General features: G+C 40.8%; 1 protein-coding gene and 1 long non-coding RNA gene across 2 annotated transcripts; one reads left to right on the top strand and one right to left on the bottom strand.

Annotated features, from left to right (window-relative positions):
- Positions 1 to 695: 695 nt before the first annotated feature.
- Positions 696 to 4744, bottom strand: LOC115837558. The gene is made up of 2 exons (XR_004032570.1): positions 4497 to 4744; positions 696 to 2425 (listed from the first exon to the last, which is right to left on the bottom strand). It is a non-coding gene; the product is annotated as an uncharacterized LOC115837558 (long non-coding RNA).
- On the top strand, positions 3679 to 102309 carry PRDM6 (PR/SET domain 6). Its single transcript, XM_030823615.1, has 8 exons — positions 3679 to 3945; positions 4425 to 5034; positions 14201 to 14508; positions 70957 to 71084; positions 74583 to 74707; positions 85835 to 86177; positions 95225 to 95401; positions 102160 to 102309. The coding sequence occupies exons 2-8, from the start codon at positions 4440 to 4442 to the stop codon at positions 102272 to 102274; spliced, it is 1791 nt and encodes a 596-aa protein (XP_030679475.1). The 5' UTR covers positions 3679 to 3945; positions 4425 to 4439; the 3' UTR covers positions 102275 to 102309.
- Positions 102310 to 144179: the final 41870 nt, after the last annotated feature.

Below are 144179 nucleotides of genomic sequence, written 5' to 3' on the forward strand. Positions count from 1 at the left end.
ACCGCAGGCCAGAATCTCTGTGCTGTTTAGATACCAAATTTTCAACAAGTTTTTGCTGGCAGGCTCAAGGGACCTGTCTGCTAATACGGCTTAGCAAAGATTCCTCCTAGCTATATCCAGCCTTTCTCTCTCCATTTTTCTTTTTCTCCTCCCGCCCCACTCCTTTCACCTGCAGCCCACCCCCCATCCCCATCCATTTCCTAGGAAAATAAATCTCCGGGAGGAGGCAGGAAGAGTGGATCTCAGCGAACCCTTCTGAATAAATGTCTATATTAATGAATTATTAACTCAGCCACCCGTGACCTTAAACCTAGAAGCAGGAGCACCCAGGGCAGAGCGGAAAGCTGCTGAATCCTTTATTGGAGTCCTGTCAAAGGCAACCGACCATTTGTTCCACTCCCCCATCAAGAAAAAATAATATGAAAGGCAAACTTTTGAATTGTATGTCAAACGAAATCAGATAGAGGGTCTCCTGGACAGAACCCCCTTCTGCTGCTTCCTCCCTACCCCAGCCCCCAGCTCCATCCTTCCCCTCCCAGCTCAGGGTACAATGGGCTTCCCAAGGATAATTTTCGGGGCGAAAATGCCCGAGAAAATGATGAATTTGGGTAATTTATCGATCCTGGCTCTTCTTCCCACTTGTTTTATTTTAGAGGTCATTAATCAATGAAGAAAAACACCACCGTGTCCCCCCGTTTGCCTTTAATACACTCAGGCTCCTTATTTATTCCTCTGGAACAAATTCCCAGCAAATATTCACCCATCGATTTGGGAGCGATGGGTTTTTATAAAGGTTTGATCGCTTTCTAAGTGGTCGAAGTGATTTGTTTCCGCGGTCTTCTCAGTATTGAAGGGGGTGGGGAAGCGGATTTGAGGGGGTGCATGTCCTTGCCGTCGGTGGGCTCACTTTCTAAAAACTACTGAGATGTGCCAGGGTGGCCGTGACCAAGCGGGCCCAGGGTCAACTGTGTGAGAGGGAAGCGCCCCTCAGAGGGCGCGCAGCGTCGGGGGTCCAGCTTTCGCCGCTGCGCGCCCTTGTGCGCACCAGGGGAGGATGACGCCGACCCCGCCTCAGCCGAGCTCTGCGGGCATCCCGGAAGCCGCGGTGGAGGCAGGGGCCCCGCCCGGCGCCGTGAGCCTGCTGGGGAGGCGCAGGGGAGGTCCAGACTCCTAGTCTATTCCCTTCCAGACCTTTTCGTTCGCTCCTGGACCTTCAGGGCTCTCCCTCAAACTTTCTCCTGCCCCCTTCACGGGAGGTCCCTGTACCCTCTGGGCCTTAGGGTCCTGTAAGCCTCGGGGTCGACTTGTGCCCGGGGTGGGTGGGGCGGAAGCTTGAATCGGATAACCCAGGTACGCCACCTGTAGACGTAGTGGGCGAGGGGGACCTCGCTACCTTCTCAGCTTCTTCCCTGGCCCCCGCAGCGAGGGGAACCAAATCTCTCCCATGGTACCCCCTCTGGCGTCAGTCTGGACGGAGTGGCTACAGGTTTGACTAGGGTGAGCAGAAGATGCACTTGGCACCTTACCGAACGGTGTTTGAATCCGCCTCCATTACTCATTAATGGCGTGACCTTAGGCAACCCATCCAAACTTTCCGAACCTCAGCGGTCCCCGTCTACAATATGGGGGTTAATGATAATGCCTTCTCCGCATGGTTGCTAGGTGGATTAAATGGACATAAAGCGCCTACCCGCGCCCGGCACGTCCAAAGCTCTCATTAACAGGTCAGCTAATCTTATTACGAGAGGAACCCTCCCTCCTCCGCTTCCCAGAGTGTGCGCGGCATGAGGCCACGGAAGCAGCTGCTGCAACTAGCATTTCAAAATCCGGAGACTTTCTAATGGTGGCAGGCGGTGAAGGGGTAGGGGGGAGGCGGGGTTCGGACAGGTAGAGGTAGGTTCTTTGGGACTTCCAGTCTTGGGGACCAAGCGCTTGGAAGTAGCTGGGTTTGGGCAGAAACAAGAAGGCAGATGACGGGACCGCTGCCGGAGTCTGGACTTCCATCCCTGGAGCTCACTGTCTCTCCCAGGGAACAGAGGCGTGTCCTGGTTTCTCAGAAATGAACCAGGAGAGTGTGAGAAAGAGCATTTGTTTCTTCTCCCGTGGCCCGACAAGGCACTCTTCGGCAGTTCTGCGAGCAGATTAATTGAAACGGGCCTGGAACTTCATCCTCTCCTCCCGATGGAGTTGCTGGAGGTCTGCGGACACTGCCTGGTTAGCCTCCGGGACCACAGCGCCGTGGGTTTTCCCTCGTGGTGTCTGCCTTAAACTTGGGTGCTATCAATCTATCCAACAATGACGGATGACCTTGTCATAACGACGCCAGTCAAAACATTTTCGGTCTAACTCTGTTCCAACCAACATCGAAGCATCCTGAATGAGACCCGGATGAAGTCTAAATAGCACGTTTCCCAGGCTCAGACAACTTGATTGGTGGGAAGAGAAAAAGAAACAAGCAGAAATCAGGGAAGAATGGCTATTAATTGTTCAGACTGGCAAGTGCTAAATAAGTTAGGTTGTTTGGAGAAAGATAAATGCCGTTTCTTCTCTCTGCGGTATAGCCAGAACCCGGGCGATGGGAAAGTACCTCCTGAGTCGGTCATTTTCACACACCCTGCCTGTTTCCTCTACCATCTACTACCGAAAATGCCAGAAAGAGCTGAGGGGCAAGTGCCTAATTCGTGGGTGCGAGACTGCATCGAAGGGCTGCCCTGGCACAAAGTCTGGGGAGAGGGCATGGTGGAGGTGGGGATGCACTCCCACCCTGCCCCTCTAACACCGGGTTTTGGGTAGAGAAACCTATGCGTGACCTCCTGGGGCAGCCGCAGGCAGCTGACTGCAAACAGCCTCGCCCGTGTCCCGGAGCAGTTGTGCCACCAGACGTAATACTGGATACTTGTCTCCGGGCTCCAACAAAGAGAGGGAAAGAGCCCTCCAGAAGACAACCCGAGAGGGGGTCAGCAGAGCGCTGGGTGGTGTGCAGACTCCATTGCAGCCGCCTCCCAGCCCCACGGCCAAGCTTAAGTCCCTCCAGGACCAGCTGCTCTCGGTCCCAGAACCCTCGGTCCCACGCCTCCCTGCACCGACAAGCCTCCCTCCTGGGCTGCAGAGGGTTTCACTGCAGCACGCAACCCGTCCCCCTCCGCCCCCAACTTTTCTCCCCGGAGGATTTATGTTAGAGGTTGCGTGGCGGGCGAGTGGACTCTGGCACCCAGAAGCACTCCAGGAAAAACTGAGCCGGGCGAAAGCGCAAACCCTGACGGCGCGGGCTTGCTCCAGCGCGGACACCACAGCGTGTGCGGAGATGCATTCCGGTTGCCGCGTTTCCACTGCTTTCAAGATCAGGGCACTGAGCTGGGACCCAGAAAAGACATATCATGGGCAGAAAGAGACAACAGGCTAGCGGCAGACGTCACGCCAAAAAAACGGGGGATGGGAGGGCGGAGGAGTTTGTGCGGGAAAGGCGCTCTGGCGGTGCGGGTCGGGACGAGTTAGAACTTCCTTTTTCCCTCTCCCCTCCCCTTCTTCTGGCCTGCCTCCCCTCCCCCCTCCGTTCTCTCCCTCTCTCTCTCTCTCTCTCTCACACACACACACACACACACACACACACACACACACACACACACACACTCTTGTATTTTGTGCTGTCGTAAAACCCACGTGTCCAGCCGGGAGGCTGCCAGAGCGTGGAGCCAAGAAGCCAGGACGCGGCAGCGGCCAAGCGCAGCAGCCGACGGCGGTTGAGTCGGGCGCCCAGATCCGCCCGCGCTCTCGCGCCCTCCGCGGGCCTCTCAATTTTCTCGCTCGCAGGTCGGGAGCGTTCCGGGCGGCACAATCTCTAGGACTCTCCTCCCGCTCTGGTCAGGGGCATGTAGCGCACCCAGGGCGCACCCGCAAGCTCACCGAGACACCAGCACGCACCCACCGGCAGCAGCGAGTTTTCAGGTAAGGTGAGGCTCGTCTGGGACTTAGAGTCTAGGGCTTGGTAAATAGGAAGGTTGGTGGTCCTAGGTTGGGGGCGTGGGGCGAGACTGTCCTGCCTCCTGGCGCCTGAGGCCAACGCGGCTCGGGCGCTGCGCCACCCCGGCTCGGGTCGGCTCCGGGCGCTGGCTGAGGGCGGGGGCTGCGTCCTGCAGCCGAGTTCTACGGGGCAGCGCCCTCCTGTCGGGCCCCAGCATTGCTGGATGGGAGCTGGACGCTGCGATCGGGGAGGCAGAGCAGGGTGCACACAGCTCCCTCTGTGCGGCGCCGCAGCTTCGGAGTAAACTTTGCGCCCAAGCGGAGTTGGGAAGAGGGAGCCGCGGAACCGGGCGGCCGCCGGCTGAACCACCGGCTCGGGCACTTTCTCCAGGGTCCCAGCGGCCCTCTTCCCGGCCCCTTTCGCCCATCTCACGCGCCCCCTCTTCCCTGCCCTCTGCCCCCAGTTCGAGGCGCCGGACATGCTGAAGCCCGGAGACCCCGGCGGTTCGGCCTTCCTCAAAGTGGACCCAGCCTACCTGCAGCACTGGCAGCAACTCTTCCCTCACGGCGGCGCCGGCCCGCTCAAGGGCAGCGGCGTCGCGGGTCCCCTGAGCGCGCCGCAGCCTCTTCAGCCGCCGCCGCCGCCCCCGCCGCCCCCGGAGCGCGCTGAGCCTCCGCCAGACAGCCTGCGCCCGCGGCCCGCCTCTCTCTCCTCCGCCTCGTCCACCCCGGCTTCCTCCTCCACCTCCGCCTCCTCCGCCTCCTCCTGCGCTGCTGCAGCCGCTGCCGCCGCACTGGCTGGTCTCTCGGCCCTGCCGGTGTCGCAGCTGCCGGTGTTCGCGCCTCTAGCCGCCGCTACCGTCGCCGCCGAGCCGCTGCCCCCCAAGGAACTGTGCCTCGGCGCCGCCTCCGGCCCCGGGCCCGCCAAGTGCGGTGGCGGCGGCGGCGGCGGCGGGGATGGCCGGGGCGCCCCGCGCTTCCGCTGCAGCGCAGAGGAGCTGGACTATTACCTGTATGGCCAGCAGCGCATGGAGATCATCCCGCTCAACCAGCACACCAGCGACCCCAACAACCGTACGTAGCCGCAGCCCGCGCGCTGTCTCCCGGGGCGCCGGCGCCGGCGGGCGCGGGCGCCTGTCAGGGAGGCGGGTCGGATAGGAGTGACACGGGGCCGGGGGGGCGGGGGGAGCAGCTGGTCCTGGCCGCTGGCCCCCGCCTCCCCGATCTCTGTGACAAAAGTTTTCTGGCGTTGGAGAAGGAAAGAGAACGGATGAGACTGCCGGTGGCCCTTTGGGGTTCCCTCTCCCTCCCTCTCCTCACCTGCTTCACAGTCCCAAGTGTTTGGGTCCGGAGTCTACCGTGGACCCGGCCTAACAGACCTCTGCCCTCCCGCCGGACAGTGCCCGGGGCCAGGCGGGTACTGGCATCGTGTGACAAGGGGTGTCTGGGACCGGCCCTGCCTGGCCCTAGCCGGGACGAGGGAGGGACCCTCAGCGTTTCTGGGGAGCACGCAGACCAGGGCTTGTTTTTGCTACTCTCCACCCCACCCCTGGAGGGGTCATTTTCGGGCCGCGGGGTTGTGGGGGATCCGGTCGGGAGCTGTTCGCTGGCCAGGCCTCACTGGAGTAGGAATTTTAGATGAAACTGAGTCTGTTTCTCCTTGAAGGCGGGCAGTATTCTTAGATCTACTATTCATTTAAAAAGAAGGAAAAGAAAAAAAAATGACTGCTACTTACTGAGAAGAAAATTTCTATTCTCCGCCGATTCCGCTGATCCCGCTTTATCCGCGCACCTTTGACCCCGCAAACATTCATAACCCATGTTGGTTTATGTATTTATTTTTAGAAATTAGGGTGACCGTAATTTAGTGAAAGACGCTTACTCTCCTCTTCCTCCAAGTTAATAGCAAATGCCTAACTAAACATCAGAATTCCTGTAGCTTCGGTTTCTGTATTCACAATTTGAAACGCTTATCACAAGTACAGTTCCATTTGGCGGTTTTGAAGCAAAACTCTAAATGAAGATCAAGCAATATGTACTGCTTTATACCTGCTTCTTTTTGATAATTTCAGAAGTTATACTGTGTTTACACCTATACTGTGTTGGGAGTGTTAAACGTGCTCCCAGAGACTTCTGGAGATAACATTAAAGTGTGTTAAGAGCGTCAGATTGAAAGCAATACAGGATTTGAAAGATCAGCATTCATTCAGCTATTCATCTCATTCCTTCGTCTGGCTTCTGAATGAGTAAAGTTAATTAAAAACATTTTTTTTATTCAATTTTGAATAAGTTGCTTCTTGCAAAATGTCTACCGCTCTGTGAACTTCTTAATTCGTTGTAAAAGCAAAATAAATTCAGTTATAGCTTTTTAAAGGATTCCCCAAGTCGTTGATTTGATGAAAAAAACCACTGGGCAACTGCCTCGTGGTTGAGGTTTATGAATATTTTCATTATGTTGGACATAGTTGTGATGGAGATAATAATTACCAACAAAAAGAGCAGTCGTATTTACTTTTTTCTTTATAAAGTTTGAGAGTAAAGCACTGGCTTAAAATAGTGGTTTCAATTCTAATTTTGCTGTGCAGTTGAGAAGACTTGTATTTCAGAGTTTCAGAAAGTTTTACAAAGTTATACTCTCCCAACAGATTTCAAAAAATACTTATCTCCTACTGAATTTCTTGAATGTGTGTTTTTGAAGCAAATATTTTAAATTATGAAATAAAAAGATTTTTAAACTACCTTGGAAAAGGTATGTCTTACTGCTAAGTGAAATATAGCCATTGCAGGCTGAGAATGCTTCATCAATCTTGCAATTTCACTTCTGAATTAAATATATGCTAGAGAAGTCACCAGCAGTACACCCCAAATCCCTGGCTGTGTGCTGAGCTCCTGTACTGTTTACAATGCAGTCTGGAAAATTAATACGTTTTCACCAGAGAAAACAGACTAATCCGAGAAAGAATTAGGATAGATTCCTAATTAATATATGGGTATTGAACCAGTTTATTGCCTGGGTAACTTTTTTCTCTGGTTGGAGAAAATAAATTACAATTTTATTTAAATGATTTATATTGTGTTAATCTTCTGGTATCTCCTTTTGAGCCAACTGGATTGTTTCAGTGTGTGAAGTGCAGGGGAAAAGACAGAAGGGAAAGAAAATTAGATTGTCCTATTAGAGTTACACCCCACGTTGCTCACTAATTAAAGGGCAATTGAGAAAGAAAATAGAAAGCTGAGATAGCACTGTGTAATGCTGGGAGACGAGATCTCCCATTCTTTGAGGAACTTCTCTGGACAAGCAAGCTTAGGCACTCATTTGAAGCCATGGGATGTACTTTTACAAAGATGAAACGTGATTGAGTTTAATCTAAGTAGGGGCTTAAAACAAGTCAGAAATGCAAATACTGGGAAACTCGTTTCCTTTGGCAGGGGAAGTTGGCATAATGGTTATTGAAAGGCTGTGAAAAACAGAAGCTTCTCCTCATTCTCGAGTTGCATGTGAATGGGGGTGGAGTGAAAGGAAGGGTGGGGGCGGAGGGAAGCTCCTATTAATTTATCATGTATAGATTTCCCTAGTTTTTCTTTTAGTTTTTTTTGCCATCTCGCTCTAAAAGAATTCTGTGAAGTGACCACTTAACATTGCTTCATTTTGTCATTTCATACTTAAAAGGATAGATATTGAGTTGTTTTCTCTTTTTCTCACAAGGAGAAATAAAAAGTGCGGGATGTGGGGGTGCCTCCTTACTTCTGCCTTCCCTTTAGCAAAGTAACTTTTTGCCTAGGATCAGCAATACATATCATTGCTCTGTAAGAAAAGAACTTAGGAACACTAGTTTCAGCTTGAAACTTTATTGGCATCTATGGCAAATGTCACAGTGATGGGGCTTGTAGCTCTCTTTCGTTCCAAAAGATTTTAAAACAGCAGAAACTGCAAGCTACCCGAGTGAGCTTTTCCAGTATATTCCTAACTCCGTATCAATTTACCCTGTGACTGAAGTACACTTTCCACCGAAGCTCTGAATGCTTTGCTGCTGCTGCTGCTGCCTTCTCTTAAAAATCAAGTGGTGCCTCCTGCGATATAAATGGGGGGATGGGGCCCTTCCTTCCCCGTCTAATATGACTGCCCTCATTTGCTGCGGGGCTCCTCAAGCCATTGATTTAGTCAGGCTCCATCGGAGTGGCCTCTTCCCGGGTTCTGGGAGCTGGGGCGTTGCCTGCTCTTGAAAAGTAGAGAGAGACAGTCACAGGGCGCGCCTGGCGTTTCTGAGGAGCATCCCGGCTGTTCTCTCAGCACAGCCCATTAGTTTTTCATGCCTTTTTTGTAAAGATGTGCTTCCCTAGCACCTGGGAGGGAGGCGGGAACTGAGCCACTTTGGGTGTCTCGGGGGAGAGTTGGACCACTTTGCAAATTCCCCAGTTGGGGGGAGGGGTCTCTGTCACCTCCCGATTTACTGGAACCCTCCTGCGCAGGGAACAGTGCTGGAAACAGCGCCGATGTGCACGGGTGTGGGAGCGGGGCTTGAGGCTTCCTTGTTGGGAACGCCAGGCTTTCCAAGGGTTTAGGAGAGGGGCTGGGGAGAGAAAAGAGAGTCTGGGCCTAACACTGGTTTGTCCGGTTGCTTGCTAAGGGGTCAAGGAAAGAGACAAAGGAGGGAGAGTGTTTTCTGACCTTCCCTAATCCCTTCCCACCCAGGTGGAAAACGTAGGTCTTGTTTGGGCAACTTCGAGCCCAGTGGCACACCAGCAGGCTTTTCGTGCAACCGAGAAACATCCACTGCGCCCCTTCTGCCCTGCGCCTCCTCTATCAGACCAGCGAGCGCCTTAGATTGCAGACCTGGTCCGGGTGGGAGGGAGCTTTGGCTTCAGTGCGTGGGCTTTTGTGTTTTTCTCTCTCTCTCCCTCTTCTCTTTCTCTCTCTCTCTCTCTCTCTCTCTCTGTCTCTCTCTCGCATGTGTGCAAGCCCAGCCTCATCCCGTAACACACATGATTTAGCTATTTTACATCTTTCGTTATCTAGCGCCCTGAAACCGAACATAGAGCCATATATTAGATTGAGGTTAGAAGAGGTGGCGACTGTTTATTCAAGGTGATAAAATGGTCCATCAGCAGTAATCTCCATCGATATGTGCCACCAGGAGATGAAGGATGAGGGGACAAGCCACAATTAATTGCCCTATAGTTTTGTAGGAGAGAGTGGAGCCAGCCCAGACCCGCTTCGATCTCCTCTCGCGGCTCCTATTCATCATCTCCGCATTGTATATGGCAGCCTTGCAGGGGCAGGGGCCGGAGAGGTTTATCTCTGCGCAATATTCTATCACCCTTACAAACTGGCGCTCCCATTTAATTTATTAATACAGTCATCGGAAGACAAATAAGACCCACATTTTCTCCCTCCCACGTTCTTGCCCTCTTCCTTTTGTCTCTCCCTCTTGGTCCCAGGGCCAAGCCCGCAGCCAGGCAGGGCAGAGAACGCCCAGAGCTTTTGCGATTCGCGGGGAGGTTTAAACTCGCGTAGAGGGAGAGTTCCTGAGAGAATTCCCAGGAGCTGGGCCGCCCCGCAGGGTCGAGACTGAAATCAATTGGCTCCCCTTCCGGCGGCCAGGCAAACCTGCCTCGCCTCTGGATCTGCTTCTAGACCCGCTCCCGGGGCTTGGAAGACCCCTGCCGGGTAGAGGAGGAGGGCCGGGTGGGTGGCGGGGTGCAGTGGGGACGTCGGATCGTGGGTGGTGTCGGCGGCCACGCCTCATGTTAGAAGAGAGCCTTTCTTGGGCAGGAGCGGGGTGGGACCTTCAAAACTCAGCCTTCGGCGCTGAGGCCTGGGCGCCTCACCCCTCCCATCGCTCCCTTTCAGCCATCTCATCTAGCCTATGGCTCGAGAAGGCAGTGAGGGGACCGCAGGCTGGAGCCCCGGGGGCGTGAACCCCACGCGGGAGGTTCGGGCCCGATGCTCTGCCTGCCCGCCCTCTTCCCGGCTCCCCAGCCCCCACGCCCCTCCCCGCCTAGGGCGCACGCGGCACTGCCAGCAGGCGGCACTCCCGGGTCCTCGTCACCGGGCTGGGATCGAAGGGCGCCGGCCCCTCAGGTCTCGGCCTGCGGGACTGCCGCGACCTTGGCGGCGGTAGGGGAGGATTTACAACCCGGGTAGGTAGTGGCGCCCAGGCGGGGAAGCAGGCTTTTCACCTACTCCTTGGTTTCCTATATACAGGGCGGGTGAGAGCCAAAGAAGGCCTCGGGCAGGTACTGGGGAGTGAAGATGTGGTATAGCTTGCGCTCCGCTCCCCGTGCGCCTACACATGACTGTTGGCCTCTCAGCACACCAAAAGCCCGGAAGCGTTTTATATTTCACCTTTCCTAGACCGAGAAGTGAAATTCCAGAAAAGAAAACCATGGCCTGCTTTGCCGCCTTTACCTTAAAATAGATATATTGTAAAGATCTATTGCACTTTAAAGGCATTGAAACAATACAGAGGGATAGGAAATGCAGAGTGAAAGTCTGCTCTTAACTGCACTTGGCCTGGCCTTCTGATGCCAGTAGGCGAACAAGTCTGTAACCTAATGACAGCACCTTCCTTTACTCAGAGACCCTTAGACAGGAGCACTGACAGATTTATTCAAGATAGAAGAGGAACCATGGTCTCTTATATTACCTAATGCTAAAATGGCATTTCAAAGTGTGTTGCTTAGAGCATATGAAAGTATCTCTCAAAAATGTAAAAAATTCTTTATGAATAACAATTACGAACTTGTACAAAAACTCTTCCCTTGATTTTAAGAGAAAGTATGAACATTTACTTGCTTCCTTGTTAGGAACCTAAGGAGTTGTATTATGTATTGCTTGGCCTGGAATGCTCTGTGTGTGTATATATAATATAATGACATATATTATATACCTTTATACATAGTTTGGCCCTCTCATATAGCCTGCTTCTCTTTCAAACCTTTTCATGTAGGTGTTTATACTCTGCTAGAATGTTTGTCTTCTTGAGCATATTTGTCAATCTCAAGAAATGTTACTTGTTTTTAATATCCTCGAGTTACCCTGAGACTCAGACGTAAGTTAGAACCCAAATGTTTCAGCTGGGGGGATTTTGTGTATTAAAAAATAACATTGGAATATAACACGTATCTTGATGGCAGTTGGTCAACTTTTCTGGCAGAATATTTTGATATAGCATGAAGTGGTTCACAAATTAAGAAGACCCCTGTTGGGTAGGCTAATTAAAGTTGATTGACTTTGTCTAGCCTGCTGTGGACCTAACACTCAGATACTCTTCTAGATATTGGGAGAGCCTCAGTTTTTCACTCTTCGTAGTAGCATAATGTTACTATTTTTTCAACTCTTTATGGAGACAAATGAAACAATAAGTTGAAGACAGCTTTAGAGGGCTTCTTGGAGAAAGGCCTTAGCCACAGTTTTATTATCATGCATTACAAATATTAGAAGTGTGCTTTTTGTCTATGGAGGTAGTGGCTGGAGTTGGTACCTATGCTGATGTCGTTGATGGGATGACACGTGTGGAGAAACATGTTGGAAGTTGACAATCTCTGGTACGGGCTGCTAGGGAATGAAAACTAAACACTCTTGCTTCTCACCATTTGCATCATTGAGTCAAGCAGAAAAAAACAATCAGTTAAGCAACTCCCTGGGGTGACTTATTTCTATTTCCATGGGCGTATTGCCTTTGCTTATTGTCATTTGCTTGTAGCTATTTTTGCAAAGGTGCTGAAAGGCTGTCTCTGAAGTCAGACAGTAACATTCAAAATTATAGACATTATCTATGTATTTTCCTATCCAATCTCTTACTTTAATGTCCGAAAACACAAGAGTGTGGGAAAGAGAGAAACCTCTATAACGCAATCATGCTACAGCAATTTTCATGGCCCCCGAAGTTACTTCAGTGAAATATTTCAATTCAATTGAGTCATGAGTTTGAATGTTAAATTCTCCCACCTTTCATTAGTCTTTTAAAAATCTCTGGGTTTAGAGGCCTTGCAGTCAGGCAGCCTTGATTGTGAATCCTTTCTCTGCCACTTTCTAGCTTCTGGTTCTTGGTGGAGTAATAGTGCTTGGGAATTGCTTTATCTGCAGAATGGGAATCATGATACTTAGATAATATGCTGGTTGTTGGTTCCAGACAGGTGTCTGACACATGGTATGCACTGTAATTGTGTTTATTGTCTGTCATGTAATTCCCAAAATGTCTCGAAGTTTTTATTTTCACAATCAATAAGCTTGAGAGGGTGTGTAAAGTGTGTGTGTTTCAGAGGGGTTGACATATGGATAAGTGTGAGAATACTCCCATCCAGGCCCTGGGGTCAAAAGCAGAGTCTGGAAGAATTTTAACAATAGTTTGTGTTGCTGGCAGAGGAGGGACAGAAGAGGGCCTTTGTGCGAGGGAGGACCAGCGGCATGGACACTTCTCTACTTTCCGAAACAAGTTGTTGCTTTTCACCTCAGAGGTCTGGGGACATTTCTGAGAAGCTTGCAGCCCTCATTCTTCCAGCTCTCTTGGGAGGGGTGGAGGAGTAGCTGCTGACTGAGGCAAAGGTTTGGCTGTCTAGAGCCCCCTCGAGTGAGACAGGAGGTTACATAGTCAGCCCTCCTTTGCTCTGAAGCAAATGGCAAATCGAGGGCTCCGTTACCATGCTGGGTTGCAATTAGGTGTTCCTGACACAAACGTTTCATACAGACTCACAAGTTTCTTGGGCATTTCGGCCATTTCAGCGCAGATAGGGCACATCCAGGGTGATCCACCAGGCCTGGCTGCGGCCAAGGCTGGCGGCAGGTACCCGGGTGCCCCGAGGGCCACCGGCCGCCCCGCGCTGGCGCATCCACGGGTGGCCAGCTTTCACCATGTCTGCCAGGCGGGACTCGCCAGGTGTCAGGCTCAGTGCCATAAGCCTGACACTTGCGCGGGGTCGCCGTGGCTCCTCAGGGAAGCTGGGCCAAGGAGGCTGGGTCACGCCGGCGGGCGCCGAGGCCACCTTCTCGGGGCAGGCCCTCCGCGCTGAGGCGCAGACACGGCGGCTCCTCCAGGCCCATTAATAACCCGGAGGGCGCTGCGATCCGACAGCGCAGTCGCCACAGGCTCTATTTCCCGTGGCCGCCTGCCCCCTTCCAGCCCAGTTCGAGTGGAGGGATACTGGGCGCCCACTACCGCCCGGCCCGGCGGGTGGGGGTCCCTCTAGCGCAGGCTGCTTTGGAGAGTGTCGGAGAGAGACAGCTTCATCTACAGCTTCACCCATTGTATAGCACAACAGAATCGCATTTAGCCTGGAGAACAGCCGTCGGGGCAGGAGTTGGTGCCTTCGCTAACAATTACGCTGATCGTTAAATTGGCTATTCGTTTCTTTCCAGGGTCTAGGGAGAGTGTGCACACCAAACCCTCCAGAACAGCACCCCCGTTCCCCACCCCGCCCCACCTGTCCCCGCCCTGCTTCAGTGCCTGGAGGGAGAACTGACTGGTCGCTTGAGGGACCCCAGTGCGGGCGCGCCCTTGGAGTCCTGGGGCTGCGGCTCCTGCCCTACCGGGCTGCAGGCTTGCTCTGCCCTGTCCCGTGGCGTTTGGGAGGCAGTCGAGGAAGCCTCCGAGTCTCTGGGTCGAAGGAAGTGCGAATGGCACCCGCGATAGACTGGTCGTCTCCCCCACCCCGCCCCGTCTGGTGATTTTAAATGTCTCCTGTGTAATTGTAAAAAGAGGAAAGCTAAATACCCAGACGACCAGTATAGAATCTCTTCGAGATAGCAGATTGGGCAAGAGACGGGCTTTTTTTCGCAATGTAAGGATAAACACATCCTGAAACTCCAGATAGAAACCTCAGGAATGGGCGAGAGGGTCAGAAGGAACGAGAGACAGTAGGGAAGAGAGAGAGAGAAAGAGAGACAGAGACAGAGGGAGAGATGCAGAGAGACTGAAACGGGAAGAAGACTCCTGGAACTGTAGGTTCCGTAGAGAGCGGACATGCTATCTGCACCCAGATCCGAAGGCTTTTTGGGGAGCCTGGAGTCCTGGCCCGGTACCAGGCAGATCTGGGTGCGGCGAATTCCAAGGGAGCGGCGCGGGTTCTCTTCTCCTCCTCCTCTGAGTTGCTTCGGTGCCCCCAAGGCATCACCTTCCTCGAAGGTGGCTTACCCAGGCGGGCGGTGATGCTGTTATCTCGGGAGTTTACTCAAAGATGGGCTGCTCGGAGCGGCTGGATTAACCCGCTCCCTTCCCTTCCTCCTTCTTATCTCCCGCAGGTTGCGACATGTGCGCGGACAACCGCAACGGCGAGTGCCCTATGCATGGGCCACTGCACTCGCTGCGCCGGCTCGTGGGCACCAGCAGCGCTGCGGCCGCCGCGCCCCCGCCGGAGCTGCCGGAGTGGCTGCGGGACCTGCCTCGCGAGGTGTGCCTCTGCACCAGTACTGTGCCCGGCCTGGCCTACGGCATCTGCGCGGCGCAGAGGATCCAGCAAGGCACCTGGATTGGACCTTTCCAAGGCGTGCTTCTGCCCCCAGAGAAGGTGCAGGCAGGCGCCGTGAGGAACACGCAGCATCTCTGGGAGGTAAGTGGCCGGCTGCACAGCGCCTCCCCACCGAGCAGGAGCCTTGGCCAGCAGGGAGCATTGGCCGGCAGGGAGCCTGGCCTTTGGCGGTGGCAACTGCGAAGAGAGCCTCCCTTGGCCCCCAGAGGGTAGCGGAGAATAGATGTCTCAGGTCCTGTAGATGCCTGGTGTCTGAAGCACCTGCAGTAAGGAGGCTGACAGAGCTGGGACTGACACAATAGCAACCCAGCCAGGGAAACAGCCTACAGGTGTCTGAAGACAGAGTCACTTTAACCTGCCTCCGTTCCAGCTGGAATGGATTTCACCCTTGGTCTCTCTGAATTTTGAGAAAAAGAGAAAACAGCTGAGGAGATGGAGCAGAGGAGGGTGGGCATTAGAATGTTTGAGCTGGGTGATCTTTATGTCCCATTCCAAGCACTTCCAGTGTGTTTCTGTGTAGTGAGCAGAAAGGAACAGAAGCATAGAGGGGAGGAAGGAAAGGCTGGCCCCTTTTCTCACATAAAAACGATTTTGTCAGTGTTAAACGTGAGAGATCACATGTTTCACAACTTTTAAAGGGCCCAAAGTAAGCAAATTATATTGGGAATCAAAGGGCCCAAAATAAGCAAATTATATTGGGAATCAGAAATCACAAATTCTGCTGCTTCTCTGACGAACGGAAATTATGTAATCTTCATCAAGATGGAAAATCACAACATGGGAACACTGTGAGCACTTTGGTGTAACCCAATTGAGGATAATACTTTAACGGCACAATCTTACCTGAAGCAATTATTTAAAAATAACCTATTTGAAAAATGTCAGCCTGAGGTTTCTCCCGAAACGTCGTGGTGGATTATTGAGGTTCACTTCTGAAGAGATAGATGCTTATCATTAGGTCATTCCCCTACCAATCTTAGCCACCTCCATCCATGGAAAGTTGTTTATGTAATACAAGATGCCAGAAGTCATACCCTTAAACAATATGTAAATCTGACTAACTGGGCAAGTGGTATAATAAAGTGGGAATAGTTAGAAAATAAAGTTTCTTAAATGCCAGGGGTCAAGTTGACATGAACCCCTGGGCTCCATTAATGCATCATTTCTGCAAGAGATTGCCTCTCATACTTGGCTTGCTGGCCTGTCAAAATGATCTTTTTCACTGTGAGCTGACTTATATTCACTAAATAAAGCTCATGGGACTCATTAATCCACTCAAATTTTCAATGAGTGCCCACTCTGGCCAGCACTATATTAGGCCATGGAGATACAGTGTGAAAAACAGACCTGGTATCCAGAACCCTCCTGTGACTGTTGGGGATGGGGTCCTGAGGCCTGTGTCTGCAAAGCCTCTTTTGAAGAGGAGGAGCTGAGCATATGAGTCTACAGGCCAGCAGCCCAAAATGAGGACGTGGAAGCCAATGAACTACCTACCCTATAGTTATCTGCTGGAGTGCCCCAGCTCAAAGCATCTGGTTTGGAAACATTTTGGTTTTTGTTTCTGACTAATGAATTGTAACCTCCAATGTGGTTTAAAGTTTATAAAACACTTTTAGGTACTTCTCATGTTCCAGTGGTGTTAGTAGGAACTCTAATATCATATAGTTAAAGGTCTGCCAACATTTTTCTAAGAAAATCGTACAGCAATTGTTCAATAGTACAAATTTACTCTACCTGAAAATGTTAAAACTGAACACTATTATATTGCCGTTTGATGCCTATCTGTTTTTAGAGTGCCAGGGGACAAAGACATAAACATGAAAAAAAATCTCATAGTTCATTGTGGGTTCCCCCCCCCTCCAGAAGGCTTTGAATGATTGGGATGTTGGCAGGAGGCCACTACACATATAGACTATAACAATGCATATTAACACTGAAAACTATGAAACCTTTCTTTTCTACCTTTACTTGTACTTGATGACGTTAAAATTTTGTTGTAGTAAAGAGACTGGGGAATTTAGTCAGTGTTTTACTTTTTCTTGATACTTCAGTAGACATAAAGTGAATTTTATCTATTGTTCAGGGCATGTGAGTTGAGTGTGCTGGGATGGTTCTTATAGTTGGTTCTCTGTTAGAAAAAAGACTTGCTGGGTGTATGCTTGGATGATCTACAGGATCCAACTCCTAAATTCAGGACATAATCTATTTTTTTTTTATTATCTGTAACAACAGTTAGAATAAGGTACATTTGGGAATTGAAGGGATTTAAAAACTTCAGCCATACAAAATGTGTCAGTCTCCTGGGAGATCACATGAAATGCGACTAACTGGGGCCAGGTAACTGAGTGCCAATATCCATTTGTAAAATAAAATACTTACTTTATAAAATATGTTTCAGATTTTTATTAGCATAATGATTTTTAAGATATAGAGTATGAGTTAAAAATCTTTAAGCATTATGATTTATTTTTATGAAAGATGACTGTTTGAATTGTTACATTTATAATACAATATTCCAAATGTTAGATTGTTCCTTAAATTTAGTTCTTTCTTTCAAAGCTAAATTTTATTCTGAAATTTAAAAAATCATCATATTATTCATATTAGAATCAGTAAGTGGAATACATTGTAGGTCTATCGGAAATGTTTGGCAATAATTGTTTAATGACTCATGTAATAATTATCCATTTCAAAAACTTATTCTTTTAGATGGCTTCCAGAATAGCAAGTCAACAAAGTGTATTAAAAAAATTAAAAGCAGTTGAATCATGATTATTTTATTTTAAAATGCAACTGTAATCATTTGTCTTCCTCACATTTTTTCAAGTCATTTGCTGATGAAGAAATGTCTTTTTATTTCAAGTTCAATACTCAGGTCCTGATGGATCTTACCAGGGTTACTTATCTTTATTTCAGTACAATAAATGGATTGCTAATCTTTTCCCGTCACTGTTTCCAAGTAGATGATGGATTTTTGTTTCAGTTTACAGTTCATTGTTTTTAGTATGGTTGTACTTTATTATACACATGAAGCCTTATTACAGAAACAATCAGATTCACCTTAGTTCCTCCTTTTATTTAATCATTAAAAGCTCTATTTTCTTTGTAGAAAAATGACTTTTTGTTATTTAATATATATCAGCCATGGAGAGCTTGTTTGGTTTGTAAACATGCAATCATTTTTTTAGTTAATATTTTCTTTGTGTATAATCACAGTTCTTCAAAATACAGCAATTTAAAGGAAGTTAAATATCATTTCATTATATTCGATACGTTTTGACTCTTCTGGGTATTTATGGGAAATTCCAAGAGAGTTTTTTCTTTCTTTTTTTGCAATAAGACAAGGTAATTTTTTATTTTTTATAGTTTAAGAAGATTACAAGCTGAAAGCCAAATAATTAGTCATTTATTTTTGCCAGTTTCTTTTAGAATCAGAATTTTAATGTGTTTTTTAAACAATAATAAATTCAGATACTTTAAAACAAAACATTACAGGGTGCATCAGACAATGACTTGCCTTGGTTATATATATTTATTCCAAGACTTGGATGCATAATACATTTCTAGCTATTTGGACATAATATGAAATAAAATCTTTCTCAATGTTTTCCAAAGAAAACAATCTTTCTCAGCAATTAGGTCTTATTGATGAGAATGAGATAATTTTATCCTAATGTGTTTTCCAATAAAGAAGTGAAAAGGCACATTTGATTCCAACATTTATGAAAACATTATCTCAATTATTAATGTGCCCCCTTTCCCTTGAGATAAATTAATCTAGTTGCACATGGTTTCCTCTTTCTGCTTAACATCAGAATTTAATATGACTGGACCTGAGGAATGTACCCAGTGTATACTTAAAATTCTACTGGAATAAAATACGGAAGTTTAAAATAAGGTTACACTTTAAGATAGGCTAGAATTACTCAGGCCTTTCAACTCAGTGTCTGACTTGACAAGAAATTTTAGCAAGAATGTCAAAATAAATTGCACTTATTTTCACCCTAGAAAAATTATCCTGCTAATTGAAATAATGTAGTGACTTGTTAGTAATACTGTTAAGATACTAGAAAGGGCTTTAATTTTACAGAACCTGTCTTCTCTTTGCCTGAGTAAATTTGAGTGTCTCGTTTTCATTTGCACTATGTGGAAACCTTCATTATTTTTCTTCAGAAAATCAAGGGGAATAACATAATGTGAGCCTTTTTGTGATTTGGTTTTGTGCCATAATATTTTAGACTTAATAAGAGTTTTGCTGTTAAGCAAATGGTCTATTTTTCATCATTACTGCTTAGCTTAAGTCAAAATATATTAATGAAAACCAATATTAAAAATATATTACACATTGCTAAATGTTTATATTTCAGAACCATCATAGGTAATTGCTTCTAGAAGAAAATGAATTGATTTCATATTTTAAATATATTATGTATGTTTCTATAAATGACTCAATTTCATATATACAGTACTGTACCCACTTAGATGTATTTAGATGTTGAAACAATTATTTTAAATTAATCATTTTCAATTAAATTAGAATCATTTAAAAGTTGTCCCTGTGATAGTACTGTAATTATGTATTCCATATTCTGCTTTATAGACTTTGGCTCATTTTGGCGTGATTCACCAAAACACTAGGGGATAGAATTATGTGGCTGTCGCAGTTTTATTGAAGTAAAAATCATGTTTTTCAGCAATTCATCATTTAATATAGTAGTCTGCCTGTCAGTTTGGTTTTGAATATGTCAAATTTGTGAAATTCAAATAATTTCTCCTTAAAAATAAACCATAGTAATGCTACTATTATGTTTTAAATTATGCAGAGTAACAGCTGGTGTATCTCTCTGGCTTTGCCTCATTTGATTTGAAGATGTCTTTTATAGTGGTGCCCATTTGATAGAGTGTGAGCATTTTGTAGTTTTACATAAACTGTAAAACCATCTGCCACCTCTTGGAATGGTTTCCAGCATTGTGTTAAAAGTCAAAACTTAGTACTTTAAGTTGCTTTGAAAATGTCCATTTAAAGTTCTGGTCCTTTTGGTTTATGTATCATGCTGCACAGTACCACCCTTGGTTTTCTAAGTCCGAGAATAATTCTGCTTTAAAAAAAATTATAACAGCCATTTGGACATTCTCACATTAGTGAGGTTTAATCCCAACAAGTATGTGACACTACAGTGCTTTAGCTGCAGATACTTTATAAAGACTGATGAGTTCTGTATCCACAGGATTCTTTTTCTCATTAGTTCAGTTTATCTATTTTTACAAATTGCTTCTTTTATCAATAGCATTTTGTCAATATGAAGAAAATAATTCACAAATATTTACTGGCCCATAACTGCATATTTTCTTACACCATGTAATTTTTTTTCTTTTCCCACACTGACTTAAAAGTAAGGTGTAAAAAGGGAAATCAGAACCTCAGAGGTTAGTGGGTAAATGAAACCTGCCCTCCCCAGTCACTGCCTGGCAGCAAGTGATCTGATGGAAATGTCATACCATAACACTGGTCCCAAGAAGCCTGCAGGGGAATCTTCTTATTTCACTGTGTAAATTAAAGCAGTTTTAATTTGAGAATGTCTATTGTGTTACCCAGAAATCACTTACAGTTGTAGTATGATATGGATTAAAAATTGTTGTGATTGAATATGAAAAACTACACATTACTCAGCTGGGGAATATGCCTACAATATCAAAGTCCTCTTGTCTCAGAAGATGGATTTAATACACTGGTAGTATGGGAAAAACCATTTGCTATTCTAAAGAACCCTATGTGTAGAACAACTATGAGCCTGCCTCCTTCGTTCTTTTTCTTTCATTCTTTTTTAGGATCGTATATACCCCAAGATTTCATTAGTTCAGACATTCCTTGTATATTTACACAAGAAATACAGACTTCTGTATAAGTACTTAGCATAAAAGCCAGAGAAGCCAGAGCAGAATATACTTTTCCTTGTAAGCATTTGCCACTTCACTCAGATAAGTTACAGAATTCCATTATCCAAATTGTTACACATGTGTGACAGAGGTTGACCTTTCGTCATGTCAATCCTTTTTTGTGTAGGCCTCAGGCTCCAGCCTAATGGCTCAAACCCTGATTTACTCACTGTAATAAGGGCAGGAGGTCGAGCAATTGTCAGGCTGCCTGTTCGTACTCTTCTTGGAGCCTGGTTGAAGGCTGTTAACACAAAGCTTTTCAAAGTGAATTTACAACCAGCACCACTGACAGAGGCCAATCAGTGCACCATAAATGTCAGGTTAGTGAGATTGAGCAGTAAGTAAAGTACTGACAGCACACTATTGGCTGGAATCAATTGGCCAAGGTTTAACTGAGAAGAGCAATCTATGTGTGGTGGGCTTAGGGAAAGAGCATAGTGTGCAGCCTGGGTTTTCAGGTAGACTCCATAGATTTACTGGTTAGTGGGAGCATAAGGGTTGGGACATCACACATTTGCTTCAGCGCATCCAGCATCATCCATGTTGATGTGATGCACAATGTGGGAGTTCAGTGTGGCCGGGCCTCCTGACTCTGAGGCTTGGTGGTAAAAAATGGCGCAGCATTAGACAAAAAGGAGAGAGAGAGGAAAACTATTACAGTACGAGGCTGTCAGAACTGGGAGACACATCCAGTACATTACTGTTCAATGACAGGTAATTTGTTCAAATTCCAAAACTGTAACAGGGATTTCCACAAAGATGCAGACACAAATAAGCTTGCTCTTTTGCTCTTCCAAAGGCTCAGCAGTGCGAAACTTTCATGGAAGTCACTAATGAGTAATTATGGGTTGAGGGTCTGAATATCCATGAGATGTGGTTTCCCCACCAGACGGAATGTTTTTATCATTTTGTGTAATGACAGCCTGGACAACAATTCATTTAGCTTCGAAGGCATCAGCATTAAAATAGAGGAATCCATTAAAATGCTGTATGCAAGGATTTATAAATTAGGCAATTTCCTTGATTATTGCAATCATTTACAAAATTGATCGTTCCAGTGTGGTATAGACAGATTTCAGCAATGATCATTGACAACAAGCACATTCCCTGATACCTATAGCTGCTGGTCACTAAACCAGGTTACTCTTCCCCTCACCCTGCTGTTCTTGGTCTCAAGGTCAGGTGGACTTTTCAAGGAATCTTACAATTATGAAATTTCATTTGTCTTCAGAGGAGACCCACCTAGGCTGTGAGAGCAGGTGCAGATTGTTTTAAAGGTTACATCATTGTTTTTGGACTTGAATCATACTTTTGGGGGAAGGTTTTGATCATACTTATAGGCTTCAAATCAGTAGCACAGATTTTGATATGATGCCAATTTAAAAGGAAATAATTTTTGCAAATGGCAGCTGTAAATATTTGTTTGATTGCAGATCTAAAATTCAATAATGTATTTTATTTGTTGGTACTTAGAGTTCTAATTATCCAACAGATATATTGTGGAATCACTGGATTTTAGGTCAATTAATTCTAGAAGGCCTAATATATTGTTACAAGTGTGAAATGCTCAAAATGCTGCAGGTTTTCCTATACAAGAACATACACACATCAAGTTCACTTGGTGCTTTATCACTAACCACAAACCACAGAGATGCTTTGATTCCTGAAATATCAGAAATGGGCATGCCACATGTATCTGCAGGGCTCTTTCCAATGAAAGCTAGCCATGTGGTTTATGCTTAGTACAAAATAACTGACTTTGAGACATTTGTTTTTAATCACCCTTTTGTTTTCAGTCATCCTTTTCTCCCTTTAAGACTTTAACACAAACTGGGACTTGTAAAATAACAACACTTTAGAAAATTGTTTAACACAGTGTTGGGAATACAAACAATTTTTGTTCTGATTTTTGTCCTGTTTGTGAATACATAGTAATTTGATCTCAAGGTATTTCTTTGTTTAAAAGGGGAAATGTTATATTTCAGGAAGTCCAGTGGTTTGGTGGCACCTTGCCTTTATTTGCTAATGTTGCCTAAGTCAGAAGTTCGTTTTCATTTTTAGTTAGTTGTAAAACTGACTACTTAGAAATTTAGTAAAAATGTAATATTTTCAGTCAGTGTCTTGATATTATCTCCTCATTTTTAATTAATTTTTTTTCACAGCATTTCTGTTTTCTGTTAGGACTTAAAAGCTGCGTTGTCAGCTCTGACTTGGGTGAACTGTGATGAGGCACTCAGTATAACACATGCTTTTCCCAGTGCCCCTGTACATTTATTTAATAAACCAAAATCTACAGCATGCAATTGTGAAATAATGATATGGGATTTGGCCCATTTTATTAAAATGAACAGTGTTTTTCGCTGTCTGTGGTCATTTTAAATTAAAACTGCCTCAGATAATGAAGTGTCTTTTATAGAAACATCCAGTGTAATCTAATTCAGTAGAAACGTCTTAAGTGCTTTTTAATTGGAATCAAATTAAATGTAATCAAGTCATGTTTTCAGTGTCTTGTAAAGCAGCAAGAGCTAAATATTGTTAGCACACCTGGGAATATTAATGTTTATCACAAAAGAACAGCATTAAATTACGAGATATCCACGTATACTTCAAAATGGTAGATAGCTCCTAAACAAATTCAAGGTTAGAATACAATGCTTTTGGAACCTGTTGTGTTTGTCCCAAACTAATATTAAAATTTATTTATGATATTAAAATACACAAATAGTTTCCGGGGGTGAGAGTCCTGAAAAATATTGGGCTGCTAAGGAAAGCACTTAATTTCAATTTATTGCAATTAATTGCAGAGTAAAATTTGACCCAGATAATCCACAAAGTGGAAAATCTCAAAACTAAGCTTAAAAAGTGGAAATTAATTTTTATATTACAAATAATTAATGTGCTCATTAGAAATTTGAACTATATAAGGGTATAAAGCAGTGGTAACCATTGTTGATGGTTTTCATAATAGGTTTTTGAGACATGATTATATAATATAATATGGATTTATTTCATTGAGTCACAGTTTTGGTAAAAGATATTTGCACTATCTCTTTGATACTGCAAAACATCTTGGAAATTGCAACCAATGGCACTGTTTTCACAGGGTTCCAGTAAATGTTTAAATTTGGCTCACCCATGAATAGATTTTCATTTTGTCTAGTCTTATCCTCTCCACTCTGTATTCTCCTGGTGGAAAATTTTATTAACAGCCTGCAGACCCTTCTGATATTATAAAAACACTTCTACCAATATCTTCATAGCACGTGTCTTTAATAAAAACAAAGCGTTTCTGGGGTCTATGAGGAGATTATAATGGTCCTCAGAAAAGGAAGGAGAAAATTTCCGTTTCCTTTTTATACATGAAAGTGTTAACAAAAAAAGGATCAAGTATCTTTGAAATGCTTTTTAAAGTAGGGAGACATTAATTTATCTAGTTGTGGTGAGACATTAGTGAAACAACTTAATTTCTTTATACCTCTTTTTTCCCCACATGTGAAGGAGAGTAATATTGATGGCTATGTAAATTACAGAGAAAATATTGATGACTTTTGTGTAGTAATTGAGATTTTCCCCCATTTTTCAGTTCAATTTTAATGGTAAATTTTGTCTCTAGAGGACTCTGCACATAGATATAAAGAGTATCATTATTTATTTGATAAAACAAAAGATTGTATGTATTAATGGTAGCCATGATACATCGTTTGGATTTGATTACTTACTAAAAAAATCAAGTTTAAGTAATATTTCCATGTAAATTTACTTAGCAATGCTTACAAATAAAAAATAATTATGTACTAAAGGGATACCATGTAATATGGACGTTAAAAAAAAAACCCATTGGATGACTCTCATTTTTAAAACTGTGTTTTTAATGGAGGGCAACAAGGATGACTACAAAGGTTGGCACATTTATGTTTCCTAAATGTACATGATTTCAGTAAGCAAAATGCTAGCTGAAAATCCTCACAACAAAAAACCGACTTGCAAGATGAAAATGTGAGAATTACTTAGTAACATCCAGAAAAATCATAAGGAAGCCCTAACATGTGAAGGCTTTTTGACTATGGACCTCAAATCAGGAGCAATTCATTAGGTAGGTTTGACACTGGATATTGAATTCTGAATGGAAGATCATCTCAGTGTCCAGCATATTGTGACCTGTCCATAAATATTAAATGACAACAAATCAACATAGTGGCATATTTGGCACTGTCTGTAAAAATGTGTGTGCAGCCATATGTGTACCTGTGAATACAGACATAACAGTATATCATGCAAATTCTGAATATATCTCACTGTTGACCCTGTGAAAAGCAAGAATTCCAAGTGACACTCTGCAGTTAGAAATTTTAGATGAAAGAATAAACATAATTGCCGAAACATGTCATAAAGAACAACAATTTTGACTAAAATTAATATTTTTCCTAATATATATTTATCTCATATTAATCATTTCTTTCTTTTTTTTTTTTGAGATGGAGTCTCTCTCTTTCACCCAGGCTGGAGTGCAGTGGCACAATCCTGGCTCACTGCAACGTCCGCCTCCCAGGTTCAAGTGATTCTTCCTTCTCAGCCTCCCGAGTAGCTGGGATTACAGGCGTCTGCCACCACGCCTGGTTAATTTTTGTATATTTAGTAGAGATGGGGTTTGACCATGTGGGCCAGGTTGGTTTCAAACTCCTGACCTCTAGTGATCCACCAGCCTCCCAAAGTGTGGGATTACAGGCGTGAGCCAACACGCCTGGCCTACTTTTTTTCTTTTTTTTTTTTTTTTTGAGACAGAGTTTCACTCTTGTTGCCCAGGCCGGAGTGTAATGGCACAGTCTTGGCTCACCGCAACCTCCGCCTCCCGGGTGCAAGCTATTCTCCTGCCTCAGCCTCCTGAGTAGCTGGGATTACAGGCATGCGCCACTAGGCCCAGTTTATTCTGTATTTTTAGTAGAGACGGGGTTTCTCCATGTTGGTCAGGCTGGTCTCGAACTCCCGACCTCAGTGATCCGCCCACCTTGGCTTCCCAAAGTGCTGGGATTACAGGCATGAGCCACCACGTCCAGCAGTTTTTACTTTTATGGCAACCTAAGCAGGGGTGATATTCAAACTATGTCACGACCAATCCAGGTTAGTCCCTGAGCCTCACATAATCCTAGATTCCCACAGTTAATATCTGTGCCCCATGATCTGCATATCAGCTCTGAATCTAGGATAGCTGGCTGAACTTCAGCAAAGCTATTCAACAAATTAACAGTAATAATAATAATATATATTATGTGTAGGGTTTCAGATATGCAAGATGAAAACGTTCTGGAGATTGGTTGCATAACAATGTGAATAGACTTAACTACTAAACTGTACATTTAAAAATGGTTACAATGGTCAGTTTTGTGTTAGGTATATTTATTTTGCCATAATTTAAAAAAATCTATGTTTTCAATGACTTTCCTGCAGCTCAGTAGGTCTCAACCTCTGGCAGGGAGTCAAGCATAGTGCAGTCTGGGGACCTGCCCCTAAATGATTCGGACTCAGTGGTCCTGGATTGGGGGTCAGGAATCTACTTTGTTAACAAATGTCCCAGGCAGTCTTGAAACTATCCTTAAGAAACAAAATGCCTGCCGGGCGCGGTGGCTCACGCCTGTAATCCTAGCACTTTGGGAGGCCGAGGCGGGCGGATCACGAGGTCAGGAGATCGAGACCATCCTGGCTAACACGGTGAAACCCCGTCTCTACTAAAAATACAAAAAATTATCCGGGCGTGTTGGCGGGCGCCTGTAGTCCCAGCTACTTGGGAGGCTTGAGGCAGGAGAATGGTGTGAACCCCGGGGGTGCGGAGCTTGCAGTGAGCCAAGATTGTGCCACTGCGCTCCAGCCGCGGCGACAGAGCGAGACTCCGTCTCAAAAGAAAAAAAGAAACAAAATGCCAGTCTCGTCCTTTCTCTTCCTTGCTCCTTCTGGTTGTTTGCCCCCCTTCCTGCCTCTTCCCTTGTCTTTGTTACTCTTGAGCTCACCTGGCCCCTCTTCTGCTTCAGGTCTACAGTTGGTTTAGTTCTATTAATAATCCTGTGTTAATTCCAGTCTCTACCTTGCCTTCATCCCTGCTACATCTTGGCTAATCTCCTGTGGACATTTCCAGTCTCTTCCTTTATCACCTCTCCCACCTCCCCAGATATAGATAGATGATAGATGTACATATTAAAGAACAACCAACAGACAGCAAAATGAACTCCCATGACTTCCATCTTTCTGTATTTCAGAACTCCTCCTGGCTAAGCATAAGGAGGCAGCCAAAACGGCAGACAACACTGCGTGTAAACTGCTGTGTGTAATTAGCTCCTAAGTAATCAAGGTGTACTTCCAGAGGAGGTGGCCCACTGGAAGGTGTTTGGCAGTGTACAGAGGGCCTGGGTTCCAGCTGTCACTGGGTGTGAGCTATGTGACCACCTGCAGCACACCTTAAGTCCCTAAGCTCTTAGCAGTGCTGCATCCAGCGACACTGTCCTTTCCACTTCCTCTGGCAGCCACTTCAGTGGAGTCCTATATCATATGGAGAACCCGTATGTTCCTTGCATGACTTTTGTGATTTGCAGTCTGTAAATTTTCCATATGCCAACTTTATCTGCTAATTTGCTGATCTTTTTCCCTCCTCGGCTTCCCATTGCTGCCGTTGGTGGAAGTCATCCGAGCATGCAGCCTGTTTTCTGTTCTTTCTCACACTCGGAGAGCTCACCTGTTGTTCTTGTTTCAATTGCTCCCCAAAAGCGATGCTCTCAGATTCAGTATCCCACACTGATCTCTCTTAAATCTTATATCCTTAGTTGTGAACATCTGCATTTGAAAGTCCTGACATTGTTTCAAATTGAGTTCACTAACTGCTGGCACTCACATCTCCCCTAATCTTTATCCTTATCTTTAACTTATGGTGCTCTCTTAGTCCTTTTTAACCTATGAACCCAACATTTTAGAGTTACTCTAATGGCTTTTTTTTTTTTTTTGCTATGCCGCATTCTTCTTTTATTTCATGTGTGCAAATTTAAATTTATGAAGTCAATCATTAGTGCCACAACTATAGCCTGACAATTTAAAATTTGGTTCACTTTTATAGTAAACAACATCTCAATCTAACGTTTAGACATTTAGCTGATTGTTAAACATTAGCTAAAATGGATCTTTTCCTGAAACAGTGTTGCCAGGTTTTAAAATATTAATAGACATTATGTTGTACACTTTTGAATTAACATAAAAATTGAAGGACGTTAGCGCAGAAAGTTCTCATATCCCTTCCCCACTAGTTTTTTTCTTTTAATCACGTCTTCCATTAGTGTGGTACATTTGTTACAATGACTGAACCAATACTGATGCATTACTATGAAGTAAAGTCCAGTGTTTACACTATGGTTCACCCTGGTGTTGTACAGTCTATGGATTTTGACAAACTCATAATGTCATTTATCACCATGTAAAAGCTTTTTTTAAATGTTTATATTCCCAGCAGCTAAGAATGCCTAGCATACATAGAGCATTTAATAAATACTCTTTATCTGATTGCAATAACGAGAGCTAACATACTTAAGCTGAGACCATCTGCCAGGCACTCTGCTAAGAGCTTTACAGGGGTTATTTTAATTTATTCTCACAATGACACAATAAGGTAAAGACTACTATACTCGTTTTTCAGATGAAGAGGCTTTTTAGATGTAGGCACTGAGAGCCTTTTTAGATGAAGGCAGGTAAGTAACTTGCCCAAGGCCATATGTGGTAAAGGCAGGATTTCCACGTAGGTGTTGTGGACTGTAGAGTTCTTGCTCTTCACCAGTCTGCTCTTTGCTTTCTGCCCCTTCTCACTATCTGGCCTGTACTCCCATTACATTATGGGGCCTCAGCCTCTGCCACAGGCCTCTTTATTCAGCTGACCCTGGCCTCTGGACCTGGAGATGAGCTTTCTTTTCTAGGTGGACACTGCACTGGTTTTTCAGACAGAGCAGTTATAGCTTCACAGAGACCCCATGGCTAAGGCCCTTGACATGGTTAGCCTACCTTGTGTTCCAGGGCCATGGGCTTCATATTTGTTATCCTAGAAAGTTTAAACTCAGCATTCAGAGAAACACATTTATGGAGAACTACCATTCATGAGGCATTGTACAGGTCACAAGGATGGAAAAGACCAACTCTGGCTTTCAAAGATAGTAAAGTAGTAGAGGATCGTGAGTAACTCTGGTTAGGAGCAGTGTGCAGAAAGTGTTTTTGAGGTGCACAGAGGAGGCAGAGGTGACTTCCCGCCAGAAAGATTAGGGAAGGAAGGAGAGTTTGACCTGGAGAACATAGATGGCTAATTCACGGAGTCAAGGATCTGAAGGAAAGATGCCCCTGGGAGAGGGTCAGCCGCTCGTTGGTGGGGCTCCACTGTCTTTCGAAGCCCAGGTCTGCTTCCTCTGTCAGCTCCTTCATGCAAACTAATAGAAGTATTTCTGTTTCTTTACCAATGTCTCACTAATTTTCACTGCTGTGATTTTGCCTGTGCTATTTATTTAACCAGAAGACTCTCTTCTTATTCTGGTCAACCCGTCTCTTACTATTTTAGAGTCACCTCTCCCAAGAATTCCTTCCAGGCTAATCCCAGGTCTTCATCACCCTTTCCACACTCACTTTTCTTCCAGCATCCCCTTGAGACTTGTTGAGGTTTTGCTTTCTCTCCCGATATTACTTGTAGCATCAGTCAGTTTGGTAAGTTTATTTGGGAACGAGTTATGCTGAAAAATTTATTTTTTTAAATGTAGAATTCAACATTGACTGGAGGTCCTTCATTTTTGTTTGCTAAATTTGATCATTCAGGTTTAAGATTAAGGTGACAGTTGAGGACAGACACCTGAAAGAAAAATGAATGACTCTTGTGACTGGGGAGGCCAGGGTGCTGAAAGCCTGGTGTTTTCAGAGGAGCATGGTGGGAAATAAGGTCATGGTAGTTGGGGTCAGATAAATTAGACTGTGGGAAAGACTTCATTTTCTTCCAAGTGAAGTAGATTTTGAGTGGCGGTAGTAGCATGAGCTGACTTATGTTTTCAAAGGTCCACTCTGGATGCTTGGTGGAGAACAGTCTGTAGTGGAACAGGGGTGGATGTTGTTAGAAGGCACTCAGAGGACAGAACGTGGCTGGAGAAATAAATTAGGAGTTGTAAGTGCATAGCTGTTTACAGCCACAAAACTGCTTGAGGTCTGCTTGAGTGAGGGTATGCAGGGCTTTGACTAGAGGAGGTCTAAGACATCTGTAGTTCTATAAACCTGTGTGAATCAGATCTGCAAGTCAAATGTGGGCTGATTACCATGTAGTAGGTGTAGTTGTGGATGCCTCATCTCATTTCCCCTCCCCTGACAATAAAGGGAAGAGCCTTATTTTTGCCTTCATGGCTGCTGTGACTCAGTAGTGTAGTGACGTTGGAATGATGCTGCCACTCCTAAATGTGTTGGATCTGTGAACCATGGGGCCTTTATATGTCCCAGCTGAGGCCATACCTGAATCCTTCTGCAAGGAAAGGGATGCCTAATCTGACACACCTAAATGCTGTACTGAAAATCTCTTTTACCTCCTCTACTCATAGTGAGCCATGCTAGCCACACATGGGTGCAGATACACAGGGGCACACGTTCACACACACACACACTGTTCTCAAAATTTTTGCAGTATTTTTCCTCACTTTAATTATGTTTTATCGTTACAAGGGCTGAAAATATTTATAAAATGGAATTTTGAAAGTGTAGAAAAATATTTTAAAAAGAAAAAAACAAGAAAAACAAATTTGGTGTCATTCTTATTGCAGTTAGTATTTTCTTTAAATTCATAGATGAAAGCATGCTGCTTGTCCTCATCATAAAACCATGATAAGATTTCCCCATATTGAAAATCTTTGTGAACATAATTTCTATTAGCTCCATACTCTTAATATGATTGACTCCAATTGCTCAACATTTGTGTTGGTTCTTCCCTCCTCCCTCTTGTCTTCCCTTTCTCCCTTTCTTTCTTCTCTCCTCCTTTCCCAATCCCTCTCTCCTCATTTCGAAAATATTACTAATCATTTGTTATCCTGAGCATATTGGATCATGCTTGCCAAAATACCTGCAGGAAAAGACACACAGGAACTCCCTCTATACTAACAAAAATAATACTAGGAATAACAGTGATCATTTTTGTTGATCACTTTTTAATTTACAAGAGATTTCATCACAACTGGCTGGCTGTTTTGTTGCTGTGCCCTCTCAAATGCAGGGAGTGCTCCGTGCTGCCTGGTGTGAGTGAGATAGGGAAGCTGTGGATCCCGGAGGCTGCTTGCTCAGTTCCTCCGAAGGTCGGGTGGAGCTGGCTCTTTTGACCCACATGCTCCAGGGGAGCTTTCCATCTGTCCAAATGTTAGCCCGGAACTAAACGCCTCCACACAGTGATGAAATCCCTAACAAATGTAGTGACAACACTGAACATAAGGCCTTAATTTTTTTCAAATTGCTTGCATTTACAGTTAATTCAATTTGAATTATAAGTCACCTCCATGTGAGTGACTCATGCACTCATTATTAGGAGCTTTGCATTCTAAAATGTACGAAACAGAGAGGAGCTAGTTTGCAAACTCGGCATCACCAAGGTAATATTAAACTAGTTTCAGACTAAGAAAGTGGTTTCCTGTCATTGCACATCTTGTATTCCAGATCCAGAGTTATCAAAGAAAACTGTCTTATCTTTTAAGAACACCTTCGGAGCACTGTATACAGTGGTTATTGGAGGGGATATGTATGGAAATCAAACTCAATTATGTAGCATAAGTGAAAAAAATTTTTTTTTTCTGTTACAGGACATTTTGCTTTAGGCCAGTTGAAAACCTTTTCCAAGTCCAGAACTGTTGGGACCTAGAGGGACGGTCAGGCTAGGCTTTGTAAGTTGTGATGGAAGTGAAAAAATGACTTCAAAAGCAAATAATTTTAACACTGTATAATAGACTGGGGAGAAATAGTAAGGAAATGCCCAGAAAACAACCATATACATAGATAATTGTTGAAATATTTGGATAATTTCAAGAAAAAGTGCAGGCTAAATTTTTGGACAGTGAAATCAGCTTTCCATAATAACTCTGTCTCCCAGCCAGTAATTTCCTTGTTCTCCCTAATTTACTTCACTTCTCTGTAGCTGGAAAATTCCTGTGTTTTGTACCCTAATAAGCTGGCTCTGCAGCCACTAAGTTCTATTGTGAGATTTTGTCTTGCCTCTTGCTTTTATGTGCGTAACTTCTTCCTGCCAGGGAGCTCTGGAGCCCCCAAATAGCTTTAAGCTTTCTGATGACTTTTCCCAGGGGTCCTCCAGGACTGCCCGGCAACCCAACAGTTCATTTAAATTTGGACCCAAGTCCAGAGTAACTCTAGGGTTATATAATTTTAACAGTTTTAGAGCTCCTAGTAAGGGGGTGGGGGTGGGGCCTGGGGAAAAGGCAATAAAGATACCCATACCCAGGTTATCTCTGCTAGGGAGCTTATGGCTAAAGTGGTCACAACTTGGATTGGCCTGCACTAGAAGGCAGTGGGTCATTTGAGGTACCTTTGGTTTTTGGCATTTTTTTTCCTCTGGCCAAGGCAGTGGCTTCTACTTCTGAAAACTCTGTTTAGTGGCCTGGCATGATGGAAATTTTCATAATCTTGACTGGATCACAGCAAGTTTGTGTCTGAAAAGTTTAAAAATGGGGACACATGAGAAAGGACTAGATAACCAGCAGGAAGGAAGATGGGTTTCTTTTTGATGTCCCCATCACCTTTCCTGTTTGGTTAGAGTCACTGATGGATTTTCCTCAGATTCGCCCTGCTGGTGTAAGAACTCTAAAGCTAAAGTTCTATTTAATCTTGCCGAAGTTGCCAGAGCAAAGAGCAACCACGGAGCGTGTCACATTGGGATGAATGTGAAGGCCTAAACAGCATTTGCTCATTTGCTTTGCATGTGCAGTGACTATCATACCAAGAGCTGGACCAGAAATTGTGGATTATGTAAAGTGCTAATGGGCGCAGTTCCGATTTTGGAGGAGCTTACAATGTGATAGGGGTGAGCCATTCATTCAATTATTCAACATATATTTGATAAGCTTCTCAATGTGCCAGGCACTTTAGAGGGTCGTCTGGGGATAGCATTGTCTTAGACACAGTCCATGACTAGATGGAGCTTACAGTCTGTGAGGAAGACACTGGATACCTGAGGAAGATACTTAAGTGAACCTGGGCACCTGATTGTGAAAATCCAGAGGGATAACTGAGGAGATGAATGAAGAGCCAGTTGGGGAGGTGAGTCAACTCAAGCCTCCTCTGGATGTTAGTTTGCAATCAAGTTTTTCAGGGTTAGTGTATGTGGAATAGTAATCATGAAGAGAGGTGGAATTCAAGATGGGACCAATTGCCAATTCCAAAGGCCAGAGGAGGAAAAAGCAAGTTGTTTTGTTTAGAAGGTTGACTTGGAGTGTGGCTGTCTCTCAATAGGGTGATATTAAGAAATAAGGCTGATAAATTGGAGTTGCATCAGTGAACTTCTTGAAAACTAGGTAGAGAGTTGAGGTTTGAGATGCAAATAGGAAACTACAACATAATCTTTAGGAGGAAAACTTGAGGAGGGCAGACTGCTGATGAAGAGAACATGGGTTTGACTCAACAAGTAAGGTAAAACTAGGTTTTGCAAGTTTCACCACCATCCAAGCTCTCCCCTTCATTTGGGCTGATAAAGATTATGATAAATCTAGGGACATCCCTAAACCGTTGTGAATTTCAATGACCAAAGCACAGACTGTCTTACACATGAGCTGTCAGTCAGGGTGCACAGCACTTTTAGGGCACTTGAGTGTTTAATGTCTTACATTTGGTAGCATTCTAAGTAGAAGGACAAGAAGTAGAGAGCAAACAAGTATGGGTAGAATGATCCTGGAATGGGGAAGAGGAGTCTAAGGCAGCAATTTTCTGCCCTAGAATTTTTTTTCTTTTCTTTCCTTTTCTGATGGTGATTGTGGTAACATCACTCACAGGCACAGGTGTATGACCTTCTGTTGGAACAAAAGAGGAGTGTCTTAGGTTTTGAGACAAATGAATGCATCTTGCTAGATTCGGGAACTAAGTATCTTGGCTCTTATACATCCTTCCACAAATGGCACTGAGTTGTGCTCAAAAATGGAGGAAACAAACACAAAAAACAAAGAAGACCCCACCTGTGTGGGAGCTTGGAGTTGAAAGGGGTGATGGTGTTCATATGATAGTAGCAGAAAAAGTTGTATAATGCACTGGAGTGACTGATATGTAGTAGGTAGCATTAACTGTTACTATCTCTTACCCACAAATAAACAAACAAGAAAAAAACTAGCCTAAACCGACGTCCAAACTAACAAGAAAACTAAGGAATGCAAATGTTTAAATGAGTAGAGATTAGAGTAGGGAAAAAACAAGATGAGAGATTTAAAAAAATGAGGAAACAAGAACAAAATGAGTGATAAGGGTTAGGACTTGAGAAGAGGACATGGGCAAAAGCATGACAGTTTCTGAGAAGGTGAGGAAAGAAGTGAAGGGAGAGAGAGGTCCTGGAAGCTGCTGGTGCTCAGGCACCCATTGCAGGAAGGGCTTACAGTCCTGCCACCTTCAGGGCCGCTCTGCGGCTTCCTCACTGCAACATCTACACTCCTGCTACAGTGACCAGAAACTTCTGCCGGTGATGCCTGGCCCTGCCCCCTCTTGGAATTAGAGGAATGCATCTGTTTGTGGGCTGGAGATTAGAGCCCAGGATCGGGGACTATGAGGAAAGCTGTCTTTTTGGGTGGCCTCACAAGACATGCTTCAGACCCTAAGCTGATACATCTAAACTTCCTTCTCTGATAATCTATAATTTTCTGTTTTTAGAACTACATTGTCAGCGGTGTCAGAGAGACCCTTCTCAGATGATTCAGCCATTTAAAACCAGCAGTAATATCTTTTGTTTGGAAATTAAGCAACAGAAAGGAATTCAAACAGTCAAGCTAAGTACAGACATTTTTTAAATGAAAATACACGCGTGGTTATACTACCAAGTTGTCAAGTCAGTTTTATTCCAGAGCTTTAAACAAGGTTAAAAAATTATATTTTAATTTATATTGCATTCTTTAACTTAAAATTTTTTGAATTTTAAGTTAAAATTTTAAGTTAAAATTTTAAGGTTTTTCCTTCGTCCTCTCTCCTAGAATGCTTAATATACATTAGGTATCTTACAAAGAGTTATTGGTTGATTTTGAATATTTTTTATTCTATTAAGGGTATTTATTTATCCTCAGTTAACTTCTTTCCAAAAAGATTTAAAGTGGGTCTTAGAAAGCTGAAGTTTAGAGATGGATAAATGTTTTGAGAAGATGAAAATGGAAAATGTTAAAGAGAAACAAATGTGCATAATTTAAAAATATTCTAGATGCTGTTTTGAAGCCATCCTGTGTTATGTCCAAATAGTGTTGTTTTGATGCAGTTACCTGGTGTCATTCTCCTCTAGGGATTCTGCTGTTTGTTTGTTGAGTGGAAATGGTGTGACCATGACGTGATGTTTGTCCTATCCTCTGGAGGCAGCGTCACACAGTGGACAGGGCGAGAGGTGTGGAGTTGAGCAGCTCAGTGCGGTGGTGGGGGTAGCTGGGATTTTATTTTTTAATATAAAATTAAGGGCTTTTCCTTTATTAAACAAGTAAATGATGTTCATTACCAAAAATTCAAAAATTACAGGAAAAAATTTTAAATTCTCACAGCTCACCATCCAGAGGCAAACTCTAAAATTTTAAATGTATTTTTCCTTAGAAATTTTTACATATGCCTATGGGCATGTATTATGCCGAATAGACTTTTAACTTTAAATTATTATCTAAACATGCCCTAGTGTAATTAGTATTCTTTGTTACCATTATATTTAAAATATTGTCCATTAAATGGATGAGTCAGAATTTGCTTAACTGTTCCCTTACTGTTAAACCCTTAGCATCTAGGTTAATAGATTTTCATTATTTTAGTGAGCATATTTGGACATGTTAGTTAATCTTTTGGAGCTGTAGATTTGGCGTCTATATATTGGGAATTCTCTCTCTTACAGGGTTATTGGCAGAAATGAATAAGGTAATAAATGATAAATAGTGGGTACTTATTAAATGTGGGAACTTTTTCCTTATGTTTCGGCTTAATACTGTTGTTTTAAAGATCTATGAGTTGATATTTATAAACGTTAACTCACTGACGTTTTTAAAATGTAAAGTAAAATTTCTTACTTTATATAAAAGAGAAGGGTCCTGACAAGTTGCTTTAGGTCCAGTTTTGCAGGCTTAAAATGGAGTATCTTTAAACCACTTGGCTCCCAAGCCACCAAGAAGCCTTTTTTACCTATGTTTTTTTAGAAATTTCAAACATGCCCCAAAGTACAGAGAAATAAATAGTGAGTAAGTCCTCTTGCACCAGCAACTTATTTTGAATATTTTTTTCTTTCTATTCTTGTTTTCTCTGTTTGCTCCAGCTTTTCTTTTTCTGCTTCATTTTTTATTTTGTATTGTTTTTTATTTTTGTTTCATTTTGCTTTTTTGAGACAGAGTCTCACTCTGTCACTCAGACGGGAGTGCAGTGGTGCAATCATAGCTCACTGCAGCCTCAAACTCCTGGGCTCAAGTGATCCTCCCACCTTGGCTTCCCAAAATGTTGGGATTACAGGTGTGAGCCACACACCAAGCCTGTTTTCTTGTTGGGCTATGTTAATGTAAATCCCAGTCACCTTAACATTTCACCTATAAATATTTTAATATCTGTCTTTAAAAGACACAGATTAAAAAACCACCACATAACCACAATCCCATCCTCATACCTGATAATATTAACAATAATTTCTTAATGTTGTCTAAGTTCTATGTCTCTTCCTTTTCCCCCAAATATTTTTTATAGTTAGTTTCAATAACAATAAAAACAAAGTCTTCACATTGTTGAAAAATCTCTTGCATCTCTTTTAATCTTTAACAGTTTAGTTGGGGAGTTTTTTTAGTTTTTTTTTTTTTTTTTTTTTAAGAATTGCTGAGGCTAGGTGCGGTGGCTCACGCCTATAATCCCAGCACTTTGGGAGGCCAAGGTGGGTGGATCACGAGGTCAAGAGTTCGAGACCAGCCTGGCCAACACAGGGAAACCCTGTCTCTACTAAAAATAGAAAAAATTAGCTGGGCGTGGTGGCGGTCGCCTGTAATCCCAACTACTTGGGAGGCTGAGGCAGAAGAATCGTGTGAACCTGGAAGGCGGAGTTTGAAGTGAGCCGAGATCCCACCATTGCACTCCAGCCCGGGCGACAGTGCGGGACTCCATCTCACAAAAAAAAAAAAAAAAAAAAAAAAAAAAAAGAGTTCCTGAGTCTCACCTGTAACCTACTGAATTAGAATCATCAGGGGTGTAGTCTAATGGCACACATTTTATAAATGTTCTAGTGGGGATTCTGATAGACAAACAGCTTTGAGAACCTCAGTACAAAGGAGTAAATTTAAGACACTTTTAAAATGAATGTTTTAGTAAAGTAGTCAACCTTTTGAAATATAATTACCATCGAGTTCCCTAGTTTATTTATCTTGTGAATGTAAACGTTTTATTTATTGGATTTCCCTGAAGCGGGACTAACTTCTTCTATGGGTGACGACTGAGATGATTTATGGCTTCTTTCTCTGATTGCTTCTTTTTTTTCCTGGTGATCATTTCTCGTTATAGGTGTTTTTCTGCTTTCTCTTGAGTACTCTCTACTTAAATCCCTCAATGTGTTTGCATCATATTTGTAGTTATCGATCTTTTCATTGCAATTTTTTTATTACGTAGGATAATTGCTGTAGAAAACTGGGAAGAGGTTAAGCAGTAAGAAGAAAATAAAAATTACCTATAATGTCTTTAGTTGGAGGTAATAACTTGGTATTTTCACTGTATTTAATTCTAGTTTTTTTTCCTGTGACAATAAACCTTTAAAAAAAAGTTTAAAATCCTACTACAAGAATTTTGGTAATGTTTAAAACATAATATATTGTAAAATGTTTTAAATTATGAAACATTCTTTACTATGAATTTAATGATTGCTTAGTGTCCCAGCGTATGGATATGGCCTAATTTTGGATATTTGACTTGCTTAAATTTTTCCCCTGGAATGGAAATCCTTATTTGAATCCTCATAGATTCTTATAGATTCTTTTGGCATATCTATGACTATTTTATTGGTATAAATTTTTTATATTTCTGAGTTAAAATACTTATATATTTTAAAAGCTTTTAATTTTGCCTAATTTACCCTCAGAAAGGTTGTATCAATTTACACTCCCCTGATAGGGTGAGAGTATTTGTTTCCGTGATTCCTTGTCTATATTCGGTACTTTTTCTGTTATAAACCATTTATATATCTTTTCCTCTTTCATATTAGTGGCTTTTAACAGATGACCTGATTATGTGCTTTCCAGGCACATCACACCTAAGGATCCAGTATTTGGCCCTTTTGACTCTTGAGTGTTAGGAAAACACCTTTTGGAAGTCTGGGAAGCCACCTGTAGTCAGTTTAAAGCTTTTGGCTCTCATTCCAGAGATTAAGGGTGTGTAGAACCATGTGGCTGGCTATTGAGATTTTTCATTTAGTTGGTTACTTTTACATACTGCATTGCCACAGAGATCATGAAGTGCCCTGGTTCTGGAGGTGGCTGCATTTCACTGGTAGGCTTTAAAATAAATCCAAAACAAATAAACTTTCTCAATTGTCTTTGGGATCCTTGGAATCCACGTTTGCAGAAAAAATATTTTACAATTGGTTGTTTTATTCCCATTTCTGTTGCCGTTTGTTCTCTTCCTACATTTATACTGATGCTTTAAATAGGCGTGATTTCTCTTTCCTCCCATGCAAACTCTTAATGCCACTCTGATAACACTGGAAACTTTAGGCCCATTTGATACAAACCCTTAGATGTACTTCTGATTTCTTATCTGGCCTTTCTGGCTGCCTGAGTCCTGTCTCTTGTATCAGATGAGAGTTCTATGGGCTCTCGTGGGAGGGCAACTGAAAGAGAAATAACATGGAGAAGAAAAGGAGAGAGCTGAGGTATGGGTGGAGAAAGGGAGAGCTGGGGTATTTGAATATTCTGAAAAACTGGAGAATCCATGGTTTACAGTAGGTGACATTCCTTAAACGATACTTATTAGAGTGACATGAGCAAGGGCAGGGAAGACAGGGTTCCTGCCAAACTTTGACGTGGTCCAGGTCAGGCCAACCTTAGACACTGACTTGCCAGGTTGAATGGCTGCTCCTTCTGTGTTGAAGGCAAGTTGGGTTGGGCATCCTTATTTTGTGCTGCCGTTGTCCTGCAGCACAGCAATCATGCCATGATTCTCTGCATGTATGACTGTTTGTGCAGCACAACAGGAAGAGCCAATCTGGTGGTATCCTAAATATTTATTTCATTGTAGATGTCCAGCAGGATAATTCAGATGCCCTAAGTCCACTTTAGCCACTCGCATTGGTAGAATGAATGTTGCCAAATTTCAGTTTACTTTTGTGCTGTTTAGACACACTTCACATAGTGCTTTAAAAGACCTTGAAGCATTTTTATGGAACAGACAGACACGGGAAGTTTGGTTCTAAACGGCTAAGACAAAAATATTATTGCTTCATTGGTAAATGTATTTACCCAAATCTGTTCTTTCAGACAATAGCCCAACTTAGCGCTGGCATTAAATGGAATAATTCTGTTCTTTTACTGATACAGTGTCTAATTTAGAAACTTTGCTGTTTTTGGCAATCACACTGCCTTGATTTAGGTGGGACAGGGATCGGGGATTAAAATGGCTCTTCCCAAGAGGAAAGTAGACAAGTTTGACAGCACTGAAAACCAAGACATTGCTGCATCCGGAAAATTTATGGTTAAGACCGGAGAAGTCTGGAAAGTTGGACAGCTCTGTCATTTATTAATTTATTGGCCTATGTAAGATGTTTTTATTTTAGAAGACTGATCTACGACCTCTGAAAGAATATGTCTTCAAACTCTGTATTTTTTTCTACGTGTAAAATAAAGATGTTCTACATACAATTTTCTAAAAGAAAAAAAAAAGTAAAACAAAGCGGGAAAAAAGGTCCATGATATTGCATCTGGATCTGTGAAAAACTTTTCCTTTTTCTCTATTCATGTTTTGTGTATTCTGAAGGTTTGATGCCAGAATTTCATCATTACCCTGGAGACTGACTGCAGGCGACTTACAACATTTTTTTTTTTTTTTGAATCTTGTGTTGCATTTTTCTGAAAACCCTCCTAGTACCTTGCTCAATTTGTATAATTACACACACACACACACACAAACACACACACGAGTGGCAAAAAAGCCACAGTGCATAGATCCCAGGGACTTAAGCTGTGGGTTCCCTTTGCATTCCTAACTCAGCTGGGCTTATAGTACATTTTAAGTCTTGGTGACTCATAGTCTGTTTGTTGTGTTGCCTCATTTAAATTGTGGCATCATAAATCATTTGATTTTTTAATCATTTGAGTAGCAAACACCCCAAAGCATTAAAGTTAAACAATGTTAATGGAGGTTTACTTTGGATGCCATTGTTTTAATATGACAAATGGCCATGCATCAAGCTGCGTAGCACAGTTTATTTATGCAGACATAATTAGCCCTTTGAAATGAAATATACAGGGAGCCATTTGCCAGAAATTCAAAGTCTACTTGACATGGCCCATCCTCCAATCTTACTCCTCCTATGTGCTTGATAGGTTCAAGGCAGAATGTAAGCAAGGATACTCTTGGCTGGGGGAAATTGGAATTAGGATTAGGAAAGAAGTTACCTTGTATTCAGAATGGAACACTTTCTTCTCCATTTCTTTGACCTTTTGGGGGACTTCCAATAGGCGAGACTTGAAAAGTTGGAAAAGAAATTATTTTTGGTTCTAAATATCTGAAGAAGGGGTAGTTTCCCAAAAGAGTCTCATTGAAGACAGGGAGTTTCATGCACTGGAAGACACTGGGCTCTAACATGCAGGTTCTGGGGAGAAACTGTAGAATATTCTTTCTCAGAGATCTTGGAGAACAACATATGTATGCTAATTTTCAGGAGCTTATCAAAACTTTATAGGGTCTTTTTCCCTGTATGTGTTTACTCTGTTGTGCTTATATGTGTGTGTGGGTGGGTTGGGGGGAGGGGAGCAGGAATAGAAGATGTAGTAGTTCATTCATGGATGCACAGTTACTGCTTTAAGAACTCAATTACTTACATTTTAATAGCTAGTGCATAGGGACCACGTTGGCATAACAGACAAGTTCTGGGAATGATGAGTCATCCCTCACAAATTCATTTCAGCTTCCCACTCTTGTACATGCATAAGTAGGCCCAATCTTCCTCATTAATCTGAGGGGTAGTATCAATGAAGGCAGAAAGAGGGGACAGGGGCTGCCTCCAGGGTTCCAAAAGTTATGTCACACTGATGGCAATCACTATATCTATTTTGCTTCGCATGAAATGTCAAAGGAGGTGAGTGACTGCTTAAAAGTCTGGTCTCTGATGGACCAAGTGTTTTTTTTTTTTTTTTTCTGTTGAAATTAATGTAGCATCTCCTTAATAACAGAGGGCCAGGACTCCAGCAGTGAGCAGTGGATCAGTACTATTTGGGATGAGCCTTTTCTCTGGGCTCAGCTAATTAGTTATGGAATTGGCTTATGTCAGCCACCACCATACATACCTGGGTTCTGACATGCTCTCAGAACCAGCCTGGTGCTTTTTAAGATGCCAATAGATTCTTGGATTCCATGTTGACCAAATTTTGTCTGTTTAAGCAAGATATATCTCCTGGACAAGAGATGACACATATTTCTACATTGTCTTAGAATGTAGGAAATAGGATTTAATTTTAGGGAGGCTATTCCTAGCCAATAACAAGAATTTCCAGAAGTTTTATGCCTGTTTCTACCTTCATTTCCAAGAAAAGCCTTCTAGCTATTCACCTAATCCTAGTCCCCCAGGAGTTACTGTCATAATCTCTGTCCATATAGTTATTAATAAACCTTTTGTGTTTTATAATGTGACACAAAGTAGTCTTCTTTTGGGGCGAGGACTGTTCAATGAATGTTGATTGTTGTTGCCCTGGTGCAAATGACCTACCAGTAAATTTCTGGGAAAACCCTGGCTCCCAGAACTTAGACAGACCCTACCCCACTCTCAACACTTAATTTTTTTTTTTTTTTTGAGATGGAGTCTTGCTCTGTTGCCCAGGCTGCAGTGCAGTGGTGTGATCTTGGCCCTCTGCAACCTCTACCTCTTAGGTTCAAGTGATTCTCCTGCCTCAGCCTCCGGAGCAGCTGGGATTACAGCCACACACCACCATGCCTGGCTAATTTTTGTATGTTTAGTAGAGACAGGTTTTCAATATGTTGGCCAGGCTGGTCTCTAACTCTTGACCTCGGGTGATCCACCCACCATGGCCTCCCAAAGTGCTGGGATTACAGGCATGAGCCACCGTGCCTGGCCCCAACACTTACTTTCTTTTACTCCTATTTACTGGAAGCATTGGGAAAATATAGCAGTTGGGGAGGAAGGAAAACACAACAAGAGGTTGGGAAGTTCTCATTTCTAATCTCTGGAACTGTAAATTTAGTTTCTGTGTGTAGCATCGTTGAGAGAAGTAAATGGAGAATTGACTACTTTTTTGGGGTTGAAAAAATTTAAGCATTGTTATTTGTGAGACTTAATCCCATTCAAGTTTTATTAACTTTTAAATCTATGCCTGGAACGATCTGTGGATGAAAATAAAACAAAGGTTTTTGATCCGAAAACAGTGCTTTTAGAGAAATGCTATTCTAAGGGATTTCTTTTTCCCTTTCTTTCTCTTTCTTTCTTTCTTTCTTTCTTTCTTTCTTTCTTTCTTTCTTTCTTTCTTTCATCTTTCTTTCTTTTTTACTATACTTTTAAGTTCTAGGGTACATGTGCATAACGTGCATGTTTGATACATAGGTATACATATGCCATGTTGGTTTGCTGGACCCATCAACTCGTCATTTACATTGGGTATTTCTCCTAATGCTATCCCTGCCCCAGCCCCCCAACCCCCTGACAGACCCCAGTGTGTGATGTTCCCCACCCTGTGTTCAAGTGTTCTCATTGTTCAATTCCCACCTACGAGTGAGAACATGTGGTGTTTGGTTTTCTGTCCTTGTGATAGTTTGCTGAGAATGATGGTTCCCAGCTTCATCCATGTCCCTGCAAAGGACATGAACTCATCTTTTTTAATAGCTGCATAGTATTCCATGGTGTATACGTGCCACATTTTCTTAATCCAGTCTATCATTGATGCACATTTGGGTTGGTTCCAAGTCTTTGCTATTGTGAATAGTGACACAATAAACACGTGTGCATGTGTCTTTATAGTAGCATGATTTATAATCCTTTGGGTATATGCCCAGTAATGGGATGGCTGGGTCAAATGGTATTTCTAGTTCTAGATCCTTGAGGAATCGCCTCACTGTCTTCCACAATGGTTGACTAATTTACACTCCCACCAACAGTATAAAAGTGTTCCTATTTCTCCACATCCTCTCCATCACCTGTTGTTTCCTGACTTTTTAGTGATCACCATTCTAACTGTTGTGAGATGGTATCTCATTGTGGTTTTGATTTGCATTTCTCTGATGACCAGTGATGACGAACATTTTTTCATGTGTCTGTTGGCTGCATAAATATCTTCTTTTGAGAAGTGTCTGTTCATATCCTTTGCCCACTTGTTGATGGGGTTGTTTGTTTTTTTCTTGTAAATTTGTTTGAGTTCTTTGTAGATTCTGGATATTAGCCCTTTGTCAGATGAGTAGGTTGCAAAAATTTTCTCCCATTCTGTAGGTTGCCTGTTCATTCTGTTTTTAGTTTCTTTTGCTGTGCAGAAGCTCTTTAGTTTAATTAGATCCCATTTGTCAATTTTGGCTTTTGTTGCCATTGCTTTTGGTGTTTTAGACATGAAGTCCTTGCCCATGTCTGTGTCCTGAATGGTATTGCCTAGGTTTTCTTGTAGGGTTTTTATGGTTTTAGATCTAACATTTAAGTCTTTAATCCATCTTGAATTAATTTTTGTGTAAGGTGTGAGGAAGGGATCCAGTTTCAGCTTTCTTCATATGGCTAGCCAGTTTTCCCAGCACCAATTATTAAACAGGGAATCGTTTCCCCATTTCTTATTTTTTTCAGGTTTGTCAAAGATCAGATGGTTGTAGATGTGTAGTGTTATTTCTGAGGCCTCTGTTCTGTTCCCTTGGTCTATGTCTCTGTTTTGGTACCAGTACCATGCTGATTTGGTTACTGTAGCCTTGTAGTATAGTTTGAAATCAGGTAATGTGATGCCTCCAGCTTTGTTCTTTTGGCTTAAGATTGTCTGGGCAATGTGGGCTCTTTTTTGGTTCCATATGAACTTTAAAGTAGTTTTCCAATTCTGTGAAGAAAGTCATTGGTAGCCTGATGGGGATAGCATTGAATCTATAAATTACCTTGGGCAGTATGGCCATTTTCACGATATTGATTCTTCCTACCCATGAGCATGGAATGTTCTTCCATTTGTTTGTGTCCTCCTTTATTTCATTGAGCAGTGGTTCGTAGTTCTCCTTCACATCCTCTAAGGGATTTCTCATAGAGCAGGGTAAGAAGAAAGGGAAGGAGTGATGTTTTACCATGAAACCATACCAAATTCAGGACATGGTATATCATTATCATCAACTATAATTATCATTAACAAATAACATCTTCAAATTCTAAGTATGGCAAAAATCTCCTGGGGTATTTATTAAACCTGTAGGTCTATCCTAAATTCACTGAATTTAGGTGTGTGAGAAACACCTTGCATTGTAAACAAGCACAAAATTTGAGGACGTTTAATAAAGGTACACTGCTTATCATGTCATCATGTGTCTGTAATTATTTCCTTTCCTTTATTTCATTAAAAAATATCTGGAGTATTAAGATCTGTTCCACTTAGGATCTAAGACAGGGAGAATCAGAAAATTTAATATTTCAAACCTAAGCAATTCCTGTTTATAAAAATAGCATCTGCACTGATGGGCAGCTTGCCTGCCTGCCTGCCCACCTTCCTTCCTCCTTCCCTCCCTTCCCCTTCCCCTTTACCTTCCCTTCCCCTTTCCCTTTCCCTTTCCCTTCCCTTTCATTCTCTTTCCTTTCCTTCCCTTCCTTTCCTTCTGTTCTGTCCCCTCCCCTTCCCTCCCCTCCCCTCCTCTCTCCTCCTCTCCCCTCATCTCCCCTTCCCCTTCCCCTTCCCCCTCTTCCCTCCCCTCCCCTTCCTCTTCCCTTCCCTTCCTCTCCCCTTCCCTCCCCTTCCCTCCCTTCCCTTTCCTCTCCCCTTCCCCTTCCCTTCCCTTCCCTCCCCTCCCTTCCCCTTTCTCTCCCCCTCCCTTCCTCCTCTCCCCTTCCCTTCCCTTCCCTTCCCTTCCCTTCCCTTCCCTTCCCTTCCCTTCTCTTCCCTTCCCTTCTCTTCCCTTCCCTTCCCTTCCCTTCCCTCTCCTCCCCTCCCCTCCCCTTCCCTTCCCTTCCCTCCCCTCCCCTTCCCTCCCCTTCCCTTCCTCTCCCCTTCCCTTCTCTTCCCTTCCCCTCCCCTCCCCTTCCCCTCCCCTCCCCTCCCCTTCCCCTCCCCTTCCCTCCCCTTCCTTCTCTCCCTCCCTCGCTGCTTCCCTTTTTCTCTCCCTCCTTCCCTTTTTCTCTCCCTCCTTTTTTTCTTCCCTCCTCCTTTTTTCTCTCTTTATCTCTTTCTCAACAGGAGTTAGCCCTGAAAGTTTATCTTAAATAATTAAGAAATTTTCAAGCATGAGGAATAACTTTTCTTAATATATTTAGCAGTACACATATGTTTTTTGGTTAGAATCAGGCACAGAGAATCTTTTTGTAGTGACTTTATTTAAATTCTGTCATTTATTTAGGATTTTTTTTTTTTGAGACAGAGTTTCTTTCTTGTTTCTTAGGCTGGAGTGCAATGGTGCAATCTTGGCTCACCACAACCTCTGCCTCCTGGGTTCAAATGATTCTTCTGCCTTGGCCTCGTCAGTAGTTGAGATTACAGGCATGCATCACCACGCCTGGCTAATTTTTTTGTATTTTTAGTAGAGACGGGGTTTCTCCATGTTGGTCAGGCTGGTCTCGAACTCCTGACCTCAGGTGATCCACCTGCCTCGGCCTCCCAAAGTGCTGGGATTACAGGCGTGAGCCACCATGTCCAGCCTAGGAATATTTTTAAAATGATAAAGTCCATGTGTTCCATTAAAGTGTTTATGGCATTAAGTGATTAAAAATTGCTTCTGAGCCAAATGATAGCCAATAAACAGTTATTAGTTCTCTCAAGAGATGGTCTGGGAATTCAGTGCAACTGCAATCCTGCTTACATTTCTTTATTCTTAATAGCACACTGTATTGTCTGCTACTCTTTTCATTATATTAAAAATTATGGTGATGCACATGTTCTCACTCATATGTGGGTGCTAAAAAATTGATCTAATGGAAGCAGTGAATAGGATGGTGGTTACTAGAAGCTGGGAAGACTAGTAGGGAGGGGAGATAAGGAGGGTTTGGTAAATGGGCACAAAAATACAGTTAGAAGGAATAAGATCTAATGGTCACTAGCACAATAGGGCAACCATAGTTAACAATAATTTATTGTATATTTCAAAATAGCCAGAAGAGTAGGTTTGGAATGTTTCCCACACAAAGAAATAATAAATATTTGAGGTGATGGCTAGCTCAGTTACTCATATTTGATTATTATCTGTTCTATGCGTGCATCAAAATATCACATATATTCTATAAATATGTACCAGTATTATGTAAAAAAAGAAAAGTTAAGGAAATTATTATTAATGTTGACAGCATTTACCATATGCCTGGCATTGTTCTGTGCATTTTGCACATATTATCTACCTTAATCCTTGAATCATCCTTTTGAGGGTGGTTTAATTTTTTCCATTTACTGTGTCAGAAACTGAAGCCTCGAGTGGCTGTGTCTATCACAACACCATGACGCGTCGGAGTCATAAATTTTAATATCTATCTTTCTCAGCAGATTGGATAAAAGTAACTTGAGGCCAAAGATCATGTCTGACTCGAATGTATATTCTCGAGTTTTGATACATATTTTCTGAATGAACAATGATGATAAGATTTATTTATTGATATTGAATGCTTATTATATGTCTGGTACAGTGCTAGATGTTTTGTGTCTAGGACTCCCTAGGGTTGCATGTCAGCTCTGTTCCTTACTAGAAGTGAGTTCTTGGGTGAGTTGTTTAGCCTTTCTGTACCCTGCGTGCCTCAAAGACAAAATGGAAATAGTAATAGTATCTGTTCCATAAAGCAGTTTGAGAATGACGTGAGTTAACATATAAAGCACTTAGAACAGTGCCTGGCACAGAGTAGGCAGCTTGTGCATATTAACTATCATTATTATTTCCAACCTAGACATATCCCATTCTGAAGTATGTGCCCTTTTAGTAACACCTATCCTACCTTATGTCATACTTAAAAATTTTTATGTAGAGAGTTCCAAACTTTCTTTGTCTATTACTTGAGCCAAACTTGTGTATTGTAGTATTTTCAGTGCTAAGCATCCCATTCATTACCACATGGGGTGTATAAATGTAGAGAAACATCTTGGGCCTTTCAAAATTAGAATTATTGCTAGTTCTAATTAAAGTTATCAATTTTCACATAAGTAGGATAAACAAATTCCTCTGTTGAAGTAACAACAAGTTATGTGGGTTGTTGTGTGTGTATGTGTGTTTCTTCTTTCTAACTTATCAAAGAGAAGTTTTGAAATCTTGGATTTTCTGTAAGCGCTTTCTAATGGGTTTCCTTGTTTAGTTTTTCACAAGAGCAGGTATATCATCCCCATATCTCTGGTGAAGCACTCTCCAAGTGTGTTGACATTTCAGGAAGCCTTGAATGTTGCTAAATGCATCTGTGTTTTCTGCTGAGTGGTTGGCCCAGACTCAAAAAAGTGTGCCTACATAAGATAATTTCCAAGTATGATTTCTAACATGATAGAATTGTAGTTGTACACACATACGTGTATATGCAAGTCAATATCGCTTAGAGGCCCCTGCCTTTTTTATTAACATCATTGTTTTAGAAGTTTTTAATTCCTTTAAATCAAAAATTATTGTTTTAATTATTTAAAAAATTATGTCCCAGATAGATTAGCTTTTTGATTTTTTTCCTGTTTTGCCAGGATGTAGAAATTATATCTTTACAGTTGTTGAAATTTGATTAACTCTTACATGTTATCTTTAACAAATATTATCATGAAGACTATTCTCTGACAAAAAGTGTATTTTGTCCATTCAATTCTCCTAGCTTGCAAAATGTGCAGTATTCCAATAGTTATCTCCCTAGTAAAGGCTATGTAAGGAGAGAGGGCACCTTGATATTGATAACACATTTTGTTTTGGAAAGAAGATGTAAAGTCAGTGACATACAGTGTGAGAGGCCTGTGAATATGAAAGTAAAAAGGAAATAATTACTTGATTGCAGAAATAGTGTTAGTCATCTTTGTCATAATCTCCTTTTCCATTTAAAAGAAAGTATTCTTACTATTATAGGTAATGCGTTTTGCCAGGCAAAGGGGATAGTAGCAGGAATCTTATATAAATCCTTCCTATGCAAACACGTGTGTTTCTCCTACAACTGAAAGAAATAACTACCTTTGATAGTACTAGTAATCTTTTCCTTTTGAAATTGAGTTAGTCCAAGCTTCCATCATAGGAAGGAAGAAAACTTCTAGTAGCTTATTACGCATTCCTGAAAAAAAAAGACAAAAGTGCAAAACACAATCTAAATATCCTTTTTTATTAAAAGTCAGAATTAGCATTGCAAATACAATCCAGAACTTCAGAGCTGTCACTTAGCATGAACCTTTTGATAAATTGGATCCTGATATTTACAAAATCTATTAAAATACAACCAATAGTGTGTTTGTTTATATGTTGACAAGATGATATACACCCTGAAGGTCAAGGGTGATGTGAACTGTTATGGTGTTCTTGTCAAAGTAGCTAAAAAAAGTGGGGTGGTGGCTATTTAAAGAGTTTTGATGGAATAATGGCTTTACCACAAGTGTGACAGCAAATGCAAGGATTGTCTTGAAAAAGTTCAGTTGATTTGAAACAAAAATCTGTGATGTTTATCAATCAAAAAAAAAAAGGAAAGTCTCTTCTTCCTTCTGTAGCATGTTAGAAAGTTGGCAGCTCAAATGGAAAAACAAATAGTGAAGTTAAACAGAAAGAACAGCATTGATTTAACTTCTTGGGTGGTTTATCAAATGCCACACGAACTTTTCATTCTGTCTTGTCATTTATTAATTACCCTCTTTTAATCAAGCCAGTGAAAGATCAGTTTACAAACTTTTGGGTTACTTCTGTGTAAATAGTTCCAACAACTCAAAGTCACTTTGTCCTTTTACTAAATAATCTTCTCTAATTGTTAGCCAAGTTGTACTTCTTTTTCTGTCATAAAAACTCAAAATTTATCTGAAAAATAAATGTGGGATTTAAATAATGCTTTTCCCAGCATGATTTTATTACTACATTTGAATTCCTTGTTCTCTTTTTCTTAACAATGGTAACGGCCTTAGTTATTAGAGATGTTAGCTCAAAAATGTAGAACGTGAATGCATTAAAGGTCAGTTAAGTTTTTCGTTATAGATCTTTATTTTAGTGTTTCAAACTAGCATCTAGAAAAAAACAGTAAAAACTGTATATGTTAATTTCAAAGTAATAAATTAAGTTTATTTTAACGAAGGGAATTGGTACAGTATGTTAACCAAATGTGAATTGATATAAGAAGATAGATTTGATGTTAGATCCCTCCATCTATTTAGAAAGCAGTTAAATTTTTATGTATTTTAAATTATAGCACACACAGAAAGCTAATTTTATGGGCATTTTTGAATTTAATGTTAAAAGGAACTGAGCTTTTTAATGTGTTTGTCATAAAATGGTTTAATTAAATGAAATTAAGCCAGAATAACTGTAAACAGACATAAAAATTATTAACCTCATATCTCTACCAATATTTTCAATATAGGATTTCTGCTAAACAGTATGTGGTTTAGCTCCCAGGAATTCATTCTTTGAGTACATTTAAATAAATTGGATCATCTCAAGTTACTGCTCCGAAGGCAGAGTTTTGCAATAGAATGTTACTTAAGACATCAGTGTTTTAAGAAGCTAATCACATCGCAATGCAGGGACATTTAACCTGAAGTGGTTGACACATTCAGCCTCCACAGGCAATAAGGACAACCAGATCTTATCAAAATAATGCATTAAAAAGAGCAAAAGTATTCTTAAAAAAACCCAACTCAGTGATCCCTGTACTCCTTAAATAATTAAAAACTTTTGCTGAAAGCAAATTAACTCTGGTTTTCTTGACTTACAGGTTCATCATCACCTCAGAATTAGCAATTATTAGATGGTTTACACAGGCCGGAAACTGTGGTGAGGTAAACATATATCAAAGTATTATGAAAACAATTAAGTGCTACACAAGTGCGAGGTGTTATCATATTAACATGAATGAAGCTACCTTTGCCTGTGTGCATTTAAAACATTTTATTTATTCTATCAGATGAAGGTTTAGAAATCAGCAACTCAGACACAAGTAGTGGAAAATCTTGAAGGCAATATTAAGACTTCTGAAATTCACCATGCTGAAAAAGCTAAGGTTGTTGCCCAAAACAAAAATAAAACAGAACAGAAAGACAACTGTTAAGAGTGAATGCAGACGTTTCTCCACTCAGGTGGCTTGTACATGTCCAATGGCTGAGCTCAGCTTTGTGTTAAAGACCTGTGGATTTAATAAAACTTTAGGGTGAACCAATTTATGGTTGCTATAGATGGGAAGTTAGTAACACAACATTACAACAACCACCCTCCCTCCACCCCCTGCAACTTGCTAGCCTAGAGCCCTCTAAGCCATTAAACTATTACTAAAGCTGATTAATCGACCCTGGCTGCTTCGAAATAAAACAAATGATTTAAGAATTAAAGTTTCTGTATCCTATTAGCAAACTCATTAAGTCATCTCAAACTGCTGAATTTTGGATGAATTTCCAAATTCCTAAGAATCTATTCATACACATTTATTCTCCCCTCCCCACATTTATCCATGATACACAAATATTAAAATAATCAGACCAATCCACTTGGACAGTGGAGATCAACATAATTACTTTAAAGTTTTGTTAGTTTGTTTTGTTAACTGTCATACTGCCTTGGGATATTTTTAAATAATTTTTTATTACTTTTTCACTCACACCAAAGGAAAGGAAATTAAAGTATTAAAATTTTATTTGCAGACGGTCTAAGATCTTACGGTAGAAATGAAACTTTCTTGTTGGGCCAACTCTCACTGTTCTGCTAGACGTGCATGGGTTTTGCAGAGGCCTCTTTGAAGTGAGAGTGACCAGATTTCTTGTGAGTTTCAGAGAAGATTTCAATTACAAGGTTATATTTTCAACCCCATCCCTCTCTGAAGCCAGACCTTTATCTCCTTTTGGAAATCATTCCATTTACGAGTTTTAAGACTATGATCATATGACTACAATTTGAATATATTCTTTGGCATGTTACATGGTGACCCACCACTTCTATTTTATTTCTGTCCTGGTCGTTTTAATGTGTTTATAGGGTTCATGTTGGTGGAGAGCTGCTGTGAGATATAGGATGTTACTCACCGAACAGAGTAGACTGTTTTGCAAAGTAGACACCCAAGAGGCTGAAGTGTTTTTCATTGTTATTATTTTCTTTTATTTTGTAGAAAGAATGAAAATATAAAAAGAAAAAATAACTTAATTAGAAACTAAGTAGCCAGTACATCTAAGAGATTACGCATATATTTTAGCACATTTGACTCTATTTTGGAGCCTTTTGACCAAATTTTTCTTCTGAATTTTAATTGTCTTATTTGGGAATAAGGGGCTGGAGATGTTATTTGGATTGCTTTTTTAATTTGCCGATGGTGGTAAGAAAAGGTTTAGTAGAGGTGATTTGTGTGTGCTGAATTTAGGCAAAAGAGTACGTGTTTCAGTGTATTTCCTCTCCATTTCTTTCTCATTTTCCATCATTTACTTTCCATATTATTTTCAGCGTCCTCTCTGTTTCACCTACTGCTCTCCTCGCTTCCCAGAGTCTGGCTGGCAATGTGTGCATGGGAACCTTAGCAGCCGAGGAGCATCCCAAGTTTGCATTGTGGTTTGGTGGCAACAACCCACACTCTGCAACCAAGCTCTTGGGGCTTTAATTCCCAGCTACATCTCTTTCTAACTGTATAATCTTGTGCAAGACACTTCTTCTCTTCATGCCTCAGTTTCCTATATGTAAAATAAGTTAATGGATGGTTGTGAGGATGAAGTGAGATAATATATGGTGCATCCTTCAAACTGTCCCTGACATGAGGTAAGCACCAAATATGTGTTTGCTGTCATTTCACAATATACCCATTTCTAAGTTACTTACGCATTTGTGTGGACAGTGGGATGTGGAAGAGTAAATTGGAACATGAAATTGGGAGTTGAGAATTCCAAGACCTGAATCTGATTCTGCTGTGAGTCAGTGTGCAAGGTAACTGCAAATCACTATTGATGTCTTGGGATCATCGAATTTTAGGATTTAAAAATTTTGATATTACCCTGGCATTTTACTTACGGATGAGCAAGCCACGAAATCCTTAGAGCTTAAAATTACTCACCCTATAGCACACATTGCTAGGGCAGAGCTGGCCTTGGAAGCCAGTGCAGTGTCTTGCTTCTTAAGCCAGTGTTTCCCAAAGTGTGGTATGTTGTTGTATTTAAAACCACCCTTCTCAGCAAACTAACACAAGAACAGAAAACGAAACACCACATGTTCTCACCCATAAGTGGGAGTTGAACAATGAGAACACATGGACACAGGGAGGGGAACATCACACACCCGGGTCTGTCGAGGGGTGGGGGGCTAAGGGAAGGATAGCATTAGGAGAAATACCTAATGTAGATGATAGTTTGATGGGTGCAGCAAACCCACATGGCATGTGTATACCTATGTAACAAAACTGCACGTTCTGCACATGTATCTAAGAACTTAAAGTATAATAAAAAATAGAAAAAAATAATTGTAGGTGATGGCTGGGTGCGGTGGCTCACGCTTGTAATCCCAGCACTTTGGGAGGCCGAGGCGGGCAGATCACAAGGTCAGGAGATCGAGACCACGGTGAAACCCCGTCTCTACTAAAAATACAAAAAATTAGCCGGGTGTGGTGGCGGGCGCCTGTAGTCCCAGCTACTCGGAGAGGCTGAGGCAGGAGAATGGCGTGAACCCGGGAGGCGGAGCTTGCAGTGAGCCGAGATTGCGCCACCGCACTGCAGCCTGGGCAACAGAGCAAGACTCCGTCTCAAAAAAAAAAAAAACAAAAAAAAAATTGTAGGTGATATACAGAAAAGTGTTCTTAATATACCTGGCACATCAAACCCACAGTTTTACAAATAATATTGCTTATGATGAGACTAAGTACCAGGAACAAACTGATTTCAAGTCATTTTAAGAATATTAAGTACGTAATGGTATGGGTGGTATAAAGATAGAGCAAAAACCATGAATGCTGATGCTGAAGTATGGGAAATCCTGCCTACTCGGGGTTCACCCCACCACCTTTCAAATACTGATATAGGCCAGAATTATATGACAGCCCACGTGGTTTTCCATGATGTAAGAATTTTTCTTTTTCACTCATGATTTCTTGCCCAAAGAAAAGAAACTTAGGCCTGGGGAGTTTTTCCTGTTCTAATGACTTTAAAAAATAAGCACATGAGTGAATATTGGTAAATAATATGACTTATGATACCAAAACATAGGAATCCATGTTCTGGAATCCTAAATGCAAAAGGGAGCAGTAGTTGTTGGCAATTGTACCAAGCTAAGAGAAGTGTGAAACATACTTTAGAGGGAAAAGACAGATATGAAAACCAAAATGTCAGGGATGGTTCTGATAGCAGGTTATCTTATCACATGCATATGAGCATTTACTCATTTGCTTTCAGCAGAGATTATTAAGCATCTATATAATCTCTGCTCTTTATCAGTATGTACACAAAGGTAAAACCTATTTCACACAGCAACTATATTTTTGAAACATTATAATTTGAATTTGCTTTATTCAAGTCATACTTTAGGGATTTGGGAAAGTTGAATGTTTTCAGGAAAACTAGTAAAGTTTTTTGTCAAACAAAATTATTCCTTTATCTCTTTGGTAAATTTGGATTTTTATATATCACATCTGTAAAAAGCAAAGCAAACATAATCATAGAATTTTCAATATTTGGACACATTAGATGACAAGTGTTTGGTTTTGTTTCAGTTGTTTGCTGTTTCTTTTTGAAGGCATGGAAAGAAGCTATTGGAAATGTCAGCTGGTCTAGGAGAGATGCAGCAGGGCCCTTCCTTAGCCTTGTTAAGCACCATGCTTCCTGCGCCTTCCCTTTAAAGTACATGATATGGTTTGGCTCTGTGTCCTCTCCCAGATCTCATCTTGAACTGTAATCCTCACATGTCGAGGGAGTGAGATGACTGAATCATGGGGGTGGTTTCCCCCATGCTGTTCTCCTGATAGTGAGTTCTCATGAGATCTAATGGTTTTATAAGCGTCTGGCATTTCCCCTGCTGGCACTTTTCTCTCCTGCCTCCTTGTGAAAAAAGTACTTGCTTTCCCTTTGCCTTCTGCCATGATTCTAAATTTCCTGAGGCTTCTCCTACCATGCGGAACTGTGAGTCAATCAAACCTCTTTCCTTTATAAATTACCCAGTCTTTCATATTTCTTTATAGCAGTGTGAAAACAGACTAATATAGTACACTGGTTTAGTTTTTAAATGAATGAAAATTCTAATATTAAATTAGCAGTTCTTTGACAAGAAAAATAATTTATTATTTCTTAAAGTAGAGGTCTAAACTGGCTGAAGTGAGCTTTAAAGTATACTATAGAATCTCTTGGTGGATTCTGTATTAGGCATATGTTCTTGTTTAGGTAGTCTGTAAAATGATCTCCTCATGGAAACATTCAGAAGAGATGCAGCTAATAGTTTATGGGTAATATTCAGTGAAAATTAGATTTTGCATCTTTTTTTTGGGAGTTGTGTGTGTGTGTGTGTGTGTATTTTAGCATATGGATGGTGTGGTCCATAGATTCTTTGCTGTTCTCGAAAGAGTCTTTAGAGAATCATTACTGGTATATGCTGAACCAGTCCTCAGGGACGCAGGTGTCACTCACTGTGTGTGGCCTGTGTTGGACCCTGGTGACTTTGTTTCTATAGGGTCACTGCATCTAGTGTTTTGATTCCTTTGACTTATCCAACCAGTTTTTAAAATGTGAAAATTTGGGGACCTTGGGTTTATTACAGGTACAGAATTGAATTGAAAGATATCAGAGATTCTGGAACCAAGATGTGGTTGGAGAGGAGCATGAGAGTTGGGGTGGGTGATGTGGGAGTATGACCTGGAAGGAGGAAGGATGGGTGGTAAAAAGGATGCTGCAGGAAGGGCTTCTGTTTGATATAAATGTTTTTATGATTTGTTTGTAGAAAAGATGCTGACACACTTGTAACCCTGATTTCAAAGGGCAGCAAATCTTGCACTTGATTTTTCTGTGTAAATAAACTGTGTAATTGGTAATAGTTTATATTAAACCATTCAAAAATTTTCTAAGCACTATTGCAAGCTCGTAGACTCCCCAAATGATATCATAATAATATCGTAATTACTGCAGCTTATGAAGAAAATGGGTTAAGTTCTAAGATGTAGTAACATCTTTAATCTGAAATTATCTGCGCTTGGCCAAATCGGCTTTCCTGTATTTTCTTTCACAAAACATTTGGTCCCAATTGTAGTTTTCTTTCTTTCAGAAAAAAAAAAAAGGTCAGAAAAAGTTCAAAATGACATGATGGAATATATATTTGTTTGGAAAAATGATCTGGTTATTGCCATGGCAGCTATATTAAATTTTTAGGGTTATGTGATATAGTTTTTATATTAATACCATCTTTGAAATTTATTTACATGATGTAACAGCTCTGATGGTTACATTACATCTTTGAAAGCAAAAATGTACAAACTAGCCAAGATTTATGCAGCTTCTCAGCAGGACAAAATTATTCACTTTAAAGGGAAAAAAAGATATTTGTTGGATTTTAATTATACCATTTAGATGTTGACATGTATTAAATTTATTGCAAAAGAAATGCAAAGATGACTTACAGAAAAAAAAATTCTTACCTAATGAAAAATGGCACATATCTTGATAGGCTATGAATTTTTGCTTTCCGATGAAATTGTTACAAAGTAAATGTCTGAAAAACCGTTTTCATGAATAAGACAGAATCTTTACATTCAGTCTTTCTTCTGGTGCATAGGATTGTTTTATGTGCTTACTCTTGCTGGGACTTACGCTTGTAAATGGCTTACTGATAAACAGAAGGCAAGTTGTTAATTCTTAAATTTTAATTCTAGGTATTATTGTTTTTAAAGTTGTTTACAGGCTATTCTTTCATCAGGCTTGTCCGCCTTTTAAATCGAACCTCAGATTCTAAGTTAAAATCTTTTTTATAAAGTCAATTATTTTTTAGAGTTAATTCTGATAATTTTTACATGGGTGATTATAGAAATTAAATAGAGAAAAGTATAAACCATGTGCAATTTATCATGATTATGCTTCCTTGGTTTTATAAACTCAGTTTTGAGAAATTATATCGCAACTCAACATTATTTTATAAAATAAATATATCAAATTCTGATTGTTTTGAGGATATGGGAGTAATACTATTTCCTGCCTTTAAAATATTATTTTAACTTAAAAAGAAATATGTGATGCAATGAGATACATCTGAAATGATTTAGAAATTTTGAAGAAAATTTTCAAGTTTGAATTTGCCTGAATTAACATATTAAACATTATTTAGTATCTCGGCATTTATGTAATTCATTCATTATATAATTAAAGCAATTGTATAGGAATTTTTCAGAATTTTTTATGATTTGTGAAAGGGGATCACTGAGCTATAGAAAAAAAAATTTTTATTTTTCTAGAAATTCCCTTTTGTAATTGTATGTCAGGCACTATTTGCAGCCCTTGATATGTCATATTTCTCTTAAATCTTTGCTTACTCTATAGAGTTATTATTCTCTTCTTACACACAAGAGTGACCTTGGAGAAATTAAGTAACTTATCTGAAGTCACCCAGCTGAGACTTGATTCCTGCTCTGCCCAGTTCCACTTAATACACAATACCCAAGGGCCCAAAATTCTGTCATTTCTTTTGTATTTAGCTATGCCTAGTTTTTCAGAAATATTGAAGTAGAAGGAAAGTTGTTTTGGAAAGGGAAATTAAAACCCACCAATAGAAAACAGTGATAATGGTGCTGTTTGAGCACTTACTGTATGTCAGGCTGTTAACATGGACAATCTCATTTTATCCTCACAGAAACTCTGTAATATGTCATCTTACAAATGTCTTAAATGTTTTGCTGAATCCCAGATTCAGAACCAGGCTGATTCACTCCACGACCATGCCTCCTTTTCATTTGAATCTAAATGCACAGCTTAAACGTTTGTGTAACTGAATTCACTTTTAATTATGTGGAATTTAAAAAAATACATCTTTTTAACAGTTTATTCTTGACTCAATGGCTTGGAAGGCATAAATTATGATTAAATTTGCCTAGGTCTAATAAAAGATTGCAACTTAGGTTATCCCACCTCCCTCTTACTGGGTATTGAAATTTTTTTATATACTTGAAATGGTTGCATTATGACTCTTATCCTTCTGGGTTCCAGCAGTCAAGTACTTATATTAAGACATATTTACACAGTCATCAATTCATGGGGTCATGGAAATGGGCTGGAGAATCCCAAAGATCATCTTATTTAAAGCCCATGCTTCACAATGGAGCACATGGAGATTCAAGTTCAGTGACTTAGTAGGTCATACAGTTAATACTGCCAGAGTAAGAAGTAGAACACAGGATTCCTCATCTGTAGCTCATCTAGCCACTAATTAACTAGGGAATATGAGGGGGTAAGCCAGAGGGAGATTAACAATGCCTAATTTATACAAAATTTACAGCTCAAAAAGGAAATGATTCTACTGAATGAGCTAATTTAATGTGATTTTATGTTTTCTTTTTAGTAGGAAAAATGGTGGAATCATAGGATTTGATCAAAGCTGACAGAGAATGCTTTGGTGTCTTAATAACCATTAACTCACTAAATTCAGCAATAGGCCGTGCTAAATGTTCACAAAGCTGAAATATTGAGCAGCCCAGTGTAATCTGGCCCACACACGTGATTTCTAACCTAAAAATATCTGTCTTATGAAATAAACCAACCAAAGGATTCTATTTCAGTTTGCTTTTCTAGCGGTCCTGAAAATGTGGTCAGGGATTTAGGTAAAACCAGTATATCACAACAGAATTGCAATCAAATTCAAAATGAAAGCACAGTGAAAACCAAAAAAAAAAAAAAAAAAAAAACACACAAAAAAACAAACCAAAGCAAAACAAAACAAAAAAAACCTCAGGATTTCTAGCTCAGGAAAGGAGGAAATGAGAGTGAGATCAAGTACTTCAGAGACTGAAGAAACCTGTCAACCTTTGAAGAGAACCTCCTCGAAAGTACATTAAACACCCCAAGAACTCTAACTCAGTCACGGATGTTCTCATTTCTATTTCTCCAGTCAGTACTATCCTTTTATCTGAAAGTATGGGATTTGGCAGTAGTTTTTAAAGTGTGTGTGTGTGTGTGTGTGTACACACCTCCTTTGAGAATCTAATAAAAACTATGAACCATCTTCCCAGAAGGTTACTCATATGCACACACACCATTTTCTTGTGGTTTCAAGGTGTTTGTAGCCCTGCCTGAAGCTTCTCTATAGACCTCGCCATAAGAGATTTCATCCATTATTTCCTTTCAGCCCACAGATGCTTCCTGTGGAAAGAAGGGAATCAATCCCACTTCCTGTCTAGAATTTAGGAAGCCTACAGGTTATAACAATGTGGAACTAGGTGCCTTCTTTTCTTTGGGGACTGATGTGAGCCATAACCTCTGCAAAACAAAGGATCAGCAAACCTTGTGTCCCAGACATTCAGGTTGACGGGATCTCTTGGTTAGATTTCCTGGGAACCAAACCTTATGACGCAGATGCCCATCCAGAAACACAGGGCGTCTCTCTGGGAGACAGCATGGTGTCCCAGTGCTGGCTGCACACTTGCCAGCCTCCCGCCCAGCTGTGTGAAAGGAGCTTTATTAGCCAGCCCAAACCAGGCCTGTTTGGAGGCCTGGGCCACTTCCATTTTCTGAGGCTCTTGATATATTGAAAAATGAAAAAAATGCCAAAATAGGGTTACAAAAACAGTGGTATACTTTAAATGTTTACCTTTAACAACTTAATGCTTTTAATACGAGAAACATAGAACTGTGCTATTCATAAGTTAATTACAGGATTTATAAAAATGTTAATTTATGGTTTGCTACAGGCAGTGCGGTCCAGTCATGGGACCCAATTTAGAGTTGTGCAAAGAAGGCCTCCTTCTTTCAATCCTGTCAGTCTATCTCTGCGATTGTATGCATAACCTCATCTGGAAATGGCTTCAAAGGTCTAAATTTGAGGCTCTTTATGAAAGTGGGGCTGAGTGGCCCTGCTAGCACCCCCTGGAGAGGACTTGCAGAAAGCTCTTCTGAGGAGGAGCTGGGGTTGCCCTTGTCACCAGAATCCCTTGCCTTCTCCTTTGAGTCTCACCCTCCTCAGGGAGCCTGTGCTCCTGTACTAGGACTGCAGCAGCATGATGGGCAGCTTCCCCTAGAGCTCTGTGAGGACTAACACAGCCATCTATGCAATGGGAAGGATCCTGGGAATGGCCATCTGCTCTCCCCCATAATGGATGACTTCAGCCCTTACTACACATTTTCGAATTCCTTTAAAAGGTCATTGCCCCCTTTCAAACTTCACTTAAGGATAAAGCTCAAAATGCAAATATTCTTTTCAAGAGTAGCTCCTTGACCCACCTTCACAACTAGGTATAAGTTACAGCTACCAGGATCTTTATGAGAGGAGAACTGGGGCCTGAAGAGAAGCACTGAGGCATGAATGGGGTGGGGGGATGGTTTGAGGAGTCAGTGAAAGGGAAGACTAGGGATGGTAACAGTAGTCCTCAGTGTGGGACAGTTTTAGGGATTGGAATGGGAGGAGGACCAACACTTGGAGAGAGAGGTACATGCTAGGCCTCTCCATTGGGTGAAGTGTTTATCCTGCTGCTTTGTAGCAGCCTCAACTCTGCAGAGACTTTTGGACATTTTTAGAGGAAATGTTCATTTTGACCATTGAGGCAAGGCATACTTTGGAAAGCAACATTGTATCCCATAAAATTCTCCCAGGGCATACTCAACTCTGCCTTAGCTGTTTTGGCTCACTCACAGATCAGAGAGACATGGCCCAGCCCTTAATGCTTGGGTACCTGGCAGGCGTCGTGTCCTTTTATCTATATCCACCTGACTGTCCATCTCTTCATCCAGCTACCCATCCGAACAGACATCCATCCAAACAACCAACCGACAGATATTCCCAACACAAGGCACTATATGCCAAGCACCATGCTAATGCCTAGGGATACCATGGCAAACAAGACAGATTTTATCCTTGCCCTCATTGAGGTTATATCCTTGCATGCTTGTTTAATGCTGCCTTTTAAATCCAGCATTGGTTTAAATGATTAGCTTTGCCTCTCTTTAAGTCCTGATGTCCTTTTTGCAAAATTGTAATGGATTACCTTTTCCACACATAGGAATCCCATTCTAGACAACAAATATCCAAAGGTTGGATGGGAAAATCTACAAATTTGGTACCAGATAAGATATCTTCTGATTTGTTTTACATGTCTCTCACCTATGGCACTGTAAATTACTTGAGGGCAGGGAGTGGGTCTTAGGTTTTTAATGCTCTGCACCAAGCACAGTGGCTGGTGCACAGTAGCTGCTTACTAAATTTTTGTTGAAAGAATGCTGTCTGGGAAGTCAGAGGTCTAAATTTGAGACTCACCATTACTGTCATCACCCTCTACCCTTGGTGCCTCATCTCTTGGATCTTGATGGGGGAGGAAACCCATGGCAAGTAAATGTCTTTGATGTAGGCCAGTAGTGGCTCTTACATGCTCCCTTTCTTGAGCACCCTGAGTCTGAGGGGTGGCTTCATCTCTTCTGTTGTTGTCTGATCCAGGGCAGGACGGTGTAAACTGGGAACTGAGTGTATGCTCAGCCCTGTCCCAGCGTGACATAAGGAATGTCTTCTCAGTTATTTAAGATCTGAAAATATGTTTTCTATCCTTGACAGACGGCCACTTTTCCCTTAATAAAGCATGTCTGACAATCACACTTTATTGGTGTGGTTAGGAAAAGAATGTCGTAGACTTAGGAAAACATAATAATTTAAAGAGTGACACATTTCAGCAAAGAAATAAAGCTGTTGCCTGCTCTGAAAAGAAGTAAAACCATAGGAAACCATTACTTCATTGGGACAAACATTCTGTGTCTTTAGAAAGTTCTCACTAAAAAAAAGCGGGTGAGCTCTAGGGCATAGTGTGTGTCTACGCATATATAGAAGTAGTCTCTCTGATTTCCCACTTAATACTTTGTAAGTATTTAATACGATTGCTGTCTAACATAGCGGTTTGCACCTAGGCTTTGGTCCAAGCTGCTTCTTGGAAATCATATTTTTCAATAGCTACTAGGCTGAGGTGTAGTCAGTAACTGAGGTATAGTCAGGTTTCAGCAAGGTCTGTTCGGTATTGTACCCACTAGACTATATAAACCAAAATTTCCACTACAATAAAGAGTTAAATAGTACTCCAAAAGATATGTTGCACGAGCCATATAGAGATTTCCAGTGTTCATCGCAGTGTGAGCATTAACGTAAATGTGTCATTTAATAATTCTCTAGTGCAGAACTATTTGGTGTACGATTGTATGTAACGTGCAAATCCCATCAGTTCACACTACTATTATTTGTAGGATTATTTTAACAAAATAATAGTTCCATTTCCTGTTTGGTGTGAAACTAAGGCTTTATTTTTAAAAGTGGAGGAAGACGTTAATACAAATTTCTCTGTGGTTTATTTTCCAAAATTGATACTTTCTCATACGTAGCATGTTGTTGTTGTTTCCAAAATCGATCTTTCGCTGACACGAGAAAGGATGCTGAGTAGCTCTTCACATTTGCTAGCCACAGTCTGAGATTATTTGCAAGGCAGGATTCTCTGATGCCGAGGGCTGAGGTCTAGTTTACTGATCCCCTTCCATCTCAGCAAAAGTGTATATGAGAGAGAAGAGAGAGAAAAGCCAGAATAGGAGGGAAGCTGGAAACTGGTGCTTACTCGTTCATCTCAGGATATGGAGACAAACATGGTAATAATGAAAGCTGCCCTTTGTTTACCATACACACAGTTTGTGGCAGCAATTTTATAAGCCCCCAAATGGCACTTAATAAATAAAAGAAGATACAGGTTTTCTTGATTAGTTAGATATAAATGTTTACTCAAGCTTTCATGAGAGTTTTCTTTATTTTTACAGAGCTCTCTCTGCTCAAATGAATGCATGAACGAATGTCTATTTTTTAATGTGAACTCAGTATATATAAAATAAGTTTTCGCAGGATCCAAATTCATTTCATTTGTAAATATATTTGATAGATGTCAAGAATTCTTGTTGACTGCTTTAATTAAAGATAGATTTTTAAAGATTGGATTTAAGCAATTTTTAAATGGGTAGATTGTGTCAAAGAATTTTGCAGTCTGTGAAATACATTAACACTGATACTAAAAAGAGAGAGAGAGAGGAAAAAAAAAAAACGAAAAAGAAACTGCTCCATGCAAATATTTCCAAGGTTGTTCTTAGCAATGTAGGGTTACCATTTTTTTCCTTTTTAGTGTTGATGTTGTGTGGACACTGGAGACAGTTGTGCACTGTGGATATTATTGCTGCAACGGAGAAGAGGGAAAAAGATAGGTTTGCAGCAGAGCCTGTGGATGGCACCAAGCCAGTGCCATGAAAAATGGCAAACATGTCACAGCTAACAGCTGGATGCAGAAATATTTCTCTTTAATTTGGATGGATAAAATTTTTTTCACAGCAGGGCACTCTCAAAAGAGTACAACATCAAAGAGGGCGGGTCTCACCAGTCAGACATCAGCTGGCTCCAGGATGGAGCAAAATGAATGAACTGTCAGGACTTTTCCAGCATATATGCTTTTGCCAAGTGAAAAGTTAAAGGTTCAGTGGCTTGTTCAGATCACAGACAAAATCCTGATAATGGAAGCCTGATTCCCCAAAGTCTTCTTCTGATCAACAGACAGAGGATGCCTGAAGAAGACTCCAGATTGATGGATGGCAGGCTTCATATCGACGGCTGCCGCCGTCTTCAGAGATAAGTGGAATTCACCAAATGCTCAGCAGTTCTCAGGAGTGCCTGAGTCTCCATGTCATAATCCTCAGAGTCACCGACTTTCCTCTGCTAACTTGACATTTAGCAGCAGCTGACCCACAGTGTGACCAAAATACCCATTTCCATTTCTTCACATGGCCGGCTCTCTGATGAAGGCTTTGCAAACACCACCACGGGTGTTTTACAGTTTATTGACACTTTTCAACTGTTTTTCTGATTACCATATTTCAGTCTTGACTTACTGTTAGTATTATCTGCAAACTCAACATAACCCTCTAATGATTTTCTAATATTTCTGGAACTTGATGAATGTGAATTGACAAAGTACAGTATATAGCTTTATATCAGCATTACTGAAAATACAGCAATGGTGTATATAACCATTACTCACTTATTTTATGGGACATCTATTACTTGACCTTTGAAGCCACATTTTAGAATCTTGGCATTCGAGACATGCCAAAATATTCCAAACCAATGTGAGAGGAAAGGATTTCCTTATTAGAAACAATAACAAAATAAGTTAATTATAATGGGTGGAGGAGGGAGAAACTATTAAAATGAAAAAATGTATAATATTATATATCTGAGAAAAAATAAAAAGCTGAACACACATAATATGGGCACACTAGTTGGTGTTTAATGAAGAAGCTTTATTGTAAAATATGCATATTCACGGTCTTATGCATTGTCTTTTTTTTTTAATGTTGTTGGTCATTATGACACATTGCGATAAGCAGAAATGGGGATTTGTGTCTTTATCCATTGCACGGTTGCTGGTTGTTTACATTTTAATGACAGATTAAGTAATTCTCACTAAATTGACATTTGTTCTAAAAATAGAAATTTGATTGATAAAGAACTTTATTAATCATTATGAATGTTTTTATGACCCTCATTTGTAGAATTTCAGTTAGTTTTAAAGGAAGAGCTCTACATTTGTCTCTGATAGGGCAAATAGGATGTGATGAAAAAAGCAATAACATGGTGGCCTATGATTCACATTTCCCAACTATATAACTGCGAGCAAATCATTTCATCTTTCTCAGCCCAAGGCTTATTACCTGTAAAACAGAATAATATTCTCAGCTTCCCTTGTAGGTCAGTTATACAAATAAATAAGCCTGTAAAAGTATTTTATAAACTCAAATGCCACACGAATATGTATGACTTGGTCATTAACTGATGTTCTTTGCTTGTGTGAAGGTGGAGGCAGATGCTTTCACTTGTTTTGAAAGTTTGATTTTGTGATCTTCCTTCTCAAGCCTTGATTTAGCTTTATTTGAAAGTTTAAAACCAGAAAGGTTAGTAGGCCACACTGTTGTGGTATTTGCTGTTTTCCTCTCTAGACTGGGGGGCAGTGCTGGATCTCTGTGGTTCTGAGGCTCCAGGCTGAAATCCACAAATGTCCCCTGCTCTGCATCCAGGTACATGTGACTGCACAGACAGCTCACCTACCTTGAACATATTGAGTGTTCATGCAGGAATATGGCACTGTAAGTTGGGGCTCCCTCTGGTCAAAAATGTCAGTGACTTCAGAGGTCAAGCAATCCTATATGGTAAGTGATGTTCAGTGAGAGATATTGGGATATTGGGGTTCTGAAGCCACAGCTAATTAAAACTTTTGTAATAAATACTTGTTAATTTCAAGCATGCTCCAGAAATGTTCTCAAAGGTATAGTGGGTGCCTATGTCTTTTGCATGATAAGCGACACTGCAATGAACTAAAAACTGATTAACTTTAGGTAAGTGTGGAGTTGAAGAAATGCTTCCTTACCATTTTCTGGACAGTATTTACATTCATATACCATTTCTTATTTTGACATAGTTTGCTTTATTTTAAAAATAGATTCATCTGGGAGATAAAATATAAACTATTAATACGTCAACTGTTTTACTCCTGTATTCCCTTGATGTCATTGCAAATCTTTTTCTTCTTTCTCCTTTCTTTTTCAACAAAAGTTGATTTCCTGGTGTGTACAAAACCCTGTGTAAAGTACGTATCAGTAAATTAAAAAATGATTAAAATGCATTCCTGCCCTCAATGAGTTTATGCTCTATGCTCTGGTAACCTTAGAAATAGTTTATTTGCATATGCTGCACATAATATATGTGGCCAGTGTCTGTGAGCAAGTTAGTAGATTATGTCTAGGCTGACGTTTCTTGTCTAATAATAGTGTTGGTCTAAGGCTGGCTATGTTCTTTGAGCTCTTACTAGATGTCGAGCATTGTTTTAAGTCCTTTACATATACTGACTTATTTGGTTTTTATATCAGCTCTTTGAGGTAGGGATTATCATTAGCACCATTTTTTTTTTTCAGAAAAAGAAAGTCTCAGTTTCCTTAAGAGGTTAAATAACTGACCAAAATCACATCACCGCAATTGTAACCCACATGCATTGAAACTGACACCCACATGCAAGCTCTTAACCTCTGTACTCTACACCCTACAGTCGCGCATAACCATAGTGGTTTATATTGTGTGTTTTCACTGAGAATACTTAAGAAGGTCTCCTTTAACAACCACTGTTCACCTTTTAAAAATCTTTTATTTAGCAATAAAAGTATTCGGGTTACTAATTTTTCGTAGTCAAAACAGCCAAGAATCATTTTTTTGAGTAAATGGTTGTAGAGCTGTCTTATGGACTGCAAAATACTGGGCCTCTACCTCCTGACACACAAAGGAATTGTGTAGTAAAACATATTTATCTGTGTTGGCAAACAGTATGCTTTCTTAAATTTCTAATACACTTGACTATCGGAACCCCAATTTTCTGAATTTTACAGAAAGATGGAACTGTGTAAAGGCACTGTGTAAATAGGTAGAGGATATCTGAGAAACCGTGTCTTTTTATCTGGTCTTCCCTGGATACTCCATGAGCTGTGAAAGGATTTTAAACAGCACTGGGTTCACAGGTCTAAACTGGAAATCTCCAACGACCTTTTCTGGGCCCTTTTTGTGGTAATTGTTTATTCCATTTTAAGTCATCATGTGAAATTCACCTTTGTATTTCATAGAGTTGAAAGAGATTGGCTTCAAAAAGAATATAATATTTTTTAATCCTAGTTGTTAATACTTAGAATCAAGGTTTAATTGCATTTAGTGGTAATTTCTTCTTAAGCTTTGAGTAAAATCCAATATCTTTAAGAAGATACAGAATTATTGTGAGAATTCAATTACTTTGGCATGCATTGGGTTCCTCCTATGTGGTGGTCCCTGTGTTAGATGTATGGGCATAAAATATGCTTCCTCACCTCAGCTGCTTGGCGAAAACTGAAGGAGGCTGGCACTTTAACACACAACCAAATGCCAGTGTCTGGAGCCTTGGCACAGGGATATGCCAGGGTTGGGAACACGGGAGAGGGCATCTGAAGTGTCTCCTCACCCCCTGAAAACTGGCTAATCCCTTTTTTTTTTTTTTTTGAGACAGAGTCTCGCTGTCGTCCAGGCTGGAGTGCAGTGGCGCGATCTCGGCTCACTGCAGGCTCCGCCCCCTGGGGTTCACGCCATTCTCCTGCCTCAGCCTCCCGAGTAGCTGGGACTACAGGCGCCCGCCACCACACCCGGCTAATTTTTTTTGTATTTTTAGTAGAGAAGGGGTTTCACTGTGTTAGCCAGGATGGTCTCGATCTCCTGACCTCGTGCTAATCCCTTTTATATGAAACCTTCGGATCCCGCTTCCCCCTCCCCATGCTGAAATCCAAAGAACCCGTTCAGGGAGGAACATATTCATGATTAAGTTGTAATTCAAGTTCCTTTTGTCTGAGGTCATTGGCTCTCTTCAGGATATTTACAGGACTGAATGAGGTGAGGAAGGCCTCAGCACACTCCCAGATGGGGAGGCAGAGAAGTGGAGAGAAGGTGAGAAGGCCCGGAGATGAGGTCTGGTTCTGTCATGGACTAGTCGTCTCACTTTGCTTAAACTACTAACTTTTGTAGACGCCATTTCCTTCTGTGTAAATGGACGGGGTTGGAACAGATGGTCTCTGAGGTCCCTTCCAAATCTGATTTTCCTGGGCTCTAAATTTAGCCACAGTGCTCAGCATTCTAGCAGAAGAGTTGGTGACTGAGTTCTTCATCGAGGCCTTATCTCCTGGAGGAAATGTGCTGCCTGTGCTTTTTCACACAGGGTCCCCCAGCTCACCTTGGGCCCCTAAAGGTGTCCTGGGAACTGTCTCAGAGAATCATGGTGGGGTTAGTTGTGCTGGTGAGGTGCTCCCATCAACCCCTCATTTTTTAACCAGGGCAACTTTCATCTGTTTTTATAGTGGAATTACATTTAAGACTTCCTTGAATTAAAGGGGATCCTTCACTTAAAAAGATCTTTGAAAGCCTGTGCTGGTAAAAATGAAGGGAAATTAAAAACGAAAACAAAACAAAACAAAACTCTGCACTCCCCTTCACTGGAAAACTACAGGACAGAAAGCTTGGATCTTGGGTCAGATGATGGCATCTGGGAAGCACAGGAGTGATGAATGTTTGCGGTGTTTCTAGGCTGTCACTTCAAACAGTTTTCTTTGAAAGTGCCCCCAGCTGTAATGGACTGATTTTCAGTGGTGGCAGGAATTCCCTTACAGCTGGGCTTACAAATGTAAATGTCTAATGAGGCCAAGCAGGTAAGTAAATTAGTGAAGTAAGGACCCATCTTTTGATTTTTCAGAAGTTAGAAATCTCAACTAGATAAAATTAAAAAAAATTTTAAACATTGTGCAGGAAAATCAAGGTTGGTCTATTGCTTGAATTTAGCCTGAGAGCCACTAGTTTGCAAAGGAGAAACACTTTGCTCAGAGCCACCAATACACACAGTTCCTATCATTTGGAAGGTGGTATTGTGCTTATGTTAAAACGAGCTTAGATCAGTCACTGGCTTACACCATTTCTATGCTTATTGTTGTTATTGTAGGCTGGCAGCCTTGGTAAATGACAAAGCAGTGGACAAGCCACTCACAGCCAGTTGTTGTAACATGCAACCCTGGTGCGTATTTTACTCCTGCTGCTCTCATTTACAGCTAGATTTTGTGCAAGGAAAATAAGAGCATGGGAGAGAGTGGCACTTCCCAATATCCAGGATCACAATACAACTCCTTTCTTGGGGTAGCTTTCGGTTAATGCCATGCATGATTTGTAATGAGTGAGAAATTGTGTGATCATTATTTCAACCATATGTGTAATGTCCCAATAAATAGAATTAGATTCAATACTGTTAAAATTCCCTTAAAAGGTAATAATTAGGTCTCCCTTTTTCTTATATTTCCACTCCTATTGATAAAAGAGAAAGAACAGACCAAAAGCAATGGTTTGAAAATAGCAGCAACAACAATCACAAAAGAAATCAGAGGCTGATAGTATAGTGATATGTATTACAAATATTTTCCCAAGAGGATAACAGATAGTTTTTTAACATTAGGTAACATAGCTTCTCTGTTTTAACAATGTATGCAAAAACTGAACTCCAAAAAAAAAAAAAAGGGCTAGGTTTTCTTTTCATTTATTTTTCTCTCTGATGTTTTTTGAAATTAGTTAAGAGGCTCTTGCTATACTTTAGGTGAGAAAAAAAATCTCATTTGGGCTAAAATGGTTGACAGCGGAGAGAATGACATAAATGCACTTGAAAAGTACGTAGAAGGCAAATTCAACTGGGTTTGATGATTGCTAGGCTCTGGGGGCTGAGGGAGAAAGCAGTATCAAGGTTGAATGGGTTTGTTCAACTCTGGGTATGTAGTTATGGGGTTTAAGTAGGTGCATGGTATTTGCGTCACAGTTTCATGTGAAATATTATAATATTAGTATTAGCTCAAGCCAGGAAAGCCAAACCTCATGCCATGTGCTACATTGTGTGATATGCGGGAAAAGCCTGACAAATAGCCTTTTACTTTTCCTCAAGGCAAGTAGCAGTTTATATCAGGCAGGCAAAAATTGTAGATTTCCTTGTAGTCACAATATACTTAGTTAAGATTGTTGCTGAAACAAGAGTGTAGGGGGAAACACTTTTCATACTAATTTTCAAGGTGGACTGGTTAGTGGCTGGTGATCAAATAAGCCAATAGTTAAGATAGCCCCCACTAGTTAGAAATGTTAGAGGATTTTACTTGCTGTTGAAGATAGTGGCTTGATGCACAAAGAAGGATTGTTGTGTGCACTTCTCAAAATGCTTCATAATAATTTTCACCAGCAGTCCCTATGGAAGGTTTATTCTTGAGGGAAGGGAGGGTAGGGGGCTGGGTCATCAACATTTCTTACTCCATTAAAGATTAACAGTGGCATTAAGGGAAACAAATGGCTTTGGTCAATGTTGCAATTTTGAAGAAACTGGTTCAGATGACAGCTTCAGAGTTGAGATTTTTAATCTTAACTAGTTTTTCTAAAAAACAAAAACAAAACCCCGCAACAACAAAAACAGTAACAACTACAGTGTAATCAATCCTAAATATGTTGTCTATCATTAGATTGCTCATGTAGCAGATGTAGCCACCCCATGCAATGTTTCCATTTTTTGCCATTATCCAATTTAAAGAAGTCATTAGCCTTAAATAAATACAATCCAAGAATCTCTTCAGTCTTCGCAAGCTAAATTGATTATCAGCTGTGATCACTCTGGTGTGTTTACCCAGTCATAACTTCTCAATTGTTTTTAACAGATTAATGTTTGTCTTTCATTGTGGGGTTAGTGGAAAGGTTGGGGTTGGAGAGGAATGAGTTCAAGAAAAGCAAAAAATAAAATAAATAAAGTAAAAAAAACTCAGCTGTTTTTAAATGACTAGTGATAGTAAAAAGAAACTGTCATCACTAAGCCCGTTTGCACCCCCTCCCCCAGAATAGAACTGCTGAGCTAAACTAATATGAATGACCATACTAATTTTGGAGCCTAAATGTAACCAGTGAGGCTCTCTCTAACACTTATTTTCCATGCTTATTTGAAAAGGAAAAATAGAAGGGCTGACTAGCAAGAGTGAGAGACACGATTTGTCAGGATGCTCTGGAGAAGTAGCTACCAGAAGAAGGATCCCATTGCTGATTTTATCTGAAAAGGTGCAGTGCATGATGGTCCTTCTGAGAACCATACCCTTAGGAAAGTTTTTTAACTGTCCCTGCTTCCTCGATGGCCCCAGGACTGGGAGTGACTTTCTAAAATTGCTGTGGATACATGACCTCCTCATCTCCCACTCCTCTAGATACCATGTCCCCCTAAGTGCCCTGGATCTGAAGTCGTTTCTGGAAAGGCAAGCTGTTGCCTCTGCTGTTGGCACTGACTCTGTGTTTGCTTGGCTCCCTAGTTGCTTTCACAAGACTTTTTGTCCCATGCTTATTGAGTAGTTTGAAGCGGATTTCATTTTCTCAAATGCTATCTTGAAAGGAAATCTGCTTGAATTGATGTGAGGCAGTAACAATTAGACAACTCAGTTAAGAAATGTAGGATTTGTAGGAGACAGCCATTTTTTTCTTTCCTTTTTTGAGGGTCTCTCTCCCTTTTTTTTTTTTTTAATGACTCCTCTCCTACTAGTTTCAGGTCCTGAAAACTGAAGCCCTACATCTTCTTTGAGGTGAGAGTCCGTTTATTTCACCCAAATCACAGTCTGTTTTGCCAGTTCTTTACGGCTCCATAACTCTCCAACTGCCTTCTGCTAGGTGTCGCCCAGCCTGCTGAACAGACAGTTACTGCCTCCCGAATGCCTCTGGGCAGTGGTGTGTTTGAGACTGGGGGGCCTCGAATGTGGATGTTACAACAATGTCAGTGCAGCCTCTCCTTTCAGCTTGCTTTGTTTATCCAGCAGCTCATTACTTAAGACTAGCCTGTCAAAATCAGTTAAATATTCTTTGGGAAATATGGTCACATCCGTGAGATACCACAAATATGTTTAATACAGAGAAGATTGGCTTGATAAGAAAAACATGATCGACTTGCATCATCAAAACATATTTTCCTGTTATTCCGGTTGAGTGTCCACAAGCATCAATAAGCACTAGCAAACCTAAGGGCAATAAATTTCTGCAGCTGACACATAAAGACACCAAGGGAAGCAGGGAAAATGATTGCTGATGATTCGTTCTAACTACTTGACCTTCTGACCTCTTCTCCAGATATATGACCAGGATGGGACACTACAGCACTTTATTGATGGTGGGGAACCTAGTAAGTCGAGCTGGATGAGGTATATCCGATGTGCAAGGCACTGCGGAGAACAGAATCTAACAGTAGTTCAGTACAGGTAAAGTATATCTTGACTTACCACCTACAGAGCTGAAGCCATTTGGCTTGCATATACAAATTCAGGCTTGCCGCTGGTGGGTAAAAAAAATCCTGCAGAACTCTGCAAGGACTGGCAGACATTTTTTTTTTTTTCTTTTTTGCTAGGTTTCTGAAACCTCCTTAGTTCCTATGACAGTAAGAGCATTCATGAACATTTAGGATTAAAAGTGCTAGTAGATGGCCTCCTTCACTCCGTGCACATGGTGAAGTTACTCCCACATCATTAGAACTTCTAGAATGGTCTGAATGAGCCCAGCAAACCCACTGACTTGGGGTGCTTTTCCCAAGCAGACGTATTCACACAGATAAGTAGAAGGCCAGAGATTCAGCCTCAGGTCTCTTGCTTTCAGTCTCCTTCATGCTGTCTCCTTTGACGAATAGCTTTATTTGCACAATAGCATGGGAAACCAAGAACTCTCTACCTTCCCAAGGATACCTTTCCAAAACTGTTAGACTTAGTGGCAGTGACAGAGACAGGGTAACTCTCCTGCTCCCTCTAAAGGTGGCAGTGGGTTTGGCCCTTTGATGATTCAGGATTCGTTTCAGTTGATGAGGCAGTTTCCGGGCATAGAGAAGCCCCTGGTTTCCTGAAAGGTATAGGCAAAACCCAGAGGATAACAAAGGCAGGGTGGAGCCATCCCCATTTCCCGTAGGGGGGTCCACATAGGGAGGCCTCTGGGGAGCTGAAAAGCAGGGTGGATTCCCCGGACTTCTCAGTGCACCTGCTGGTGAAGCATTTCCACTTAGTGCTAAGGAAGGCTGGAGTGGAGACGAGAGGGCAAAAACAAATCAAATAGGAAAAAAGCCCCACCACTAAGCCTTCTTTTCTCAAAATCCCTCGAAAACGTGTGCTGTATAAATATATGACCTCAGTTATAAACAGCCGTGTTCCCTTTAGAATCAGAAGCAACTGTTTAGCTTTATTAGGCACCACAGACACATCAAAGCAGAAGGCTCTGTGCTCAGCAACTTGGAGTCCTGCCTATGGCTATTTATTTTCTTTTCCTTTTTTTTTTTTTTAAACGAAGCTTAAGTTTTTTCTTTTTAACTTTCTTCCTCTTGTTGGTTAAAGGCTGCACAAATTTGGCTTGCTCTCTGAGGTCTTCAATTAAAAAAAATTTGGGCAGTATGTGACTCACCGCCTTGGTTTTCAGTGCAGTTTTATTTCATTAAGTAACGGTTTAAATGAAGTAGCACAAGACAGTATTTCATTACACTGCTGTATGTGGGCTTTATTCACCTTTATTACAGCTGCATTTCTGTTGTGAGGTTTTTTATAAAACTCTGAGCTAGAAAATTAGTGAAGATTGTGCTTGTCCATTTAGTAAGAGATAGTTTGGTTCTGTAATGGGTACCCAGGGAGCTATTGAGGCAAATTCTGAATTTGGGAAAACAAGAACCCCCTAAGAGGAAGGTGGGCATGGGTAAGTCATTGCCTATCTGTCAATATTAAGTGGGCTTTTTACAACTGCTCATTTCATGATGGCGCTTACACTATGAGCTCTCTCTGCTGATCTGTTTTTGATTATTTCAGATCTTTACAAAATGAAATACAAAAACACAATTTTAAAAACTGGCATTCATCACCAGTGACCATGTCCAAGAGTAAGAAAATAGAAAAGTTGGACCCTGAAGAGCCAGGCTAATTTTTATTGTACATGAATGTCCTCTTCACAAAAAGTCAGCTGGTTTAAATTCATTCTGTTATGATTTGTAATATCTAAATGGAATTTTCTTCAAAGCGCCCTTGATTGATTGACCCTTAGCTGAACGTTTTGTTTTTATTTTGAGGCTGACAATAATGTTTGTTGGCATGTGTTCCACTTCAACTGCGTTGGGACGCCATGAAGCTATCTTTATGAGTCATCCAACCACAATACTAAATACATGTCAGCAAAGGAAATATTATCTGAAAAGGGAAAAATCCCTTTGATGTGCTTCAACATGCAGAGATTTCTGCGAGTTTTGGAAGCTCTGCCCACTTGTAAGGAATGGTGTACGCTTACACATTTTTTTCCCCCTTTCGGCCTACCCGGTGCCTCAGAAGACCACCCATTGCTCGAAAACAGTTCTGCTCTTTCAGCAGCAAAGTGTGTCATTTGGTTTTAGCACATTCATTTGCTGGGCGCAGTGTTTATATTAAGGGAAGCCAAACCGAGAGATGAAATGTTGCAAGGGTGAAGTACAAAGTAGACTCAATTTTTCTCAAGTTAGGAGATGCCAGTGATTTATAGCTCAGCTCCAATTTTGATTTTTTTATGTAGCAGTGGAAAGAATTAATAAAATGCACAGCTCTTGGAGATGCAGAGGGAGGAAGGGTAGCAAGAGCTAGGCAACTGGCTGGAGTTTTTGTAAGATATTCATAGAATGTTGGGAAAAACATTCTGCTTAGCTAGCAGTGCCCTCGTGAGACAGAATGGCAGCAAGTAAGGAAAATAACAAGATAAATGAAATTTTTGCAGCTGCAAGTAAAATATTGAGAATCTGCACTTTTTTATTGATCTTTATGATCCTATTGCCAAGAGCCACTTTGTGGTGACAAAATATGTTGACAAGTGCATATCTCACTGCCATGAAAAATGTGGAGAAGCATTCGCCTTATGTCTGCAGTGTTATACAAGGAACAAATTGCCCTGCTACAGCCAATTCCTTACAGAAAGGAGAAATTTAAGGCCCACCAACCCTACACACTTTTATCTTGAACTTGAGGTTCATATTTGTAGCAATTCTTCATTGAGAAAAACAGTCTCAGTCTCCTCACTCTTTTAATCTGTAGATTTTTTTTTTACAGTACCAAAGCTATTATAAAAAATGTTTATTTCTCAGTACCTTCACTGTATCATTTCAGAGTGTAATCTTTCAGCCAGAGTAAAGTGCTCCTCTTGTATTTATTGAATTTCCATCCATTTCACATAAGAGGGTTTTTCTCTTCTCCTGTATCGAACTTTAGAAGAAGAGCAGTGGAGAGGATTTTTATTTCCCTGAGTCCTTATATCACAAAGCTGCTTAATTTTATTACAAATTTTGGAACTCCCAATGCCAAGTTGCAACAATACATTTAATGCTTTTCCTTCAAATAAGAAATCAATAGTATTTATATATGAGGTTGGGGCACCAGTGTCTTTGCAATTTTCCAGAGAAGGGATTTTCTCATTAGTGTGAGATGAAATTTTTTTTAATGAATTCTTCCTTTCTGATGTCTCCTGGGCTAAATTATCTGTCTCTTCAGCCAGTTCATTCTAGGGAGAGTCATTGTGGAAATAAACTGAATGCTGTTTATCATACTGAGTTACAGACTCTAATTGGTTGCTGGGGACAATCAGTTGGGTGTAAATTTATTACAAACAGAAACTGTTTAGATGGAGCTGAGCAGAACTTTTTCGGGGCAATAAAAATATGGATGGGGGCACATGAGTCCTATGCATTACTAAGCTGGGTTTTCTTTTGTTTTGAATAGGTCGAATATATTCTACCGAGCCTGTATAGATATCCCTAGGGGCACCGAGCTTCTGGTGTGGTACAATGACAGCTATACGTCTTTCTTTGGGATCCCCTTACAATGCATTGCCCAGGATGAAAACTGTAAGAATTTATTTTAGCTCTGAATTCACATTTCAATATACCTATTTCAAAGCTAACTTTTTAAGAGCTTTTTTTTGAAACTCATGAAACGTGGTTCACTATAATAAGTAACACAAACATATACAAGTCTGTTCCATTGTTTTCTTTTCCCTGCATGTCATCTGCTTTCTCTAGGGCATCTTAACCTGTATGGGCCAGTCCTTCACTTGTTAACAACTTCAAAGCCTTTGCCAGGATTTTAAATAATAGTTGAAGCGAGTTAAGTCAGCTGGTATTCACTGAGTACCTACTATGCGTCTGGTTCTATGCTTGCCACCTTAGGGATTACAAGAGCAGTGTAAGATTCACCTTCTGCTCTGAAGGAGTGTACAGTCTTGTGGGAGCCACACTGTATGCAAAAATGAAGTAATAAGAAAGCAATGACATTTAATCAGGGGTAACACCCCTTTAGTTGATTGGGTGTGCTTCCTCCTACATAGTCATTTGCATGAGAAATAATATTTAAAATGGTAGATATGTGACTGAGGAATTTGTGTCTTTCTAAATTTTTTTGTCTAAAACCGTGTCTGGAAACATGTAATTTTCTCCTATCTTTATTATTGTGCCAACCATTATCTTTAAAAGAATTAACATCTAGGCAAATGTGAACTTTCAGCAACTTTCATGTAAACTTTATATTTCTGCTCTATCGGTTATTTGAAAAGTATTTTAAAATGATTTCCAGTATTTGGAACAGAATTAGGTTATTCTGATATGCTTCAGTGAGAAACACTGGTTTCAGTGATACTGTGTTTTCTTGTCACCAGATTGACTAATTTGTGAACTGATAATTTGATGTTATGCTACAAAAAGAAACAAAGATAACAGATACCTTTTGATAATGGATAAGGAACTTCATTTTGAAAAAAGTGGTTTTTTTTTCATTTTCTTCTCCACTTTCTAAGACATGCACTCACATACACAAAAACTACAATTTAAAAACGCTCATATTATGACTGATCAAAATGCTGATGGTCAGATATTTCTTTCCCATTTGTCTTTAATTTCTTTGTAAAAAGAAAAATCGTCAAAAAGCCTACTACTATCAACTTTCCTTTTCTATTTTACCCTAACCCCAAAACCAATCTCAAATCAAAAAATAAATCTTTGGACATATAGTACATTCCTCTGATTTTGCAAGATTCCACTGGAAAGTTTCTTTTCTGCAGCCATATTCCCGTTTGAGGGAGTTCCTGTTTTCATAGGAGAAAATCTCAGTGTTGGCCATGAGTATGCAGTGAGAGGCAAATGTAGACGTAGAAGCCACTGTGCTCTGCCTCAAACAGAATGGCTCCATGCCCCATGCCCCCAAAACTAGATCTTTATCTATGCACAGAAAGGCGTCAGCATCAGCCAGCCTCCCCATCTACTAACATGGACTTGCCTGTAGGTTGGAACCTTGACGTAACCATCTAGAGTGTTTGATCCAAAAGGATTCTAGAAATCTCAGGAGATCCTCTGTTTCTTCTTTTACTACAACCTGCTACAGACTCTGAAGCTGTTGTTGTGGTGTGTGTGTGTTGAGGAATGTCTAGAGTAAACATATCAAGGCCAAATATTTATTCATTCATTGTTCAGATGTGTAAGGAACACCTACCATGAGCCAGTGTCTTTGCTGGGTGATGTAAATACAGCAGTGAACAAAATGGACAAGAATCCCTACCCGCATGGAGCTTACATTTTGACGGGGGGAGACAGATTATGAACAGGTATATAAGTGAATAAATAGTTGGTCAGATGGTGATAAGTGTTGTGGGCCAATAAAGCAGAAAAGGGGTAAAGAGGTGCCAGGAGTTGGGAGTTACAGTTTCAGAGAGTGAATGGGGTAAGCTCCACTGGGAAGGTGGCCTTTGGGCAAAGACTTAAGATGGTGAAGGAACAAGCCATGTGTTAGTAGGTAGAAGAGCATTCCTGGCAGCCAGACAATTATAAGTCCCAAGATGGGAATGTTCCTGGCATGTTGGAAGAGCATCACAGAGGTCAGCATGGGTGTGGCTGAATGAGTGAGGTGAAGAGGGATTAACTTAGGTGTGGGTGCGTGCTAGGGCAGGGAAGACCTTGTAGGGCCCTGGAGACCATTGTCAGGACCCTGGCTCTAACTCTGTGTGAGCTGGGCAAAGGGGGCTGTTGTAGGGTTTTGAGAAAAAGAACGATTTGACTGAATTTTTTTCAGGAATAATCCCTGAGTGGAGACTGGACAGTAGACTGGACAGGGGGAAGAGCAGGGAATCCAGCTAGAGGCTCTTGCAGGAATCCAGGGGAGAGATGATGGTGGTTTGGACTAGTATGGAAGTGGTGGAGGTGGTGAGAAGTAGTTGGATTCTGGATATGTTTTAAAAGTAAATCCAACAGCATTTTCTGACACATTAGATGCTGAGTGAGAAAGAGGAGTCAGGGATGACTTTGAGGCTTTTGGCCTGAGGAGCTGGAAGGATGGCATGACGACTTACTGAGCTCTGAGCCAGAAATGGAAACTGTGGAGTGACCACTTAGGAAATGCATTTCTTACCCTTGATCTGGATCTCTGGAGTGGGAGACTCATATCCACATGGTGCTTCCACCTGACAATGCTGTCACATGGACGGGAGGGATTGAGGGGTTGGAGTAGAGCATTTTTGGGTCTGTGTGCCATTCACAGCCACCTGACAATGGGTGTCTAAGAGCGTACCACTGGCCTTCAGATTTGGTGCCACCATGCCAAAAATTTACTTTCTGGAAAAAACATACCAGTTTGCTTTTCAGTTCTTCTTTCTGCTAGTGTCTAACCTGAGTGAAGCATTCTTGAGATTGGTGATTACAGTATTGAATAAACTCTACCAGGATGTATGATATATCATTTAGCACCTGAAGTCCTTGAAAGAAAATTTGCAAAGCTACAACAGCTTGAAGTATTGTAGACTCAGTAGGAAAACTAAGTAGTCCTTTTGGGTTCCGTTCAGAGCTCTAAGTAAGGGTTGAGAGACGTTTAAAAGGAATTAAGCCATTGACTAAAGTGCTCAACAGTAACAATCCCCTTTCCCCCAAGGGTATTATAGGAATTTTATTTCAGTTCCTGTCTCAGAGTCATATATCTGTCATGTGATTGGCCACCCAAGAAACCAGCAGAAGGCTTCATCAGATAGTGTGGGGGAGATATATGACTTTGACTGCCTCTAAGATGGATTCTCATTCCATGTGATTCACTGGGAGACCTGGCAACACCTAAATGAGGATTCCTTCTTCTGTGCTAAGAAAATACTCTGTGATTTAAAAGCACAAATGTGTAAAAGGGCATGGACAGATAATTTAACAGATAGCCTCCACAGCCCTGAGTAATTTAAATCATCTCCACTGGATTAGCAATTCCAAGACAATTTTTATCCCACTGAGCTAGCCACAAAATAAATTTGGTACCTAAAAAGAAGCTTCTTGAGATCAAAGACTTTTTCAATAGAATACCTCCACAGAGCCTCTTTATAGGGCTCAGCTCACAGTGAACAATGACGAAATGTGCACTGAATAAATACTGAGAATTTCTATTACCATTATTAGAAGGGATTAAATATTTCAGGCAGATTTTTTGTTGTTGTTAATGAAATTGATACCTGGACCAAGGCATTCAAGGAAAATATGATTTTACTTAGTGAGTAATATTAAGCACTTTCATTTATAAAAATATAACTTTCTTCCCATGGTTCTTTCAACATTGAAAGTACACATTTCCTATCGAGAGTGTGCGGTGGGTTTGGGTTCAGGACGTGCCCCCTCCGCCGGCAGCCCCAAAGCAGGGCGGCCGTGGGTACACTCACTGCCCGGACAGCTCATTGAAAGCGCCTTGAGTCAGAGAAGACAGCAGTTCACACAGGCATATGGGTTCTGGAAGCAATTCCTATGTTATTTTCTTTTTAAAAAAGTCGTATTATAAATGTAATAGAGCTCCAAAGAGAGCGCCTTTCCATCCACTGTGGGCCTTTCAAAAGAGCCTGAAGGAACGCCTGTGTCGACAGATCGCATCCGCAAGAAGGAATGAGGTTCCCCAAAGCTTCCAGTGGGGGATTAGCTCCTGCAGAGTGTAAAGACCTTAGTGTATTCATATTCGTTTCAGAGGAAATTAAAAAAAATCCTGGGAATAAATGTTAAACAAGTCTTCCTGCTGCTTTTTCTGTCTCAGCATATGAAGCTGAGGTGGCAGAATGTGAACCTTGATGGCAACAGGGGAGTTGCTGCACTGGAGTAAACCCTGCTTGGAGGAGCCCTGCCTTTTTCTTTTGATTTTAAAGAGCAGAAAATAAAAAAGGGAACCTCTGTAGGGTGCCCCTCACCCCTACCGTTCCACCAACAGCGAGAAACTAGGTCAGAGTCAGGAAGGCCCTACTCAAGCCCTTAGTGGTGACCTTTAGAAGATTATGTATAGTTCAGTACACAAGACCATCTGTGCAGGGCCCCAGGGGAAGTATTGTGATGGGTGCAAAAACCCAGGCCCTGTCCTGGAGGAGCTCAGTCTACAAGAGAACACATAAGCACATAACCACAATATCAAACACTGTGCAGATGCTGTGTGAGGTGGCCACAGCAGAGAGCTTGAGCTCGGGGCTGTCAGGTTCTCTTAAGTCATTCAGCTGGGAGGAGTCAAGGTTCCAGGCCACTTGTGTACAGTGCAAAGCTGGAGTTGGCTTAGAACCAGGAACCAAAAGATACTATCTTGTCCGTAAATAGGTAATAGAAAAATGCTGCCCTCAAGTCAGTAAGCTAAGGAACTGTCCATCTTGGGACATTGGTGAAAACAAAGTCACACTCTAAAACCTAGCCCTAGCCGTAGGATGTTATGAGGCTTGATTTTGCACTACTTGCCAGCTATGGAAACCCTGAGCCAAGAAACTAATGTAAAAATTGGTCTAGAGCTGTTGAAACCTGTAGGTTCCTAGAAGAAGAAAGAAGTCACTCCTCAGGGATGCTTCTGACTCTTCTACAAGACTCCAACAAGAAGGCAGCACCCACTAAAAAGGCATTGACAGAGACAAATGATAAAGGTCTTAGGGAAAGTCACTGTTATGAGAGATTTGACTTTTTGCGTGCTGTAGGATATTGTGGTGTGCTGCCTCAAGCCCAGCTTTGCTACTGGATGGAGGCACTCATTCCGACTGTTGTGGGAGTGTAGGGGGCTGACATCTCAGATGAGTTGTTTCCAGGAATTACCTTTAGCCCACTTGAACCACCTCGCCCTTGGTCATACTTCCTCCCACAGTAGCCCATGTCCAATGACTGGTCAATGTGGGGTGTGTAAAGGACTGGTTCCCTTGCCTCAAACCAGGACAACCCTAAAGGACATTCATTCCATCCAGCTCCAGAGCTGTTAAACTCCTCCCTCAGCCCAGTGCTGCTTGCCCCACTTCCCAACAGGTGTTGATCCTGAGAGCAATCCCCAAACCCCAAATCCCCATTTCAGAGTCTGTTTCCTGGGCGACCTAATTTGAGACAGGTACTCCCAGATTTCCATTTTCAATCCAGACCTCTTTACTGAGCCCCAGACTCCTCTCCAGCTGTCTTGGCAACATCTTCACTTCCATGTCTCACATGCATCTCCAACTAAACCTGCGTAAAACTAAAACCACTCTATTCACTCCCACTCACTGCCTCTCCCATCTTTCAGCAGCTCTCACTCCCAATCATACAATTGCCCTGTCGAGAAACCTTGACACCTCACTCTTGCTCACCCTTCCATCCAATCAGCCACCAAGTCCTGTTGATTGCATTTTCTTAATGCATTTGTTCACTTCATTTCTGCTGGCACCTGACTAGTGTCACCATCCACTCTGGCTTGGACCCCTTGCAGTAGCCTTCTGCATGACTTCACACTTTCTTTCTTTAGTTCATGGTGGCCAGAGTGAAGTTTCAACCACTTGCTTATTTTATTGTTTCAGTTTATTCACTTGTTTTGTTAATAGGTAGCTCTGTCCCATAGATCAAAATGCAGAAAGTACTGTGGACATATAAGTCTCCTTCCCAGACACCATCAGTAATGTTGGCAGATTCTGAGGTATTCTTTCAGAGATAATTTTTGCCCATTCGAGCATCTAATCATATTCCCCCTTTTATTCTCTGGCTGTCATTCTGCCACATGTATATGTAGCACACTGTATACACTGTTCTGTACTTTGTTTCTTTATTTACTGATACAGAGTGATGATGCCTTTAAAGCATAAATCTGATCATCTCACTCCCAAGCTTAAAATCTTTTTTTGGCTTGCCATTACTCTCTGCTAAATCCCCAGTTCCTTAATATGGTAGCCTATGGGTCACATAGAGTCTCCAGAAACATTTTCTATGGCCCATGTAGCATTTTACAAGATTAGATTCCAAACATCTTTAGACTGGCCATGCCCTGTTCAGAATGTTACCGCCCCCATTATCCTCTGTTGTGTTAACCTGCCTCCCATCACCCCATCAGATATTTCCGTGGCCTGTCCAACTCCCACAGGCATTGGCAGTTGTGCTGCCTTCCTCTCCAGCCTCGGCTGCAGCGCGTCTCCTCTTCTTTCTCTGGCCACGTTGCCTTTTTTTCCATTCCTTTAGTGCCCTGAGCTCCTTCCTACCTCAGCATGGCACAAGACTCTATGGCAAAGCTGCCGATATTCCATCTTTTTGCATTGCCTTTTCCTCCCTTTGCACTTGTATGATGCCCATGTACCCCTCAGGAACTCAGATTCTCTCATGTCTCAAGTTTAGCCATCCCTGATTTATCATTTCCTGATATCCTTTTGTTTCTCTAACAGCACTTACCACACTTGTCTTAACTGTATTTTGTCAATTCTAAAATTTATGGGTTTTTTTTTTTTTTACATTTTAATCTTTCTGAAACTGGCAAATGTCTTGCAATTAATGGTGACTTACAATTATGATGGTGAAATTAATGGAGTGTTACATTTGATGAAACTGAGTAAATATTTATCTGTAAAAACATCAGCTTAATATCTGTATTTCCCACTAGAGTTTATGTGTCAGAAGGCAGTGACTATGGTTTTCCTGATCCCCCTATTGCCTAGCACAGGGTCAGGCATGTAATAGATGCTCAGCAACTATTTGTGGACTGAATGAATGAATGAGGAAGGGGTAAACTGAACTTTGTTTTATAGATCCTGAATTTGCCTCTCTCAATATTTTAACTGTCCAAATTTCGTGAGTTCATGTTCTTCCTTGACTGTATCCTTTAAGGCTTTGAGAGGTTGCCCTCTTCCCCTTAATCTTTGTGTTTCCAGACTGAAGAGATTGACTAGCTCAATATTGCTTCTTGCAGAAACCACTTCATCTTTTTGGTCATTTTAATAAGCCATCTCTGTACATTTTGCCGTTGTCTATGTTGTCTTTCTTGTGTTGGGATGAAATTTCCTGTCCTTTTTCTGAAAATTTCTTGTGTTTAGTTTATACCTTTAATGGCCATAGTCAGTGAGGCTGATATTTAGGAAGAATAATCTTGTGTGTCTCCTAAAAAGTGCTGCTTTAAATGTTTTTTAGGAGATAGAGTCTTACTCTGTCACCCAGGCTGGAGTGCAGTGGCATGATCATATACAATAGAGCATTGTAAACTATCATCACCCTACTGATCTATCAAACACTAGATCTTATTTCTTCTACCAAAATGTAAATTTCTACCCATTAATCAATCTCTTTTCATCCCTACTCCCCTGTCACCCACACATTCTTTTGTTTTAATATAAAAGGTTATGTGACCTTAACAATTTTTTAGGATTAATCAATTAGTTTCCTTTTTTTTTTTGAGACAGAGTTTCACTCTTGTTACCCAGGCTGGAGTGCAATGGCATGGTCTCGGCTCACCGCAACCTCTGCCTCCCAGGTTCAAGTGATTCTTCCACCCCAGCCTCCCAGGTAGCTGGGATTACAGGCGTGTGCCACCACGCCTGGCTAATTTTGTATTTTTAGTAGAGACAGGGTTTCTCCTTGTTGGTCAGGCTGGTCTTGAACTCCTGACCTCAGGTGATCTGCTTGCGTCAGCCTCCCAAAGTGCTGGGATTACAGGCGTGAGCCACCACGCCCGGCTCAGTTAGGTTACTTTCTAGGAGTGTAAGTCAGAGCTCAGAATCTATCATCTACACTTAGAGTATTATTTGTATTATTTACCCCCAGAAGCATTTTATTCCTTTTCCTACAGTGAAGTGGCTGGCCAGTGTTTCCCGCTCTCTTGCATGTTGATGACATCTTCATTCTATGGTTTTTCTCACCACGCATTACTTCCTGTTAGTGTGAAATTGCCTGGCCTGTAAAAGCTTAGTGTTGCCTAAAACCTTGTGGGCTTCCCTGTGCTTTGCCTCTCCTGGATTAGTAATGAAAGGGCCAAACAAGATGGTTCTACCCCAATCTCTGACAATGCTGCTGTTTTTATGTTTTATTTAAAAAAATGCCAGAACATGGCAAAACATTCCTTCTTGTCTTTCAGTGCCTATTTAAAAAGTAACAATCTGTGTGCCATAAAATATTTTTTAGGTGTAAAAACTGTCCACAAATTCTATGTTGATTATATTCTTTTGCCCCAGAATTGAAATATACATAAATATTTGTATATAGAATAAAGACATACATACAAACATATGTACATAGGTGTATATAAGTAAATGTATAACGTAAGTATATATAACATGTATATTTATATATAATACACACAAAACAATGTACTAGCTGTGAAAACATCCTTTAAATTTTGAAACACAGCTATTGAGCAGAGATGCTATGAGTGTATGGTCAGAAAAAAAAATTCTGTCTTGTAAGTCTGAAAGTTAAAACTTGCCACCCAGGTGGGTCCTTAAGTGAATGTGTGACCCAGGGTAAGTTACTGGACCTTCTTGGGACTTGGCTTTTGTCATTTGTAACAGGAGAAGTTAGGATTAGATCAGTGATTCTCGGCCCTGATTTCACTTTAGATGCAGTTGGGGAACTTTAAAAAATGTAGATGCCCAGGCCGTATGGAGAGATTATAATGTAGTTTTTAAAGATTCTCCTGTGTGAGTCTAATGTGCAGTAGCCAAGGTTAAGAACTGCCAACTAGACAAACTCTAGGCTCTTTCTAGGTCTGCAAGTCTCTTGCTTTACTTTTCTTTCCTAAGACGGTATGGGCTATGCCGACAGAGCCCTGCAGACAGAGCTAGTCCTCTGGTTGGATTTGCTTAACACGTGTGATTCTACAGAATGTTCTCAGTTGAAGAGTGCTTAGGCAGCACACCTACCCCTTTCTGTGCCCACACATGGCATCTCCCTGTCCACTTAAGCACAGAGCTTCGTGGCAGTCATAGTCCCCTACCGTTGAGGATGCCTGCGTCTTCGTGCCATGTAGCATTCTCAGCGATGGTCTGTGGCAGGGCATGAGGAGTGCTCCCAGGTCATGTGTTTCCTGCCATGCGGCCTTGAACTGGTGGCCAGTGGCCATAGTCTGCATTATTTTGTTACTTGCTATCACAGTCTTTTTGCCAATATCCTTTTCAAAATTTTTGGTCTCTAATTTCATTCTCTTGACCACCTGGTAACTTTAATCTCTCAGCCTTGAAATGACCCATAGATATAGTAGTTAAAATAAAAAAAGAAGAATTTTTAAGCCTATTAGGTTGTAGTCACTTCTGGACCTATGAAATGACCAGCAAATAGTTTATAAATATTATTAACTCACTAATGTCTTAATAAAAAGAACAACAAGTTCTAGATATATTATTAGATTTATCTCCTCAGAAGTATTTCTTCTAGTTCTCTCCCCACTTCCACTGCCACCACCCCAGTTTAGGGCCATCTCCCTCACACCCATCGCTTCTCCTTCCATAATAAAAATGGTAGTTGCTGTTCATGGTAGGCCCTGTAATAAGAACTTTCATTGATGTATTTAAACCTTGTAAAAGGGGACTTTAAAGATGAGGATGCTAAGGCTCATAGGGCCGAACATCTATTTAGTGTCAACCATAGGTCAAGCTCTTTATTAAACGCTGTCTCTATATTATGTCATTCAGTCCTGAGAGTGACTATTTTACATTATACCAGGGACCAAATCATGGATTTAGATGTTCCATACTTGCCCAAGGCTAGTAAATAGTGGAGTTAAAACCTCAGCCATCTCAGCCACCACACCGTGCTGCTATTATTTTTAGAAGCATTAGTACCACTGTCCTCATTTTATAGATGGAATAACTGCAGCCCAGAGCTATTGAATAGTTTGCCTAAGATCACTAAGCTAATAAGAGGCAGAGGCAGGATTTGAACCTAGGTCTTTCAGATTCCAAAGCCTGAGTCACAAGCACCACCACTTGGTTGCCTCCTACTCTTTCCTTATCCACTTGCATCCCATCTATAAATCAGGTCTCTCTCAAGCCCTTCCTGAACACTGGTTCTATTTTTCTTGCTATCCCTCTGCTCAGGAATGGTCTGTGTCTACTTCCTAGGTCTGAAATATCTTATTTATTTATTTGGACTTTTAAGGCCCTCTGAGGTCTCCTTCTGACCCCCAATCCTTATTCCTAGAGTGACCAGATCCCGTGCCCTGCTCAGTCAGCCCATCTCCCTTACTATCCCACCTGCATGCTAGACTTCTCCTGCCTTCAGGTGTCTTTCATCTTGTTCCCTTCATCTCTTCAAATAGCTTTTCCTGGATACCTATCCTGTGCTGCCAAGATCTGGAGGAAAGCCTGAAATTCTCCATCAGTCAAGCTGAATCCATTTTCTCTGCACTGCTCAGGGCTACCCTCTCTGGGCAACATCCCCTGCTCACTCCCTCTCCCTTGCTGTGCCTCCCGTCTAAACTCCCTCCAGGCATAGGTGCAGTGTGGTGCTCACTATGGACTCCTGTATGTCTCAAGTCCTAAGTGAACTCCATGAGGGCAAAGACCATGTAAAACAATCCTGAGCATATAATTGCTTAATAAATAGGCATCAGATGAGTTATTAATCTGTGATAATAGTTTTTTCCCCTCAAATCAGATGGTTTGTTATGTTAATTCTGAGTCCAGAAACACAAATTCTTAAAATGTTGATTTATTTGATTTTTTTTAAAGTATGTGTTATTGTGCTTATTTTAAAGGCTAGTAAAACTGATCTTCTAAACTATTGCTATTCTCCTAGTAAATGTCCCTTCAACGGTAATGGAAGCCATGTGCAGACAAGACGCCCTGCAGGCCTTCAACAAAAGCAGCAAACTCGCCCCTACCACCCAGCAGCGCTCCATTGTTTTCCCGCAGACTCCGTGCAGCAGGAACTTCGCTTTTCTGGATAAGTCTGGGCCCATTGAATCAGGGTTTAATCAAATCAACGTGAAAAACCAGCGAGTCCTTGCGAGCCCAACTTCCACAAGCCAGCTCCACTCGGAGTTCAGTGACTGGCATCTTTGGAAATGTGGGCAGTGCTTTAAGACGTTCACCCAGCGGATCCTCTTACAGATGCACGTGTGCACGCAGAACCCCGACAGGTAACCCTGACTCTCACTGCTGACAGTGTGTTTGCTTAGTGAGACCCACTGCTTGCCTTCTCGCCAACTTCTGAGCACCTCCACAGGGGAAGCCCTGTGATAAGTGGTGTCTGCATTCTGGAAGGTCAGAGAGAAATGTGAGACCACTGCTTGACTTTCTTGCATATAAGGGCTGCACAGACAGGTTGGTGGCTGCAGAGAGGAATCTGCACTTGCCTTCCAAACAGTTCTGCCCAAGCCTAAAAGGGAGAGAAATAGAAGGAACGTTTATGAATATCATAGATGGAAAAATGAGGTCAGGATAATTAGAATCTTCTCTGTCTTCCAAAGATAATATAGCTGGCTGCTCTGCTGCTGTCACAGTCATTTCAGGGTTCACCTCCAGTGTGCCGTGGGTATGAACTTAATTAAGTACTAAGAGGTAATGAATTGGAATTTTTTGCTTAGTACTATTTTTCTTCAGAGCATGCAAACCCATAAATCCTGCAAAGCTGTCAAAAGGAAATACCTACTCTGCTAGTGATGTGGAGGAAAACAGATGCCACTTATTCAATAAACTAATATCCACACAGAAGAAAAATGTTGACTAGATACCTCAGAGTCAAAGTTGGTTTGAAAGTTTGTCAATAAAGAATTTTATGGCTATGAACTGAGGATGAAATTTAGCTGAACAAGTGAATTAAAATTTCAGGTACTCTGACGAGTGGCACAGTAGATATAATGGAACTATTATTTATGAATCAAAACCGGTTTATTTGACAGTTTTGATAGCTGAGAGCACAAAAGACAAAAATCAAATTAATTCAATAAGAAAGGATTGCTTATGTTTTTATCTCTCCTTCATGTTCTATGAAAACTTGATTAAAACCCAAGTATCTAAGAATAGCATTCAAAATGCACTTTGAATATAAAAGCAGAAGATAATTTTTGAAGCTGGGGTAGGAGACTTGGAAGCAGGGCTCTTGGGTTATTTTCTTAATTTTGCCACTAATTTAAGCAAGCCACTTGGCTCTCCTCGCCTAATAATGTACACCCAGCTCTTCCCTCCCAGCTCTGTAGGATACACAGTGTGCCTAGAAAACCCAAGCAGAGGCGGGGAGGATGGAGGTGGGGGGGAGAGGGAGTGGATATTTTGTAAAATAATAATAATCAATTACAGGATACATGTGCACATTACACATGCATACATTTTTATTTGTGCTGTTGGAAAAACTACTTGCTTAGCATCAACATTGCTGTAGCTAATTAATGTTGAAACATTAATTAGGGTTGTTAAGGCAGCTGTGTCTTCACAATCTTTATTTTCAATAGGCGGGCCCCCTGGTGAGAGTATCAACAGACTTCTGCACATCTTAGTACTATTGGTGTAGAGGTGATACAAAAGTTTGAAAATGTTTTCCTCATTCAGAAAGGATTTCTTTTTTCAAAATTTGCCTTCCTTGCAAGTATACGTAGAACCTCAAGATATGTCTCTTATAAGTTTGCAAAGCATTTTAGTAGTCTTTAAAATACAAAAGATGCGTTAAAATCTGATTATAAACTTGCTTTTTAAATAGAGTGAATTCAGATGTTTGGATCTATTATTTGCAAAGGTTCATTATAGTCATAATAACTAATTATGCCAGGTAAAATAAAATAATAGTTGAAAAATTTCTGGATAGTAGAACTTTCAAAGTTTAGCTTTGAGGATGAGATGAGATGAGTTTATGCTGAATGCCATATAAAGCAATGAAACTTTTTCATGGCAAGTAGATACTGAAACAGACTGTTTTGTCTGATCTCAGTTACACTTAGAAAATCATATGTGTGGGGCCAGGCGTGGTGGTTCACGCCTGTAATCCCAGCAGTTTGGGAGGCCGAGGTGGGCAGATCACGAGGTCAGGAGATCCAGACCATCCTGGCTAACACGGTGAAACCCTGTCTCTACTAAAAACACAAAAAAATTAGCTGGGCGTGGTGGCGGGCGCCTGTAGTCGCAGCTACTCGGGAAGCTGAGGCAGGACAATCACTTGAACCCAGGAGGTGGAGGTTGCAGTGAGCTGAGATCATGCCACTGCACTCCAGCGTGGGCAACAGAGTGAGACTCCATCTCAAAAAAAAAAATCATATGTATGTGTTATGATGTCTGTCCTGTAAAATAATAATGTCATAGTTCGTAATATGTATATTATCAGAAAAAATACCTGAAAAACTAGAAAGCTTACATATTCAAAATACAATTCAGTGGGAGATTGTTAGGTCTATACTGATTCCAAGCTAATTTAGAGTTATTAGCAAAAATCTAGGCAGCATGAGACTCCTGTCTTATCATGGACCTTGATGGGCTTATTTGATTCAGACGTCCAGGTGTGGAACTGCCGGCGTTTCCAGATGAGGTGAAGTAATGGGCTTGTTATCTGGGAAGGTGCCAGGGTGAGATTAAATTACTGAAGCAGTGGGTTCCTTCCCTGCACTTTGTTGGTAAAGACTTGAGAGGCGTTCACCATCATTCTTGAATAAGTTAAAAAATTACTTCAAAAGATCAGTTCCTTTATAAGCAAAGTAATAAAGTACAATATTTCTTAGTAACGATGAGGAAATGCTTGAATTACATCATCACATCTGAGTTGATTGTTGAAGATAGGGGAAATAGAGGGAGATATCCAGTCACTTGGACCCCCTAGCTTCATTCTAGTTACATAATTTGCTTTTAGTATAAAGGGCTGGAATGGCTCATTTCTGTTCCGGAACCCAGTATGCTCTGTTTGTACCAGAAAGTTTGGAGGTAAGGGATACTCTCCACAATTTCTTAACCACATGGGTGAATTGCTAAATGGAAAAAATATACAGAACTATAATGGAACATCAAATTTATTCATGACAGTAGCTACCTTTGGAACCTTTTTATGGTTATTATCCACGTGGATTACAACTGCTGAATACAGGCTGAGTATCCCTTGTCCAAAATTCTTGGGACCAGAAGAGTTTTTGATTTTGGGTTGTTTCGGATTTGGGATGTTTGCATTATACTCACTGGGTTAGCATGCCAAATCTGAAAATCTGAAATCTGAAATGCACCAATGAGCATTTCCTTTGAGCATCATGTTGTTGTTCATAAAATTTTGGATTTTGGAGCGTTTTGGATTTTCATATTTGGGATGCTCAACTTGTATACATATATTCTTTAGTGATTAATTCCATAGACCAGCTAGCCTTTAGTCTTTAGCAATATATGCCCATTCAGCCATTTACAGTGAAAAGGCTGAATAGTTAGAATGCATTTCCCTTGCTCAAAACACTCAAAAGCTTTTATTTTGATAGGAAAATCTTGCTAGAACCAGGTACAAGAAAGGCAAGAAAGGGGGACACAGGAGAGAAAGTCAGAAGGTAAAACAGGTTAGAGGTTCAAACAAGTCCAAATTTGAAACAGGCCCTTGAGTCTGAGGTCCAAATGATTTTTTATTCAATGGACTGAATATTTGGCCATGAAACCCCAGATATTTGAACCTCCATCCAAGAGACTTTGTGTCTGTATTCATGAGCTTTTTCATGTGAGGTACCATCAAAAGTCTACGCCTTGATAAAAGGAAAGAAATCTGTAGATCCTCAGGGATCCCAGCCTCACCATTTTTTTTTTGTTTTGTTTTGTTTTACCACTGCGTTACTCACATTTAACACAGAAAAAAAAAATCTGTCTGACCTGGCAAAGTAGAGATCAGCTCTAAAGACAAAAAACACACCCGTGAGGGTCCAGGAGCCATGGAATTACTATTTCTTGATGTTGTTCTGTTAAGCAAAACCGAAAATCTCTTCCTTCTTTTTCCCAGGCTACTGACTTTTTCTTTTCCTGAATAAATTCGAAGAGAAGAAGCTGTTGGAATCTAAATCAACCAAAATTTTGTTCAGGGACTTTATAAACATTTGGGATTTTGCATAAGCTTATTGCCTAGGCCAAAGTAGCTTTTCTTGCTTTTGCTCGAACCAGGAGTTAGAAATCCCTTTTCTCTTTTGTTTTTCTGTGGCAGAAACTCTCAACACTCCCATTGGGGCAGTATGGTGGTGGGGGGTATGCTCCTGAAAGGGGTAAGCAAAGCCTTCAATCACAGTGGATTGTTTTCTGACAAGTATGTTCTCTTTTATTTTCGCAGAAAGTGTCTTTATAATGCTTATTTTTATTTTGCATCCCTTTTCTTTTCCTTTCTCCTTTTTGACTCTTTGTGCCACATGGGGCAAGTCTGCCTTCAGCCTCCTGGGCACACCATCACCTATTCACATTTGTGTTTTAAGTGTCATTGTTTGTAAGAGATGTGGTGGGATCAGAGGGTAAAATGACATTAGAAGGGGCTCTCTGATATGAGGGCCTGGAGAGAATTCATCATCATAATAGTTTCTTAGAATGTATCAGTATTCTTGTGTCCCACTTCTTCCCTATCCCCCAAGTGTGAAGGTTATCTTCTTTCTAGCTTTGATGTTCTTCAGGCTGTTTGGTCTTGCACTTCTGTAACTGTCCTGAAATATTTTTCTCCTTACGCAGAACTAAGTTCTTTTCTCACTCCACCCAGCCAGCAGTGACCTAAGTAATCTGCCTTTGAAGTCTTGAGAGATTTGCACTTGGGCTGGCTGATGTTGAGCAGGGAGAGATTGTGGCCCCAACTGAACAAGTTTTGTCCTGGAGGCCATGGAAGAAAAAAATCAAAGCAGGATTAATATTTTTAAGCCAAGCCATACTTAATTTTGTTAAATGTTTCATCCTTTTCCCATGTATACACCAAACCAATTACAGATTAAAAGCAAATGAATTGTACATTTTACCGGAGTTATCTTTGGCAAAGGAGGTGCCAGTGACCAGGAGTGCCAGGAGATGTGCAAGATTGTCTCTCTGCCTTCTTTCTGCTTAAACATTTACCAGCATTGAAATATATACCAACTAAATCTACCCAGGTGTTTTCTATTCTTCAGTTCTTTCTTTCTTAAGGAGCACCTTTCCGTTTTTTCATCAAGCTGGATATTTCTGTGTCAGAACTAGCCACACAAAGCTATTTACATTTAAATTAATCCAAATTAAGTAAAATAGTGCTTCAGTTTCTCAGGCATACTAGCCACACATGAAGTGTGCAGCAGTTGCATGTGGCTCGTGGCTCCAGTATTGGGTAGCTCAGATACAGAACAGCTCCATTGTTAGACAACACTACTAAAGATCTCAAATGGTAAAAAAAACCCATAAGTTACTTGTGGTTATGAGATACTGTCCTTTTGTGAGGCATACTGATTGCCTTTGCTTTGAGAAGAGTGAGGTGCTATAAGTCTATGATGATTTAGAGAGAATAAAGTGCTTTAAAAAGGAGATTTTGGGACTGGGTGCAGTGGCTCACACCTGTAATCCCAGCACTTTGGGAGGCCAAGTCAGGCAGATCACTTGAGCCCAGGAGTTTGAGACCAGCCTGGGCAACCTGGCGAAACCCCATCTCTATAAAAAATATAAAAATTAGCTGGGCATGGTGGCACGTGCCTGTAGTCCCAGCTACTCAGGAGGCTGAGAGGTGGAAGGATCACTTGAGTACAGGAGTTTGGGTTGTTTCGGATTTGTGAACCATGATCATGCCACTGTACTCCAGCCTGGGCAACAGAGCGAGACCCTGTCTCAAAAAATTAAAAAAATTAAAGAAGATTTCCATTTAGTTGTGCAATGTCATGAGATCCTGGAAAGAGTAAAGCTAAACCCAGCACTCAAGAATGTCAGTCCTTAAGAGTGTCTCCGAATATGACACATCAAGGGAGGCAGAACTTCAGAAATGATTATATCCAAAAGTTTAATAAGTCTTACCTTTTGGCTAGACCTTGGAAAATTAATGGGAATGTTGGTTGTCAGAACAAAAAGCTGAGTAATGACAATTAATTGTGTGCTCCAAAGGCCCTTTGGCTGTATATTGAGAGACGTGGAGTTAGGATGTGCTAATTGAAACGTGCAAACATTGTCTTAACTCCTGTGGCCAGTTTTCCCAAAAGAAGTTGTGATGCCTGAGATTCCAAAGTGATAGTAATGTTTCCTCAGCTCTGCTGTTGGGCCTGAAGATTTAATTTTTTAACGTATTCCTATGTCCCTGGATGAAACCCTAGGCACCTAATCAATTTTAAAATTACTTTTTGATCATTTTCTTTTATTCACATTTAAGGAAATATTGAAAATACAAGAAAACGGGGTTTAAAGGAATCTTGTCTACTTACAGTGTAACTTCTGTACTTTCTAAGGGCTAACTTTCTATAAATTCCTAGGCTGAAAGAGACACTGTTATTATAGTGGCAGGTGAGGTACATCCTTCAGTTCTAAATTCTATACAGAATCAGCTTCTGCAAAGGTGAATGTGACCAGGTATTCTAAAATCTTACTTTTCAGTATACCTAAGAATGAAGGAATATTGCTTTGCTTTTAGACATTAACTAAAACAAGGTTTGGTCCTATATTTTGGTACTAGATTTTCTTACTCTGAATTCTCAACTTTTTACCAATGCATTTAAATTTTCCATATTCCAATGAGCATGTACACGCACACACAACCATAGAAAGCTCCATGTATAGGGAGCTGACTTGTAGACGTGATGGAGAATAGAGATCATATTGGTGATGCTGTATCTTGGGAGGCAGTGTATTGTACAGATTTCCTGGGTGATGCCCATTTGTCAATTACCTGAAAGCAAGAACAAGCATGAGATGCAAGAGATCATCATCTTCAGTCCATTCCCCTTACCAGGTAGATGAGAAAACAGGTCAGGGAAGTTGAGTGGCTTGTCCAAATGCCACAGCTGTTCAGAGTCAGGGGCCCTATCTCTCCCGTTCTAGCCCCTTCCATTCAGTCAAACTGAGTTCTGCGAAGTTTTAAAAACTGTGCCATAGGTCACTGCATCCCTAGCATATGCCTCTCAAGCCAGTGCCAGGCAAAGGTGATGTTTTAGAATCCGATTTGCCTTCCATTGGCGTTACTTTGATATAAGAATTCAACATAAGCCTCTCTGTGGTCATTTCTGCTCTCTTGTGTGTAAATCTTTACCACCGTGAACTATTAACATAAAAAGGATGGATTGACTTCTGACTGTGAGAAATAAATCACCCCAACTTTTGACAGCAGAGTTAGAAAAAAAAGAAAAGATTAATTGGTTTTATTAGTGGCTTATTGTTTATTGTGATAGCCATTAAAAATAGATAACCAGAGGCTAATAAATGTTAATGGTCCCTTCACTATTAGAAAAATCAATTGTCAGTGGATATAGCATATATTAATATATTATTTTGTTTATAATCTTCAATAACACTTAAGAAAATTCACCCCTGAGAGAATTATTTTTTCAGGAACTCTTTAAGGTTAATGTTTACCACAAAGAACAGATTCGGCAGGAGGACATTTTCATCTACGTATAATTTTAATGGCTTTCAAAAGATTATTTTATAATTATAATAAAATGCATGTGTAATTTGGCAAGGTTGATAAACTCCTTACCAAAGACTTTTTATATATTTCTTTGAAACTTGTTTGAGAGCAGTTAGATAGATTTCTAAATGTAAGTAATTAAAATTGTACAGTATTGAGTTATTGACCAATCCTTGGCTATTAATCAAGCTAAAAAAATTCTACAATCAGGGCTCAGTGTGCTGAAGCCTGGTAAAATAATAGTATTTGTGTTCAGTGAGGCAAGTAGCCACAATTAAGCAGTTCACTTGACAAATGAGAGGTTACACTTTATTTTGCACTTAATTGAATTGTTGTACATGCTCAGTCACCATTGTCTCCTGGCCCTTCATTTTGGTTTCTGGTCATTGGAGCTTATGCATTTGTTAAAGGTTGAGCACTTAAGTCTGCTTTCACCATTGGTTTCTAAATGCAGCCAGAAATATCTGACTCATAAGCCAGGGCTTAGTGAATGCTGTTAATATCCCTCATGACAGATTATTAATTATCTGAGCAAAAATTTTGATAAACAAATTCGAATCCTGTCAAAGAATGATATGAAATAGCTTCGAATAGGGAAAACTCCCTGGGTTTTATATCACTCACCAGATTCTGCTTAAGTAAGCAGAAGAACTTCTGTAGAGAAGACAGAATTTTAATCTATTTTATGAAAACCAAAAATTGATTTACTTCTTGTGAGCTGGGAAGAATGTGCTCTGATAATCTTGCTAATTATCAGGTATTTGTCACCACTTCCTTCCATTTGCTTTTGCATCAGAGTCATCCTTCTGCAAGCATAGTGACATCCCATCATTTCTGTGGTGCCATAAATCATGCCTTGCTGCCAGATTCAACTGGGGAGGTGATGTTCAAGAGAAAGGTCTGATGGACAAATATTTGGAGGAGGGAATAGTAGGTAGAAGTCAGGATATCTTTGACAAAGAGACACATCTGGATGTACATCTGCGTTCATCTGTGCAATACCAGTGATTATGCTATAAGTCCACCACAGTTTAATATCCGTTAAAACACACATGTAACTTGCTGGCTTGCCTGTGTGTTTACCTGGTACTTAGGATAAGGTCCAAACATCCTAGGACGGCCTTAGTATCAAGAGCTTATGTCCTGGGAGGACAGTTTATCCTCAGTTTTCTGAACTGACAGAGATAATAGCAACTGCCTTCTCTGTCCCAGGGGATTATCATAAAGATTAAACTGGATAACTGATTTTAAAGCACTTTGAAAAGATAGATGTGCCATGGAAGCGTAAGAGACAATTATATATTTTCTCTTGTAACAGTCTGCTTAATGAAGTCTGTACTTTCAGTACTTACGAAAGTACCCTAACATTTGCCTGGGGGAAGGTAAAAATAAGAAAGTAGGAGTTTCCAAAATGGTATGATTAGAACCGGAAAGGGATATTCATTCGGGAATTGATGTGTCTCAGCAGCTCTGTGAATTTTGTTCGTATGGCAACAAGTAAAGTAGTGGGAATCCAGTGGCCAAAGCTCTATGCCCTGTCTTAAGAAAATGTCACCAATAAGTTTTGGCCCCTTGTCATATGATTCTGACTTCCACTGACCAACGCCAAAAATAATGACCAGGCAGTCTATTTATTTGTTTCAGACCCTACCAATGCGGCCACTGCTCCCAGTCCTTTTCCCAGCCTTCAGAACTGAGGAACCACGTGGTCACTCACTCTAGTGACCGGCCTTTCAAGTGTGGCTACTGTGGTCGTGCCTTTGCCGGGGCCACCACCCTCAACAACCACATCCGAACCCACACTGGAGAAAAGCCCTTCAAGTAAGTAGCGGCTAGCCCTCCACCCTCTCTTTCTCGTAGCCTTTCCCAAGAGACAGCAGATGCATCAGCACAGTCCTGCCCAGCTTAGCCAGCTGGCAAAGGCTACTTGGAAGGCCAGTGTCCAGGCTGCAAACGAATCTCTCCTTGTTTCGTGGCTGACATTTGAAAAATGAAGTCAGGAAACCTATGCGCTGGTCCTGGCTCAAGTTGCCAACCTTGGTCATGAGACAAATCTTCTGGATCTATTTTCTCATCGTTAAAATAAAGAGGTAGGAGTAAATAATTTTAAGATTTTTTTCAGTCTCTGATGATCTGTGCTTCTGGAATTTTATCTAGGAGCCACACAGAGCTCCTGTGGCCATCAGCAAGCCTTATGATCATCAGAAAGGTGACCACAAGTTTAGAACATCAGAATAATCCCCTCTTGGAGAACTTGAACCCTTCAGGATTCTGATGAAAAATATCCTCCTCTTTCCTATGTGTTAAAGAATGTGAACCTATTATAGCAGCCAACTTGTGACTTTTCAGTGTATACTTTGGACTTTAGAATTACCATGTTGGTGAAAAAAGAAAAACAAAACCAAACCCAGAGTACATTGACTTTTTGAGGATTCAGGGAATGTGGAAAGAGATGGAATTGAATTCTAAGGGCTTTGGCAAGATAATAGCATCTGAGCAAGTGAGTGTGTTTCTACACATGGCACACTTATCCAAATGGTGGACATCTGAATCCATGCAAGATGGTCTATTCATTCACTTATTCACTCATTCATTCATTTACTCATTCAGTTATGTATGTGTTCATTCATTCAGCTGGTATTTACCAAGTACGTACTTTTTTGCTAGGCACCCTGGTAGGTACAAGAGATACAAAGGTGAATGACATTTAGCTGTTCCTCCTTTTCTCCATCTTTGAAAACCTCATAGTCTAAGGGGAAGCCCAATTAGTAAATGTATTTTTGGGTGAAAAGTACAACAGTAAGACATGTATGTATGATGTTTCACAGTAGCACAGAAATGGAGTAATCAACGCTATCTGGTGGAAATGATGTTTCAGATATGTTTTGAAGGATGAGTAGGAGCTTTCTAGACATACGGGGCATGGGGGAAGGTATTTCTGGCCGTCCAAACAGCAGGTGGAAAGGCCTGAGAGTGTGAGTCAGCATGCATGGTTGATTGGTGTTCTCAGAGCAGGTTTTACGGTCTGTGCGATGAACTCTTTTCAGTTCAACCCTCTTACAGCTCTCTTCACTCATTTGCTATACTGGCTTTTTCTGTTTGAGAAGGAGAATTAAAAGAGCCTAGAGTTACCCCCTTATGTACCTTCTGTAGGACAAGATCAAGCAAGAGAGGAAATGATTCAGGCAGTAGGAGACTAATCCCCTTGCTCAGTCTCAGCCAAGAAGTCTTCCCAGAGCCTCATTACCCAGGATTTTCCATCCAGACCTGCTGTCGTGGCGCACTTTGTGCTCAGCCTGAGGCCAGGCTCAGCTCGGGAAACAGAGTCCTGTGGTCTGGGTCCTGCCTTCCTCTCTGTCTGCCAGTGAAGGGAGAGGTTCATAAAAGATAGTCATTGTCCCTCTTCTCCTCAATAGTTACTTTATTCAGCATTCTTAACTATTCTCCAACATAGTTTAATTTATTGTATTAGTAATCAAAATAGTGATAATTTTTGTTGCGGTACATAGGCACAGCTTGTTCACTGCATAAGAGCATCTGGCTAAGGGGGCAGGATGGGGCCTAAAATCCAGTCAGCACTATGCCGACCATGCTGTGTCCCCTGAGGCTGCAATAGCCCAAAGAGGGCATGATTTTCTAATCCACCCTAAGGAGCTGCATGAGCTACCACAGTCCTAGGAGTTCCTTATCACCAGTGCTTGTATCCTGCCTGGTGGACTTTGTCATTGCCCTCAGGCCTGAGCCCCGTAGGGTTCCTAGATTCTGGCTTCACCACTGCTCTGGAGGAGGGCGTTGACAATGAGTGGCACATTGCCTGTGCCTTTGAGCAAGAGAGCTTTTCAAAAGCAGAGATACAGGAGGGTTCAGGATCCTTCTGGCCCCTTATATTAGAAAGGGCAGCCAGACAAATACAGTGCCAGGAATCAGATTGATTTTTATCTTGTTGCTGTGTAAATAGATTCTAGTAATTAATTGAAGAGGTTTCAGGGTCAAAATGGGAAATAGATTTCTATTAATGTTAAGGTGTTACTTATGTGTAACCTTGTTGACTCCACTCAATTTTTTTCCTTTAACATCTGTTTTTGTCATGTTTCCAATAGAGTTGCCATTTTAACTTAATTTTCATTCATCAGATTAATATTTGAAGGGCTTTGATGATTGTATTTTTCCTTTTCCAAAAATATTTGTTTTGATCATACCTACTTTCATCTGGAAAAAAAAATGAAACAACCAAGGTTGTTGGCTTAAATTCTGTGTATATGTTTTAGTTCTTTCTGTTCCTACTTTTATCTAGACAGCCACATGCTGTAGTTTTTTTTTTTTAATTTATCAAATAGATATTCCCAGGGGAGAGCTGAGTGTATGCTTATTTTGAAAGTGCAAGATTTAAACATCTTCTAGGAAATGGAAAGTTAAATCCTTTAGTGTATACAACCAGGTCTTTCAGAATTGATCTATCCCAAGGGAATTTTGGGAATCTTCCAACCATAGCTCATGGATATTCATCCCATGGACATTTGTAAATATTATGAAGATATCCTTTTACAAGCTTATAAAACAAACATTTTTAAAAACCTTTTTTTTTGCAGATTAGTCAATAAAATGGGTTTCTCTACAACAGTTAATTTTACTACTTCAACTAATGGGTATTGGCTTACACAATGTTACAGAGAAGGAGAAGAATCTTGTAAAGGCACATAGCCCCCAACTGTATGTCTTGGGGAGTTTCCAAATAGATGCCCCGGATCACTCAGTCCCCAAGTTGTCCCACCCACCCAGGGCTCCAGAGGCCTTTACAGAATTCTCAGGGTTGAGCTGAGATTAAGCTTGCCATGTCAGAGAAAGCCCTTTCCAACTTCTAAAATCTTCTGCTGAGAAGTGGTTTTTGAAGGCATATCAAGATTACTGCCATCCAAAGAAGGCTGCAGAAGATTTGGCATGAAGAGGTCAGAGTTTCAATCCAGGCTTTGCCTCATATCTGATTGGCTGAAATTCCACTGAAAGAATCCATCTCCCAAGTTCTAGGTAGATAATGGGCCTGTCAGCAGCTACCCTAGGCTGTAGACTTAGGATTTCTAAGATAAAGGAGCATGTATGAAAAATAAAAATCGGAGGATCACATTGAAGGTCTTGGCTTTAAATTTGTTCTATGATACTGGAAGTCATGGAAAACAAGGAGCAAAAGCAAGATATCACTTAACAGCAATGGCCAAGCATTTTATTGCAGGCAAGCAGGAAGGAAGGAAATAAAGAAGTTAGTTGGCAGTCTAAAAATTATTCTATGCAGCAAGGACTCCTTCCTCCTTCTTACTAAACAGAGTGTCTCGATATTTCAGTGGGCTGCTCTGCTCTGCCTGAGAGGATCTGTGTGAGCTGCCCGAAGCCTGGCTTTCTGAACCTGGGAAACTGAGAACAGACCAGAATTTTCCTTAGGAGGGGTTCTTCATTATTGTTAGAAGCAGGGAGAATCATTCATCACCATGTTCTTGCATCAGGAAAATGGAGTTTGGCTCAGTATGAAAAAAATCAAAGGAAATTCCAAAGGACATCTAATATTTGAACAAGATCTAGGCAAAATTAAAGCAAATCCAAGAAGCAAATCAGTAAATATGCATTGAACGCATCATACATACAAAGCCCTGTGCAATTTGGTTCAATTCAAAAAGTATTTTGTGGCATATCATAGAGGCACAGAAAGCTTGTTGCAGGTTTTCTGTGATAACAGAACTTGACATCGCTTTGTTAAGCTCCTTGTACATATAATCCAGTCAACCATCATAGTAAGTAAAGAATGATCTCAAACTTTAGAGGTAATTAAGTCTAATTAAGATGCTCACAATGGTATAATAGAAAGAAACTCCTCACAATGAGGAGTTTCTTTTTGCTGAAATACTTGGTAGACTTTCCACTTCATTGTTCCTGAGATACTCCCGTCAGAGCTGTGGCATCAGCACCTATGCTAAGGGAAGGCACAACGAAGCCCCTGAGTGCAAGGGCACTTTTCCCTCCTGACCCATTACCCGCATCTTTTCTTCCTTCTTATTCTGTTACACTGCACGAAGTCAAGGCTTAGAGATGCCCCTGCTAGTCAGTCATCAGGGATTGTAATTCAGGGTTAGTTTAGATGCCAACCAAGTGAAGTCTGGCCCTGACTTCTGTTGAGTCAGTTCTGTTGAGATGAGTTTCATTAAAGTATGAAAATATTTTGTGGAAGAGATTTCTCTAAAATGTAAGATAATGAACATAAAACTGAAGTCCTCCTCTTATTTTAAAAAAGTATTTTTATGTCTAGCTCTTACTTCCTCAAATATATAAATTGCATTCTTGTCATTCTCAAACAACATAGATATTTCTAGTAGCCTTCTTTTCTCAAGAAGGAGAACTCCCTGAGAAAAGATTCTAAATTAAGGTAATTTCTACACGTCTGCTTGTATTTTTACTCACACTTGGTGTGCAGATGGCTCTAGAAATGATTTTTCTGGAATACTCTTCTTAGGCACCCTATATATTGGACAAATTTTCTGACTATTACAACAAATTGTTCCATGTGTGTAAATATCTGCAGTGCATTTAGGCAAACACTTGAGAAAAATGTGTTTTTCTCTTAATGTCTCCATCCAATCTGGATGTTAAAGTATTACGTATAGACATACACTTTTGCCTTATATGAAGCACTAAACTGCCAACTCGTGTATTCCTCATATTCTAATACACAAGATTAAAAATGCAAAACCATGACCCAGGCACATTTTTATTCCTCACAATTGTTCAAGCTATTCTACTCTCTTTGAAATTGATTCTAGAGCTTCAAGATAAAAAAAAGGAATATAATAATTTGAAAGTTTGTCAAGCAGTGAAAGGTAGTATATTTTGACACACTAATCCAGTAACTAATCAGTTTTCTAATAAACAATCAGCAGTTCGCTAACGTGTCATCGGCACTCCGGGAGCTCTGGAGAGGGGATGAGCTGCCCACGGACGTTAATGAATACACCAAAAATCATTAGGTGATCAATACTTCTGAGTTATTTTCATTGAGCTGATAGGTCTGATACATTAAAGCTGACATTATACATTTGTCAAGATCACAGTGCAGTTTTGAACAGTGGAACAGGCTGCTAAAAATATTCCCCGAAAGACAATCAAAGAAACACAACTTCTTCCCCCTGACACACTCCGCTGGTGCAGGAGCCCTGAAAAATCCAAATGCGAAGTGAAGCTCCTGCCTCCCAATGTTCAAATACACGCATTCCCAGAGTGGATGGATGTGTTCTACTTTATAGGTACTTATTTCCAAGACAGGGCACTTAATATAATTTACCGAAGAGAAGAAAGAGTGGAATGCCTAACAGATAACAGGGCTTGTGGCTTTCTTGTCTGTGATAAGGCAGGGAGACTATGTCATGGTGGCTTTCGCCACAGCTTTCATAGCGCAGGGGCTCACAAACTGGAGGTTGCATTATTTAAAAGTGGGACAATTGTCTGTAGCTCTTCTTGAATATCTTCTTCGAAGGTTTGAGGAAAGGGCATTAGGGGTGGCTGAGGTGGCCTCTGAGCTGTATTAGATGCTGGGCCAGTGCTCTAGGCAGCCCAGGTAAGTAAGGTGGTGATGAAGAAGTCGCTGTCTGTGCCCAGCCAGCTGCCACAGTTCATCTGTGGGTGTGTGTATTTACACACACAATCACAATCGGCCAGGGACATCATCCACAGAAAAACAACAGGCTCCCACTAGGTTTTGAGTGTGTGTTCTGCTTTTTGTAGATTGAGTAGCCACCAAGCTAGTAAGTGAAGGTTGTTTGGAAGATATGGACATGGGAGATAGCGAGGAACTCAAGGTCTCTAGATTACAGTCTTTTTTTGTTGTTGTTTCTCATTTAAGTTAAAAAGAAGAGATAAATCTTGAAGTGTGACATTTTCTCCTCATCAGACACACTGCCCTTAATTCTAGCCCATATGTACATCCTTTCCACTGTGCCACTGCAAATTCTAGTTTTATAAATTATTTTAACCCTAAGTTTGGTTGGGCTGTGACACCGTAACCAGCTTTTGCGAAAAAGCAGCGACCATGCCTACTGCCCCTCACAGTCACTGCAATCTAACGTATTGCTTCCTCTGGTTTCCAAATTCCAAGATGTGCACTCTTTGGCTGCTGTTCTGAAAGGAGTAGAATTCCCAATTGTAAATTAGCAGTAGGTGAAATTCTGTTTGTCATCTATTTCTCTTTGGGGTTACAGAGCAGAAAACTGCAGGCAAGCTGCTGCTTTGATGGCTCACTCCTAAAAATCTCTTTTTGTTCTTTATCTATTTGAACTGACAGTGATCAGAGCTGCAGCAGGACAGGGCTCTTTGGAGAAATCACCTTCCCCCTGCCTATTGACAGATCCCTCTGTTCTGCATCAGACGGGCTTTGTCCCATCACAGGCATCCAGGCCTTGGAAGGAGCCACCAATTAAACCTCTTCAGCTGGTAAAATCTGAAGCCACTTTGGAGTGTCTGTTCTGATTAGGCAGGATGAGAGGAAGCCCATCACCCTGCAGGCCCCGCTCCCTGGTCTCAATTTTCTCTCTTGCCTCCACCAGGTGCGAGAGGTGTGAGAGGAGCTTCACGCAGGCCACCCAGCTGAGCCGACACCAGCGGATGCCCAATGAGTGCAAGCCAATAACCGAGAGCCCAGAATCAATCGAAGTGGATTAACTGATTGACTGGTTGGAATTAAACTGCAAGGAAAGTCATGATTAAATGTCACGGACACTTAAGCAAAACCAAAGATTTCCTCTGAGCAACTTTCAATCAGTCCCAGAAAACCAAAAGCAGTAATAAAATAAGTAAGATGTTAAGAGATATTGATCCTGGCATGGAAGTCAGACCAGGAAAGAGATTATTTATTTATGACTTAGGGATGAGACTTACTTCAGTGGACAACTAACCTGGGATGGTTAACATTTCCAGTCCCACCATGTATTTTGCTTTGTTTCTAAAAAGCTTTTTAAAAACTGTTATTTAATACCAAAGGGAGGAATCATATGGGTTCTTCTGCCCACCATTGTGACTAAGAATGCACAGGGACTTGGTTCTCGTTGCACCTTTTTTTAGTAACATGTTTCATGGGGACCCACTGTACAGCCCTTCATTCTGCTGTGTTGGTTTGGCCTGGCCTGACACTGGCTGCCCCAGCGGGGACCACGGAAGCAGAGCGAGAGCCTTCACTGAGTCAGTGCTACCTTCAGCCCCAGACGCATCCCATTTCCATGTCTTCCATGCTCACTGCTCATGCACTTTTTACACGGTTTCTTCCAAACAGCCTGGTCTTGATGCAGGAGAGTCTGGAAAAGGAAGAAAATGGTTTCAGTTTCAAAATTCAAAGGAAAAAGTTGAGGACTTATTTTGTCCTGTCAAGATTGCAAGAACATGTAAAATGTACGGAGCTTCATAATACGTTATATTGTTCTGAAGCAGCTCATTGAGAAACGTTTGTTTTCAATAACATTTTAGCTTAAAAAAAAAAGAAAATGAAAATAAAGTTCTTTGGTCTAAGGCTGAAGATAAGGTGTTAGGCTTCATGTAATTTTTTTAGTTGTTTCTGTGAAAGTGTTGAACATGTGAACAAAAATAGTGCCAAACCCCATCGTCAAGGCCCTTTTAGCAATTTTATCTTTCTTCCTCTTACAGATGAACCCCAGGAGCCCCCTTTCCTCTCTCCTGAGTGTGGGAGGAGCATGTCTACAAATACAGGTGAAAATAGCCCAGACAAAGAGACTGAGAGGAGGAACCATGGAGAAGGTTGTGGTTAGAACAGATAGCCCAGGAGCAGCTAATTTTATCAATAGAATTACCTTTTCTTTTCTTGAGATTGATTAATTGAAATAGAAGGAATTCTTCACACAATTTCAGTATTCTTTGAGTGCTTAGAATGTGAGTTTAATTTCAGCTAGCCTGTTGGTGGTTCAACAGTGGTGCTCAATGAAATTGGGTCACATTTAATGAAATGATCTAGTGTTGGGAAGAACTGATAGCTCCCAGCAGCATCTCAGAGACTGTCTACCTCGATGGCCAGTTTAGATAAAAACTGTTCAGTTTTATCTAGAGTGTTTAATAACAACAATTTCTGTTTATAAATTTCATCATCACCTGATATCAGGACAAAGTCTTTAAAGGAACTCCTTGTCTTTGAGCTTTCCCATTGTCTTCCCTCAATAAAAATGACACATAACTGAACCCACTACTAAAAGGCAAGGATACTGTATGGTTTAGTTTAATCTATTATTATGTATCTGGCTCTTGGAAAATCTCTCTTCCCTTTTAATTTTGCTTCTCTATTCCTTAGCACCCCAGCTACCACATTTTAAATGGAATTCAACAGGGTCTAATTAATAAGTGTTTATAGTTATTATTTATATATGTATATATACATATATACACATAATAATAATCTCTAGAACCCTGGGCCATAAAGAGGAATGTGGCTAATTCTGACCTCTGTTGCCCAGTATCAAGCCATTCACCTAGAATTTTCCTCCAGTTCTTATTGTCTCCTGGTCATGGAAGTAGTAAGGAATCTATGCTGCTGTGTAACAGTAGCTGATTGAAACTATTCTCTCTGGTAGTTAGGAATGTGTTCTGATTTTACAATTCCCTGCCCTAAGTGATGGATACGTTTGCAAACAATGTGCGTCATTGGGAAGGTGAATGAAATGTAGCCATATTAACCTGAAACCTGCAAGAAAAGGACAGATCAGCTTCACAGATGAGTAAGCTGTTCCATTTGTTAAGGTTGAAATATTTACTCAAACTTTTTGAAAACAACAGTAGGGAATCACCTGTATGTTTCTAATATATTTTTTTTCATTTGAAAAATCAGCTCAGCCATTTGCCACATTTCACAGTGGAACACCATGTACCTACTCAGTTCTCATGAGCTTCAGAACATGGGAGAATGAGAAGGCTTCCCTCCTCCCTTGATATCTGGCATGGGAAGGTTTTCCTTAACAGTGATCTCTCTGCCACCCTGATGGCTTTGCTAGCTGATCCCAAACTTCCACTGAATGTGGCAGTAACCTCTACTCCAAAACACTCTTCTAGTGTTCTGCTCCATTTAAATCTATTTTTATCCTCTGTTATTAAGAGAAATTGTTGGCATATATATTCCACCAAATTTGGTCAGAAAATATTTTCTGCTTAACAAATAGAAAATTGGATACTCTAATTTTCCAGGCATGTGGGCACATTCACAATTTTTACATTGCTGTCCTATTGCCAGCTTCTAGCAGACCAGCCTAGGCTGTCTGTCCACAAAGACAGGCTTACACCTGGACATTGACTTGGAACCCTGAAGCAGGTACCGAGATCATTTGGGTCCAAAATGATTTTAATCTAAGTGTATGCTGGGGAGGAGGTCTCTCTTTGAAACTTCCTAACAATTGCTTTAGCCTTTTCTATTTAAAGTGGACACACAGTCCCCTGGGATACAGCAAATGGGTGGTAGAAATTGCAGTCATAAAGATTTGCCAGTTTTTCTTATTAGTAACTTCCTAATTAGTAGTGCTATAAAGCGAGTAAATGCTCTGAATCGCTGGGGAAAGGATATTTAAGATAAGAAAGGTAGTCTGTCAGAGCTGAATCAGGGTTTGGCTCTTGAAGCAATCCTTCTTTAATCTTTTCTGTCAATGAGGACAGAATAATAATAATTTTTTCAGAATAAGACTTTTCATCCTAACATATGCTCCTTTATTTAGCAAAGAGTCTAAGACGAAAGGTAACGCCAGGGAAAAGTCAGGGTGCAATAGGATGAGAGATGGAGCTGCAGACCTTTGCATTTCTAGAAAAATCTCAATATCCAAAGGCAAAGTTGTATTTTCCCCAGGATATGTGCATACATTTTTCATAGATAAGCTTTTCATTTTCGTTTTGTTTTTATCTTTAAAAATGACTTTTTTGGAGGAGATATACTTCTAAAAAGTTATTATGTGGCTAATTAAAGCTATAAAACTTAATCTTGTATAATTTATATAATTTGATTCAGTTGGTACATTTTTTATTGTGTTCATTTAAATGTAGCCTTCTTGGGAAACTATGTATAACAGAAAAAGTTCATGACATCATTGTGTCCTCATAGGGCTCATAATTGAATTTTACCTTGTAAAAACTTCATTCTGGTCCAGGTATGCAAAGATTTATATGAACATTTAGCAATTCATCAATTTTTAAATCAAATGCTCATTGTTTCATTCATTTATTCAACAAGCATTTATTGAACTCTTATTTTATATAAAGACCCCATTTTATGTGTTCATCATAAGCAGCATTATTTAAGTGACTATTCATGATAAAATAATATTCTCCTTCTAAGTGGCTGCTAGTAACATGGGTATTTTAGTACTTTAGACCATTGTCTCAGTGAAGTTAAAAGTGTTGTTCCGACTGGGAAAATCTGAGAGAGGTAAATTCATCTGGGGACAAGAAAATAGCATACTGCAAAACAAGTTAAGATGCACAACTTGGTTGTCTTTGCTTAACTCACTGCGCTATTGGTTGTTAGCAGCAGTATCAAGAGACCAGGATTAGGGCCTGGGTCTTGGGTTTTTATGACCCCCCTTTCAATGATAAGGCAACAAGTGGGGTACAAGGCTGGAGTTGCTCAGGGAAGGAGATCTACGACCCTGAATGGGTCAGAGTTGCCTCATTAGTGATAAGCGTTGGCAGTGTAGTCCCTTTCCCCAGTGTGCAGAAGTAACATTATTTGTTTTGCACTAATTTAAAATATAAAATGCAAGTATCTATTGAGTTGTTTAAAATGGGAAACATGGCACATCTCACAAAGAGGACATTTCCAGAACAGCAGGGTTAATGGGTCACTCTGAGTGTACCCAGCAGCCTGCGTTTAGGAGCAAATTCATTGCTCTCATATTGAGGCTATGCATGCCTACAGAAACCGGACCAGGAATAAGAAATAAAGTAAATAATCAGATTTCCTGAAATGTTTATCTTTTTCTTCCTTGACATGAATTTAATTTTTATTTCCCGGAGCCTTTACTAGATCCTGACATCAAATTTTAAAAGATACTGAGATATATGCTTCTTTAAATGATAACTGTAAGTTCCAGAAATGTCATTTGCTTGTCAGGATCCTTTTAAGGTGAAGAGCTTTGGAAATTTTATGCGCTGACTAGATACCTGGGTGATTATCAACCCAAAGTTTAAGGTTCTCCCCTCACTAACGTTTATCTGAACTACCACAAAACAACAATGCAGGGTACTAGGAAGGCACCTATTTCAGCCCTCCCCAAGATTACATTCTACAAACCCAAAGATCAGCTGTCAGTTACAACTGGCCAGATGGAGCCAAACTGAAAAGAATATTGCTTTATCTGTGGAAGCCTTGCCACAGATGTTTAACCTGTAGTCCATGGCTGTAGTCCCTGGCTGTGTTTGACATTTAAAATATTTATTTAGTTTCTTCCTTTAAATAATAAATGCCAGATGTTTCATCAGACCAATATGTAAAACAATAACAAAAAATATGTCAGAAAACAGGTCAAAGTCCTGAAACATTTGAATTGTCTTTCCTATAGACTGAATATGCTACCACTGCACTTAGAATCTATGGAGGAAATTTTAACGGAAAAATAAGGACATTTTGCGCTTATTCCCACAGATGTTGATGGGAATGATGATAATGATTATAAATCATATTGTGCAATTACTGTCATGCCTTGTTCTAATGCTTAATGTGGATTATCTCTTTTAATCCTTAGTAACTCTGTAACAAAGATACTATCATTATCCCCTTCTCACATATGCTTAACAGTTTTAGCTTTGTAGCTTCTTTAGTTTTTTTCCTCCTTCAAAGCCATAAACAGGCAATTGTTAAAAGAGGAAAATACTTCTCTATGTAAAGCTTTTTTTTGAGAACAAGAGCTTTTAAAAATTAATAAACACAAGCATAATTTATTTATAAAATGTGTTTGTGGAAACAATACTGAAATGCTATTAAAACATGTATCATGATAGTTGCTGATTTTGTCATGCCCAAATCTCGTTGCTGGACAGAATTTCAACTATTGCATTGCTGTCAGGCATTATTTTTGTTTTTCTAAGCAGGAAACTAAAATTCCACATTGAAAGAAAAAAAAAATAACCCTCTCAAGTGTGATATACATTAGGAAAAATGGCAACAGGCAGGAAGGGCAGGTTGTGTTGGAGAGTGGCCAGAAGAGAATGAGGCTCTAACGCTGTCGACAGGTAAAAACACATCCTCAGCGGGGCTAAGTGAAATCTCATTTTCTTTCTTTGTTCTGACTGAATGCTAAGTGAGTTACTTTTCAGGCATCAATGGAGTCATTATGCAGTTGTGTGCATTAAGAATATGGGCTTATGTGGTTAGCCTGTTGGTTTAAAGCAGTGAAGTAGGAAGACTGGAGTCATTATAGGTTTGGTTTGTCCAAGGCACAAATAACGTAGTTACATGCATGAGGTACTCAAGGAACCAGTTCAAGTTCTGGGGCACAATCTAGATGAAACTGTGAGGTTTGTTCAAAAAGTAAGTATACAAAATTTCATCATGAACTGGCTTTATTACAAGGCAACTCTTTACCGTGGTATATCGAAACCACAATGTATACTACTTTCCTCCAGATTCTGGTTCTAATAGGCACATTTGTTTGTTGAAATGATAAATATATTTTCCTCGTCAAACATGATGGCCTCCTGGTTGATATTTCCTGTTTCCTGCCTTGAAAAACATCCTTGTTGGTGCCTTTCTCCCACTTTGGCACATCACTCCCAACTGAAAACAGTCTAGATATAAACTTTAACAAGTTGGAGATCTATTTCTACAGCACAACTCTTTCATGTTTAAAAACAATTATGCCATATCAGGTGATTGCCACATGTTGGGGAAAGCAGCCATCTTAGAGCAAAAGTCTGCCAACCCACAGTCCCTGCTGATCCACATGTGGGCATTGTCTAATGTTAACAAAGTCAGCCCTTGTAGACTCACTTTCTCCGAACAATCTAGTACACTTCTCTAGTTTCTCCCAACCTGGAGAAAATGTAGTAGCAAAAGCCGAGGCAAAATTATTCTCCTTAGCAGTTCTAAGTATTTCATGAAAAAGCCTTCCCCCAGTTCAAATGCAGAGGCTAAGGTGATGACTAACATGTTAAGGAAAACTTTGGCTCAGATCAGCAAAATTATTTTGGAAACTTAATGTCCCAAGTTAATTATTTTTTTTATATCAAGGGGAAGACATCCAGTTCTGTAGGATGCTAATAGAAGTGTGATATTTAGATGCTATTAGGACATTGTATAAATTTCTTTAATGTGGTTATTTTAAGTTTAAGTAAATGTTCCCTACTGGAATAGAAATATGTCTCTCTCCAACTTTCCACCAAATAAAATGGTTAGAGTGAATGCCCAGTTTCACATCTGCCTTTTGGAGTTTGGAAAGCTTAAACAAGTCAGTTAAGAGAATGAGAAGAATCTCACTGTGGGTGATAAGGAGGGTGTAGTTTGCTGTAAGGGCCTGATATGACAAGAATGATTATCCCACAGTAAGAATGGGTAAAACTTAAGAAAGTTTTCTAACTTTATTAAACTCCATTATTTAATGAAAAAAAGCTGCAAAGGACCAATGAGATCATGCATGCTGCTGTATTCTTGTGATAGAATCTACCAGGATGAAGTTGTATCTAAATGAAAAAACAGGTACACATTTAGAGATCATTGACCAAGAAATGTAAATATATTTGATTAATAAAACATTTTTATGATGACTTGATCTTCCCTTGGATTCTGTCTTTTCCAGTCCCATAGTCATTTTTCAAGCACCATCTGTTGGATTCTAGTGTGCGGCTTAGGTAGTAGGCAGTCAACAAACTCTTGTTGGGGAAGTATAAGCTAGAAAATACACCTAGCAAGCAGGAAGGTTGTTAAAATTCAGCTCTGAGGTTTATTCGGATGCATTTGAGATTACTGTTTTCCTTATTCATGTGCTCACTTGCTCATTTGCCCAACCAAGTCAGGTGCACAGCTTCTTAAGGAAACTGTGCACAGAGACCCAGCCACAAATCTGTGGCAGGCTGGATTTGATATTTGACCTCTAACTGCATAAGCCTTGGAGCAGAGCAAAAAGCACTTGCCCAGAGAGTGGCCTGGGGCTGTGACTCTTCTGAATGTATGTGATTAGGGGGCTGTCAGAAAGAAAGCCAAAGTCAGCTGTTTGTCTCTTGTTCTGTTGGAAAATAAAATTTCACTTAGAAAAAATATGTGAGCGTCTAGGAATAGCAAGAAGGACACTGATGCTGGAGTGGATTGAAAGAGGTGGAAATTGCAGGAGGTAAGGTCAAAGAGACAAAGTGGGCTGGACCATATAGAGCCTTGAAGACCATTGTGAGAACTTGGCATTTCCTCTGAGTGAGGTAGGAAAATCTCATTTTGAGCAGAGGCAGGGTATCTGACCTAAAGTGATAATTTTTGCTTCTCTGTTGAGAATAGATTGTGGGAGAACACAGACTGAAGACAGGAGATGGTTAGGAGGAGATTTCAACGCAGCTGAGAGATAGATGATGGTACCTTCCTCTAGGGCAGTAATGGTGAAGGTGGCAGGAAGTAGTTAAATTCTGGATATAATTTGAAAATTGAACAGTATTTGCTGATGGGTTGGATGTTGGATATTAGATAAAGAGAGAAATCAAGGATCACTCTAAGACTTTTTGGTCTAAGCAACTGAAAAGGTGGAGTTTTTAGATTTGGGGGTTTACACTCCATTTCGCATTACTTGTCCTTTTCCATAAGTACCAGGACTATTCCAGTATAATAAATGTGCAAATGATAGTGCATACCAGGCAGCTATCTTACAAAACTGTTGACTGTCCCAGAGTAGCCAAGCTTAGCACCCAGCCCCACCTGGAACAAAAAGTTGAATTTCATCTTGCTGCTTCTGCTGTAGCACAGGGTTATTCCATTGCCCAAGAATGGCATGCCTATGTTTCTTGAGAAAAAATATTACATCAGAAGTGAAGATATACTTTTGAAATAGTAGCACTCTCCATCCATGGGGCACCTGAGCCTCATTCTGGAAATTTTTTAAGGAAAGGGTACTCTGGGAATATATATGGACTCTTTTCCGTGTCTAGCTTATTTCTTTGCTTACGCTGTAGGCACAGTGTGGAAGGCAGTGCCAACCACAGGGGTGGTTGGTGGTTTTCAGCCTCTTGATTGGGACGATTCTGAGCACCTTTAATGAGACATCTTGTCTATAGACAACTAATGTTTGCCATTCATCCATCCATTCATACATCCTGTTGACAAAGAGTTTCAAAAATCTATGTGCTAAGGTGCTTATATACAAAAATGAATAGGACTTGGTGGGTTACAAAATCTGGATGGGAGAGAAAGATATGTAATCAAGTAAACTATAGAGGTTGTAAGTAGCTATACAGGAACCAGTGGGGACAGAATTGAGCGAGTAGTCAGTTCTCCCTGGAGGGAGGAGATCTGGTAAATCCAAGGAGTTGCTTTCTGAGATGTGAGTTGAAATGAACAGAGACAAGTGTTTGAATCCCCTATTAAACGGCAACCATAAGGTACTGTTCATGTGGGCTTATTTGGAAGATCTGCCAACTATGTTGATGTCTATCGAGTGTGCCCTTCCCTGCGACATTTGTCTCACATGTGAATCAAAAGTTTTTCTGTTATTGTATACACACACACACACACACACATATTATATATATAATTGTTGTTATTCCTGTGTGAATAATACTATTGCACATGGAAACTAAAGAATCTTCCAAAGGCCAACAGCAAACATGGTTCATGGCACTGAGCCAACCTGTGGATATTCTTACCTTTTTGAGGTAATGGACTTCTTCAGGAATGTGATTTTCAGATAGACTGCTCCACAGAAAAGTTTCAGAAACACGTCAAACTTTATATTGAATTTCAAGGGGGGGAGGCTGCACTCTAAGACCCGTAAATCTAAGATCTTGCATTTGGAATGGTGCTTTTCAATACTCAATTATAGCTTCAGAAGACTGAGCAGAGATGAAAATAAAAGACCCCTAGTAGATAGTAAAAACAGATGTATTTCTTGATGACTCTAAATAACAAGGAAGAGCAGAGAGTTGATTGGCTCACTCTCAAAGCTAGGGAGGCAAGGGACTTAGGAAGCAGAAGCTTCTCTCCCTGTTTATGGTTTAGTATGAGTCCCATAGACACCCAGAAAGAAAACCAGCCAAATCAACCTATTAGTGAGATCACCTTGTTATGATTTATAAGGGTAGCTCATGGCCAGGCAGAGATTTTCCCCGCTTGTTATCATCCGAGGTTATTCCCTTTTCCTATCCTCAAGTTAAAAACAAACGTGTATATAGAAATTATGCATGACATGTGCCCAATTGTAAGGAGATACTAATTATTTGGAATCCCAGTTATAACCAAAATTAGTTATTTGACAAATATCAGGTAAAACAGAACATTTAATCCCAAACTTCTCATATAATAAGGAGTAATCTTATAGGGTCTTTCTTCCAGTTTTCCCTGCTCTCAGGTAGCATGCACACACACACACACACACACACACACACACCACGCACATAACACACAAGAAATATTAATAATAATCTTTTATTTTTAACATCCATAATAAGAGAATTTCAAGCTTCCATTATTTATATTCTCTTGTGAGTTTTTACCATCTTTGCCATTCGCGGTGGGTTGAATGGTGCCTTGTGCCCACAAGATAATTCACAGAACTGTGAATTTGACCTTATTTTGAAAAAGGGTTCTTGCAGATGTGATTGAGTTAAGGATTTTGAACTCATCTTGGATTATCCAAGGGGGTCCTAAATCCAATGACAACGGGTCTTTAGAAGACACAGAAGAAGAGAAGGCATACCGAGGGGAAGTCCAGGGATGGAGGCAGAGATTGGAGCTGTGCATGCACAAGCCAAGGAATGTCTGGAGCCACCAGAAACGGAAAGGGAAGAAAAGATTATTCCCTAGAGCCTTTGGAGGGAGGATTGCCTTGCTGACACCTTGATTTCAGATCCCTGAAGCCTCCAGAACTGTGAGATAATAAATTTCTGTCATTTCGGTTATTTGTCATGACAGCCCTAGAAAACTAACACACCATTATAGTTCATAACCCAACATCTTGCAAACAAGAAATGGGTAATAGTTAAATTTTGATCAAATTCACTTTTAGGAAATTCTCTTCATCAAGATAATTTCATTTCCTCTTACTCTTATTGGTCAATAAGGCTTGCCATGTTGCTTTTGCAACACAGAATGATAACACTCTCTAATGACAACTGTTCTTAAATGTGACTGCAAGTACTTGGATTTTATGGAATCTGTGTACCACTGACCTCAGGGCAAAGCTCTTTTTGCAAGCTCATTTTCATTCACTTGATAACTTTATTTTATTTTATTTTAATTTTATTTTATTATTTTATTTTATTTTATATTTTATTTTTGCGACAGAGTCTCACTCTGTTGCCCAGGTGGGAAGCACAGTGGCAGATCTCGGCTCACTGTAACCTCCACCTCCTAGGTTCAAGTGATTTTCCTGCCTCAGCCTCCAAAGTACCTGGGATTGCAGGCATGGGCCATGATGTCCAGCTAATTTTTGCATTTTTAGTAGAGATGGAGTTTCGCCACGTTGGCCAGGTTGGTGTCAAACTCCTGACCTCAAGTGATCCGCCCGCCTCAGCCTCCCAAAGTGCTGGGATTACAGGCGTGAGCCATGGCGGCTGGCCATTGATTACTTTTTTAATCAGTTCAGGCTTCTATAACAAAATGTCATAGACTGTGTAGCTTAAACAGTGGACATTTATGTCTCACAGTTCTGGAGGCTGGAAAGTCCAAGATCAAGGTGCTGGCAGAGTCGGTTCCTGGTGAGAGCATGCTTTCTAAGTTGCAGATGACCACTTTCTCATCCCACCTGTAAACTGGGGCTTCAACATACAAATTTTGTGGGCACAAAACATTCAGTCTGTAACACTGACAATTACTTGATTTTTAAAGTTTTATTCTTTGCAGAGCATATAATGGCAGAGAGCATACATGTAGCACACCGATTTTAGGCATATATTTAAAGGAGTTATACATTTTAAAATAAAAAAAACATTTAAAAATTAGTCATAATTTTTTTCATGTAAACTATAGCAATGACAGTGTCTGTAAACTTTCCCCAAATTTTCTTCCTGAAAAGGCATTTGGTCATCTGGCTTCATGATAGATAGCTTGAGCTGTAGGTGTGTTTCTTCATCTTGTCAGTTTTTTTTCTTTTTCTTTATTTCCTTTCATTCAAAACCCTTAATCCCCAATTGTAAGTTACTGGCAATGGCAGCAGCTATTAATCGCTCTGTGAGAGTTGTTGACATTCAGGTTAAACACGAACCCAAGAATTAAGGAGAATTTTTGCACTGAAAATTACTGTCAGCACTCTGTTGAACTCTAACCTGAAGAACTCTCATTTCAATTTGAGAGTTAAAAGCAAGCGATTTCCTAATCTATTCTAGTTGTATATGGCTACAGAAGGTACTTCTTCCTGTTCGGTTGTAGCATTTGTTTATGGTTTTAACATGTGTGCAATAATACAGCATTGTGTCTTTTTTTCCCTCCAACAAACGATAAAAATGATCAAGTACCAGAAAAGCTTGGCAGTTAGACATTTGCATTCCAGTTTGGGCTTATTAAGTAATTATGGTTTCAACTTAAAAATTACAGTATCTTCGCATTGATTATAGAATCAGAGTGTTCTCAACTGTTTGACAACCACAGAGCTCATTGTGAGCAGTCCATATAAATACAGCCCACTAGTGTTAGGTACACTTAAAAAAATGCATCGCTAGGATATTAAATCTTGGGATGAGAGTGCAACATTTTGAATCATGGACATGTCCTTCTATTTTGTCCCTCTTTGTAGTCATTCCCTTTGCCATGTAAGCTTGTAGTTTGGGTCACTAAAGAGGTGGAATCTATTTTCCCACACCTCAAATCTGGGCCAATTTTGGCTTGTTTGGCCAGTAGAATGTGGTGGCAGTGACAACGTGCTGGTTTTGAGCCTAGGCCTTGAGGTTTTGCATGTTTCTGCTTGCTCTTTTGCACCTCTTTCATTGCCATGAGAATATGGCTAGGGTAGTCAACTGGAGGAGGAGAGACACTTGGAACTGAGCCAAGTTGCCCCAGTAGCCCTAGCTGATCGCCAGCCAACCCCTAAATGTATATGAGCCCAGCCAAATTCAACAGTGCTACCAAACTAATCCCCAAATGATTCCAGCCGCATGAGCGATATGTAAATTGTGCTTGCCGCAAAGTTTTTGTGATCCTTTGTTGCCTGGAATAACTATGGCAATAGATCATCAATACCATAGCCAACAGAGCTTGGCGTGGAGAACCAGCAAGCTTCTATTCGCCATTGCCTTTTTATACGGCTCATGCAAAAGACAGTCGGTGGCTGTGAGTTGATTATGTTTACAGTTTTCATTGTTTCCTTCAACATTTAATTAAGTTTTGGAGGCATATTTTTGGCCACCTACTGTTCTTTGTGAATGAAGCTAGATATGGATTGATACTTAAGGACAATTTTTTTTTTTGATTTTACTTATTTAATTAAAGAATATGCCAATGAGACTGTGATGTGTTTTGGATTTGTGTCCCCGCCCAAATCCCATGTCAAATTGCAATCTTCAATATTTTTTTTTTTATTATACTTTAGGGTTTTAGGGTACATGTGCACAATGTGCAGGTTTGTTACATATGTATCCATGTGCCATGTTGATTTCCTGCACCCATTAACTCGTCAAGGACAATTATCTTACTCTTATTCTTGCTGCATGCATAGCTAGTGCCCCTTCAATACTCAAACTAACTCATCTTTCCATGTATATGGTAGCTCATAAAATAATTATTAACAAAATCTTTTCTGTAGTATGTTCTCTCACTGTTTTTGTTTGTTTGTTTGTTTGTTTGTTTTTGAGACTGAATCTTGCTCCGTCGTCCAGGCTGGAGTGCAGTGGCACAATCTCGGCTCACTGCAACCTCTGCCTCTCAGGTTCAAGCAATTCTTTTGCTTCAGCCTCCCGAATAGCTGGGATTACAGGTGCGTGCCACCATGCCTGGCTAATTTTTGCATTTTAGTGGAGACCAGATTTCACCATGTTGACCAGGCTGGTCTCGAACTCCTGACCTCAAGTGATCCACCCGCCTTGGCCTCCCAAAGTGCTGGGATTACAGGCATGAGCCACTGTGCCTGGCCTGCTCTCACTATTGATTAGAACAAAAAGTCATCACATTTCTCCCCAATCTGTATTACATATATGTTGAATTTGTATACTGTATAGCAGTGGTTTTGTCCAACTGCAAGGTGAAATATCTTCACACATGTTTTGTTTACTTACTTGACAAACATTTATATAGCCGGTACCTTGTGCCAGGCACTGTCCTAAGTGCTTTACAGTATTGATTTACTTAGTCCTCTTAGCAGCTCTAGGTAGGTACTATTATTATCCCTATTTTACACATGGGGAAACTGAGGCACAGAGACGTTAAGTATCTTGCCCAAGTTCATATTGCTAGCAAGTGGTAGAGTTGGGATGTGGATTTAGGCACTCTGAAGTCTACTCCACAGTCCGTGTTTTCCATCACTACACGTGATAGTAATTGCTCCTCTACATTTCATACCATTGTTATTACATGAAACCCATGATACCATTTGAAAAGGGAGCTTCTCCAGTAGCTTGTTTTGCTTTCTTGCCAAACACAATATCCATCAGTAAGTATATAGCTGGCTCTGGAGGCTTATTGGCAATGACGTGACTTGTTTTGCTGTAGAGCAGGACGCTTTAAATGACAGCTCTGTACTTTTGGTCTCACCTATGCCTTGGCAGCACAATTTGTAAATTTTTTACTGGAAAGTGTTATTTTGCACTTGTTTCAGAAAAACTCTGTTGGTTTATCAGGAAGGTTGTTATGCTGTGTTTAAAAATAAGGGGAAAGCTTGAGTTACTTCATGACCCTATATGACAAAGTTTCATAACAGAAAATGCACTAGAGACAAGGGGTGAATGCATGAATAATCTTATAAAATCTATTGGATTTATTTGTCCCGGTCTATCTGTCTGTCTATCTATCTGTCTATCTATCTATCTATCTATCTATCTATCTATCTATCTATCTATCATCTATCTATCTACGTATCTATCATCTATCTATCTAAATATATATAGAGAGAGGTAAAATATTTATACTTGAGTTTTGGTGATCATTTGCATTTACATTACCCTGAGTCGTATGTTTTTACTACTATTTTATTACTTTTTTTGCATTTCAGTATACTCCCTTGGTGTGTGTGTGTGTGTGTGTGTGTGTGTGTGTGTGTGTGTGTTTGAATTGGGAATAAAATAACACAAAACTGAGAGGCAGCAGAGAGTTAAAGTTTATGGATTTAAACCAGATTGCCTGGAGTCAAATTCCAAATTCAGCAGTTGATCTCTCCCTGACACAGTTTTCTCATCTATAAAATGGAGATAATAATAATAATACCTACCTCATGAGAGGTAGGTATTAATTTTGAAAATTAAATGTGTTCACTTGAAACAAGTATATTTGGTGTACATATATGTGGCATATAGTAAGTGCTTTGTAAATATTTGCCATCTAACAAATGAAACATATATGGATAACAAAAATGAAAATATAACAAAATAATAATATGTAAATATAATGAAGAGCTGTACCCTGTTGACTGAAAGTTAGCCGCGACAAAATGACAACATGGAATCCTAATAGTGTTTGTATAACTTTTAGGAACATAATGGTTATTGAGGACAGAATGAGATTTTTTTTTTTTTTTTGAGATGGAGTCTCGCTGTGTTGCCCAGGCTGGAGTGCAGTGGTGCAATCTCAGCTCACTGCAACCTCCGCCTCCTAAGTTCAAGTGATTTTACTGCCCCAGCCTCCCAAGTAGCTGGAATTACAGGTGCATGCCACAACATCTGGCTATTTTTTGTATTTTTAGTAGAGACATGGTTTCGCCATGTTGGCCAGGCTGGTCTCGAACTCCTGACCTCAGGTGATCCGCCTGCCTTGGCCTCCCAGAGTGCTGGGATCATAGGCCTGAGCCACCACACCTGGCCAGAATGAGATTTTTTAAAAACCTATAACTAACCTTACATTGCAAATTTGTGACCTGTGTATAAACAAAGTTGCCTCTTACCTTTTCCTCTATTACTGGTAGACCACATTCAGGTTACTATTGCTGCATAACCAATTCCCTTAAATTTTAGCAGCTTAAAACAATCTTTATATTTTGCCTACAATCTTGTGGATAAGGAATTTGAGAAGGGTTCTGCTGGGCAGTTCTTGTTTGGAATCGTCAAGCAATGGCAACCAGCATTTGGATGGTGCTGGATCATCTGAAGGTTTGACTGGGCTGGATGTCCAAGATATTCTAGTGTGGCTTGCAGTTGATGCTGGAGATTAGCTGGGAGATTAGCTGGGACTACTGAACAAAGTGCTTAGACATGGCCTTGCTAGCGTGGCAGTCTTAGGGGAGTTTGACATGTTACATAGTGACTGGCTTCCCCAGGGTGAGGATCCCAGGAGGACCAGCCTTGGAAGTCACATAACATCACTTCTGCCATATTCTATTGGTTGAAGCCTGCCCAGATTGAAGGGAGGAACCATTGACCCCACTTCTCAGTGGGAGAAATGTCAAAGAATTCTGGGGCCATGTTTTTAAATCGCCACAGAACACTTAATAGAATTCCAGTAACTACTACAGATCTGTAGAAACATTCCTCTGGGATGTGTATATCTAGGCTATTCAATTCTAGTTTCTTTAACTTTGTCATAAAGGTCTAATGTTTTACCGTGTGAGCCATTCACAGAGGTTTATTCTGAGTCTTTTATAATAGAAATATCCCAGGGCCAGGACAAGGAAAACTCAGAAATCAGCTAAAACTTCGAAAGAGTGAGGAGAATCCAGTGAAATTTATTGAAAGCCATTGGTAGTAAAAAGTTCATCTCCTTGATGCTTGGAGGTCTCACTAGTCCTGCAACCACAAGTCATTTAAATAGCTCCCCTTAGGGACTGCCTCACATCAACTCAGCCTTTCCTTAGACTTGGGAAATGAATCGCTATTTCTTGGGCCTGTTACTTCTCCAAGTAAATCTTGTACATGACTCTGGAAAAAAAATACCTCTTCATACCATATTCTGTTTTAGTTCTCCAGCACACACTGCCCATTCCTCAGTTTCCCTGACTTTGAGTGTTCAAGTACCTCTTGACTGGGCCCCCCTTTTTTAGGAGCAGTAAGAGATCTGATCCATTGAGTCCCAAATATGAGGGCACCGCCTACATAGAACAGGCCAAAGCAAGTACTCTAATATAAATTGTTCTTCGATGAATCCACGTGGAAATAGGCCAATATCCACAGCTGGATGAGATCTGTTTTCTGGTTTGGAAATAGTTTTCTTTCTAAAAGTTGACATTGTCCATGGGACAAATATATTTTATATCTCTCATTGCTACTGACTGGGGGCAACTTTGATGAATATGCATTGGACCAAATAAAAAAAGAGGGCCACTACTACCCCCAGATGAAGAAAATAAGCTGGATTCATTGTGGAAATTCTTTGAGTCTCACAAAGTCAGGTTAGAAGAACCATGAATAGATTTGGCTCATCTTTTAAAACACCATCTCCTACAGTTAAGAGCATCCTCCTGCATCCTGCTCTTCTTCCTACTTTCCAGCTTCCTTTTCCATGTAAGATGGCTTTCCTGGAATGCCTTGTTTTCATGTGTACCCTGAGCACCAGCCTGCTAAGGCAACACTGCTCTTCGGCAGGCTGCGTCTTCATGAACATGGCAGCCACGAGGCAAGACCTGGATCCCAGCCTGCTCTCCTGCTTTTGACAGGAGAAGGCTTAAGGAGTTAGAATTCACCCAAGCTCACTTTTCAGGTACCCAGAGTTCTGTAACTGTCATTCTGCAGCATTTCCTTGCAGCCCTTTTCCTCTGGGTCAGGTTTTGAAAATACTCAAACTCCGCAGGCCTGTGTTTTGGATGTGAATTTGCGTCTTACTGCTTTGTGGTCTTCTGGCCAATCATAAAGCCCCTTTGATTAAAATCAAAGGAGTCAAGAAGAGGCTAGGGTTTTCTTGACATCAACAAGCTCTTCAAAGCAACATTTCAAAAAGTGCTAATGACTCAGACCAGATGGAGTCTATTTCCATGAAAAAGCTGAGTGTCTAAAGAAGCAGGAAGTAAAGCTCATGCAGACCACTGTCTTTTGGTTTTCTGAACTCCAGCCTCACTCCAAACACCACCAAGCTGCATCCTGCCTTCTCTCTTCTGTCTGCTTGAACTGCCATTGCCCTTCAGCCTTTCAAAGAAAGTGGCCTTAGCACATATGGAAAATAACCTCAGACTTCAAACCTGGACTGGGATTCTTAGACTCCTTTGGTTACCAAAATGCTTTCAGTTCAAAGTAATCTCTTATTTAACTTTGATTTTTTTTAGTTGTGGAAAATATGCATAACATAAAACTTACCACTTTAACCATTTTTAAGTGCACAGTTCAGTGGTATTAAATACATTCACATTGTTGTTCAACCATCACCACCATCCATCTTTAGAGCTATTTTGTCTTCTCCAACTACAACTCTGTACCCATTAAACAATAACTCACCATTCCCCCTCCTGCTAACCCTTGGCATCCACCATTCTACTTTCTGTCTCTATGATTTTACTGTTCTCAGTGCCTCATTAAAATGCAGTCATCCAATATTTTTCCATTTGTGACTGGCTTATTTCACTTAGTGTAATGTCTTCAGATTTCATCCATGTTGTAGCATGTCAGGATTTCCTTTCTCTTTGGCTTATAATATTCCACTCTATGTATGCCCTCTATTTTGTTTCTCTATTCATCCATCAGTGCAGAGGTGTGTCTGCCTCCTGGGTTCAAGCGATTCTCCTGCCTCAGCCTCCCCAGTAGCTGGGATTACAGGTGCCTACCACCACAGCCGGCTAATTTTTTGTATTTTTAGTAGAGATTCTCTTGCCATGTTGGCCAGGTTGGTCTTGAACTCCTGACCTCAGGTAATCCGCCCACCTTGGCCTCCCAAAGTGCTGGGATCACAGGCATGAGCCACCACGCCCAGCCCAGTTCTTTCTGTATAAAAGAATTATACTATGTTGTCTGAGCAAATGAGTAACACAGCTCTGAAAATGTTAGTGGGCTCATGTAGAAGGGAGCGTAATGAACAAGACATTGTGTATGTGATGAGTGTGAGAAAGTGGGAAAAATGGGTGTCTTTGAGGTATATAACAGCTTGGGGTTTAAGGAAACTTTCTCGACCAAATGAAGTCCATTCTGAAAGCTCAAGGATCAACAGGAGTTAGTTTGGTGAAGAGTTGGAGGAATGAGTTTCAGGCAAGGGAACAGTGTGTATTGAGTCTTCTCTGGTCCTCTGAATATGCTTTGACAATATTAAGAGCTACATAGAATTAAAATCATATGTTTCCTTATATGTCTCCCTCCTTAGATTTGAAGTTTCTTGAGGACAGGATTGTGTGGTATTCACCTTTGTATCTTCAGTGGCTAGCACAGAAGTGCTTGCCCAGAGTGAGAGTTCGGAAAATGCTTATTTTATCAGACCAACGAACACTGAGCATGCATCTTTGGTTTCTGACAGCTTCTAAGCCAGATATCACCATCAAATGAAGCTTTTTTTTGTGTAGAGTCTCTGATTTTCTCTTCCTAGCTACCCTGTGAGATAGGCATTGTGATCTAGCTTAGAGATTTTTTAAAAACCCAAGGTTCACAGTCCAAGGTTACATAGCTAATAAGTGGAAAAGTCAGGATTGAACCCAGGTCTAATTGACATAAAAAGTTATGATCTTGTCATTATTTTATGCTGCTTAATTTTGCATATTCACAGATAATTCATAATCAGGAGTGGGGAAATTAGCTTTCATTGAGGGCCTAGATATTGTCCCAGGGGCTTATGTTATAATAGCTTACTTTGAGCACTTACCAGATTGTTTTAAGCACTTTGCATGTTTTTTTCTCATTGAATTCTCGTATCAGCCCTATAAGGTGGGGACTATAATTATTACTACTTTACAGATGAGAGAAACTAAGGCACAAAGAGCCAGGGTCTGACGGAGGCAGACAGACTAGTGAGACGGCATCACAGCATGCTGGGCTTCTGCCCTGAGCCCCTCGGAACCTCTGGGAGGCAATTAGTATTACCTCTATCTTAAAGAGGAGTGAACTGGGTCAGAGGAGTGATGTTTACTGTCTTTGCTCTTGGTTTTAATTCCTTTGTATTATTTGGAAAGAACTCTTCTTTCTTCTGTCAGGCCCTCAACTGCCTCCACATAATCAGAAAAATCACTTACAGTGGGGCAGAATCTAAGAAATTCCTTCTCCCAAGCAGAAGTTGAGGCATGTAAACCCCCAGTCCTTCTGTGAGGTTTTGACTATTTGATGTTCTTTCTGCCTTGGGAGGGTTGATTAAGAGCCCTACAAAGAGAGAAGCTTTAGACCTTCTGAGCTCTGAAAGGGTTCCTTGACCCCGGGCACCCCAGCAGCTGGGTCAGACATGGTGATCATGATTTATAGATCAATAAACAGACCCTTTCCAAACCACTTTACCCCTCCTTGCTAGGGAGTGGGCAATCAACTTTCTTAGTGTAAAACCTACTGTTCATAAAATGTTTTTGTTTGTTATTGAGGAAAGCCTCAGCATTTGGGGTAGGGGCGAGGATAGTGAGAGTGACAGCCAGGAATAACATGCAGAAATTAAACAACAACGGGAGACTTAAAATACTTAAGGGCACAAACACCTAAAACATTCTGATTTAGAAGGTTGCACCCAGTCAAATCCCATCTATTCATGTCTGTTTTGTTCCCCTACAAACTGCATTTGCAGACGGTGACTGTTGGCTCATGTATTCCCCCTAAATTACACATGTGGGAAATGAGATTCTCCTCCCCTTCCTCCTTCCTCCCCACCCCCGCCCACCCCCACACCCTCAAAACACCCAAACATTTTTTGAGCTACGTGATGCAATATGATTTTTTTTTCTGCACAGAGGAGCAGCAATTTTTTTTCTCAACTAATTTTTATTCCAAGACCTCACAAGGCGTGAGGAGAATAACTTCCTGAATAGAAAAAGCATTCGAGTGTCTGCATCTAAAGATACACAAATCCCAGAATTTAATGGGAGTAGGGTGGAGACTAGAGGGAATGAAAACAGAAGAAAGTCATTCCTGCTACAGGGATATTAAAAACCAACACCCTCCCTCGTTTGTCTTCACTTTCTCGCTTTCTTTGTCTTTTTTTCTCTTTCTGTTTCTCATCATTCCCTATGTCTATAAAGAACCCTATAGACTTTAAATAAATTCAACTTTTTTCAGTTTGAAAAAATACTAAGGCACTTTTTCCTTTTTCTTCTAAAGATCCAAGTCACTGATTATTGGGATATCAAAGGTTCCTAGGAGATGTTATTCCAATAAGTTCTACTCTGACCTATTGGGTTGTTAAATTATAAATTCTATTAAGGCATATTTTTCTCCAGTTTCAACTCCAGCAAGTTTTCCTTTTATAAAATACTCAGATTACACACAAGTGAGCACTAAAGTGGAGACGGCGGGAGGAGGATAGATAAGCGTTAGGCGTCACATCCAGAAAATTCCTGTAGCCACAAACATAGGGGCGCACAATTAGCAGGCCTCTCAGGAAGGTTATACATCATGTCCAGTACTTTACATTAAAATGACTTTTTACTTGAGTCATTTGTTAGTCCATTACCAGTTCACATATCAGATTGCATTTCATCTTGTATTAAATCAAGGTAATCTGGCATGTAAAAATAGCTCCCTCAGTTCACTTCCAGCTCTCAGCAAGACTGGAGATTCCCGCAGCATTTTGCCTCACACTCCTCCACAAAGTCTGCAGAATCACGACCTTTTGCCCAAAGTATTCATCATTGATTGAATCTCAGATTCTCCCACAAAAACGTGCAATTGACAGATGAAGGCCTAATCATGTGCTAAATGCTGATTTTTCTCTTTAGGGTTCAACTCCTTCTCCTCCAACTACAGTCCTAAGAGGACCCAAGACTGTGTGATCCCTGTTGCTAATCCTACAATCATTACAGGCAGAAAAAGCAGAAGAGAGACCCAGAACTAATTACAAAGGAGCAGAGGAAACCTGCATGAAGAAGCTACGTTTGTAGACTTTGAGGCCAACTGGATCCTCCTTATATGATGACTAGCTCCATTTCCAAGCAGTGTGTCCTTTTATGGGGGAGTGGGGCTATGACCAAGTGCTGGGTAATGACCAAGACTTCACTGGGAGGAAAACTGAGCCTCCATATAATTCCCTCTATTTATTGCATGAAGGTACTTTTAGGTTATTGTGCCACCGTGATGCAAATGTCTAGTTTTAGAGTGAAATCCTGCCCACCACAGGCCCAAACCACATGTGTCACATCCATTATGTCCCTAATGCTCTTCCCTGTTACCCCTGTGTTTCTAAATGCTTAATGCTCCTATGAGTAAATGATTTCTTTCCACTACTGCTTAAAGTGCCAGAAGGCAAGAGAAATTTAAACAGACCTAAGATCAACACTGTGAGTTTACTTGGCCTCCCCGTCTAGCAACACTGCCATAAATTTCTTCGGCTTCTTAGTTGGGAATTTAAAAGGCCTATAGTCTTGGCAAGGTTTATATAACAATGTTTCTTCTATATGGATTATAAACTTGCAAAATCCTAAGCAGTGGTGGGTATCATATTTGGTCAGTGGGTCAACCTGAGAAGCCAACAGAAAAACTCAACACCATGTCCAGCCAAAGACTTTTTCTGGATTTGGCCTGATGGGTGGAAACAGCTTGATCAGCTCCATCTCTGACAAGGTCAGAAGCCTGGGTCTTGGGGAGTGTTACGAGCTTTTAAAAAATTCTCCTTTGGGGCTTTGCTATATTAGAGTCCAGTCTTTTGTGGCCCTTGCAGAGCCAAGGGCCCTAAGCAATGTTATAGCTGGCAGAGCCTTCATGGAATCTCCATTGGGACATTACTAGCTCGAGTTTCATGAGGCTGTCTCACACAGCCACTCCTCAGAGTGCAGGAAAGCTCAGAGAATAGGAATCAGCACTGATTTGTGCTGAGTTTGGCCCTGGGAGGCCTGGGGTTCATCAGCCAGGCAAGCGTGCTTGATTCCATCAAAGCAGCCTTTGTGATAAGAAGGTGCCCCTCCTTTCCTGCCTGCACATTTTGCTCTTCAGGATGACCTGCTGCTGAAGTTATTACCTATGCCTCTTTTCCTAGGTGCATGGTAGTCAGCATGGACACTTTTGCACAGGACTAGTAGGTAGATCTTTTAAGTGACTTGGCTTCAAGCGGATTCCAAATGTCCGTCACTAAAGACAAAGAACATTTCTTTAATGAGAGCTGGTGTCTCCTGTATGAAGCTCTCCCTTCAAAACAAGTGTCAAGCTTTCTGTCTCTTATGGAATGACTCAGTTGAACAAGGAGGCTTAACATTGAACATGACTCATTATGTGCAGAGAGCTATGTGTTAGGAACTAAAGGCTGAAAGTGGTGTGAAAACTGGCCAGCCATTGGTTGGCTCCAGTCTCCAAGAATCAGAGTGATGTATGCACAGACCTATCTTTCCCTGCTGCCAGGAAAAGCACACAACTATGGGACTTTGCTCTGACTTTGGAGAGACATTTGAGTTTTACTCTCTGCAAGACAAATTGTGAAGATTGTTCTCATATCTCTAATTCGTCTTCCAGGATGGGCTGAAAATGAAGTTTCCAACCATCAAGACTGATTGGCAAGACAAGGAGAGAAGTCTACAAGGTTCCTGGGTTGATGGGAACAAAGAGGTCAAGTTTTCATTTTACCAAGGCTGTTCTTTTTTTTTTTTGGTATCATTTTATTTTGTATTGCTATTTTTTTTTATTATTATACTTTAAGTTTTAGGGTACATGTGCACAATTTGCAGGTTTGTTACATAAGTATCCATGTGCCATGTTGGTGTGCTACACCCGTTAACTCATCATTTGGCATTAGGTATATCTCCTAATGCTGTCCCTCCCCCCTCCCACCACCCCACTACAGTCCCCAGAGTGTGATGTTCCCCTTCCTGAGTCCATGTGTTCTCATTGTTCAATTCCCACCTATGAGTGAGAACATGTGGTGTTTGGTTTTTTGTCCTTGTGATAGTTTACTGAGAGTGATGGTTTCCAGTTTCATCCATGTCCCTACAAAGGACATGAACTCATCATTTTTTATGGCTGCATAGTATTCCATGGTGTATATGTGCCACATTTTCTTAATCCAGTCTATCGTTGTTGGACATTTGGGTTGGTTCCAAGTCTTTGCTATTGTGAATAGTGCCGCAAGAAACATACGTGTGCATGTGTCTTTATAGCAGCATGATTTATAGTCCTTTGGGTATATACCCAGTAATGGGATGGCTGGCTCAAATGGTATTTCTAGTTCTAGATTCCTGAGGAATCGCCACACTGACTTCCACAATGATTGAACTAGTTGACAGTCCCACCAACAGTGTAGAAGTGTTCCTATTTCTCCACATCTTCTCCAGCACCTGTTGTTTCCTGACTTTTTAATGATGGCCATTCTAACTGGTGTGAGATGCTATCTCACTGTGGTTTTGATTTGCATTTCTCTGATGGCCAGTGATGATGAGTGTTTTTTCATGTGTTTTTTGGTTGCATAAATGTCTTCTTTTGAGAAGTGTCTGTTCATGTCCTTTGCCCACTTTTTGATGGGGTTGTTTTTTTCTTGTAAATTTGTTTGAGTTCATTGTAGATTCTGGGTATTAGCCCTTTGTCAGATGAGTAGGTTGCGAAAATTTTCTTCCATTGTGTAGGTTGCCTGTTCACTCTGATGGTAGTTTCTTTTGCTGTGCAGAAGCTCTTTAGTTTAATTAGATCCCATTTGTCAATCTTGGCTTTTGTTGCCATTGCTTTTGGTGTTTTAGACATGAAGTCCTTGCCCACGCCTATGTCCTGAATGGTATTGCCTAGGTTTTCTTCTAGGGTTTTTATGTTTTAGGTCTAACATGTAAGTCTTTAATCCATCTTGAATTAATTTTTGTATAAGGTGTAAGGAAGGGACCCAGTTTCAGCTTTCTACATGTGGCTAGCCAGTTTTCCCAGCACCATTTATTAAATAGGGAATCCTTTCCCCATTGCTTGTTTTTGTCAGGTTTGTCAAAGATCAGATAATTGTAGATATGCGGCATTATTTCTGAGGGCTCTGTTCTGTTCTGCTTTTCTTATTATTAGAAGGAAACTAAAGTATAAAGATATGAAAATCATAAAGAAGACCAATTAGAAGACAACAGTTTATAGTATTTAGCCAATAAGATGTGTCAGGGAGAAATAACAGAGATTTAAGTAATGCACAGTCACACAGGTGTTTCTGGTTTGTTCTCTTATAATTCAAGGCCCAGACAGTATTCAATTAAATCCAAAGGCTTCCGCTGAAAATCGATTCAAGGATATACTCTTTAAGTCTATGAATCATTAACCTGTAATACTTATTGCTTGGGAGTAGCATTTAGGTCTAAGATAAGAAGAAAAACATTAATGATTGGAAGTACAGGTTAGGTCAGCAATTTTTCAACTTTTTAAAGTAAGTGGAACTTTTAAAAAATGAAGAATGAAATCACGGTATGTGAAACAGATAAAAGTGGAAATGGTGTATTTGGGGGGAACTACTAACCTCCTCTTTTCCACTTGAAGCACTTTTGGCTTCATAAAATGGTGATGAAATGTGTGTTATAGGTAATTATTTTTAAAACTAGTCACTGTGGAAGCATTAGACCAGGTATTTTCAATAATTCTTTTCCCAAGGAGCCATAGCTGATGAATGTTATAGCCTTAGCATTTCCAGAGATGAAGTTTCTAGGCTTGATTTGCCGTGAACGATGATGTTAGAAACATCATGCTACTGGCTCCTATCACTTTCCAATTGCCTTGTAACATGGCAATTACTTTATGTACCAACATCCCAAAGGTGTGATTGAATGTGGATTATCAATTCACACAGGGTCTCTCTGGTGCTGGGACACCTGTTATAATCACTCTCTAATTCCTAGATTTGCTGGTGTTTAGAAATTTGAAAGGTATCAGAAAAACAGATTTTATCACAATTTTTGGCTATTGAAAATGTCAGCAGCATATTTTTTTAATCACTGCACCTGTAGAATTATTCTCACAAAAAATTCATTTGGGTCTCCAGAAACTGTTAGCATAAGCTAAAGAGGGCATTTATTTTCTGACTTCCTTCATACCCCTTCCTGAGGATTGAATATCTATCTTCATAATTTGGGATGTGCTTATAAATGAATTGATATTCAAATCAGATACCTCTGCCCCATGTCAGGCTTTGGTTGTGCAAGTAATGGGTGACTCACCTTACCTTCTGTTCCACATGTGAAGCCAACACCTCTTGAAGCCAAATATCTATAGCTTTTGAAAATACAGTGTTACTCTTGGTATTGGGTTAACTGTAAATGAAATAAACAGGTTAGCAAAAAAAGGTACAAATCTTATCTAAAAGTCTGTACATCAAGTATGGATATTCACTTCTAAATCAATTCAGAATCAAATTGATTTTTGGTGTCAATCCCCAAAGGTAGGTAAATATAGATGAGATGACTCTACCTTAGAGAGTTGAATGATTCCTCCATATTTAAAACTCTGTTCAACTTAGTGAGAAGAGATTATTAAGATATGTAAAGAAGTCCTATTTTGTATGGAGATTTGATTCCAACATCAGTATTTAAGGCAAAAAATGTACGTAGTCCAATCATCCTTGACAAACCCTTATAATGCATATAAAGTATAGTCATATGTATGTATAAAAGTTTAATTTTATAGTAAAACACAATATGTAGTACAGATTGCATATGCAATTAATAATTTGTAATATTTTTAAATGCGCAAAAGCCAAGTAGACTGTCTGATTTTACGCGGCTGAGCTGTTTTAAGTTAAATGTATGCATATACGGCCTCTTCTCGCAGACATGTGTCTGTGTGGGCCACACAGGCGCTGGGGCCAAGGCTAAATAATTCCTCTGTATTCACATGCCTTCGCTCCCAGAGTTTGTTTATCTGTCATCCAGTTCTGTTTTTATGGTCCCATTTCTTTGCAGTATCCTGTAGTTTCTTGGCCTCTGATTTACTTTCCTTGAGATGATACATAACAGGATTGACATGTTAAAATTTAGATGAGTTGTCCTCTATTTAATACACTCTTCTGGTATGAAGAACTAGTTTTATAATGAGTCAGAAGTCAGCCTTGTAAAATAAAGGTGAACACGCTGGGCCAAATCCAAATAGGCTAATACCAATTTCTAATTGTTTCCTTCTCAACATTTTGGTTGAAGATGGGGTAAGGTGTGTCTTCTCTTCCACACTTACTGGATTTAGATGTGATTAAAATCATAGTGCTAAAAGATAACTAGCAACTGTTACACTAATATTTCAGTTAAGAAGAATTACAGTAGAACTCCTTTATCCGAGGTTTTGCTTTCCAAGGCCTCAGTTACCTCTGGTCAACCAGTCTAAAAAAAATAAATGAAATATTCCATAAATAAACAATTCATAAGTTTTTAATTGTTTTCTAGGGGTGTAGTGACAAAAGGAATTCTGTAGGGGTTGTTCGTCTCTCAGTACCCTTGATGGAAAACAGGCCCATTTCTCTATATCTGATTACTAGCCCCCTTCCTGGGCAAGGCATCAACCCCCATCTCAGGGCCACCCATGGCTGCCTCAGCAATCTCTTCCCCTTGCCAGCTCTATGGATCACTATTGTGGGTGGAGGTGAGAAATGGAACTCCAGCGAGACTGATTCAGTTTGATTCTCACCACTTCTGCTGTCATACTCCAGGATAAGGGGCTTTTGGATTTAAAAACGCATAATGTGTCCCTTTGTTCACCCATCCCCTCAGAAATTGGCCTTCAGTGGAGGCCATATGTCTAACAGTCCTAATGGGAGATGCTCACAGAGTCACAAGGCTTAAAAAACTGCAAAAGAAAAAACCCCACATAACTAATATATCAAATTATTATCCCACCACACTAAGAAGTATGTAGAGATTTGATACATGACTATTAAATAGAAAACATATACGATCATATAACTGTAGCTCCCTTCTCTAAAAGCCAAAGACAAATGGTCCATCAAAAAGTCTATAAAGTTACAGCTGAAACAGTCTTGCAAATCATATGTGCCCAAGGAACCATTAAAACATGCATCATTTTAAAGAGAAGTAGAAACGGAACCCTCCAAAGTGAAATTCACATTTGGTGAAACCTCAATGTTGTAAGTTGAAAAGCGGATAACTCCATATGTTTAAACTTCAGTGGTAATCATTTTTGCAATAGCCTGGTTTAGAAATTGTTAGTATCTTGTTAACCATTACAGTGGACTTTTAATGTTGTTTTTCCCAACACTTAGAGGTGAAATTTATAATATATAGATCACTAAATAAAAATGCAGAATGTCATCTTTGAAGCATGCTGATTGATGCAAAATTGACTCAGATAAATGCAGTTTGTGGCTATTTTCCAGCAAGTGCTTTTGATGCTAAAGACTTCCATACAATAGATTTCCATTTTCAAAATCACATCAATTTTTACTTAGAGCATTTCTGAAAACAGGTGCCACCACTTCCAATCAGCTGCCTGGCTATAATTTAAGATTCTCTTTCCATTGAGTTTCCATTACGTTGTAGAAACTTGACCAATGTATGGCAAGATCTCATTGCTTTGGTGTCTTGATCTGGAAATCTGTTCCCAGTGCTGCCAAGGATTGTGCCATCAGTTGCTGTGGGATGAAGAAAAAAAAATCACCCAGAACTTTTCTTGGAGTTTGGAGTCACATCATTTGGAAGAGGGAGATGGGTTTTGGGCCAAGCTCTCTTCCATGACTACATGTTTGGAACAGGAAGCTTCTCTGTGACTGGAGAATTGATTGATTGCTTGATATTTATTGAGCACCCATGGTGGGTTTGGTTCTCAATATATACAAACACATCAATAGTTTTCTTTCCCAACCAGAGATATGACGCCTCAAGATGCTGCCTTAAGTACTTTCCAAAACAGTTCTACCTGGAGTCATTCCTATATCCTTTCAGAATGGTTATAAAAAACAACAACAACAAAAAATAAGTAAATGTGGTTTGATCAGAAGTTTCTTGTCTTTTCCCAATGGTCCTCAACTACTTCTCAGTATTGAGCCCAATCTATAAGTAGAATTAGAATTAGCGATGTCTGTGGGAGCCAAGCCCTCTCTGACCTCCACGGCAACAATTGTTGTATTTCAGAGCAAAAGTCATCTGGAATTGGGAGGAGTCATCTAATTTCTATCACTAGCAGGAATAAAAGCCCCAGGCTTGGCAAACCTAATGGACAGCCTATGCTTCCAAAGTGACTGCCCAGGAGGATTGCTCTCCTCTGGGCTAGATGATTTCATTAATTGGTGTCTAACTCATAAGTCTGAGTTATTTATTGTAAAACCAAATAAGGACCATATGACTTTGAAGATCTGATCAGACCAGGCTGTGTGGGCCAGATACTGAACAGATCAAGCCTCCCAGCATTAATCTGTCACAGTCCATTTTTCACTAGCTACATCAGCTTTATGCAAATCTTCCCCTAGAGGGGCTCACCTACTCAAGAACCCCTCACCTCCACCTCCCACAGCTGTGGATGTTTTTGAGCTATAGGCACATAAACTTAAGTCTTTAGATGTGCACTTAGAATTTTAGAGCAGGAAGAGATATTAGCGGTCATCCTGTATAAGCCCTGATTTAACATAAGGCAAAAGTGAGATGAAATGACTTGTCCAAGATCACAGAGCCAAAATGACGACAAGAAGAGAAAATTGTTATCATATAAGTTGTGTATAAGCAGGTCTAGAAAGAGCCCACTGGCTTATTCAGCCATTGAAAAGCATTCCTCATTACTAGAAGCTTGCCATATTTCCCCTTCTACCTCACCTTATTTAATAGGTTATAAAAGCAAAACATAATGTAAACAAGCACATCAGCAAGCAAAAGCAATATATATTTTGGAAGCTCTCAACTATTCTACTCATAAATAACTGCTGTTAATTTTTGATGCATACACTTTCACTCTTTTTAACTTAGGCATAAAGGGCATATGATTTCTGGTTGTTGTTGTGTGTGTGTGTGTTTTTTTTTTTGCTTTTTTTTTTTTTTAAGACAGAGTCTCATTCTGTTGCCCAGGCTGGAGTACAGTGGCTGCAGGCTCGACCTGCCTGGGCTCAGATGATCCTTCCACCTCAGCCTTCTAAGTAGCTGGGACTATAGGCACGTGCCACCACGCCTGGCTAGTTTTCGCACTTTTTGTAGAGGCAGAGTTTTGCCTTATTGTCCAGGTTGGTCTCAAACTCCTGGGCCTAAGCAATCTGCCCACCTCAGCCTCCCAAAGTGCAAGGATTACAGGCATGAGCCACTGCGCACGACAAGCATATGACGTTTTATAAAACTTCCGATTGCATTAAAATCAGTAAGAGTAGAATTAGTTGCAAGGCTCTTTTACTTCATTCTACAAACAGACTAAAATGTTGTACTGGTTATAGGGAACTGCAGAGCTGTTTAAGACATAGCCTTTCTCTGATATATGTAAACATAGAGCTCTTATTTGGATTCTGATTTGTTTATGGGAAGCCCAGGTCTCTGGATTCAGGAATGATACCTTTCTGACACAAATTTTGTCCTGTAGATGTCTACTATCCTGCTGCAATGACTTCTGACACCAACAATCTAGAATTAGGCTTCACAGGTTGAGAGCACAGTCCTCCACAAGACTGCCCTCACGTTAGACACAAGCTGCAAGTTCAGGGTCACCAGGCCACCTGCACTTATGACCAGCTGGCTACAAATCTGAGAGTTCCCATTACCTTCTCAGATTAGAAAATTTCCTAGAATGACTTGAAGAACTCAGCAAAGTGCTATACTTAGGATTACAGTTTTATATAGCAAAGGATACAAATCAGAACCAGCCAAAAGCCAAAAGAAGACCTGTGCAAAGGAGAGGTTTGAGAGGGTCCCAAATGCAAAGTTTTGTGTCCTCAAGGATATGTCATTCTCCCAGCATATCAATGTGTGACAATAGGCAGGATAATGCCATCAGGGAAGCATGCCCAAGCTTTAATGTCCAGAGTTTTGTTCGTTTGTTAGTTTCATTGTGTAGGCATGATTGCTTGAGTCATTGTCCACGCGGCTAGTGTTTGGATAACCAAGCTCCCAATTCCCAAGATTGCCTGGAATGTCTAAAGCTTTGGTGTTGATCTCATCTAAGATCTGTAGTTTTCTGTCCCTCACTGATGACCCTGATCATTTAATTTCCTAAATTGACCACTAGGCAAACCCTTAGTCTGCACATATAGTGGGGAGAAAATTCCCTTAGCTTCATTTGTGAACTGCTGATATTTTTCTTACTCTAGTTCAGCTGAGTGTCTCTCCTCCTTCCAAAATACTAAGAGGGAAAAAGTGTGTGTTTTCAGGGAAGTGGTGCAGAATGGGTCATGGTGTGGGTTGGAAGCATTGGAAGCACCAAGAAATACAAACATCTATCTCTGGAGTCAGACTTTCTATTTGTTTGTTTGTTTGTTTAGCACTCCCTCTAGTGACACCAAAATTCCCTCAGTTTACAATTGGAACATAAAGTAGAAGATGATAAGCATCTTTAAAGAAGTTTAAGGCACTACGTGGTTAGAAAGAGGAGGCATTGTTTCCATTTGGAAGTAGCAGATGACCTAAGACTTGGAAGATGATTGCAGCCTGGAAATGTGAAAATAGAAAGAGAAACAAACACACTAGCTAAGACCTGGAAGGAAAGAGAATCAGGCAAACAAAGAGTTGACCAATGTGTCTGAGATTTGAGCTCATAAGGAGGAATCATGGGGGATATGTAGGAAAAGGTTCTAAATTTCAGGGTACATGAAGGGCCAGGCCAGGCATGATGGAGCCAGCGATCTAGGTTCTATTGATTCCGAAACATTTTGCTTTGTTCTTTTACATCTGAGGCTCATGGGCCCAATCCTATTCCTTCCCCATCTACTGAGCAGGCACATATGCAAACTGTCACAGGCAGATGGGTGTTTACCCAGTGATCTCAAAGCTCCTTAGGGAAGAAAGTACCATCTGATCATGTGCTGCCTGTGAGTCCATGCTTTGGGTCTGTATCTGGGCCTTCTTCATTTGTGAGAAAAAGTTGTAAAAAATAGGGCACTGATAACATTTGGCCATTCCCAAATACTGACTTAAATATGAAAAACAAGGTTTCACAGACTTTACTCGAAATGCTTCTCATGTCTCTGCAGAGAAAAAGTGGCCAACTTAATTCTGTTTTGATTTTCCCTGATGTGTGAGCTGATCTGTGGGCTAGATTTCCAGAGTCACAGTTGTGCCAAACCCCATTAGTGTTTAAGGCATACTCATGCCCAAATATGGATTGCTCATGTTTGGTGTTGACCATGTGCCTGAGTCCAACTGTCCAATCCAGGGCAGACTCCTCGCCAGGGCTCTAACAGACACAACATAGACTAGCATTATGTGATGTATAAACAATTTTGCCTAAAATGACAGCATGTGAATAGCTCAGCTGGTAGATTTGTGAGCAGGAAATATGATGTAGCATGAATGGCTGCTCCTAAAATCACAATCTAATTGTTTCCTGCCAGCTCTAATCCCAGCCTCTAAAGCAAGGACAAGGAGGTGCTTAACTCTTCTTTGGAGCTTCTAAGTTCCACTGTCTTCTAGAGAGAGACCTATAAAGAATGATGAGATAGAAAAGAGAATAGAGACTAAAGAAGAAGAAGGAAGGAAGGAAGGAAGGAAGGAAGGAAGGAAGGAAGGAGAGGGAGGGAGAAAGGGAGGAGGGAGGGAGGGGTGGAAAGAAGGAAGGCAGGAAGGAAAGAATGGACAGATGGAGGGATGGAAACAGTTAACAGGAGATAGAGACTCAGAAGGAAATAGAATGGTAGAAAGAGGCAGGGGGAAGAGACTGGAAGGTGAACGGGAAAGGACATAGGTGGGAGCAACAATGGGGAAAGCTCCTAAGCATAAGGGCCACCACTCAAGAAGGTCAAATGAGGCTCACCATCTGGTTTACATGGCATCCATTATCTAATGTCTGTTTCAGAGGAAACTTTGGGGAGCCCACATTTTCTGTGGCATTGAGAAAGTCTGGGTGGGTTGTCTGCCTACTGTATCACCTAGTGTGGTTATGCTGAAATCATTCCAATCCCATGAGCTATCTGCTAATGTTGATTTAAGAGGGTCAACACCTGACACTGTGCTAAAGTCTGGGTGTTTGTATTGGGCTTAAATGCAGAGATTCTACAACTGTAATCTGCATATCTACTCCATGATTCTGCTGGCCTGGATATAGTTCAGCTCCACAACACTCAAGAAACTTGGTTAGGGAATGTCAATATCTATGTCTTGTTAGTGTGTGTGTGTGTGTGTGTGTGTGCGCGTGCACGCACATGCACGTGTGTTTTATTTGTATTGTTTCTCCTTGCCCTTTGTGTTCCTCCTTCTGCAAGAAGCCACAGTCCCCAAAACGTGTGTCCTATGTATTAGCTGCCTGATAAATCCTTGTTATATGAATGAAGTTTTATCTCATGTAGAGTTTTTTATCTACTCACTGAGGTCTACATACATTTATTTATTCATTTTAACAAAGACTATCGAGCACTTTCTTTGTGCCAGACAGTGTTCATAGAGGGTGGAAAAGATCTGTCTTCATAGACTCACAGTCTAGTGAGTTTGGGCTCAAGGTATCTCATTGGTTGCTTCTCTCTGCTTTCATTATTTATTTATATAGACTCATTTACTATATAGAGACACTCTCAAAATAATTCTATTTCCATGTTTAAAATCTTTAAAAATTATCTCTCTCAGTGTCCTTGTGAGGAGAGATGATTGTGAGGATTAAGTGTGGTAGAGTGAGTAAAGCACCTTACATACCATGTGTGCTCAGCAAATGCTAGTTCTCTTCCACTTTAAGAGGAAAAAATAGTACTATCGTATTAGGACAAAAATCCCGGTCCTCCCGCAGTTAGGGCTGAGGATGGGCTGCACTTACAAGTCATGTGATCTTAACCTTTGTAGTTTCCTCATCTGTAAAGGTGGGATGAGGTAAGCACGTAAAGTTCTTACCACAGTCACAGGTGGTAGCAAGAATTCAGATACTACTCTTCATACTGGGATAATTCAATCCCAGTGTGGGATAGTCCCAGACTTGGATTGTCATCTGGATGATCTAAGCAAAGATATTGACAGGCTAGAATGCTAGGCTGAAATTATTAAGAAGAAATTAAACAGGATTGCTTGTAAAAATCTACACTCATATTTAAAATAATTACTCATCCTAATGGGGAGTGGGGGCTTGGAAGTGGTGAGAAGGTCTAGGAGTTGTTGATTGATTAAAGTCAATAGTTGATTGATTAGAGATTTGGCCTCTAATATAATGAGATCTCCTGGACTGCATTCACAGACGATGATTCCAGAAAAGAGAAATAATTTAGGTCACACATTCGCTAAATTACAACATAAATTATTGTGTTCAGTTCTGAAAAAAAAAAAAAATGTGGACAGACTAAGAACATCCAGAAGAGGGAGACCCAAGGGCTACAACATCTGGACGCCTGCTCTTCTGTGAAAGAGTATCACACGTTTTAAAAGCATGGCTTCAGAGCCAGATAGACTTGGGTTCTAGCATCGGATGCCCCTCTAACTAACTAAGTCATCCTGAACAAATCATCTAACTTCTCTAATTCTTTCCTATATTAAATGGATATTAAATAAGATAATGCATTGTATTTATGAAAGTAGAAGTAACTGCTGTAACAGATAAAACTTCTCACTGACCCAATACAATTAAAGTTTATTTCTTGCCCATATCACAGTCCAATGTGGGTGTTCCTGTTAGATGGCCTTCCGTGAGGTCATTCAGGGGCCCAGGATCCTTCTATCTTATGAACTGCAGATGAGGAGAGTTCACATTCTTTTTAACCTCTTCAGCAAGAAAGTGACATAGCCCATTTCCACTTACATTCTATTGACAAGAATTCAGCCCTGTGGGAACACTGAAATGTGGGGATTCTGGAAACTATACTCTGTGTGCCTAGGAGGAAAGAAAATGAATTTTAGTGAGCACGTAGAAATCTGTACCACAGTCCAGCGTTCTGGTTACCAGCTACCCGTTTCCTTCTTCCTCCATACTCACTTCTTTCCCAAAGGAGATAATCCCAAGTTCCATTCCGTAACTGCATCTGGCTTGAAGTCCAGGATCTCTAGGTGAACCCGAATTCTTTCCATCAGGTATAGAAGATGGAAACAATGGCCTTGCTTGTGATGAGAAACTCTGCCTATGGTTCTCCATGGTTACTGGCACCACCCTCTGGGGAACTGTCCTGGTCTATTCGTTAGCCTCCATGAATACACCTGAAATGGGAGTTGAGTATGCCTCCTTTGCAAGTTGTTCAGCTTCTTAATGGTGTAAGTCTGGGGGCCTGAAAGTTGTTTTAAGGTTTAAATGGTCAAAGGGGTTTTGGGTTTTGTTTCTTGGTCCAGATTCAGAGGTTCTTTGACAATAGAATGTTATCTTAAACTTAGAAGGCTTCTGATTTGTTTGCTTCAGTCAGTTCCTTGTGCTCACAATCACACACAAGGCTTTTCTTAGATATTATCCTCAAGCCTTCATATTCCTTTGCCTTATTGTCTCCATACCTCCCTCTTAATTAAATGGCAGCTTTGTTGAGGTCACAGAATGTGGGGAGGTATACCTTTAATCTGGTTTTTACTCTAGAGCAGCATCACTTTGTTTAACTGACAAGTCTTACTGGGCCATTATCACCAAAGCATTCTTTGCACTCTTGGATTACAAAGCATCTCTTACTCTTTGGAGGCCCAGAAGCAATTGACCCTTTCAAGTTTGTAAGATTCTCTGTTTCTGCCCAACCTTGCTTGAAAATTGGCCAATTCGCTGGGCGCGGTGGCTCACGCTTGTAATCCCAGCACTTTGGGAGGCCGAGGTGGGTGGATCACGAGGTCAAGAGATCGAGACCATGGTGAAACCCCGTCTCTACTAAAAGAAAATACAAAAAAAAAAAAAATTAGCCGGGCGTGGTGGCGGGTGCCTGTAGTCCCAGCTACTCGGTGAGGCTGAGGCAGGAGAATGGCGTGAACCCGGGAGGCGGAGCTTGCAGTGAGCCGAGATTGCGCCACTGCACTCCAGCCTGGGCGACAGAGCGAGACTCCGTCTCCAAAAAAATAAAAAAAATAAAAAAAAAAAAAAGAAAATTGGCCAATTCTTTTCTGAGCTCATCTCTTTCTTGTAATACTGTGCTAAAGCCAGCCAGTAGCTAATATGCAACATCACTCTGAGCCTTTCTACTAATTCCAGAGCTTCTGGGACTAGCTGCCAAGACATTGCCACACATTTCAGGTTTTTGTAATGGCAGCATCTGACTTCCACTACCAATTTCTGTATTAGTTAAGGCAACACCAGTTGGTGTAACAGAAACTTTAAATTGTCAGTGGTTAACCTGGAAATTTTATTTCTTATTCATATGAGAGTCTAATTCAGATGTCTAAGTGGGGTGGCCTTCTATATAAGGGGGCCCAGGCTCCCCCTATCTTTTTTGTCTCCACCCACCTCTTGATCCTCAGCTGGCAGGTGGCAAAGCCACGCTACTACAGTGAGGAAGACAATTCTACTTCCTCACTGCTTCCGCTTGCTTTCTACTGGTGAGAACTCAGTCATGAGGTGTAGTCTAATTGTGTGCCCAGGAAGGAAAGGAAATGGGTTTTGATGAACTCATAGCAGCCTCAGCCACATGTGTAATACACTTTGCTCACAACACACAATAAATACACTTGGTGTTCTTGTTACTGTACGTCCATTGAAAATAATAGATGAAGGAAGTGATGTACAGTTCCAGGCTGCAATAAAGAGGACTTAGCAAAAACATGACAGAAACTTCTAAATGTAATGTAAAAGAAGAATTGGACTTATTCTGTGTAGCTCCAGAGGACAAGACTGGGAGCAGCCAGTGAATGAGGCAGTTTTCCATTGAAGGTGAGCACTTTTTTATAATTAGAAACGAATCCCACATACAGTGTTGCTGTAAAGATAGCAAGTGCTGGGTCACTGGGAGCACAAAGGCAGAGGCTGCCATCACATATCTTAGAAGGAAGATTCCTGCCTGAGAGAACACCATAGGATTCCTTAGGTCTGTTTGAATATTAATATTTCATTTTCCGTATGAAATGGTGGAGAGAAACGACCCTTTGACTGGTGATATCTCCAGCAATGTGTTGACCTCTGAGATTATCTCCCGTTAGGTAATAACTATAGTTTTTCTATAGTAGACCCCCATTCTAGGACCCACAGACCACTCCCCCATCTTCTGTCACTCCAGAAGAACTTATATGTTCATATGCTACCCCAGTAAAATCTCCAAGTGAGCTTCCTTAAACCCCACTGTGAAGTTAGTTACTGCAGGAAATGGACTCATCTGTTATACTACTTCCCACCCAATTGTTCAGTCTTGAAACCTGGGAGGTATCCTTGAATCCTCTGACTTATTCACTGTCACTTCTGACCAATCACAAAGTACTTGCTCTTCTATTTTCTAAATATTCTCCAAATCCATCCACTTCTTTTCATTCTCACTTCTATCACCCTGGTAGAGGCCACTATGATTTTTCGTTGGCATCATCTGATGCCTCTCTCCCATCCATTTTTCACACGGGAGCCAGAATAAGCCTTTCAATCTGCATACATGATATGAATTATAGTCCACAATGTCCACAGTGCAGGAAATATCCCAGCTCTTTATTTTTCATGTATCACTTTTCTCTCGATTTTGAAGCCCCATTTCTCCAGGCTGATGGAAACTTGATCGTCAGATATTCTTAGGATTTTCCTGGCTCCCTGGAATTGTGGCTTCCAAGGTCTCGTGTGGTCAGGCTTGGGGGTCAGCTGGGGAGGCCTCTGGGCATCCATTGCGCTATGTGCATTTCTATTTTAGGAGTGATGCAGAGTCTCGGGGTGCTCCCTTCTCAGGCTGCTGCTGAGAGGTATTTCCGTAGACCCCCATTCTAGGACCCACAGACCACTCCCCCATCTTCTGTCACTCCAGAAGAACTTATTTTTCTAATCTGGGGGGTAGCCCCTGTCTCTGCCCTTCTTCCCACAATTCTTTCTAATTCCTTTGCAAATCTCCAAGTTCACTCTAAGTGCTTAGGCTTTTGAAAATAAAAACCAGAAACTCTTACATGGTATATCTTACTGCTCTCCCACATACCTCCCCTAAAGTAATGGAAAGTGCAGTCAAATATCTATTTGGAAGGGAAAAAGATAAAGAAAATGCAGGAAAGAAAAAAAAAAACCACTTAAACTGTTTCAAAAGCCTCTCAGGCCCCAGGTGTAAATCTGCCATCACCACTTCCTTGCTTCCTATTGCCCTTGGCATCTCTCATGGTCTTTGGGCCACCTCATGATGTTATCCCTGCCCACCTCTGCAGCTCCTCTGCCCACCCCGCTCTGCTCCTTGCACACTGGACCGCATTGGGTTCTTCAACTACCTTGTTTCTGGGCCTGGATTGCTCTTCCCCACCCGCTCCTTGCCCAATTGCTATTCAAGTTCCAGGAATGATTTCAATATGGCCCCAACAAGGTCTGATCTCCTGTTTTGTGACCTCACACAGCACCTGTACTTCTCCCTCCCTGGACTTCATGCTCCAAACTACTTGCTGTGAGCTGTTCAGTGTCTGCAGGTTCTGTACGGTGGTGATGACGTCTGTCTTATTACTGCTCTATTCCAGCCATTAGTGTGGGGTCTAGGCTGCTGCAGGAGCACTGTCTCGGTGCATCTTACTACTGGGCAATTTGATGCACAGAAGGGCTGGAGTGGGCGTGTGTGTGTGTGTGTGTGTGTGTGTGTGTGTTTCTATTCTAGCTTATCTGTGCCCTTATTTTCCTCGTATGGAGCTTGGTTTAAATTTGCATTTAAACCAAGCTCATCTGTGAAACATTCTATAGATACCATTATCGTCATCCTCACTACATATTTGCTTTTCATTCAGAATATTCTTATATTTATTCTTGGACTTCTTCCTGCAAATGTCTGCACATCCTAGTTTCTATGGGTGCCAAAGGGAAGAGGGACAGGGGTGAGAAACCACATTTTTGAGAAACCTGATTCACAGCAGAAATGGGCCCTGGCAGCGCAGGGCTCTGGGAGCAAGGACATCGCAGCTATACTACTTTTAGGGGATGTATATTTGTTTTTAGCACATTGGAAGATTGCTTTAGAACCCCACCTCCCCAACATATGAAAAAAAGAAATGAAAGAAAAGAAACAGGAAATGAAAAATCAGCAGAAAGAAGGTCAGACAAAGTTTCAAAGAGTCCAACATCAATATTTTCTTTAAAGGAGGAAAAAAAGCCAACTTTTTTTAAATGAAAAGAAAACCCTATTTTATTAACTGGCGATAGCTTTATGACAGTTGTATGATCTGGTCTATAATTTCTAAGTCATTCTTGAACTTGTCCCGCTGGAATCTCCCTTACAGTTGCTCAGGAACTAAAGCTGAACGTCATGATTTCCATGCTAAAAACTAACGTCCAGGGCTCCTGGCACAGTTATATTCACATGGACAAGCAGATGTGAAATGTGTGCACAAGGATATTCCCATACCCTGGTGTCACACTCTTCCCGGGAAATATATAACATAATGGTGCAAAAACAAAATAAAATTACTCTGGTCCCACCGCATAAATAATGCTTTAGTACTGCCAAGAGACGTTGTCTCTTTCTCTTTTTTCCCCTTCAGATCTTTAATGAGTTCCTTTTCTACACTAAACACTGGGTCAAGCCCTAGATATTTTCAAAACTGAACATGGAAATGCTGATTTTGAAAAAGAACAGTGCAATCATATTACGATGTGATTTCCCTAAAAACGGGGGCATTGGAAGAGGGAATACTCTGAAAATTATAAAATCATACATTGCAGCCTTGAGATCATTTCTTCTCATATGGCAGATTCATGAGTGCTCACTATGGTGGGGACAAAAATTCTACTTAAATAAAATAACTACGGACTTTAAATAGTCTTATAAATAAATATGAAAAATGCCCCAGCATTTTACTCTCACTTCTGAGAGTTTATATAATAAAAATTAATCCTAAAGAAGGAAAAAGCTCCCTACAATCCCAGAATTGTGGAGGCCGAGGCGAGTGGATCACTTGAGGTCAGGAGTTTGAGACTAGCCTGGCCAACATGGTGAATCCTCGTCTCTACTAAAAATACAAAAATTAGCCATGCATGGTGGTGCACCCCTGTAATTCCAGCTACTCGAGAGGCTGAGGCAGGAGAGTGTTTTGAACCTGGGAGGCGGAGGTTGCAGTAAGCCAAGATCGTGTCACTGCACTCCAGCTGGGGCAATAGAGTGAGACTCTGTCTCAGAAAAAATAAAAAAAGAAGGAAATAGCTTTATGCACAGAGTCCAATATAATTATATTTAAAAGACCAATCTGATGCCTTTAAGTAAATCATTTGCTTAATGCAATATTATGCAGCCATTTAAAATAAGGTTTACAAAGAATTAATAAAGGCTTGGAGAGTTGTCATGTTGTAATGCTAAATTAAAATGTAAAGTTTTAAATACAGTGTGATCAGAAACATTCATAAACCCATAACCATGAATACAGAAAAGAGCTGAGACAAATTGGCCAACATTGAAACTGTGTTGCTTTGGGGATGTTTGAATTATGCATAATTTTTGCCTCTACTTTCCTATACATTATAATGTATAGTAAATATTTCAAATGTATACGTTTTTAATGTTTACAGTGAAGGGGGAAATCTTTATTTTTTACCAGAGAATGATCCTTAACCTAATCTTTTCTTCACTCATCTATTGGAGATACTTGACTGTTAGATTAATGATTTTGACTACTCATCTGCCAAAAATTGTTATTTAAAAGGTTAAAGAGCAAGAAATTAACAATATAAAAATACTAAAAAATATTTATTTCTTCTATTCATGCTACCCTGGTTAAATAATAACCATTTGTTTTTCAAAAGAAAAGAAACCTAGTGGTAGCTTAAATCTGGGGTGCTGGACCTGAATTGTACATTTACTGATGGAGAACTTTCTATTTGTTTTACTTTACTTTGATCTGTCTTACAGATAAAAGAAACAAGTTCAGCCAGCATAATTATAATAAAGACTTAAAGATCACAACAATAACATCAACAAAACCCCAAATTCTACTTGTTATTTGCCAGATAATTTTCAAATAATTTCTATACAACTGCTCACTTAATACCACCAAGTCTATAGGGTTGTTTCCATTTTATAGGTGGAAAGATGGCATCACAGTGTACAAGTTGTCAGGCTTCCAGAGGAACTCCGTTTATCATAACGCTATCCAATTTTTTCTAAATAGCATGCAAACATGTGTTGTTACTACATTATAGAAGCAGAACATACTTGCTTTTAGTAAGTGACCACATTAAAAAAAAGTTGTGAGTTGGACTGATTAAGACGTAGAGACACATGGAAAGGCTGCAAGCTTCCAGCAAAGTCAGGAAGAATTTCAAGAATTTCCACACAAAGAAGGAGTCCTTTCCAAACTTGGCTGTACACGTTAGAGGTCTCATTTTATGTAGCTGAAATGTTTTCGTTAAAACTTGGCTGGTTTTGCGTGTGAAGATGTGAAATCCTTTGGACTAAGGCATCATTTGACTTTGGCTTTAGAAAAAAAAAAAGAGAGGTAAGAATAGCTTACTTTTGATAGAAAGACTTATGTATGATTGTGTGATGTCATTTGAGATCACCACGTACAAAGGAAGTTGTAGGATGAAACTACATGGGAATTGGGGCAAAGCAGAGGATTCTTGTCCCAAGAGGGTGACACTTGGTGAAGACCCCCCTTTTCCATGATAACTATGGCACTGTGGAGTGGAAGAACAGGCAGGTGCCTCTTGAATGTGTGGCCTCAAATCAACATGAAAAGTAAAGGGGTTGCATGGGGTATAGGGAGGCTCAAGAGAGAGTAGCATCAAGTATCAGGCTAGACACCCCAATTTCTAAACTGCATCTTCTTGAGACACTCTGTAAGTAAGGCACAGCTATCCTAGCTTCATGGCTTGTGTGCTTTCCAGACTAAAGGCAAGGGCTGGACTAAAGGACTCACTGAGGTCCGCTTGACCTCTAAACATTACGAGTCTTCTTTTCCTGTCAATGCCACTGCCAAACAGCTGGCAGACAAAACGTCCCTAGAGGTCTCTTTGTTAACTCCCAGGATGTGGAGAAAATGATCACATCTGTTTAACAGCGTATGAGAATGCCTTGTTTTCAGTCATCTGGCTGTGACCTAGAATGGCAGGGAGGGCTGGATTATTTGATATTTCTGAATGATCCCAAAAGTTGTTGTTCATCTGGCACAGCTGAAGTCTGGGCTACAGCCATTCCTTTACCTTTCATTCT

Source organism: Nomascus leucogenys, chromosome 2, assembly GCF_006542625.1.
Source record: "Nomascus leucogenys isolate Asia chromosome 2, Asia_NLE_v1, whole genome shotgun sequence".
NCBI classification, from domain to species: domain Eukaryota; kingdom Metazoa; phylum Chordata; class Mammalia; order Primates; family Hylobatidae; genus Nomascus; species Nomascus leucogenys.

Excerpts from the sequence above, each read along its gene's own strand:
- PRDM6 (XM_030823615.1), top strand. The coding sequence starts at position 4,440 with ATGCTGAAGCCCGGAGACCCCGGCGGTTCGGCCTTCCTCAAAGTGGAC. Across the intron at positions 14,509-70,956 it reads ACACGCAGCATCTCTGGGAG|ATATATGACCAGGATGGGAC; the intron begins GTAAGTGGCCGG and ends CCTCTTCTCCAG. Across the intron at positions 71,085-74,582 it reads CTAACAGTAGTTCAGTACAG|GTCGAATATATTCTACCGAG; the intron begins GTAAAGTATATC and ends TGTTTTGAATAG.